Consider the following 144,179-nt stretch of genomic DNA (forward strand, 5'->3'; position numbering starts at 1 on the left):
GCCTGTGCATGAGTCAGTGCCACCCTTCCATCTCTGCAGCAGGCCTCAGCCCTCATGCCTCGTATCAGCCTGACTTTGATGGACACGTGCTCCAGCTGCGCTTGGCAGGACGGTCTTTTTCAGAAACTCAACCAAAACGGCAACCACGGCGATTGGGTCGACACACGCCGTTGCCCCCAGATCCACGTCTAACGAAATCGCAGACACGCTCTCGCTTGCTCAAGCATTCAGCTGATGGTTCAAAATGCAGTTTGGCAAGACACAAAAGCTGCAAGATGTCTGCACCTAAAAGTTTGAGATGGTTTTATATATTTAGTTGACACTAGTGGTGAAATTAGAAAGCTGCGTCAATCTAACCATTAAACGGCAAAACCAGAACTAAATGTCAATTTTACCCAATTTAATAATTACACCTGAATCACCTGAGTTCTTGCCAACACATCAGTCACGGTGCTAACACTCTCCACCGTCTTTATTCAGCACGGGGGCACACTTGACTGAAGCAAGGTCTACTCCTTCTCTAACAGACAAAGGGAGTCCAGCACTACGTCTATGTCAGTCTGCTCATCCCATTATATCCACTCTGCTGCTCCCAGTCGTCAGCTATGACGAGTCTTCACCTGAGTTGACAGGTGACTGTCCCGAGGCAACGCGGCACCCAACAGGGAAGCCTTAACCTGCCAACTTTCTGTCAGTCCCCCAAAACCAGCTCTGTCATGTCATCTCCCCCACGCCAATCACTGTGACACATCAAGTTTGTGTCAGGAAACAGTGTTGGAGATTACAATCTAATACAACACTGCCCCGGGCAAGCGGGAGGATTGGGCCATCGTTATAAGATGGAGATGATTGTGTAAATGTTGCAGGGTCACAGAAAAATAAAAATTTAAATAGAATGTTTTAGCTACGGGCTAAAACCTTGTAATATGATTGCTTGTGGAGTATGAATTGCCCAGGAGACGGCAGGCGATATGAAAATTGAGTCAGGAGAAGTAAATTATGCATGAAGTAAATTTAGTAAAGCATTGCAATTCAGTCAAAGTTATAAGAAAGATGATTTACATACAGTTTAGTTGGGGGGTTTTCCCCATAAGCAGTACAATAAATAGTTTACTGCTGTAATTTATACAAGGTAGTGACATCTAGTGGAACAAATGGAGAATTGCAATTAAACAAACTTTAATCCCTCACTTGCTCATTCAAACGTCACGTTATAGTCAAATAATACTGTTGTTGAAACCAAAAGTTCAGCTTTGAAAGTTTCCAGTTCTAGAGCAAATATTAATTGAACCAAAACAGGAAGAAGTTTAGCTAAATCAGCCAGTTGCTTCTCTTGTTTGCTCCCTCCCACAATAACACACCCTGAAAGAAAAGGAGACAAACTAAAATAACAAAAATAAATTCAGGGAACTCAAAAACATTTCATGTAAAATTGACTGCCAAACAACCAAAAATTCTGCAAATAAATGTATTCATACTCTTTTTTTTATTATTCAAAAACATATATTTGTATTAATTTTGCTTTATATACAACTAGATGGACAATCATTTGTGCATTGGTAGAGACTATAGTGGCATAGCACAGCAGTCACAGACATTTTAAGGTTTACTAGGGCGAGAAGCAGCCGGTGCCATATGGCCAACCATCACAATAATAAATCAATTTCAAACGACCCATCATAATTTATCTGAGATTTTTTTTTTTTTTTCCATTCAGCTGATTAGGGATAGTTACTGTGGCATTCTTGGGCCTCAGTTGAAAAGTAGCGTGAAGGTAAAGAAAGAAGAGATTCAACCTGCTGCTGCAACATTATACGGGACCAACATGAAAGCATTCACAATCAGCTGACAGATTTCCTCATATGTAAATGAGCAACCTTTAGCAGGGCGCTGGGTGGCAGAGGTGGCAGATGGGCAGTAGCCATAATGGGGTGAAGGGTGACTTGAATAAATATCCCATGTTTTGAACCTCGGCTAGTTCAGCATCACAAATAAAAGAGACAAAGTAGCGCAACTCCATGTTGAGGGCGAAGCAAGAAACAACTCCTGTGTAGGAAGACTTTGGTGGATCAATACTTTAAGATTTATGTGCACATAGATAAAGGGTTCAGGAATCAACAAAGGTTTTTCTCAGGTAGATCCCGGAGAAGTGAACAAAACGGTAAAATGTTTTTCATTTCAACTTTATGTAGGGATATTCTCAATAGCATTTGTCACAAGCATCTTATTTGCTGTGCAGGAAACCTCCTCCACTATAGTGCATAATTTCTGAACTCTACTAAAAAGATAAACTAATAATCACGCATATCTCATCTAAATTACTTTATTTGAGAGCTAATGTGCTCTGCAAGAGGAGATGGACCAGCCCTCTCTGCAAAATGTCCAGCTGTTGCTCAAAGGAAACTGTGAAAAAAAGAAATCAATCAAAACAAGTTGCTATAAAAATTTGGCTTTTATTTTTGTTGAAACTCTTTTTTTCTGTTCTTTTGCAGTGTCAAAAAAAATCTCATTCCCTCCCCACCTTTATTAACACAAGTATAAAGTCTTGTAAAATAACTATGGCAAAACCAAATTCACATTAAGTAAAAATATGTGCTAATAAGTTAAAGAAACTAAAGCAAAGAAATACCAAAAACACTGCATTTCAGCCTGGAATTGCAGCCTGGAATTACCATGACAGTGGCTTCCTCAATAACACAAAAGTGAGTGATTAGTATTATCGCTCAAATTGTAATTTGGCAGTTAATTAAACTGACCTTGGTTCCTATTGCTGCATCTGTAAATGGGCACCCAGAGTGCAGTTCTGACTCTCGGCCGTCTGTGAAGACCTTTGTCGTCCGTGCCCGCTACAGGATTAAGTCACCCCAGTGACAAAATCAAATTAAGCAGCTGCCACTGCCTACCTGCAGTTCAGAACCTAAAATGATCAACTTATGAGCAGCAGGGGAGAAGAGACGTAGCCCCGTCTCCTTCCTCCTCCTTGGTTTAAGGCTTTTCTAGTGATTAGTTTTACGACTTTTTTTTTAATCATTATTAACGAAAAGCGAGACATTATGAATGAACTACATGAAATCTTTGTCGACGCTCCATAATAACGGGTGAAAAACTGTGACAAACCATTTGAAAAGCAACCGAGTGTGTTTAGCAATTAGATTTTCGGTTGTGAGAGTGGAAAATTGTTTGTTGCGCTCCAACGTAGATTTAAGCATGCAAAACTGAGAATTTAACAAAAATGCAAGCAACTGAGATCTCTGGAGTGGAACGCTCCTTAAACATCCTCGGAGAAACGAGATGAGGTCAGTGAAGTGGGAAATGTAACATTTCATTTATAAACTTCATATGAAACCCTCTGGATGATACAAAGAAAGATGTCATACACACAGGGCATGGCTTTCGATCACTAAAATAATATTTGAAATATTACAATTTGTGCATATGATTTTTCAGTACATGTTTACACAGGAAGATCAAATCACCTTCAACCTCCACATCTTGTGCAAATAATCATCAACTTCTGTGTAATTAAGCGCTCATTGTGACAGTGGTTTAAAGGTTCATAAAGGAAGATAAACAACTTTGATTGTTTTTTGTTTTTTTTAACAGAAAAGATATGATAGCTTTAAGACTTCACCAGTCCAATTTGTTTGGAGGTTTTCTCTGGTTATTATCTTTGGACACCAACCTGGACTTATACTAAATGAAAACGTCACAAGGAGGGTTTTTTTTAATCAATCAATAAGTGTGATTGTCTGATTATGTCAATGTGATCAATTTGGACCGAAACTGAAGGAGTTTAAAAAGGAGGACCAGCTACACACTTATGAATGATTACCACCATTTTTTAATAATCGAGTTGATGGTGTCAGATTTTGTTGTTATTGTCATGTATTGTTGGCTTTTGCATTCTAAACCTCCGGTTAAGTTGTTTTCTAATGTAATCTCACGTCCTACAATGAAAAGAAATTGCAAATGATCTTATCTCTACAACAATAAACTAGTTAATTTAGGGGCACAGATGGAAATAATAATCTTAATAAAACCTCTGTATTGCCTTCTGCATACAGACTGAATCAAAGTGAAACGTTTGATTATTAAGACTGTGAGCCTGTGGGATCTGTTCATCCTCTGGGCCACGGCTTGTCTGTCTGTGCATTTCCCAGCTCCAACGATCTGAGTCAGTCATGTGACATGGGCGGCCATTTATCTGCTTTGCGAATTGTGTCAGGTAATAAACCGCGTCTCCAGAGAGTATTTAGCCTGATAGGAAAAGCTGATTGGGACAAAAGGCCTCTGAATCTAATTTCTGCTCCCTCAGCGTCAGGTGACTTCTGAGGTAAACATACTCCGGTGGTAAAGTTTGGATGCTATCATGGCAACGGTTTCTAAGTAAATGCTTGAGAAAGAAGAAAATGAGGCACGGTGGAAGATATGGTGATTGTATCCAGCAGAAAAGGATTGTGATTGCAGGTAAGTGCATGTAGGCAATTTTTGCTCAACATAAAAAAAATTATAAAACTTACAGCCAAACAATGCAGATTATGTAGATTATGACACAAACCCGATGAAAGCTCACCGGGATGCTGTCTTGTTTGGCTTTGTTTGCTTGAGCCTGAGAGAAACAGAGAGGGGAAGGCAGCATGGTCAGAGCAGGCAGCAGCTGTATCCACAGATGCTCATGTAAAAACATCCGTATTCACATGTTCCCCTCCACTTGTTTGTTTCCTGGTAATTTAGCCCTTCAGCACAAGAAAAAAAAAAAAGAAAAAGGAAAATGCCGCTTTGTTTTCATACTAACAAGGCAATTAGCAATCATTACAAATTTACACACTGGGCTGGCCTACAGGCAGATAACGGTAATGATTAACCAATGTATTTCATGTCTATTTTATGCATTTGCCTTTGTAAACTTGTACATTATTTAGACAACAATGAGATGCAGGAAAGATAAAAAAATCTTTAGTTGTAACTAAGCACATGTTTTTTGCACATTCTTTGTTGCAAAATAGATCAAGGTCAGCCTGATTGGATGGAGATCATATGTGAACATCAATGTTTAAGTTTTGCTACAGTTTCTCAATTGACCTAATCTTTCCATCGAAGCTCTGACTTAGCGTTGTCTTTTTCTGCATTTTTTGCATGATTGCCCTTTATTTACCTCCATAAACTCTGACCAGCTATCCTGGAACTGAAGAAAAGCCACTTCAAGGGATGATGCTGTCACCATATGTGTTTATTTTCTGCCATAGTCATGCATTTTGGCAAAATAATAATAATAATATAAAAAGTTCCATTTTAGTCTCATTGAACCAGAGCATTTTAGCAGTAGCTTATTTCTGGCCGACTTTCCAGCATATTTATAGAGTGAACAACTAACAGATGAGATTCTCCCATCCAATTTGTGGATCTTTGCAGGTACAAAATTACTATAGGCTCTTGCCTGCTTCTCTAATTCATGATCTCCTAATGTTTGCTGGCCTGTTAGCTTCGGTGGGCGGTCATGTCTTGGCAGATGTTTAATCCTGCTATACTCTCTCCGTGTTTGGATGATGGAATGACCAGTCCTTGACAAAATATTCAAGTTTAGAATATTGTCTGAAAAACTAACTTTCATAGGTTCCGAGTCCATGTCAGGCCAGTCTCCTGGTCAATCAAGTAGAGTGATATCAGGGTCTTGAAAGCAGGTAGTGGTACTTTTGGCAGCCACACCCTGTTGAAAAATAAAATAAACATCTCCATAAACTCGCCAAAAGAGGGAAACATGAAGTGCTCTAACATTTTATAGATGGCTTCACTGACTTTGGACTTGATAAAACACAGAGGACCAACACCGGCAGATGTCGTGGCTCCCAGAATCACCCATGAAATAAACTAACTTTATGTTTCAAATTTATAGAGCTGTGCCATATGTACCTTATTTTAATGACTGCAGTTTTAAAAGTCAACAAGCACTTGTTCTGCTATGATAAATCAACAAATGCAAAAAATTCTGCTTGTTTGCATTTAATTATTTTTGATTCCCCGTTGTCTAATTGCACTGGGACAAGGTAATTCAACGCATAAAACCATTGAGAGGATGAGATTTTATCCTAGATTACACAGGCTAAAAAACACAAATGCATTCATAAAGCAGCTCTAGGTTCTTCATTGTGAGTCTATTTTTTATGTTTTTATGTCTTGCTCCAGCAGCTTAGACAATCTGCACAGTAGGTCTGGACTGGACAGGTTGCTTTGTAATGCCGGTGGCAAATAATTTGCTCTAAAATTGGGGCAAAGTAAGTTTCCCCTGTGGCAACGGTCTTTGGTATGATAGGTTCTTACATTACTCTTCCTAAACTCAGTAGTTCAAGTGGCGAGAGATGCAACAGCTCTGTAAAACCCACTGTGCAACTGTACAGTTCCAGTAAACATTTCCCTTCTTAGCAGACACACAGCAGATGAGATGAGGGGTCTTCTACATTTTTGTCATCATGCTCATGGTTGCCAGCTCTGTGTGGCCTCATTTCATATGCAGATTCATCTGGCTCGGAGCAGCAGTGGCCCTTGCTGCAGAGTGCCCCTGATCGTCCCCAGGGTCAGGCCCTCTGTTTAGTGTCCCCATGGACCAACCTCCCCCTTCGCCCCGTTTTACCTGCTTCAGCTCATATGAGCAACTATGGCTGCCATATGTGAGGCCACAGGAAAGCAGATGCTGTTTTTCCATTTGTGAAATCAAGCTTTTGGAAAGCGTGCAGCATTTTGATGGTCCAAGAGAAGTCACTGAGAGAGTGCAAAGGGGAGAGGGCAGTAGAGAGACGGTAGTCGCATCCAATTTGGTGCCAACACTGCAAGTTCTTATCAAAACTGTGAGGATGTTGTTCTGACCAATCTGGAGCACGGATGTAGTTTTGTACGTGTGCGAACATGGATACTTACATCCATGTTAGTACTAAGACTTCCAAGACAGTCAGTGCACTAATGTCTGTCCGAGTGTGAGCAGTTCCTGCTGATACTTACAGACAATACGGGGGTGAGGGTGTGTGTCATAAAAGGAAATGCCTGAATGAAATGACAGACTCTCTTGCCATTCCTCGCAATCGTCCATCTCTCACTGTCTCCAAACGTCCACCATCATCCAGAGCAGCCGGAGGAGCTATGACAAGCCTGACACCCGTCAGTCATGCACTCAAGAGACAGGATGGGGAGGACAGCAGCAGTCATTGTTCCACATGTTACAGCAGAGTTCTTCTGCATAAATCCAGAGTCACACTGCCCCACAGAAGTATTCACACCCATTTAGTCAAGTCATCAGACTTTAAGGTTGTATCGTCATTTCCACTGCTCTGCGAGGGCCTCAGAAGCTTGCTAAAGAACGTTACTGAATAAACTGGATCATGAACATGAAGGAATGTTGGAGGCAAGAAATTTAAAGCAGGTTTATGTTATAAAACAAGGTCCCACTCTAGAGCACTGGTCAGTCTATAATCTGAACATGGAAAGAGTGTTGGACAGCTGTTAACTTACTAAAACCACTTAAACCTACAGACGAGGCCAGCAGGTTTTGGAGAGATCCTGGAATAAAACCTATTAGAGGGCAAATCAGATGGAGCTTGACCCATGTTGAACAATAAAATGGCTGATTGCCTAGAAAGTTTGTCCAACAAAGTAGTGGCTCAGGGAGGTTACACACTTTTCTTTTTTTTTTCTTCTTCTGAGAATTTTGAGAAGTTTTTGTCATTTTTTGCTTTATAATGGGACTCTGTGAATTAGCCTGGTAAAAAAATCAGCCCCTTGGACTCTGTTAAAGAATTAAATTTTACCTAATCGGTAACTTTTGTTTGTGACATATGTAATGACCTGCATTACAATGCAGGAAATGACCTGCATTGTAAACAACAATCCCCGCATGCCAAAGACAGACATACCGAGCTGAACAAGATGGCTGTTAATGTTAATTTAATATTTGGAAGAACACAGATTGAATGGCTTTGTTCACTTCCTCCGCTACCATTGATAAAACTACTATAATTCTAAAACAGAAAAGGAAATCATCGTCGTTCACAACTTTTCCTTCTGTTTGCTGATTGGCTCAGTAAAAACATTTGCTGGAGAAATCCCCTTCAATGGGAGAAATCACAGACTGAGCAGTGAAGCGAGATTTGAATCAAGAGGAATTGCATAGGAAGGCAATGGAAAATGGCCGAGTGGCCAGGCTACTCGGTGATGGTTAACCACATAGAATCTCGAATAAATCGAATAAATATGTTCAAGTTTGTGGCAAAATGTGAAATATTTTGCAAAGCACAGTAAACCATTGCTTCCCATTCAGATTTGAATCTTAAGGAACTTCAATATAACATTAGCTGTTTTATTTTACATATTTTTCAACAGTCTGAAAGCAATAGGCCATCAAGTTTTACATCGCTGAATGTTTTGATGTGGATGACATTAACGCCACAATTAAAGTTGTGCTGACTTGAAGTTTGAAAGGTTAGATTTCCCACAATTATGTGTCAAAGCATTGAACGACTTGCAGCCGCCCACTCCCTCCTGGCGACAAATTTCATTACCAAACCTGATGTATACAGCAAACGCAGCCACAGTTCAAATGGAGGACATAAATTTCAGCCTGTGGGGTACAGCAGTCACATTATAACCAATCAACTTTGCTCTCCCTGTACCCGTCGTCCATTCACACGAGTGAGGGGAGATGAAAGGGATATACAGTGTGATGTGTTATTTCTAATCAGCATAAATTACCAGCATACATCAGGTGAGGCTCAAATTAAAATCCTCATCTGACAAAGCAAGGGGAAATGTGCAACTCCAATCATGGATCTGTTGATTTAATGCAGTCACGTGAGCCCCCAAAGAAAAAGAGCCCACCCAGTGGCCCTGATGCAGATTTTTCCATTAAAAAGGGAGGGTCGCATGATGAGGGTCAGCCGAGTAGATACACAATCCTGGGATTGAAGAGAAAAGTCTTTGCATAGATTGACAAATGCAGACATTATTGATTCTGTGAGGGACATTATGTCAGTATAACATCTTTATCATGATTCACGAGAAGGAAAAAGAAGCATACAATTTTTTTTTGAAAGGTAGAGTAGCCTACTTGGTTTCATTGTATATAAAGGATGTTATTTTAAAACATCAGGAGTGTGTTTTAGAGAAGCATATTAACATGTTTTGCTGTGTATCAATGTAAAACAAAAAAAAAAACATTCAGGGTAAATCGACTGAATTTATCTCTCTCTTTTTCAGTCATACTGATCACTCAAATGGCTTTATCTCTCAATCACACTCACAAATGTACACACATTTATTCACAGATCTGTAGGACACTTGGCGTTAAGTGCCTTACCCAGAGGCATATCGACATGTGACAGGAGGAAGCTAGAATTGAACCTACAACCATTTGTGGTTGGGTTTTGGTTTTCAATGTACGTTAGGTTCTTGCCATATTGTGCTCATGTCTGTGTGTCCATTTTATGTTCTAGCTAGACTTTCCCATCCCATATTCGTTCATTCCACTGTACTGTGAGGAAGGTTAAACTATTTACTGGACTATAAGCTTGGTTTTGTATTTTTATTTTAGTTTTCCAAGCTTACGTAAGGTCAGTAAATGCAATGCTCCCCTGGAGACGTTAGTATCGCGAGATTCATAGTTTCATGTTCTGTTGGCTCTCTCCTCACTGCCTGTGACATTGCTAACTGCCGACTCTGTGTCAGAGCTGGAAGCTAAAAATGACACAGTTCTTACCTTAGAACAACTCAGTTGCCATTGTAACTCACCTGTTACTGGAAGAAGTAAAATTCATGCAAGAGACCCTTTTTTCTTGTTGTGTATCTTCACCTACCGACACCTCCATTACACCGGAAAGCAAAAGCACGACAGTACTTTGATTTTTAGTTTACTCTTTTGTTCTTTGTGAATTTAGACTTAGTTTCTTTCACTAAATGTTGTTCCTTTCCTTTTGATTTGTGCTTTCTTTGATTCTTGGATCAAGTCTTTTCCCCCAACCCGCCTGTTTGCCAACTTTCACAGCTGCTCCCAATCATCTGATTTACTCACCTGCGCCACTCTGGCACTAGGCCTCTTTTTGAGCAATATGGCTGAAAATAACATGCCCAAAATGAATTGAATGTATCTCAAGAACTACAGAGTTTATTTTAAATGTGTTGGTATCAAAACAAAGGCAAGACCCTAGAGAACATGTTACAGCTCTAAAAACCACCCTGCCTGTTACTGAGGAAAGTGAATTAATATGATAAACAGCAGAAATTAAGAAAAAAATCAATTTCCGCCTAAAAAAACACTTCAATCTATGAATGTTCCTTTCAAAGCATGCAGTGAAAGCCAAAAAAGTAGTAAACAACAGTACACAATCTGACCTTTTACTGTGCCACGTTTCATGAAAAAAAAGTTAATCATATGAGTTTTAGAGAGGTACTACTAGATAAAAATATAGGCGGACCTTCCATTTTGGCACAATTTGTGCCATTTTAACTTTCTTAGTTTTTATTTCTGTAGGTTCTGTTTCAATCATTTATTCTTTTCATTTAATAAATTATTATTTATCATAAATAAGTAATTACATCTAATAATTGTTTTGGGGGGTTCTTTTGAAAAATCCACATTGCATTCATTCATAAAAAGAGAATAAAATAGACAAATTGTAATAGACTGAAAATGGAACAGATTAACTCACAATAACACTTCAAATAGAATTATATAACAATGAAAATGCAAATAGCAATAAAAACTAAGTTGTCAAAATGATATGATCACAGGAAAAACTAATATATCTCATAATTACATTACAATAACAATGCGCTCTGTGCGTAAAACCTCCCAATTCTCCATTGAGTTTTTCAAAAGTACGCGGGCCAGTTTCTCGGGAACCCATTGGTCAATTTTGACGATTGACATGTCGTTCGAACCGTCAGAGCCAATAGCATCTGAGGGCGTTGACATTAACATGGAAACTAAAGTCATTCACCTATTACAGTGGGAAAAAGGCATGTGAAGTAAATTGACCAAGTTTTACTCGACATTTTGTGTATGTACGTAAAACACGGAAATGCCTTTGTGCCGAACCAAAAACCATGTGAGATATACTCAGGGAAAATGGATTATCGAACCAATTGGAAATATTTACTCTGCATTATGACCACGAAACGGCAAAGGTAGGACTGGAGTTTTGATTTTAACTTCGTGAAATGAGCTATTTCTTTTTTTCTTCTTTAGCTGCTGGTTCATTGAGTTTTGCACGTAGCGTGGTGACTGATATTGTTCGAAACCGCAGAGCTTCGGCTTTACTCTGATAGATAGTTTTTGTATATCGGGCCTCCTTGCTCTTTTATTGTTGCGTTTTTTACCGGGTGTGCCTCGTTAGCCTCGTTAGTGTCTAATTGCGTTTCTTTTTAGCAATCTGCTTAGTGTTCAATCTGGGTGTGGTTGAGGTAGAAAATATTGTTCCTATCATTTAGAAGAGCTTTTTTCCCTTTATGTGGATATGCAATATGCCTATATTGATAAATGTATAGCATGTGTTTTTAATTGATCTTGTTGCGGCAAGCACGAGGACCCAAATTTGGGTCCCCTAGCGACGGAGTGTCCTCCTCTAGTGTTGTTTGGAAAAGATTCATCAGCAACATTTTAGGAAAGTGTACACTATCTGTCAAGTAGTGTACACGTTTAGCCTCTTATAAAAAGAGGCTAGACGAGTCTTATTTGTGCTTTGTATGGCAACATTATGATTAATTGTCACTTAGCATTGGCCCATGAATTTGGAAGTGGTTATTCTTCCTGTGTATGAAACACAGGAAAATCGAACATGTGTTGATTTTGGTCAGTACATTCACACTGAACTTGGATTCTGAGTTAAATCAACTTTGCGTGTAAAAATCAATGAATGACATCGCTTTCCACACTTTTCTTGAAAAAGAGACCCATTTTATCTTCTTCCCCCCAAATTTAGTGCCTCATCCACTGCCAGCAAGAACTCAGTCACAACTTCCTAATCATCCGATTATCCGATCAGCTGTCCATCTGTTCAATCTGCTGCCAAAAGAAGGACAAATGTCCAGCCTTGATAGTTACCAGACAGAATGATATTACTTCCTCTTCCCCTCAATCTGGCTGCTACAGATCCTGTCCTAACTGGTTTTAATTTATAATGACATCATATCCTGTTAGTCTTTCATTATAGATACATTGACACACGGCACGCTTTTTCCACAAAATTAGCGCCCCGTTTTTGTTGCAGCAGCATGATCTCACACTGGTTTGTTTTTTTATATACATCCAGCATGAAGACCAAAACTGACACCTTTAATAAACTGGAACATGCTGGAAAATCAGTGTTGCGGACCACAGTAAAGTCAGTTTTACATGACCTTGAACTGAGAGGAAGCTGTCCAAGAAAGAGGTATCTACCCAGAACAAACACCGTCTAGCATGAATAAGGTTCAAGGCTTCCTACATGAATTAATCAGCTGTCCTCTGAAGAAAAATATCATGGCTGGAGGAGACAAAGATCAAACTGTTTGGCTATATTATAAGAAGTGTGTTTGAATGGTACAAGATGATGTTTTTAAACCTAAGATCACTGAAAGGCATAGTAGTACTCGGGTTGTTTAGGTTACAGATGGAGGCACAAGGGAAAGAACTGTCAAGACATTAGCTGAAAGCCACCAAGTCTTTTTTTGACAGCTGAACTCATTAAACTGATTGGTACAATTAATCTAATTATTAATAAAAGTGCACATATTTAACATTTGTATAATGTTTAAAAGTGGATGATTGAGAGTTCTTGCGAACGTCCCAATAAAACATGGAGGTAAAGGGAGACAATGGGACGTCCAATTATTCAAATAAGTGTGGTAATTACCTAAGTGAGAGCTGAAGGGCTGCAGTGAATGAGAGGACAGAGATTTTATTTTCCCTGAAAGTACTACTTATGATCACTTATTTTGAAGATGGGCAAGAGGCTAAATTCAGATGTTCAGTGTGAAATAAAAGTGCTTGCAGACAAATTTACAATGTTAAGGATGCTTACTGTAGGAAGAATGTAAAGAGACACATTTTTGACTTTTCAACCAATTAATAATTCATTTATTTTGTATAGTTTAGTATCGTTTCAACAGTGAAGTTGAAAAGAAAAAGAAAATAATGTTTTCATGCTCTTGCCAGCTTTAGTACATCCTCTAAATATCTCAAGCTCACTTGAATGAATAAAAACTGTCTGCATCCAACTTTTAAGTCTTGCCACAGAATTCAGGTTTGTTTTCTTGCCACACATACTGTTTTGTTTGTAAGCCAAGAAGCTCAAGTTTGGTCTCATTTGATCAGACCAACTTCTTCAGTTCATGTTAAAAATAATTGTTTTATAATTTAATCCTGCTTCAGATCTTTGAGCAGCTGTATTCCTGACTTGTTTGGCATGTTCCTTTGACTTATGTTTAAGTTTCATACACATTAATTCAACTTAGAAAAACCATCCCAGAAGTCAATTAGCTGCTCTGGATTTATGGGTATCAGAGTAAATGGGGTTGAGTGCAAATTCAAAGCACTTTGAAAAGCAGATAAACTTTTAACAATCACACACTTACCCCATCGTAATCTATTCTGTAAAGAAAATACACTGATATTGTGCATGTGATTAAGCAAGATGTGTCAAATTTTAAAGCATTTGAAAACTTTTGCATGACAGATACAACCAGAAACCCCTCTTCCTATCTTTTGCAAATGAAAAATAGTACTATTTCTGAACCTTGTGATATCGGGTTTAGAGGCAAGAAACAAATGCAATGAGGACGGTCTTGGAACCGGCTCTCGGTGCCTAGATTAGTTTTATTGAACAGATGGCATTTCAATTTTGAACTTTTGCACTGGTGCAAAAAAAAAAGCTTGGAGAGTCAGGCTGTTTTTCTCACATCACTGACAGAAGCTGCGCATCAGATGAAGGGGATGTGTGAAATAACGGTCCCAAGCATTTGTGTCTCCATGCTCAGGACACAAACACTCAGACAGAGACGGTGCGGAGGCTGGACCATGCTGCTCTATCAGATGTTAAATGGAAAAATCCATCAAAGGCAGGAAAATCAAGACAAACTTTCCTCGAATGCTGCTGCCCGTTTCATTGTCCTACGTTGTACTATTGAAGGGAAATGCTGTTATATACCGAATGTGCTGGGCTTTGTGAGGTTGTACGCAATTATGTAAATGTGTAATGAAATAAACAAAGAGAGCCAAATCATTGGGGTTCCTGTCACATCAAGAACTGATAACCAGTCGCTGATTTAATGTCTGTCCTCCACCGTCCGCTGATATTGCCCCACATTAGCGGCATCATGTTCTCAATTTTCCCCCAGCAGCATTGCCCGTCCTGGCAGCCAGCTTGCCCACGCAGGCACGAGTCGAGAGGACAACTGGAGAAAGATCACAGTTCAGGCGCAGTCAGATGGAAAATATGGAAATCAGGCGGCGGATGGACGGACCGCTGTGTGTTCCCCCTGTTTCAGCAAGCTGCCACAGTTTGACTGACAAACTGACTTTTTGAGGGTCCTGTGCCCATTCCAGTCAGAGTTTATTGAAGGTGATTTTGATCTCCTCCATGAGGCCACAGCAGTGGTGCCGCCATCTGTCACCTTGATTGCATGGCGGCCTCTCTGGGGGGAGCGCCATGGCTCCTGATCGTTTACAGATTGTGCTGCTTTCGCCTCCATAAGGGCCACATGCACAGGGCCAGATGGTGAGCATACACGCTTATTATGAGTCTTTATCTCTGTGCAGGAAGGAGTGGAACCATTAGGCCTCCCTCAGGATCTCCGCTCCTCTCTTCAGCCATGCTGTTCTTCCACAAATACAGTCCTCTTCCTCAGCTGTCACTGGCCCGCGACAATACGCGCACACGCGCGAGCAAGTGCATAACACACAGGACCACTTGTCAAAGAAAGCAAACACAGATCTACTCAGGACACGTGAGAGCCGTGTTAATCCAACAGCACACACCCAAAGCAGACACCTGTTCAAAATGCTAAATAAAGGGAGTATACGACATGTAGTGAGGCGGTGGAGGGGTGAGCGTTGGCCTCATGACACGTGTGACATGTAGGACACTTGACATATGCTGGGAATGTCACACCTCTACGTGTTACGTTATGGCATCCTGCTGGATCATCGGACACAGAAGCTGGGGTCAGGTGTGACTAAAGAGACATCGGAGTATGTCAGGAAAACAGGAAGAATGGGTGTCGCGCGACAGCCGAGATCTTACGTCAGTGTCACTGCCATGTTGACAATTTCATTTAGACACATGCAAAAAGCTGTGCAAGCCAGTTCTGTTCCAAGCATTTCAAGTCAAGCTGTGTGACCTCATGGTCAGTTGTGATGTTATTGCATAATGCAATGCTAAATAAAAAAGCGGGTGTGCTGAAACTTTCCTCAATTTCAGAAGCCTACATACATTCGCTTAGTGTTTAGTTGAATTACTTTTTGACTTGTGTTCGTTGTCAATCCAGCGGCTTCTGGCCATAGTTTGCTACAATTTGAGCCCATCCCCCGTGGCAAAACTGGTGTTAGTGGGTCACTTATGTAGGTCAATTAGTAATACAAATCTAAGCTTTGGCCACAAATTTTCAATAGGATTGAGATCATGGCTTTGTGATGTGACTTCCAAACATTGTTACATCAGAGCAATGTTTTGGAGCTAAGCTACTATAGAGTCATTGCTCGTTTAAAATATCTGTTTGTGTCCAAGCTTTACCTTCCTGTCTGATGTCTTCCGCTGCTCTTTCAATTTTCCACACACTGTTTCTTGCTCACGATGCCGTTTATTTTAAGAAGTGCACCAGTTCATCCTGCAGCAAATATGATGGCGGCAGCACCATGATGCTGCCGCCATCATATTTCACTGTTGGAACTGTGTTCCCAGGCTTATAAGCATTCAAATTTTTCCTTCAAATGTGACAATGGCCATTATGGCTAAACAATTCCATTCATTTTTATCAGACCACAGGACATGGCTCCAAATTTGAAAATATTTGTCCCTGTGTGTATTTGCAAACTGCAGTTCTCCAAAAGAGCCACCACTTTTTTGGAGCAGTGGCCTTTCAGTCCATGTTGTTGCAGAATGTTAAGGTTCTTCTGTTGATTTGGACACTTCCAACCAAAACTCATTCATCTCTGGGACACAGAATTCGTTTCCTTCCTAGGAGGTATGAGGATTGGACATATGTCTATACTTGCATATTTGGACAGATGAATGCCACGCCTTCAAGCATCTGAAAATTGTTCCCAAGAATGAACCAGACTCCAGAACTCTCTTCCGTTCTTTTCACATTCCCATCGTGTCAAAGAAGACGTGACAGGAAGCTGGAAATGAACCTGCAACCTGTAGGAATCATTCTGTATGTAAACTTCTGCTATTCAAGACATCAATAAATAAATCTATGGCGTATTATCTCTATCATTACTGTGGTATTTAGCAAATACAAGTAATTCTGGTGAGTCTACCATGTCTTGCCACTCTTTATGGTGGGCTACCTGATGTATTATTTCTGTTGGGCAATGAAGCAAATCCATCTTCCACTCTTCCATGTCTATCTCTGGAAATTTTCATCAGGCACTGAACGCACTTTGTTGTGCAACTGTGTTAGAGTGCACAAATATCCATTCATGTGTGACCGTGATTCACAAAGATCAGGCCCGGTATGAGACTCTGGCAGGAGGCTGCTGTCCCAATCCCTGACATATGTACAGCATGACCAGGAGGGTAAGAAGTATGTTCAGGATTTAAAACCGACATGTGTGACGTCAACATGCATTTGTTATGCTCCTGCAGAGACCCGAAGTTCGTATACTTTAATGGCACTCACTGTTTAGTAAACTGGGGGATTTTACTGTTACATGCTTCAATCGATGTTGTAATGAGCATTACTAACATCTTCAAATTTCAATTGCTCCAAGATAAAAAAGCATTTTAGTGCACAATGTGGCATTAAAGGCTTAACTTCTCACAGATTAGTTTCATTTCTCTCAATTACAACTAATCCAATGTTTGAAATGCCTCAGCAAAGATCCACCATTCAAGCGAAAACATGATCTAATGTGAAGAAGTACTCAGCTCCATAAAAAGCTTCTCAAAGTCTTCACAGATGCAAACAAAAAAAAAATATTCCTTTGTGTGAGAAGCAGCATTTCATTAAATAGTTGTTTGTTTATTTAACAGGGATGGACATTAACCGCGCGCTCCATTGTCCTTTGCTGTCCCTGATTTTCTTCCCTCAGGCGATACGGCAGCGTGTTGCACTTTTAGGACAACAGCCGGCTTTCTGTGAGGGTAAGCCCCCTCGTCACTCTCCTACACGCTGCACAAACTGACATACTGTTTGCCAGCCTGTGGTCATATTTTTGCTCCGAGCAAAGCAGAGATACGCTCTGCGTCCGCAGACTGCACCATGACTTTGGTCAGGCAGAGGAACGGAAACCTTAAAATATGTTAAAAGTGCAATCCTTGATTCATCATCTGGTTTATTTGATAGCGCAATCCTAAATTTAATGGTTGGTTTAATGACACCTGGACATCATTTAAATCACGCTCCATAAATATTCAGTAACGTTGAGATGAGGGTCTTTCCAGAAGCTTAATGTTAGCCTGCTTTATTCTTTTCAGAACTAGTTTTGATAAGACTTAGATCATCTTGTTTGTGTTTAAGTTTCAATCATCTCACCAAAGCTGTGATGCTCAGATGAAAGTAAGTTTGTCAGCTTATCCAAAGTCACGTCCCAAACCACCAAGGCTCAAACCAAACCTAAACCAGACGATGCTGAGACACCAAAGGGACTATCACATCAACATGAACTGAGAGGTTAGCAGCAAGGAAGAAGTGTCTGTTTTAAAATCAACACCTTTGAACTTATTTTAGATTCATACTTATGTGGTCATTTATGATCCGAGGAGACCAAGACTGATCTCCTTGACTCTGAAGAGAAGAAATATGTTGGGAAAGGTTGAGGGAAAGCCTTCAGACTTAAAAACATTGTAAAAACTCCTGATGTCGAGTATTATGGATTAGCTCCAAATTCTTCAACTTACCCTCATATCAACAAGTATCACCTTGTATGAAATTTAGTCATTCAGCAGGATATGGTGCACAAAAATAAATATGCCTGAACAGGGTGTGTATATCTACATTGAATTCTGAAAAGCTTCCATTTAATGACAACCAATGATGATGGGTGTATGCAAAATGTTTAACCCACTGGTTTATCTTATTGCATTTATCACAAAATAAGGCAAAACATAAGCTGCGCAGTTACAAAAAGCCGATAAGAGAAATGTGCATCTGATCATCAAAGAAGGTCAGCTGAGCCTTTAGGGTTGCTGGGCTGTTCTAAGCAGCACCTGAACAGGACCCAAGTGCAGATCAGTCAGGTATTGTTGGGAAGTGCCACAAGCAGTTGACCCTTGCTGTCCTATCACCCGCTGATGGTTTTAACCCAGGAAACAGCAGTTAAATTAACCTCTGCGAGCTTCGACTCAACACAGCCTGCGGCATGCCAGCAAAGTCCAACCGAGCTCTTTCTCAGTCACCGCCTGGTCCCCGGAAGCAAGGGACAAAGGGCAGCAGTCTCAAAAAAGGAATTTTCTTTGACAGTAATCAAAATTTTTCTGAATATAAAGGTTCAGCAGAAAGTTTAGCACCCAGATTTAAAAGATGATTTGATTTGGTAAACGTATAGATCGGTGCTGTTGGACTAGTCCCAATGGACTAGAAAACTCCTTCAGTGACAATGAGTCTTTGGCTTTCAAATCAAATGAAGAGTCTGTTTATTCTGAACACATAGTAATGTCATACGGATTTTAGTTAATGTAAAATTGGACAAAGAAATAAATTACAACTGATGATAATTGAACAAGGATGTTGATTATTTTCTCACGTAGGACAAAGTTGGTTTGGTTTGTTTTCTATTTCTAATGCCAACTTTTGTTTTACAATCAGTTTGGTTTAAAAGAGTAATATTGTTAGTTCAAATGCTACGTTGAGGGGTGAACATGTCCTGCACTGGGACTCAGTGGAAACAAACGTCCTCAGTGTTGAAGTAAGTTGGCAAATGAAGGTTCTCACACAAGTACCAATTGTTCTACGAGTCCGTAACAGTTGCTGTTTGGACATATTAATTGGACTCTTTAGTATACTGTGATGATTAATGTCAAAAATATGGTAAAGAAGCAACAGCAGTCAAGCAGGTAAAGGTAACTGCAGCAGCAACATTTGTTCCCTGCAGGACCTGTTAAAGTGTTTTTAGACACAAACGTCTAGTTTCAGATTGAGAGAGATCTTTTTTTTTTTTTTTTAATGATGCTACTCAAATATACTGCCTGTGTTTTTGTAGGGGATTTGGTGGCCAAACGACTATGTAACTGAGGAATCATTTTTAGACTCCAGTGAAGACATACCATTGGAGAACAGCAGATCTGAGTTGCTTAGAGAAAGCTTCCTCTTGTTTGCGTTGGCATTGGCTCAGGGAGCAAATCCACACATACACACAAATTCAGTACGCACACTTGCTCTCAGCCTTTTTCACCCCTCTGCATCAATCTGTTCCCAAGCTGTTGCCACATTTTGGTGAAATTCCCAGGCTTATTCCTTGGCAGACAGGGACACTGGGGCTGATTACTTTAGCATGAACCCACCACGACTGCCCAGTCTGCATGCTCAAAAAAAATAAAGCAGCAACCTTGAGCTTTTTAAAGCAATCTAAATGCTATGAATGCTAAATCACAAAGTACAACCTTGTTTAATTTTAGCACAGACACTTAAACACTATCGTTTCCGTGCTTCACTTTGATGCAGAAAGGCAAATTCAGACTTCACCGAGCAACAGAAATTCAAAACCTGATCTGGCACCAAATCAAATGCATATTTTCTCCCCATCTTTATGTCTCATAAATTACAGTTCTGGTGTGCTGCGCAAATATTACCAAGCTGTAAGACAGCTGTGCCCCATTAAAATGTGTTATGGTTGCTGATTTCCTACAGCACACGGTCATCTCGCCAAATCTACGGCTAGTAATTAGAGGAGATGAAATGTTTAATTGTGCCTTAATTTTGATAAAATTTGACTGTCATCCATCCTATAATCAGGCATTATGCTTGCAAATCAACTTCAGCAGATGTAGGCAGGGAGACATGTGCTGACCTGACAGACATGTCTAGATGTCACAGCCGCACTCAGACTGCGTAGACCCCTGGAAACAGGTCGGTGCATTAATACTGATTAGCACACTGAGAGGTTCTAATGATTTACAATCACAGATAACAAGACTGTTTGCTAGTCAACAGTCCTAGTTAACACTCTGATGCAATCTGATGTCGAGAAGTGTCTTGCGGGGCATTTTGTAACAATTTTATTAGATTTTATGACTATGCAAGTGCATGATTTGGAAATAGAAATCTTTCTTATAAATGATAAACTGAAAAGTGTGGCGTACATTTCTAGCCCACCCCACTATTCAGCATGTTTCTATATTTAGTTGCACCTTTTTGATCCTTCCCTGCTGAAGAAAAGTCTCCCCACAGCATGATGCTGCCACAACCATGTTTCACATCAGAGATTATGTGCGCCATAAGATGTGTGGGGTTTGTTTTCACAAGAGTTTAGCATTTAATCAAAAAAATTTAATTTGACCTTATCTGACCTTGTCCCACATGTTTGCTGTGTTCCCTGCATGACTTGTAAATTGCAAATAAGTCTTCTTACGGTTTTGTTTTGTTTTCACCACTGTTAAATAAAGGCCCAATTTTCAGAATATGCCTGCTCAGGAAAAGCAACCCCCATAGCATGATACTGTCACCGCCATGCCACATTTCATCTTGTTTTTTTCTTTTTTTTAATAAAAGGATTTGAAAAAATGTGCATCATTTCACAATTCTGCATCACCTTGCATTGGTTCGTCTCAGAAAATTGGTTTGTAAATGAAAATGAAAGAGGTTTGTATAATTCTCCAATGCGCAGATATGGGGAGCGCTAATAACCTGATTACTTCGCAGCTTTGCGAACAATCGCTGTCCAACAAGAGCGGCGCACGCGGGTGATCGTGTCAGAATCGCAGGACAACAGGGAGGAAGCATTCTCTGACAGATGGATGACAGGAGTGCAGGAGTGGGAGAAGGTCAAGATGGGAGAGACGCACACAAAGCCTTCCTCACTGACGGCCAGAGAGCGTGTGATTTCTCAGGGCGCTAAACCGCGCAGCTCTGCCAAAGCACGACGCAGGCGAACTGACAAGGGCCGCTTCGTGGGGATGAAAGGACTCAAGATGACGCGGAGGAGAAGAGCCATGATAATGGCATAATGCAACAAAAGGCTGGACTGTTGGGTCAATATCCGACTGCTCTCGAAAACACTAAGAAAGCGTGTTGGGGTTTTCTTTCATGAAAGAGTCGACCTGTGAAGGAAATTTGCATATTTATGATCAACGTCCTCTGTCGAGAGAGTCCGCCCCCTCCCCTCGAGACATTAGGGGTGATTATTGTCATCCCAGAGCAAGTCAGTTTCCCCCAACATCACAGCATAAAACATATCATTACAAAGGGCCACGACAGGAAATGAGACGAAAGGCAGGGCTCCAGGAGCAGCCCATCCTAATCGCAGCGGCCAACTGTCACCCCCCACCTCCCACCGTCCATATCGGCTCCTCTGCCACAAGCTTTAAGCGGCAAGCGTGGAAGGATTTCACTGCAAACTTCTGAGTGGATCTGCAGTGGTAGGACATCCTGCCTAACATGTGGCACCCACGATAATTACGGCAGAATTAACACAGGCGGGTTTATAGCCCTTCTGCCGCCGGGAGACGGCTGCCAGATAGACACAGGCCTCATGTTTGAGCAGCCGTACTCGGGTCCAGACGCCCACCCGTCTCCAACACTTCTCACAGCAACAACTGTTCCGCAGGAGAGGACCACTTTCAGCAGAGCTGCCTGTCACAAGCCCTCTCGTCCTCGCTGCAAAGGCTGCATAAATCGAGGGAAATGGCAAACTACAAAGTGAGAGGAGCCAAATGAATAATGTTAGTGGTAGACTTATTCTGCACATCTCAACCACCTGCTTCGATCGCTGTCAGTCCCTTACACCACTGCCATCTCAATAGTGGCCGTTTTGCTTTTAAATATGGAATAATAGTTAGTAGTTACTAACCCCATTGACAGAACATGTTGCTGGTAATATTCACTGTTCGTATTTTGTCTTTTTGACTTGAAGATTTAAACCAGTGATGTCCAAACTTTTACCATGTTGACAAAAAATATTGTGTTGAAAGTACGCAAAAATAAGTTTCTGGTGAAATGATTTTATATATATATATATATATATATATATATATATATATATATATATATATATATATGTCTGTTCAAAAATAAACTAAATAGGCAATATTTTAATAAAACATTGTCAAAATGTCCTCTATTATTTTATCTTGGGATAGAAAAATTGTCTATCCTTTTCAACAATAAAAAAATGCATAGAAATATTGTTTATTGTCCCACGGTGAGGAAACTGAGGTGTCACAGCTGCAAAGTGACAGGGAATCGAGTCATGTTGCTTCACAGGAATTTAAAAAGTGTAAATTATATATAAACAAGGAAAGGATCAGAGTCACTTCTCTATAAAAGTGCTCCATTTTGTCAAATTTAATTAAAGGGCGCCTTGAGCGAACGCTGCTATGTTATGCTCACTTAAAATGAAAGCAAAACACATGGTTAATGACAGATAATTTGCTTGTCTTGTACGGTTTTCTCTTTACTTTTAAGGATAATTTTACTTTCTAAGTGAAAATATTAACATAAATTTAAAAACAAAACTGCCCATCAAATGGCCTCACTGGTTTAAACTCACTGAGGAATTAACTCATGCAATAACTTTAATGGAATCAGATCTTCTTGTCTACAAACAGAGGAGTTTGTTTTGTAGATAACTGAACAAACTCTTGTATATATGGTGAGTGAATCGGGTTTCAGACCCTTTAAAGCCTTTGAGTCCCCCCACCACTCCGCCGGTCCATATCTGTGAAGTGCCACAAGGGATGGGACATCAATAAAAAAAAGAGGCAGACACCCTCTTGTCCTTGATTTCCTTTTTCTGTTGTTGTTCCAGGATTAAAGAAGAACATTTGCATTTTGAAATGCCATGATCAAAAACAATTACCCTCCTCCATCTGTATTTTTCTCACAGCAAATGAAGCGGATTACAAGCTTTGCGGAGCACCGGTTTCTTCCCTGCCTCTTTCTCGCCGGCGATATTTGAAGTTTCCTGCAGTAACTTCATTAGCTGTATTTTGTCCAGAATTAGTGGAGCGTGCTGAAAATTGCTAATGACAGATGTTTCTCCACACTGTCACACTCCTTGTATCATTTGATTTGGGAAGCAGCATACGGTGTTCTGCTCCATCAGTATGTCACAGACTGTCTGCAAACAGCTGGTCATAACTCAGTTCAGTGAAAACCATTACTTTCCAATGAGGAGCTGGACGGGGTCCAAATTGGGGTTCTGGCATGGCCCCGGCGGCACCCGTGACGCACTGCAGCCCTGCATATCGCAGGTATACATGAAGGAGTGGCGAAGAGGTTCTCTATGAGCGCGCTGCCTGTTCTGCAGATAACAGGGTCCCTTAGAGATGGGTTTTATGAGAGCAGCCAAAGGGGATGAAACCCAGACGAAATTTAAGATGCAAAGAGCCTTATATTTACACCTGTTGTACCTTTACACGCTTTGGTTTGCTACGACTACAGATTTCATTGTATTTTATTGAAATTGCATGTGAAAGACCAACGCAAAGCGGCAGAGGATTGGTTGGGATTGGATTTATGTTGCAAAAACACAAAATCTTGCCACGCGTTTTGCTCCAGTTTTTAGTGGACACGTCTTAGCAGACTTGAAATAAGACAAAGCTAACTTACAAGTAACTTGTCAGCAAGAAAAACAAGCTTGTTTTTAGTAAATATTAATATTGATGAAACGGTATTGGTTCCATTATTTCACTTATAACATGAGAAAAATGTCTTTTGAGTGAAATAAACCTGATCTTTAACTAGGCCATTCAACCATATTAGTATGTTTTGATCTTAACCATTCTGTTGTATTTTTGGCTTTATGTTTCAGGTTGTGTTCTTCCTCTCTCCACCAGTATCAACATTCATCTGACCAGTTTTCCTGTCCATTTAGCAAACAAATCACCTCAGTATGATGCTGCCATCACAATATTTCACCTTTGAGATGGTGTGTTAAAAGTAATGCACCGTCTTCCTAAAATAGCACCTACTATATACGTCAAAACATTTTATTTGGTCTTATCTGACCAGAGCTCTGGTAAGGTCAGAGTTTGCTGGAAAAGCAAAGTAAAACCTTGAAACTTGTGGCTCAAGATGCGTAAAATAATGTCGTAAACTCTGGTTCGTTGGAAGCAAATCCTACAAAAATGAAGGATAATCCAGTCCTTTATTTTACTGCAAAATATCCCCGAATTAATAAATGGATTTTGCTTTAAAGTCTGTTTGTTTCATATATTTGCTGTTGTGAAAATATCTCCATATTGAGTCATTCTTGACTCTTCGTCCTGAGGCTTCATTTGCAATGAAAAGTATTAAAAAGAGCATGCAACTTTTACCAAACATCATTATATTACACTCAATAGCAATATCAGACTCTTTTTATTTGCCAAAGGCAGCAATATGTGTTATTTTGCCTGGTAGAAAGTTTCACACTATTCTGAGTAAATATGCTGATGATTAATGATCACGATGAGACAATTTTCCATCTTAAGGCTTAAAATTATGTTCTTTCTAAACCAGACGGGACGTTTCCCTTTGCTTACTGTAAATCTCATTTCTTTCATCATAAAGGAAGCCTTTAAATTTCGTACATTATTTTTTTTTTTTTTACAGAAATCAAAAATGCAGAAATTGTAAAACATAAATTTTATGCAATTAATGTAAAAACTAATGTAAAGTTGCAGTATAATTTACATTTTTTTTTTATTGAGATTTTTTTATTTTTTTTTTTTTTTTTTTGTGAGGCTAAAAGCTCTGGCCACCAAGCGCGGATTGTGTGCCAGGACATCTCACAGCTCAGCTGCTGCCTGCATTCAGCAGAAGTGTCATTGACACCTCGCTCCATCTCTAAAGATAAGGCAGCTATGACGTTCAGTGTTCCCAGGCTCTGTGTGTGTGTTAGTCATTATTGGGTCCAAGTGGTAAAGAGCTCTGCAGCAAATTACCATGCTGACAGCATATGGCAAGATAATCAAAAATCATTCATTTTAGATGCAGCTTCCTCCTTTTCAAAGGATTATATTGTTAGAAAATGTGAATTAAATAGTTTCAAAAGGTCCATTAGTCAGTGATTCATTCACTACAGTGTAATGCAACCGTACTTATAGTAATTTTATTGTCATTTATTTCATAAAGCAATAGAGATCCAAATGAAAATAGCCTAACATTATTTACTAATAAAAATCTGAAAAATGGGAGTTTCTTCCTCTTCAATATTTTATAAAAAAATTAATTATCTTTATTGCCTTAAAATTGAAAATTCATCCCAGTTCAAGCTCAGTCAGGTTGGCTGGAGATAGAAACCTTGTTGAGAAATTCCAATTGGATTTAGGGATGGACTTTGACTAAGCCGCTCTAATACATGAATGCACATTAATCTAAACCATTTCTCTGTGGCTTTGGTTCTATTTTTTTAGGAGTGCTGCATGTAAATGTCTTCTGCAGCCTCAACCAGGTTTTCTTCCAAGACTGACTTGCTTCTTGTTCCCATTAGCTCTTACAAGGGCCACAGTCTTTGTAAAAACAAAGAAGAATGCCCACAGAGGGTACTACAGCGTTACTATACCCTAATATATTCATACTGAGATGCGATGACACATATGTGATCTCTATTTGATAGTTTATATAGTCCCACATTACAATAAATGTCAAAATTTCACAGAAAAAAAGTGCTCTAAACTTGTATTTCCTTTTTTTTTTTTTGATGAAAAAATAAAATCCAACCACAACATAACCCAAGAGATTATTGGTTGCTAACAACACAGAGATGTCATATTCATAGTATCGGTCAATATCAGGTTGTTTTGTCTCTTCTGTTGATGAACAAACTGACAACAAGGGAGAAGAATTGAAATATCGAAGACGAATGTGATGACTCGGTTCTATGAACGCCGTCCTTTCAGGTCCCTGTGGATTGAATCTGCGCTGCAGAAGCTGGTCCTCTCAATCACTGTAATAAGGCTGATCCCAGTCGGAGCTGTGACAGCTCAGGGAGGAGGATGTCCTCGTTCTGGTTTGCACAAAGTGATTCTGCTAACAAACTGGAATCCTTCCATTACTGCCCAGTGGACTGTATATGGACCATTTAAGGAAACAATATCATACCACTTTATGGTCCCAAGCTTTGAGGTGTTGATGATTTATTTAAAAAGAGGCAATGTAGTTCTGAATCAGAGAATCTGCCAAGAGGCTAATGGTAACCCTGGAGGAGCTGCAAAGATCCAGAGCTCAGGTCAAAGAATCTGTTGATATGTCAATTCAACAGCAACCCTAATAACTACTTTTGTAATTCTTTACAGTAAATATATTTGTGTGTTACAATGGTCCATGTAAATCCAGGCCTAAACTTCAAATCTTGTGTTTACAGATTCTCCTATTGTATGTGAAGCTTAAAATCTTTCTCCTATAAAGAAAATTAACATAGGGATTTATCAGTGGAAAAATCAAGATTCACTTTTAAGACAGAAATAATTCACAGTAAAGTGTTGGGGTAACACTTTATTTGAAGGGACGTGCATAAAACTGACAAGACAGTGTCATAAGCATTACGTATCACCTTTCATGAATGGTTTACTCTTTTGATTGACTTTTTATGCACATTTTAATAGAACTTTGCATTAAAATGATCACTATTGACCAAACAGAGCAAAGCTTTCGCTTTTAATTAACTTTTAACACAACTTCTAGAGCAAATTTGCATTAAAATTATCATTATTTACCAAGTGACACTTCACGACAACAGTCCTGAACATTCATGAACACTCCTTTATTTGTCATGTTTATGACAGTGTCATGTCAGTCTTATGCACACCCCTTCAAATAAAGTGCTACTAAAGTCTCAACTAAAATGTGAATTGCTTGTCAACTAGAGAAGCAATTGTCTAGTTGTTTCATGAGTTTCTTTCCCACAAGAAACAAAAAGCTGTTGTGTTCCCTCTTTACCTCCGGTGTGTTGTCATCGGATCACCCAGAGCACTCTGGAGGAATATCGTCCATGATGCTGCAAAGTTGTCTCTGCAAGGTTAGACTCGTTTATTTCTCACATCCGTGTCGCTTTCTGTGCAGAACAGTGAAGCGGCGCTATTTAGTCATGAACATTATTTGTGCTTTCATGGTCACATAAGCAGTGAGCGCACTTCACAATGCTTGGGATGTCCCTGCTTTTAATGGGATGTTTTCTTTTTTAAGTGAGCTGTAAAGAGGCATGTCTAATGGAGTCCCACCTCACATTCCTCTCGTTGTGGTGCAGCGATGCGGTCGGCCTCTCGTGCTTTATACAGTAGGTGTCAAATTAAGGCAAAAGTGACAGCATTAATACCTTTAACGCAACTAATTGCTGTTAATAAATGAGATATCTTACCGTTTTTCTTCGCTGATCGTTGTCTTCAGTCCCCTGACCCAAAACTGACAATTGTGTTAATTACGTCTGATGAGGTTAGGTGACACAAATTTACATTTAACTATGTTACAGTGAGAAGAAGAGGATGTCGCAGCCTCCGAGTCATCAGCTCAGTCAGCACTAATGACTTTAATGCTTCCTTGAATTTAGTATTTAACACAAATCTATTTGAGGCTCAACCCAGAAAAATAAGACTGGAGAAAATTATGTGAAAAGGACAAGATGATGATGTTTTACCATTTTTTGACCAAACATACGGTAAGTTAAAAGAGCCTAAATAAAATACTAATGAAACATGTCATAACTCCTACAGGAGAAAATACATAAATGTATCCAGAGATATTTAAATGTGTCATTTCTGATTGTATTGATAATTAATCGTGAAATATGAGATCATTTTTTTGACATTTTTAATTTATGATGCGTTCTGAAGGTGATAGTATTTGATTATTTTAAAGTTCCTTTGTCCCCACCCACTGACACTGATGGGTAAAGCATAGAAATAAATTCATGATTTGCTTCAGCACATTACCACAACGGATTCAAAAGTAATTATACTTTTTTGGGGGGTAAAAACAAACAAAAATATATTTTTTAATTTAATTTAATATCTATTTTTATTTTAATTATATATTTACCTATATTTCCCCGCACAACCCTGTAAAGATAAATGTGTACAAAGGCTGAACGGATAGACAGATAGATTTATCTATTTAATCACTGAATACATTTTGCATGTATTTATCTTCAATTTGTATTATTTACTGTCACATTAAGTGATTATTTAACTATTTATAGCAAGTGAAATAAATTTTGAACGAGCTTTATATGTATACTTTTAACATTTATCACTTAATTACATTCATAATATGTTTTCGTCTGGGTTCACAATTCATAACACATACACTGCTATGTACTCATTTATTTATTGTACATTTTTCAAAATTTATAATTTTACAGACTATATAAAACATTTATTGAATGGAAGCATCTTTATTACTTGGTGCTATGATACCTCCTTAATACATTTTGTTTTTTAATTCTAGAAAAAAATCTAATACGGTGAAAACTAAAACAAGTCTTATAGTTTTAAATGGAGACTTTTTAAATGGCATTTCCTGTTTTATTGTGTCCGTCTGTATCTCCCCGACCTCTAATACGTGTCTGTCGACGTCTCCCTTGTCGTTTCTCAGACATTGCTTCAATGAGCGGCATCTCTCAGCTCAATCCGGCATGCACTGAAGCTCCACTTCGATTTCTTCAAGAATCCCCTTCCAAACAAAAGCTCACATTTATCTCCATAATTGGTCGCAGCATTTAAGTGGATAAAGTGGTTATTACTGCATTCCTTCGTTCACTTCTTCCTCTCCACTGCTCATTTCATCCTCTCTCTGTTTATTTCTTTATTTTTTTTTTTATGAAACTGTTGAGCTGGTAAGTTCAATGCAGAGGCACGTATGCACTCTGGAAAGGTAATCTAGCAGCCAGTTGAGCCATGACAAATAGGGACAGCTGGCCTAATTGAATCATTTGAGCTAAGACAGCTCAACTTGGTTATCCCCTCTGCAGCCCGCGCTGATATTAGTGTGGGAATCATTAGCCATGAAATCATGTCTGCTCTCTTCGACTGCATCTTTTATGACATGACAGCCAGCCCGGCTTGTCTCTTTCGCTCTTGCGCCGAGAGGAGCCGTTCATCATAAACAGGCAGAGGAGAAGGCAACCGGGGCTGAGTGGGATGTCTTTTTGTCTATTTCTGGGTGCTTGTGCTTATTAGGCTGTTTCGCCAGATGACAAGAGCAGTGCATTGTAGTTAACAGCAGAGCCCGAGTGCAAGCAAATGATATTCTCCTCTCTGGCGGATTCAGATTATTGCTTTAGAAGATACTGTCTTTCTTTTTTCCGGTTAACCCTTTTTAGTCCTTTTCTGTCTGCCTTTAACAAGGCACAATTACATCAATTGAGGCCGTTTAAGAGTAATGCAATCGGGTTGAGCATGATGGGCTCCGGCGGAGGATTAGTGGGCCCCTAGGTGGAGGAAAACAGGGGTACCGCATGTTCTGAGAGCCCTCTGGTGTCACAGCCTGTTTTCTGTGCTTCTCGCTGCAGGTGCTCACAAAGCATCCTGGCGCAACGTCAGAGACGAGAGGGAGAGAAAAACCACAACACGGAGAACCAGGGTGCAAATACGTATGGAACAAATGGGAAATTATTCAACTGTTTGAATTTTATATGGATAGAGCAATGGCTTCTTATAGCGTTTGTTGCAATGAGATCAAATGTGGAAAAAGTTCACCGGCACAGTGAGATTATCCCCTCAATGGATGGTCCTTGTGCTCTACCTAATAATGGACATCCATTCCAGAGAGATCATGCCTGGTTTAATGGAGCTCATACTGGGGATACTGTGCAATGTTCAGGCCCATTTCCTTTTGACTCACATTGCAAAGGGGGTGGCATGACCCCAATGAGACGCCTGCTTTCCCCAGGTGGCAGTGAGCGATGCTCTTCTGCAGAGGAGGAGCAGGCGACCGAGGAGACCCCTCTTCACCCCGCCGGGTTGGGCTGAAGAAAGAGACGTCCACGTGGGCTTACCAAGTCTCAGCGGCACCCTTCGGCCCCCTCGGGGGTCTCCTGCCCACTTTCAAGGAAATTTTGACATCAGCAATTATTGAGCGTTAGGAAGTGACAGGTCTTGTTCTAGGTTTCAAGCAAGCGGACTGACGGCTACCACTCCAGTTAAGCCAGTCCACCGAATTCACTGAGCTGTGTGTCTGTTTTCTTCCCCTCAGGGCTTTTTAGATGAGGTTCCTTCCCCCTCCTCTCTCTCTCTCTCTCTCTCTCTCTCTCTCTCTCTCTCTCTCTCTCTCTCTCGCTCTCTCTGGATGTTTACACATCATTAGGGTCTCTGTCTCATCTCTACTCCATGTAGTCCATGGTGAAGCAAACAACAGAAAGGAAACAATGCCGCAGAGGAGGCAGCAGGAAGTGAGAAAACACTTGACTTTGTGTCGATCAGCTCGTGTGCTGTCAAAATGTTCTTGAGATAAACTGGAAGCTCCACCCTACCATTGTGATTTTAAATTATTTTATTTTGCAATTGGGAGCCGTCATGCCAGCTACTGCAAATGTCTCTACCGAGAAATCTTTCACAAACGAAAGTCTGAAAAATGCGGCTCGTGTTTGTATTCGATGAGGTCTATTACCTCCAAATAAAATCCAGCCCATCTAAATGCCTTCATAAGTCACATAATTAACAAATAGAGCCCATCTGTGGGCAATTTAATCTAAGTATGAATCCAGCTGTTCTGCGAAGGCCACAGAGCTTTGTTAGAGCACATTAGCGGTCAAATAGTTTGAAGACCAGGCAGATGGGTCAGGGATAAACTGGTGGAAATGTTTAAAGCAGTGGCAGGTTATAAAAGAATATTTCAAGCTTTGAGTTTATCACAGAGCAATGTTTAATATGCCATCCCAAAATGGCAAGGGTATTACATGATGCAAGGTTCAAGGCATGGCCGTCCATCTAAACTGGCCGGCCGCAGACAGACCTTTCAGACCCATCGTAGCTCTGGAGATGGGAGGATCTGCCTAAAACACAACCAATAGTCATGTACTCCACAAATCTCACTTTAATCAAAGTCCAAAGTACAATGACCTCAAGTAGAGTGATGCAGTTTCTTCAGCAGATACAGGACAACTTGTAAGACCTAAAAATAAAAATAAAAACTGCTGGAGGCTACAGAAGACTTAAGATTGGTCAAGGTCAAGAAAACTACCCAAAACATGCAGCTAGAGATGAAATCTGATTGTTTAGAGCAAAACGTTTTCATCCAATCTGACTGACATGCAGTTATTTAGCCAATAAAAACTAAACATTTTACGTCTCCAGAAATGTAAAGCTGGAAGAGACATTTTCCAGAAGAACTGCACCCCCTATAAAGCCGTCTCTAAAGTATTGTCTCAGGTGGACTGAATAGAAATCACTACTTTATATTTTTATAGGTAAACAGATTTTTGAATGCATTTTGAAGGGATCTTGTTTTACTTCACTACTTTGTGTCGGACAAATGTTCTTGAAGTTTGTGGCTGAAACTGCAACAAAACCAGAAGAGTTGTACATACTTTAGCAAGATGTTGTATTTCGTGAGTATCATATGAATTTCCGCTAACATTGTGTAGAAAATTTTGCATTTTATATGTTTTATTTCGAATAACCTGGGCTTCATTCTAAAGTACTTCTGCAGGTTTCTTTAGGCTTTGTCCATTTGAAAGGAAAGTCTTTCTCCTTAAAAAGAAGCTGAAGCATCTTAAAGGAAACGTGAAAATCTGACTTCTGAAAGGAAAAAAGTAGCAGCAGGAAAGTGTGTTGTGTGGCAGACACGTTAGACAACACTGGTAATGAAGCATTGGCAGAAAGCGATAATTATTTTAATTAATGATAATGATTTTAATGATTCAACATTTTGGCTAATTGATTATGATTGATTGCACATTACCAAACAAGGAAAGTGAATCAGGGAGGTAATCAGGGAGATGACAGCACGGGTCAACACTACAGCGTGACGGAACATACACTACACATGCTAATCAGACCCAGAGAGACGGAGAGAGGGAGCAGCAGAGGCGGGCAGATGGAGGCGGGGAGGATGAGTGGAGTAGGGAAGTGGATTAAGCGAACTTAAAGGTAAAAATGCCAGACAACAGGAAACATTTGAAAAACTTTCTCTCTCTCTCTCTCTCTCTCTCTCTCTCTCTCTCTCTCTCTCTTTCTTTGTCGGTTTACGTGCTCTTCAAATGCTGAAGTACATCAGTGTCGGGAAGGAGGTCCTCCATCTCCTGCTTCCTCATCACATCATACAGGACTGCTGACCTCTGACCCAGACAGTGATTAACGTTTGAGGCTGGAGTTCCTCTTCTCCGTCTCCCCTTCCTGTACTTGTCACAAGGATTTTATCGCTTCTCGGGCTTCCTACTCCACCTCCATCATCAGCTCCTATTGTCTAAACCTTTACACCTCTCTTATAGCCGGTGGAGTTTGTAACATGCAAATTTCATGCAGAGGTGGTGCATGGCACGGTGGAGTGTCCTGGCCTTTGAACTTCCACCCCCGCCCTCCCGGCACGGTTTTCTGTCCATGGGTGGACAGGGTTTGAGTTTAATTAATGAAATGTATGATAATGTGATTTCTTTAATAGAATGACAAAGTCTAATGGTGTTTTGTGATTATGATTAATATGGCTCTCTGGTGGGAGAGAGCATCAGCCAGCCGCTAAATGAGGACCTCAGCTCCCCTCGGTACCAGTGCTGGACACATTTCAGCTTCGCCTTGGATCTCTTAGCTCAGACAGTGCAGAGTGTCTTGCCGCTCAGTGCTTTCTAAAGACAGTTTAAGATTTTTGGAGAGTACCTGTTCTGATAACTCACAATACATGGATCAGTGCAAAGGTACTTTAACAGAGAGATTCCTCCTATTGGACATGTAAGGCTGGTTCATGGGCGAAGATTGTAGAGCAATGTTGAGTTTTTGTCCTGTTTTATCACCTTCACTTCTTGTTTTTTCTTGGTTCTATTAGCTTCCTGTAGGTGTGTTTGTTTTCCCTGTCGGCAGGTAGGACGTCCCCAGTCACCAGTTACCTTCACCGTTACAGTTGGTGTCTACTCCTAGCAACTTTTGTTTGATTTAAAATATAACAAAAAAAAATCAAAATCCAAACAAATCTGTAATTTTTTCATGTCACAGTTTGTGTGTTCTCTGCTGAAAAACGTAAGCTTTAGCTTTTAGCTGTGCAACCAAAAGGTAACGCGTATCTTTACCAGGTAATTAGACGTTCTTGATCAAAACGCTCGTCTTCCTGACACTTTAAATCACCACCTGTCTGAAGGTTGCTTGAAGGACTCATGTGCAGCCATTGTCTGGAGAGACAGTAGGCCTAAAGGAAGCGATTCGCCACAATCGTTTGTCACACTGATATTTGGTAAATGTGATAATTAATACTGTAATTTCGCTAAACCCACTCTGTGAGGTCCGTAATTAAAACTGATGTACCTACTTAGCGCACCAAGCATCACAGGTGGGCCCAAATTAATCTGCAAATAGAGCTAAATTGCCTGTGCTTAGCGTTTTCGTCAACATCCCTCACTTTGGGGGGAAGAATCGGTAATTAATTCTGATATAACAAAGCCATAAATTTGAGGTTAAACGCAGCCTTGACAACAGACGCGATGACAGCAAGAGACCTCATCTAGACATCCCAGATGGGATCCAAGAGTCCGCTTTCTCCCAAGAAGTTGGCTGAGGCTTCTTTTGACAACTGTTAGCTACAGTAAACACAAAGCAGACATTCAGAGGCAGAATCTCTTCTTACTTCCCTGTTCAAGTCTTTTGGGGGACATTTACATAAATTGAATTGAAAGCCACCTTTGGGGATGCAGAGTAAAAACTGAAATGATTGCGTCCGGACGGAAGCCAAATGAATGAGTGCGTTTTTAATTTCGGCATGCAGGGAAGTGAAGTTGCATTCACACAGTGGTGGAAAAAGTACATGCAGTTACAGGTTTTTCCATACTTCTGCAGTACCTCAACAATAAGCCAGAGGTTGTTTGATGAGTCAAACTCACATCCTGTTTTAGTAAAAAAAAAAAAAAACAGAAAATCACTCTTAAAGGTTTTATTTTTTTATTCAGGTTTAGAAAGAAAGTTCCCTTTTTTAATCAAAAGTTTGTCCAGCTGAAACTAGGAGATTATAGTTCAAGTATTTGATAAAAGAAAATGGAGAACAAAATGTATTTCAGGTGAGTTTCATTTTGGGGAGGTAAATTATAGAATAGTCATTGTTATGAACTAAAAGCCGGTGAAAAAGGGAACAGGTGTGAAATTATAAAAAAAAAGTGTTAATTAGAAAACATGGGCCTGATTTCATTTCATTTCATTTCATCTATCGGTTTGTAAAGGGTTACAACCAAACTTTGTATTGCTTTATGTCTCTGCTGCGTCACAGAAGGGACTGTTATGGAGAAACGGAGAAAGCAGAAGTTTGCAGAAGTTTCCAAAAAATCCCAGAAACACATCCGGCCTCACTTTCATCACTCAAAATAAGAGTTTATGATTTAGACATTGCAGACCCTGCAAAAAAAAAAAAAAAAGAGTAGTAGAAATTTCCTTCACAGTGAAATAAAAGTGCCAGTTATTGCAAATGTTTGATGAATGTTGTTTTCTGTCCAGGGTGGCAGAAGTTATTAGGCTTAGGAGGCAATTACTTATTCACATATTGCCAGGATAGTGTGGATAGATTTTTCCTTCGATAAATATTTACCCGATATTCTATATGTTTGATTATGTGAAACGTTTTAATGAGACAACAAAAGAATTGCAATTTTTTTCACATAACTGTTTTTAGTTTTGCAAATTACCCAAATAAAAATATAAACGACAAGCACAAAGTCAAACGAAAGTGAAAAACTCTCGCTATCAGAGATTTCCTTTGTTTGTTTTGGACAGAGCAGAAACTGGCTCCTGTGGGTATTGTTGAGGGAAAACGCCAAATTAAACAAAACGACAGTCAAATCAAAGAAATAATCACATATTTATGAATATTTAATGCGGTCATGGCAAATAAGGCGAGTAATTAGGACTTTCCGTGATTTAGTAAATTGTTATTTCATGTTAATGAGAGATCTTCAGCTTTTTCCCGATGAATAATTCATAAAAGAATCCCAGAAAGTTTTTTTTGTGTGTGTGTGTGTGTGCGTGCGTGCGTGTGTGTGTGTGTGTGTGGAACAAATCAGGAAGTTTTCTGTTGATCAGACGTGCACACGTGTGCAGAGATGCACGACTGCACAGCTTTTGTTTCACTTCTTATTGCTTTTGTTCAGCTTGATCCTTGATACTTCTGGAAATGGCAACATTTTTTATGTACAAGGCAGCCAGCCGGCTCTGAGTAGTTTTGGAAGAAGAGGTGATACTGGCATCACGCACAAGCGCCTGTTCATGGCCGTTTTTGCTCAACAAGTATCCAAAGAGGAATAGTTTATAAATTAAAAAAAAAAAAAAGGGGAGGGGAATAAACTGGTGAGATGGAAGACAAATGTGCCACTGGCTGTCAAATGTTTCCGGAGTGCCAGGATTGTGTTAGTGATCGGTGGACAGAGGAGATCCTGGCTGATTCGAGGGGGTCGAGGGGGGCGGGAGGGGATCTCCTTCTAAAGGGGTTAATGTGAAGGCGGGGGGGAGAGGATGTGGGTGGGGCAGGAAGGGCAGCGAGTCAGAAAACAAGAGCAAAACAAATCTGTGATCTGGAACTCTGAGAGCAGCCACTCAGGAGGGATTAATGAGAAGTAGGAGGCTGTGAAATTATGTGGCCTTTGAGTGGGGAGAATGGCCCTACCGGAGCGTGGCCCTGAAATGAGGTGAGACAAACTTCACCTGATCCACAATTAATGGCATCATGCGGATGGGTGACACTGAGGAAGGAGGAGGGGGAAGAAACGCACAGTTCACTTTGTGGAAATTATCACCCCTCGAAAAGAGGCAGCCATTGGAAACCGGGGGCTTAGCGAGGAGGAGAAAGGATTTTACGCGTTTTTTTGGGGTTTTTTTTTGTTTTTTCTAGAAATGTACACAACGACGAAAGCGTGGAAAGATTTATGCGAAACGAGGGCAGAAGATAGTTTTAAGACAAATAACAGAATGGAAAAATATAAATAAGGAGCAAAGGAGTGAGAGACAGAAGTGTGAGGGGGGGTGGGGGGGGCGGTAGAGTTGATTGCACACAGGGTGAAGAGCAATAACAGGAGCCCGAATGATTAAGTGGTGTTAGGGACCAGGAACACTTGTTTGCAAGGACAATCTTTGTGTGCTTTTGTTGTCTGCCGGCCGCCTTTATCTTTGTGTAATTCTCCGTCTGATGAAATGTGTTTAAAGAGATGAATTGGGATCGGAGGAGCCGTCCTGACATGATTATGAGGGATTCATCTGCAGCCATCTGCCACCGTTATGAAGGGAGGGTTGGTGGTGGGGGGGGGAGGCTTGTGGAGAGATAGAAAGGGAGGGAGGGAAGTGCAGACCTTCTGTTCGGGAGCCTTGCCACAGAACCACCATTACACAAGCCTCTGGCTTCCAGTTTATCATGGAGACTTCCTTTATCGTCGTATGTGAAGGTGAGCTTCAGATCAAATAATAAACAGGAAGTCCTCCATTTGTCAGTAGAGCACATTAAACCACAAGCTTTAATATAAAGATGGATTGTAGGTCCTTATATGAAATGTTGCCTTTTTGTCATATTGCATATTATAGCTGGCACTCAGTCTGCAACATGGCAGTCAAAAGGGCCCTGCAGAGGACAGTGAGGGGAGCTGACTTTAATAGTATTGTCGATACTATTATCACTGCTAACTATAAAATTAAATATCCTTCTATAATCTTATTTAATTTTGACTTGATAGATAAAAAGAGCCTTTTAGTAGATGGTCAGGGAAGCCATGATCATTAATGTTAGCATGATTCATTGTAAAACCAAACGTTGGTGCTCCCCAAAAAACTTTCAGACAGACCAGACCAGGGGAAAAAAACAAAAAACGTCTATTTATTGGGTTTTACATTTATGTCTTGATTAAACGAGATGATTCTGTGTGCCCTGGAGGCGCCATTGAAAACGAATCTTGCTTCTTTCTTTATCTTGTCATATTGTGGCCGACCACCAGAGGGCTTGATTTAAATATGGCGCTTGCCATCTCGTTGTTATCAGCTGGAGTGGAGTGTACGAGTGATGTTTTATTCTGTTATACTCTTCCACAATTGTGTATTAGTTGGATTGGATAGCATAGCATATTGGCACATCCGGTCCAGTTGCTAAATGGTAGGCAACAGGTCCCTGCAGAGGATTGTGAGGGAAACTGCGATTATTAGCTTTAGCATTAGCTTTATGGTCATAATTAGCTCAGATGAATCAAATAGTGTCCCTTTTTTTGTATTGCATATCATCTTATAGTGTTCTCCAGCTGCAACGTAACAAACAAAAGGGCCATGCAGAGGGTAGTGGGCGACTAGATATTATTAGCATAATAATTAGCATTATGGGTGCCAGTGGCGCAACTACACATTATTTAGGTGGATGCAAAAACATAGATCGGCGCCCCCCCTGCCCCCGACCGAGGGAAGGAACGTCAGGGTGGACGTTCCTTCCCTCGGTCGGGGGAAGGAACGTCAGGGTGGACGTTCCTTCCCTCGGGGGTGCTGAGTGAGCGACGCTCACTCAGCACCCCCCCCCCCCGAGGCGACGATACGTGAAGGGTAAAACTCGCTACATTTACCTCGTTATGTGCGCGAGGTGAAGGAGCGTAAGGCGCGCATTAGTGTAAGGGAAAACATCATCGGCGCGCCGCCCCCTCCAGACGGGGTTTTGGCGCCCCCTCTGGTGCTGCGCCCCTATGCGTTGCATACCCTGCATACCCACTTTTTGCGCCACTGATGGGTGCTAACCATTAAATCAGTGCATATGCACTGACAGAGTATTTTGCAGCCACTGCATCAACTGCAACATAATTAGACAGAAGGCCAGTGCCCTGCTAAAGCTATATTTCTGTAAAATTAAATGTAGGTTTTTTTTTTTCTCCATTAGTAAGGTGAGCTGAGAGGGAGCGGTCAATATGATGTATTTTATCATCTATTTATCTAAAGGTTAGTGAAGAGAAGTGCTGTGTTGTTACTGTTGTAGTACATAATAAGCAATGAAACATGGAATTGATTTGAGTCGATATTTTCCAGGTACTACTTGTATTAACTGTGTTCCACCGTGATGAAAATAGCACCTTCAGACTCAGTCCTGTTCACACACCAGTTGGAGAAGAGGGCACAGCAGATGGGTCCGTTGCTCATCACAATGTCCACTTGTTCTAAAGGGGAAAGCGGGGGCCTCAGACAGCATGTCTTAAGTTGTGTAATCGGCTCTTAGTGTCACATATAAAAATCACGCGCTTGCTTTTTTATTTTTTATTTTTCTCAGGTTGTTTCTTTTTTTCTTTGCCATCTTGTTTAAACTGAGACATTTTCTGGCACCACTGAATGTAAAAAATAAAATAAAAATTGCATTTCACAGACCAATGTGGTGTCATGAGAAAATAAATCGCTTCTTCTTACAAAGTGTTGCTGCTTTAACAGCATCTGGCTCCCAATTTGTCACAGAATCGTCTTTGTGAATTGACAGCTGTTCTGATTTTTTTTTTTCCCCTCTCCCAAAAAAAAAAAATTTAAATAAAAAAATCAAGTAGTTCTCCTGTGTTTTAACAAAGCAGCCTCATTTCACTCTCTCCCACTCTACAACTCAACCATCTCTTCATATTACAGGTCAGCGCTGCGGTGCTTAATTATGTGCCGGCTGCTTGGGGGCCTCTAATAACCTGTCATTGAGGGGAATTTGAATGTCACACCATTTTGTTGGGCCCTAATGGCAGCAGGCAGATCCACTGATGAGCCGTTTTGGGACAATTACAGAGGATATTCAAATCACAGGTCCTGGGTGTGTGGCGAAGAAACGCTCGCGCGCACAGCCTTGATCGAGGCCCAGTCCAAACCCAGTACACGCACGAACACGTGCACGTTCACACTTGTTGTATCTTGACCCTGCAATCCACATCCTTTGACACACATAGAGGCTGCCCCCCTCCCCTCACTGCCGCAGCTCAAACTGTTTCACTGTAGCCTGAAAGCTTTTATTATCCATCTAATCCAGCGATGTCATCAAGCCGGGAAGATATGCATATCATGAATTATTTTGACACTGGGACCTTTTAATTTTCACCGGCAATATTTCATCCCACCAATCAGCGCCTGGAGTGGTTGTCGCCAGGCGGACATAGTGGTGTCAGAGGACGAGACCCCCCCCACCCTCCCGCCCCACCCTTCTTCCTCCTTTCCATCACTGCTACAGAGAGGATCCAAATCATCCAGGGGACTGTAATGAGTTAGGGCCACAATTGTGTGAGTGTGTGTGTGAGTGTGTGTGCATCTCATCAAGGCCCCATGCAGACTGCAGGAGGCAATGCACAATATGAGGAATGACATGTTATGATAAAGACTCAAATACTTTGACATCATTTTAAAAAGGAAGACAGCCAAACTCGTAAGCTATTGGCTCAGGTTGCCCTTCAATATTTCAAAGTCAAACTATATCAAGTCGCTGGAAACTAAATATGCTGAGTTACAAGTCGGTGTCAGACTCTACAGACGTTTGCCGCTGCAGGGTTTTGTTATCCAGTTTTTAACGTTGAAGCTGAATTACATAAACTGAACTCTGTGAAGTTCAAAAAGGCCACTGAGTTAATCTCACAGCTTCAGTCTGTGCTGTTTGAAATCAAGTACAAAAGTTATGGTGATGAGTTAGATTTTGGCCGCTTTAGGTGCTTCTTCTGAAATCATTGTTGGGATAAAGAGGTTACTCTGAAAAAGAACAGAAAACTGGTTCATGTTTGTATTTTCAGTAGGTTTGATCATCTGATTTTTCTTGTCTCTTTAAAAAAAGTCGACCTCATCAGCAGCAGCAGATTATTCAAAATGCTGCTGCCAGAATCCTGACCAGCACCAGGACAAATTTATCAAAGCACACCGGTTCTTACATAATTTCAATAGCTTCATGTTTGTAGAAGGATGAACTTTTAAATTCTTCTATGAACCTGTAAAGCACCAAAGGTTTTTGGGTCAAAATATGTTCCAGTTTTAATTTTGGATTTCATTTACTGAAACGAAATCCGAAATCCTAATTCATTGCACTCTATCTGTATTTAACGCTAAGGTTAAGGCTATCTAGCTGTAAACTCAGAGGCATGGCATTCCCTCACCGCTGCCTGCAGTGTGAATGTGCCGAGTGCTCTGTGTAACTCACCCAGCTCCCAGTAGAGCGGGTATTATGTGAGCAAATTGGATGCTCAAACAGTCAGTCCGTGACCTTCCCTCATCCTGGATGTTGACCCCCGTATAAAGAGAGACATTACATCTCGTTACACAACAACACGGCCCCGGCGCCTTGCCGCAGATAAAGAAAAATGTCTCAATTAAATCTTCACCGGGGCCCCTCCATGGAAGAGTTATCGCCGCTCCGGCAGGGCTGATCGCTTACACTCACACATCCTCAAAAGTTATTTGACATAAATTGCAGGAGTCACATCATTTCCTGCCACAGTCTGAGCGGGATTTACGGCTGATCCCATTGACTGGGAGCTGAACCTTCAATAAACCTCCTCAGGAGACTCACCTTATCTCCTCTGCATCAGGGCCCCTTCTCCCCCCCTCGCTCTTCCCCTCGTGCAGATTAAACATGCAAATGCACGCAGGCGGGAGGGTGATACCGAAAACACGTTTATGCACACGGAGCTTTCTGCATGCAAGTGGCCTGATATGGGGTGGAGGCACAAGGCTGATTGAGTTTTATCAGCAGCAGGGAAAGTGAGGAGGAGGCTCTGCATCGCTGTTTATCCGGAGATTCGGAGAGGAGGGAAATTATATGAAGGTTTTATTTGAAGGTAAGAGGCGAGGGCTGCATGTGCCTTGTGTGAACATCGCTGGAAATCTTTAAGAGAGAATGAAGGACTGAAACAATCAAAGTGCTGGGGAGAACATTAACCGCTGAAGCACTGTGATTGAGAACAAAGTCAGAAAATGGCTACAACTTGGCAATTCTTTTAATGGAGGTTGAAAACCTATAGCCAAGCATCGGCCGTCCAGTCATGAACAAGTCCTTCTTTATACGCGATGAGTTTGGTCTGGATGGCTCACTTTCTCCTCTGCCGTCTTTCTGTCTCTCTCTAGTGGTGGAGCGCAGGAAATAAATTTCAGAAAAGTGTTTATCGAGTACACTGGTTCATTTATGCTTCATGCTAATAAATACCTTCAGGATTCTGAAGGTATTATCACTGGCACTGCTGTGTGTAAAGTCTTCTAATACATTCATCTTTTATTGCATATACTGAACATTCACATTTATTTTGAATGTAAAACGTGGCCAAATTCTTACGTTTTTGGTTGAACTTCCCAATTAAACCTAAAGTTTTAGAAACAAAAACTCCCTTCTGGAAGTCCAGAGGCGTCAGAATTGAAACTAAACAAACATCCAGATGATGCGGAAACTAAGTAAAGGCCTTCTCCACATCTTGGCACAGGATTTCATTGGAGCCTCAGCATCAGCAGCATCAGTGGCTCCAGGGCTTCCAGCTGGACTTGGCGCCTACCTCTGCCTGCCTGCCTACCAGCACCTCGGCTGTGTGGTGTGTGTGTGTGTGTGTGTGGGGGGGGAGTGGTAGGCAGGCCACAGGATTGCCCCAAGGCACCGCAATTATGCACCAGCAAAGAAAACAGAATTTTCTCCCCTCTCTCTCTCTCTCTCTCGCTGCGTGGGGAACGCTCGCCACGCTCAGCAGTATGATTTGAGACGTAGAGGACGACCGGACGGCAGCGATGTGAGGTCAAAGTACGCCAGACAAACACAACAAAAGATCAACAGCGACAACAGAAATGAAAAGCCGGCACCGTTTCTCTTATTTCAATGTTTATCATCGTTCGCATTAACAGTGTACAGGAATCTACAGCTTTTAAAATCTGCACAGGTTATATTACATCTGCCAAGTTTGTACACAAGAGGTTACATTTTCGAGGGTTTTGTCAGAGGCTCTTTCTCGATATCACTGCTGAGGCAAATGACAAAAAAAAGAAAGAAAAAAAGAAATCTGAACAAGTTTCAAGTATTTTCTTTGCAAAATGAGCTGAAATACTAAAACCAAACATGCGACAAAGATTAACTGCAACGTGGACAAATAAAGAAGAGAGTAATACTGCTGACATATGCACGTCACGCTGACGTTAGTCTGCGAGGTGTTGTTGACCTACGATGACATCAAACAGAAAAAAAATATTGCTTTTCAAAAACATGGCCACCGCCAGTTTTGCTTTTCTCTGCCGTTTTTCTCAGTTTGAACCCAACCAAACGTGACGTCTCCGTACCATGAAAGACGGAAAGTGGCTCGCTCAGCACTGGATGTAATAACTGTTAATGACACAAGTCAGAATAATTAAACCTGAGGTGAAATTCAGGAGATTAAAAAGAAACATCAGCTGCTACGAGCTCTTGTCGTAATTTGTGACCTATAATAAAAGCCAGAATTATTAAAACTAAAAGTAAGATAACAAAAAAAAAAAAAAAAAAAAAAAAGATCCTTCATGACAGGGAATGAGGCACCATTTACAAAATATACATCTCCTCCACAGCGTTTGTGTGAGTCCTTCGAATGTGAGAGTGTGCTCCAACTTGATTGCTGCTTTAAGGCTAAGCTGTCATGACAACACTGCGAAGAAATGGCAGAGGAATTCGAGGAAACGCGAGGGAATATTTACCAAGCAGGAGGCTTCATCATGCAGAGCTGTGGTGTTACCGACAGAAGATCACAGCCCAGGTTGACGTGAAGGGCGAGGCTGAGAGCAGAGGTAGCATCGTCAATGAAGGACCGCTAACAGAGGAGCTCACCTCAGAGAGGTTACCTGCAGGAGGTCACCTTGGATGGATTTAAGTTTTCTAAAGCAATCAAACACATTAAAAAGGGTGTAATGAGCGGCACCTAAACACATGAAATATCACCCAAAAGTTTAAATATTTCAGTAATTCAATTTAAAAAGTGAAGTACATTGTGTAGTATCTGGATTCGTCACACATTTTGATGATGATGGCTTACACGTAGTAAAAACCCAAAATTCAGTTTGTCTGACAATTTTTATAGCACGTAGGATCAATAAAGCATTAATTTCGATGCAGATATTAAATGCTACAACCTAAACCAGGCGAAGGCCCTCAGTCAAATGAAATAAAACTTGTCTAGAGCCACAAATATCAAATGAACTGTCGGGGGTGGGAAAAAAAGAATTTGACAAATACCTGCAATAGAAAAATGTGTTACTTTTATAAATATCAATATATATATTGATTTATATACTATTATAGATACGTTTTCTTCAGTGGGATGTTGATGTTTGTGAAAAAATTATGTAAAGCACAAAGTTTCTAACCACGTTTGTTTAAGTTGAAACAAACTTGTGCAGCTTAGCCTCATTCTGTAGTGGAAATTTAATGTGACTAATTATTACTTGAAAAAAAACCCAAAGAAGGACTGAAACCTGAATTCATTAGTTGAAACTTTACTGAGAGCCATGTAGAAGAGCCAAAGACCTAAATCGGTTGACCTAGCAGCTGTCCAGACAGACATCGACGTTCGCCACAAGCGTTCTAAATAAGCTGGTCTTCTACAGAGATCATGTTAATGGAAAGTTGAGAGGAAGGAAAACGTATGGTGGGAGACGTTGCAGGGATATCCACAGTCTGGAGAGGATTGTAAAGTAAAGCTCATTCCTTAGATTTGAAGAGTTACAAGGTCTGGACTGAAGTGGAGTCAGAATTTTACAGAGACGTATCCAGGACTTGAGCTACGACTGATAGTCGGTGATGTCACGTGCTGGTGTTGGTCCTCTGTTTCCTGAAGTCCAAAGTCAGCACAGACATCCACCAGAAATATTACAGCAGTTCATGCTTCCACTGCTTAGTTTTGTAACGTTAATTTCATTTTAAAGCAGAATTTTCATGCTGTAATTCACACAAGAACGAGCCATGACCAAACTGAGAGGCTGACATTTCCGTTTTAAAAGCTTTTTTTTAATCTTATGTAATATAATATTCCACAGAAGTGAATTTTGGGTTTTCATCAGCTGTAAGCCAGAGTCATCAAAGCTAACAGAAATAAACGTTTGAAATACAGCCGTGTGAAATGAAGCTTCACTTTTTAAAACTGAATTACTTCATTAAATTAACTCACAGACGACGTTTGGATGTATCTAGACGCCCTGCACCAATCAGTCAAAACACTCATATAAGCTGTGATTGAAAAATCACAATTCAGTCCAACGCGTGGGAGCTGGCGGCTAAATGAGCAGCGGTTTCTGCTGGTGTCTACTTTTTTTCCCCCTGTGAACTAACAGCGTTTGCTCAGAGCTCTCAAATCATTTGAGTAAAGCATGAATAAATAATTACAAACTAACTCTCAAAAACCACACAAATTATGTGTGGACGTAGGCAACGGGCGAGATTGGCACGTAGCATGCTGAACAGAACAAACAAAACGTGACTGAAAATGTGACAAATTTAAAGGACAAAGAATTAATGAAGAAACATTGGAATAGATGGAAGGAAATGAAGAACCGAACTCGCGCACAGAAAGAGATGAAACTGAACCTCCCATTGATGTACTAGTTCAACATAGCGTTACTCATTTCCAGGAAGCTATTTGGTTCTGTTGGATGCAGAGTCCTTTGGCTATGTCCTCTAGATATCTGCAGTTAGTTTATAGTTGTGAAAAGACAGCCTTGTTGTGGGATTTGTAGCCTAATATTTGCACATGTTAAAGTTATTGCATGTTCCAACTGGCAGTCCAGCACATGTGCTGTTGAGAGGGGGAACCTAAAACTAGTGACGCAGGGTGAAAACCGACACTGTGCCGAGAGTGACGCGCGGGGAAGCCGTCACCAGTAGAACGAGCGTGTCAGGAAATTGGCGGCCGTGCTGAGCCAGCCCAGGCCGTCTGTGACCGAGCCCACCCGGGTGACGGCCTTGTCCTGCTCCTGCGATGGACTCTCGTCCTCGGGTAGGTAGTCTGGGATGTCCGTGTTCTCCTCCACCAGCACCGACGCGTCCTCCTGGAATGGTACCATCAGCTGCAGCAAAGACAGAGAGCGAAACGCGTGGATCGCGGAGAGTGATTTGTTTACGATAATCAACGCAATTTACCTGAAAATAATATCAGTTCAAGTAAACAGTTGACAGCTTAATAGGGTCACAGTGAAGCCAAGAGTCCTCAAGTGTATCTACAAGACATGACTTAGGTTTGACTGACCCCTGCTGGCCACACGATGAACTGTTACAAATGTTCCCTCTGTGTGTGTTTAAACTGCAGGAACCGGCGCCAAATCAGTTTACCAGAACATTATGTCATCACTTATAATTTTAATATCAGAGTGGACAATATTAATACCATAAAGGACTAATTATAGAACAGTTTGTTGCCTATTACACTGGATAGATAGAGTCTAACTGAAGTAGATAAGGAATTAATTAATTAATCAATCAGATGAAAAGTTAAATGAGCTTAATAATTTCCATTCTGATCATTAATATTGTTTTTGAAGTGCAATTTTGTTTACAAAAACATCAATTGATTTTATTTATGGTTTCGGTTATGTGTAGTTTTTATTTCCTTTATATTGATTGCTTTTGGCTGTTGCTTTTTAGTTTGGGTATTTAAATCTGCTGTTAAATGTTCTGTACAAAATGTAAGTTTACTTAGTCTTAGGGAGGGAGAACTTGCATTGTTATGCCATTATCAATATAATTCTTGAAAATGGTCTCAAAGCAATAATTCTGGTTAACTCAATAATTTATGGGACAATTTATCGTCCAGAAACATTTGTTAGAAGCCCACTGGTGAAACTAAGTCACAAAGCGGGGTGGACAAAGCAGGCCAAAACCCATTTTTAACCCTGATCCTCAGTTTTGTTCCTTTCCGCTGTGAAGTGTAGAATCAAGATGTTTATGTAAACAGAAAACTTCTCATATTGATGCAGCAAACAGAGGAAAACTACAACAGAAACCTCCTGAACGCAACTAAAAACCGTTTTTCCAGTTCGTGGAAATAAGATTCCTGTGCCGGAAAAGAAACTCAAGTGTGAAGGTTTTATTGTTGAGAGTGTGCAAAACATTTCCTAATGGACGAATGTTCGCAGAATTGTTTCTACCCAAAGTCTAATAGAGTCAACAGTTGAGATATTCTGTTTAAATAACACATTTATTTTTATTTTTTTTTGCAAACAACTTTTAAACTCTGTCACTGATGTTAAATCCCACAGAGCTGAGCCTCTCACTCATAAACCCACACTTGGGAATGTCGATCATCCCGGTTAATTTAAAATCAATTGTTTTGAGTTGGTTTTAAAACTGTTGTAATCGCTATAAAACAACCGCAGAATAATTTTTTATTTGTCTAATTTCACTTTTCTTTTTTTTTTGTCTCATCCTGAACTCTGATGTGATCACTAATCACCCCGAATGTGAAGCAGCGATCCTCTCGCTCTCCACAGTTTTGTGGTACAAATGCACACAACCACTGCAAAAAAAAGCAAAAAAAACCAAACAAACAAAAAAACTACAAAACATAATGACACATTCAGATTTTATCTAATTCCCATAAAACACAAAAAGCTCACAGTCTGAGGAAGAGATGTGACAAATCATGTCAGCATGAATATGTTCGAGCCAAGACCAGTGAACTACATCTCCTGTCCACAGACACACACACCACATCTAACACACTGACTTGTCATCTGACTTCCTCTGTGGGGGGGGACTTTATGTAAAGCAGTTTGAGTAAACAGTGCAACTTCCCAGCTGTCCTTACCTCTCCGCCGTCCTCTGTCTTCACCACCTGCTGAGCCTTCATTACTTTGGTGGAGTTAATTGCTGTTCCCAACGCCTGAAGAAGACATTCAACATCATAAAATTAATCTATCCAATGATATTACGCAGAGAATCAGTCCCCCCCCCTCACCCTCACCCCCACATAAATCGAGGGTAAACTTGAGTTGTTATCCGTTTCAAAAAGGGAATACCTCAGCTTTAAGGTCGGAACGGATGCGGACGACGCATCGCTTCACGGCCATCTGGAAGGTGAAGCTGATGACTCCTCGTATCTTCAGCAAAGCCTCCTCACACAGGCTCCTTCGAGTCTGACGAGAAAGAAAAGACGCAGATAAAGAGAAGGTTTCACATCCCGAAGGCAGACGAAACAATCATTTTGTTTGCACGAGCTGTTAAATGTGGAAACAGCTTTCAAACGCTGCACAAACATTGAGCGTGTAGAGGTTTTGAGCCTCTGCAGCGTTGTGTGTTAGTGCGGCCCACCGGAGGCCGTCTATCTGCGGTAATGCAATCTGGCTCGATGCGCGCTTCCTGCTGAGCAACATTCAGGTTCAATCTCAGCATCCTGCTGTTCAATGGCTGACATTTACAACCTGCGCCCTTAACCTTCTTATAAGCCGCGCAGACGCACCTAGAATGATGTGGCATATCTGTGAATATGACAGCAGCAAACATGTTGATCTGAAGGGGATATTTGCACGTCGACCGACACCGGGTGTGCGTGTGTCGATGTGACAGGGGCAGGGTAAAAGTCCCGACGTGTCATATGAACGCTTACAGAGTCGTCCAGTCCGTCGATGTGCAAAACTACAGTTTTAGCCCGCTTGTTGTTGGAGCCGAGGAAGAAGTGGGCTTTACGGCGGCAGGAGGCGGCGGCTGCCTCGGCCTGCTCGGCCTCTTCTTGACCGGCCGACTGCAGAATCTCATATATCTCAGACGCCAGCAGTTTGGTCTCCCCGGGCGACGTGCTCCTTCAAGGTCAGAGAGAACAAAAGAAACGCGATTAGAAACACAGTCGTGTGAAAATGAAGTGAAATGATCGGTGCTGATCAACTGAATGGAGGTGTGGATCTATAAATATAAGAGTCAGGCTAAGTTTTTTTTTTTTTTTTTTCAAAAATAAAAACAGAATGTTAGAGGAATACAGTCAAAGTGACATGAGAACAAAGTCTTAATATTAGCAGAATAAAGTTGTAATATTAGGAAAATGAATTTTATGAGAACTCCAACATGAAAAATAAGAAATTAATTATCCTGTTTAAAATGTTTTTTTTTCCTGCTTATATTATGACTATTCTCTTGTAATGAAACAAAAAAAATCTCATTGCCAAGTCCTAACTCTCTGCCATGCAACTCATGGAAGGGATGATTGAAATAAAAGTCACATTTTGAAAATATTTCCTGTCGTTTGTAATTTCATCTTTAGAAAATAAAGCGAGGAAAAAAAAAATCAATTAAAATTGGAAATTTAATCTGGTATTTAAAAAATGTGAGATTTTTAAGTCATACTGCCCAGCCCTCGTTTTTTAAACAAATCCAGATTACAAAATTCAACCAGGCATCAAAAATTGTAAGGCAAACATTTTATTAAGTTAATATTTGGTATTTTGCTGAACTTGTCCTTAATACATCCCATTAAATCCTGACTAAATAAAGGGACTGTCACCACAAACCCTTAAATAAAGCTGTTGTTATGTCTGGCACCTCAACAGACTACACTTCCATTTAACAACAAATGACTGGCCATCTTTATACTTTTTTTATTGGTTTTTAAGAATTTTAATTGAAAAATAATTAAATTCATCTCCACATCAGTTAAAAGTGAGAAACAAGTATGTCGACTGCGTGCGCAGGCAGCGTTTTACATTACTGCCACTCCGCAGTAATTCAGCTTTAATAACACTCAGCCTGAGATGACAAGTAAAAACCAACATTGTGTCCAGAAATATTGCAGAAACTGTCCAAGCAAAAGAAAAACAAAAACAAAAATTAAAAAAAAAATCTAAGGTTTATAAAACAAAGTGCACCATAAGCATGCATTTCTGACATGCTGCAGACAGACTTACTTCTGCATGACATTCTGCAAGCTCAGCATCATGCCCAGCTCGCTCTTCAGCTTCTCCCTGTTGGCCCGACATTCTGCCAGGTACCGCACAGCCTGCAAGGGAGAAGGGCAGCTTTTATCTGTCTACTGTTAAACGTCACAGAGAAGCGTTTTAAAAGAGGCGCCCGTGGTCAGCTGCACATGCATTACCAAAAACTCTTGACTTTGTGTTCGTAATTAATAGATCTCTTACATCAAACCAACTAAACGCGTAGCAGCAGTAACATGTGGTGCCGCGCCAAAGTGTTTCAGTGAATTAAAATGCGGGGATGAGACGAAGCCTGGACTGCATTTGCATCACAACAGGCAGCAGCACAAAAAAACGAGGCTGTTTTTGTGCCAGAAATAACTTTACAGCTGCAACTAAAATCTGCTTCTATCCAGTAAAGGTGGGAAGGAACAACAACACAAAAAAAACCCCACAAACACTTCAACAGCAAATGAATGAATACACTTTATTAATACCAGAGAGAAATTCACATATTTCAGAAACCACTAGAAAACATAGTTAGGACACAATTTTGTGTAACACCATTTATGTTGCTAGTTTATTAATATAAATCGGAACAATCCCCATCTTGATATAATGGTAGAAACAAAAAAAAACCAAAAAAAAAACTTTATAGGTTTCAGGTAATGCTTACCAACAGTGCAGAGTAGACAACCTGTGGGTTAGGGTGGTCGAAAAAAAGGATGAGCCCCGGCAGGCAACCCTGGTCCTCGACTATGGCTCTTCGATTCAGGGGGTCCGCAGCGAGATCTCTCAGCTGGTTTACCACAGTCAGTGCATCCACCTCCGCACTCATGGTGCCTCCGGCTTTGATGGCACGAGCATCAAACCAACCTGTTCTCTTTACTGGAACAAGAAAAATGCGGAAACATTTAATCCAACTTTCTGAAATTAAGGTGAACGGAAAATCATATTTTTCTTGTGCCAATTATCATGTTAGGAATTGTCAAAACTGAAGTCTTAAAAACAGGTGACTTTAGCCAAGTTAAAAGACCAATTGCGTGCAAAAAAAAGTAATATTAGAAACCCCATGGTAGAAGTTTTTTTTCTAAAAAATTATATAATTTTACAACAAACTTCAGCCCAGGTGTATTAATTTTCTACTAATTATTCAAATATTTCTACAACTTAGTTGGATTAAAACGGTGGTAACTTGAACATGATTTGGAATGCAATAAACTCTTCTTAATATTAAGGTCTCACAGTGGACAGTGATTATTAGAGCACAAACCAAACACTGAACCTAAAGGAATTATCTGTGGACCTTTAAGGGCCACTTACAAAAATGCATAAAACAGATGAAGGATTAGAACTAAGGCTAACAAACGCATGTGGTTTCCATTATTTGTAAAACGTTTGGAACCATTTCTACATCTGGATAAAGAGTACTGAAACCAAATACACGTCACTTCTAGAAACACGCCAAAGAAGAATTTAGATTGTGAAATGAAATAAATAAAAATATATTGCATAAAAATAAACCTATATGTAATTTATGTTAGCAAATATACATGAACACCAAGCTACTACAGCTACTCGTGCTTTATTCTACATGACTTACAATATACAATAATAATTCACTATTAGTTATATATGTTGTGTTATACTTTCATATTAAATTAAATTACACATTGAATTAGAGCCAAAACCACCTAAAATATGTTAATAAATATACTTAGTTTGTTGTTTAAAACCTACAGATAGGTGTCTGATAGGAATTCTATGAGCCCTAATCGTTGTGATATTACACCAGCTGACAGGTCATAGATTGATTTTATTGACACACACTAAAAATACCGCAGCTGTCATATGCAACAAAATATATATTTGTATGTGGTTGGAGGAATATTTCAAAAATTAATCCTTTCACGACAGCACATTAAGGCTTACGTATTAAAGGGGTTATAACAATGAACGTAAAGGCTCGGGTTTTTTGTCCCCAGGCTCACCTTAAATCACGCCCTGTGGTACACAGCCGATTCAGCAGCGGCTAGGCTAAGCTAACAATCTGTATTCCAAAGCTAGCTTTATGTCAGTTGGTCATGAAAGTCCCAAGCCAAATCCGGATCGACTCAGCCACTACGAATACAAAATTGACACCCGAACCAATAGCTATGTTACGAAACTACCTAAAATAAATAGTAACAAAAACTATTTCACCACCCCTTGGCCTGTGTCCCCTTTCTTCCCCTGCGCTTCTTTAGCTAGCAGCTGTGCACAGTGTTTGGGTTTTGGAGCACACCGACAGGGTGCAGCTGTTTTGTTATCAAGGACATTCCAGTGACGCCGATGGGATGTCAGTAATTTTAAGTGTCATTTTTCCACCGGGATGTGCGGGAATATAAAACAAACGTTGAAAGCTTCCCTGAAATCTGATTGGACGGGGAAACCTGAGCGACTGTACATGCCGTACTATACGTCATAGCGTTAGCCATATTGTGAGTGGCATTTTCAGTTTAGGAAAATGTTTTGCTAATATTTTGTGCGATTGATTTTTATATTTAGTCGCTTCTACATATAAAATAAAGCTGGAGATGCTCCATGGATCCAAACTTGTACGGCTGACCCGAAAGGAATATGTACCTTTTGAGCTAAGGCCAGAAAGTGATTGGTTTATAAGCATCGCTTTTCATTTCAGCTGTCACTGATCATATATATATATATATATATAAAAATCCGTGCTCTGTTATTATTTTGGATAAAGTCTCATCAACATCAATATTTCCACTAAATAAGAAGTAAAAAAAGAAAAAAAAAGTAATTTGATAAATGAAAAGCCTCTCAGACTCTGAGCCCGACAGCACCAAACTATTTTTTTATATTAGACAATAATTTAATTTCACATAATTATTGCAGTAGAAGCCATTTGTTTGTTAAATACTTAATGAAACATATTTACCGTGTTTGGTGTTTGTTGTGAATGACGTATACTCACAAAGAACGAGACAATTTGTCGTTTATTGAACGTTCAGAAATTACAGCGGCTATGAGGAGCCACAGCAAAGGCAAACAAAGATAAAATAACCCGAACAGGTGATCAACTCAAAACCACTCGCACCTTTTCCGCCTCTCTTTGTCATTAAAGCACACCCGTTGCCATGGCAACCTCCTGCGCTCCACAAGCCGACCCGAGATTACGTTAAAAACATAACATTCAGTCCCTTACGATATTAGGTTTGCAGGCTTGATATTTATTTTTGCGATTATTAATAAGCGCTCCCTGAACACCGCGGTGGTTGATTAGTTCATTTTAAACTCCTGCTCTGCTGGTTATTTTGGAACCGAAAAGCACAGAATTGCGCAACACCTTGTTGAAACAATAATCACTGAGATTATTATTGTTGTTGGGTCATTTATTTGAACACGTTTTGTTAATTTTTTTGTTGTTGTTGTTCTTTAATAAAGTTACGAAAGTTTTAAGCGAGTCAGAGGAGAACGTACTGGTCTCATCATCTTGATGGCGTTCAGTTTGCCACCTATAATGCCGAGATCTACTCAAAACCTTCCGCGATCGACGTATTGCAGCCCTGCTCTAGTAAAGCACGAAGAGTTCAGAAACAATATGAAATGGGGAAGAAGTTATTTATTAACTGATTAAGTCATGTCTTAGATTGTTCTTGAAAAACTAATCACTCACGGCTGATTAGTGCGTGCACAGAGAACCCATTGATTTCTTTTTTTTTTTTCACAGCTGACAGCCGCTCCTCTCTCTTGCCGGTTGCGTAACCCCGCTAAATCTTTTAGGGGTACGCAGTACCCTACTGTACCCCCCATACTTTCACCCCTGTGAGCCACACTATCTACAGTCACAAAGCTTAAACTAAAGAACCTAATGCCACACAAAATATGGAAGTAATTTAGTAATCTAGCCATCTCACGGTAAAGTAGTGGGATGGTCTATTACTGATTGGTGAAATGGTTAGTCACTCAACACAAACAACCAATCCGTGCTCTGTAAATCCAATAATCCAATTGGTTAAGAAAGCAATCCTAAAGTTCTTCCCACATTATTTATCCCTACATTCTCGGCGTCGTGTTTGGAAGGTGCGTGAACTAGCGATAGCGGCTTTTAACTTTATACAGCTGATTTTCGGCTTTATATATAGAGGTAAAAATCAAGTGGTCAATAACACTTCCACATTTAACTTAATTAAGACTTAAGCTTAAATCTTGAGAAGCGTAAAGTTTGGATTAGCCAAGAACCGCTTCTATCGTTAGCATTAGTTAGCATTGTGACCCGCTAGTCGAAGGTCTGGGAAATTCAGCTAACTAAAGAATAATGTCATTAAAAGTATGGCTACCTGCTGTCGCCCCCTTTGAACTGAGGCATTTCTGCTCATTTTTAAAGTGGCCAAATATCGAAACAAACGTCGGTGTTGGGTAACTTTCACGATGTAGCTTTGCCCTGCGTGTTTATTTCCACGGATAAAGACAAGGTTACATTGGGAAAATTTGATACGTTCTAAGAAATGAGAAAATTGAGAAACGAGCACAAGCATCGCTATCAGAAGTATGTTTGCTGTACTTTCTTTGTTGGATCCCCCTTTTTTTTCTTTTCACAGTTTTACGACTTGCACTACTTCTTGGAAGGATTCATAAAGAAATGCTTTTTTTTATTTATAAAACTTTAATGATAACATTGGAGGACAAAACCAACATCATAGCAAGGATTGGCATAGAGTATATTGCATAAAGCATTTTCAGTTAGTGTATTCTGTTTTTCTCTCTCTCTCTTCCAGATCCTCTTTTCAGGCTCTGTGGATCCTGCTGATCTGGAGACATGTGGCCTCTGTGTTTTTGAAACTGATCAACAGAAATGAGTAAAGAACACGCAAAGATTGAAATGGACCTGGTGGGTGACTTTATTTATTTATTTATTTATTTATTTATTTATTTATTTTAGCGCTGTACAGTATGTGAAATTGCAATATCAAGAGTCTCAGTTGCAGAGACCTGATCCCTGTAGCACAGGACAAAGATTTGGAAGCGAGATTAAATTCATATTATTTTGTTAAAAAACTAAAACACTTGTTAAAAAAAAACCTGCGTATCAGAATACAATAGCAGAGTATATCCTTCAAATTTATTCAAAGAAGTTGCCTGCTTTTAACAGCATGGAAGAGATGCAATATTCAAGCTTTTGTTGCTTTTTTACACGAGTAATGACTTTACTGATCTTCTCCCCGCTAAAACTGAGATCTTCTGTGTTGTTGTCAATGTGTAGTCTAATGATTTGGTGACATGAAAGTATATCTAGAGGTGAACCAGTGCCAGTCAAAGTTTGATTTATACAGTGAATGGATATCAAAATCCACAGATATCAGGTGACAAAAACACATTTTGTACGACAATAAATTGTCCCAGACGTTATTGCGATAAATGATGACGTTGTTTCAAACCATTGTCATGTAATGGCGATGGCATAATGATGCAAGAACAAATTCTCAAATATCAATAAACTAATGAACATTTAACACTGGAACTGGAAGACATTTTAAACATCCAAAGTAACAGACAAAAATGGGCCAGTTCAGACCAAAATCACCAGACTGAAGACTTTTGTCATCCAGTGTTCAGTAGAAACAAAAAGAGAAAAACAGTAAATCATTCAAATGTAAATGATCATGCCGATAAATGATAATTGATCTATTGCGGCAAGCCTAATCATGCTTGTATTATTATTATTATTGTTGTTGTATTGGCTGATTTTGCAGACCTTATGGCCAGAGAAGGGGAAAGCTCATTAAGTGGTGATTGTGGATGAGAATAGTGGTGAGAAAAATTTGACGCCAACCAATACTGTGATTTTATTATATTGTTTTAGCAGCAGCTCTATGTTTTATTCATATCCAAACCAGGAACCGCCACCCTGTTTGTTCCAATGAACATATAAAGTGTCCTTTGATGTCAGATTGGTGGGAATAGTCATCTTGTGTCCCCTAAGTAATCAGGAGTCCCTGTCACAGACGTGTTGATGCTTGTATTTTATTTTCCCCTTGCAGGCTTTTGGTTCAGGGAAGCCTTATGGTTCTTCCAGGAGCTTGGTAAGGAGAATCGCGTCCAGTCTTCCCATTAAGCCATGCCCCCGGGTTCATTTTCAGGTAAGGTGCAACGGCCTTTTTATTTTTATACAAATCTTAACATTTCTGAGGGGATTTGAAGTTCTTTCGAGTTGTCAGTGGCGGCTTCAGCCGTGTTTTTCACCGTTTTTCCCATCCATTTCTCCAAACTAATGTCAAACCCATGTACCAGCAAAGCTCACACCCTCATCAGTGTTTGTTTGTTTTTTTCTTCTTCTTCTTTGGCTGTTTTTAACTAATGAACCATAAACAGAGAGCGTCACTGAACTCATGATCACACGTAATGAGAATGCTGACTGTTTGGATGCAAGACTTTGGAGATTTGATTGACATCTGATTTCCTTTCATTTCTGCTTCTTCCTCTTTTCAAAACTGTGCCTCTTTTTCTCCTTTCTGCAGCTGCCCTCCCTTTCTCTGAGGAATGCAGTCTGTCTGCTGTAGGTCAGTCTTGCTCTGCAACCGCCAACAACCTTGAGCTTATTGAAGACTTATTGAAGTGCAGACCTTCTTCTGCACTTTCTCTATTTAACCATAACTCGCATGTATGAGACTGAATAGCACACAAATGGACTAGGTTTTCTAATTATGGACTTCTGTATGGAATCCGTTGCACAGGTTTTTTTTTAGGGACACCAAAATAATGGAAGCTGAAAATAAATGTGTGAAACATGCCATATTAAGATTTTATTTATTTATTGAAAAGAAAGCAAAAAAAAAATAATTCCCAGTACTATATAATATCTAACAAATTCATTAAAGGTTGTGATTCTTATAAGATAAAATATGGAAAAGTTCAAGTGTTGTGAATACTTTTGATATTTGTGATTTAATCCCAGAAGCATGCTTTTAAAAATAAAGTTAAAGTTTCTCCTCTTGCTCATCACTGCTAATATTATATCTAATATAATGTTTGAAGCATTTGTGATTTTTTTAATTTTTTATTCTTGGGAGTGTGGTAGCATTTGGTGTGATTTTAATTCTTGCAGCCCAGGCCGTATTTGCTAAGCTCTGCTAACGTGTTTGTCCATGTCTGGTTGCTCTGATTTTAATAACACGGTGCAGTGGCATATAAATGCGTTGTATTTTCTAGCACATCACGCAATTTTGATGTGACAGGTTATTAAATTAGTGGCACTCTACGTAGACCTGCTTCATGAAAAGAGGCTGTGCATATTGGAGTCTGTTTTTAATTTCTGTTGTGAGGCTACAAGGCGTACCCTTTATCTAGTAATTGTTTAAGGTATGTCTTATAATCACTTTTTGAATTTAGAGTCTTTGTTTCTGTTTGCTCTAATCAGTTTTTACTGATTAGAGCAACACAGCGTCATCTTGCAGGCTCTTGATCGCCCCCTTCAGATATGCAGAGGTACTGCTTGCCTCACATTTTGCCATTCCAATGTGGCTTAATGATTCATTAACATGGTTAAATATAACATAACCAGAAAATACCTGTTCCTATGAGTGAAGAAATATACAAATGTATTGATTACACAGTGAAATGGTGATTTGGTTTGTTGCCTTTGTGCAGTGTTGGAGTTGCATTGCTTTTTTCCAAATACTTCATTTTGTTTTCATTTTTATACATGACTGTATGGATGGTCACTGCTGAGAAGTTTCCCCCCCCAGTGTTAAACGGCTTTCCTCATCCCTGCAGCTTTTCCCGTACACTGAGGAGGCTGGAGTTCTCATCAGAGCCAAGAGGCAGATCAACCCGGTCGCCTCCCTCGCCGACGTCGCCTGGATCGAAGGGGACGAAGAGCATGATGAAGGCTACTTTGGCAGATCCAGGTGAAAGCACTGAACAAAAAAGTCTTCCTATGTTTGCATATTTCCAGATACATGTAGGGGAAAGGTGGAAAAACGCTGGTCATTTTAGAAAATGCAGAGCACACCATCCCTGAAGTGGAACACGGTAGTGGCAGTGTCATGCTGTGCAGCTCTTGAGCAGGGACAGGGAAGCTTATTATTCGTGAAGACGGATGGAGATGAATGCAGGGCAGTCCTGCTAGAAGACTTCACGGTTGAAAAAGACTTGCTGTTGCAGTGAAAGTTTAATAAAGTGCATCCTAATTTGTGGCAAAATGTGAAAAAGCCGAAGGCGTGAAAAGAAGTTTGTGAAGCTCTGTATTAAAGCGTTGAAACTGCGGTCTGGTTGAAGCAGGCCAGGAGTCCCGCCGGGCTTCATGTTTCGGGCCCAGCAGCCTCATCCTCAGAGGAAGCCGGTCGCCCGCCGGCGCTCCCTGCCCACTCTGCACGAGGACACGCCTGACCCGCGTGGACCAACAGCCGCAAACGACGAGGCGATCCAGAAGATCAGCGCGCTGGAGACCGAACTTGCCAAACTCAGAGTGCAGATAGCGCAGATCGTCTTGGCTCAGGAAAGGACGGCGCAGTCGGGTAAAATGTTTATTTCTGGCCAATCTGATCGTTTGTCTTCTACTCTAATTCAGCGTTGTTTCCACTAGATGGCAGCAGACTTCTTCATGACTTAAAGCTTTTATTCTTAACTTCCCATTTCACTCCAGCTGTTGTTGCTGGGGCTCCTCCACCTTCTGGAAGCGTCCTCCCTCCTCCTCCTCCTCCTCCACCTCCACCACCTCCTCTTCCTCCTGCACCAGCACTACAGCGAACATTTTCAGCCATCGAGCTGATAAAAGAGAGAAGGGGGAAGAAGAAAGATGAGCAGACGCCTGCAGATTCAAAGCCAGCAGATATCCCCAGCATGCTGGACATCCTGAAGGACATAGACAAAGTTAAGCTGCGGTCGGTCAAAAGGTTCGTCTCACACCTTCAGGCTCAGTTTTGATGCACCGATTGTTTTATTCATTGATTCGGAATTTTTTTCTTTTTGTAACTTTTTTATAGTCGCTTAGAGAACGTTAAAGACAAAACGAAGTCCAACGAGCCGGCCGACCCTGCGGATCTCATCGCCGAAGCTCTCAAACGCAAGTTCGCCCATCGGTTTCGAAAAAACAGCGGACAAGAAGGAAGCGACATAGAAGATGTGAAGGTCGCCGACCCAGAAGACAAACCTCAAAGTGAAGCCCCTCTGGTGAGACGGATACATTTATCCATCAGATTTCCAAGAGGATTAGCGCCATTGGGAAGAAAAGAAATAAGGAAATATTCTGACTTTTATTCACAGAATTGGCTTCTTTTTTAAAAAATTAAACTCAGATGGCCCTAATCCTCTTCTGTGTGAAGGTGAACATTTTGAAGCTTTGTAGATGAGCAGAGTCCTGACCTGTCTTGTCTCCTCATCAGTTTGGGCAGCACATGCTGAAACCAACTGGAAGGAAAAAGCTGCTTTGACCAGAGGAGCCTGAACTGCTCATCCAGAGAATCTGTAGCTTCTCTCTGCTGACCTGGCTGGACCCATTTTTAATCATCTCAGTCCAAAGTTATGGATTGTTCTTTTGTTGCTGCTGTTGCACTTTTATAACTTATATCAGCTTTATATTTTAAACCATGGTTGTCATGTGACCACAAACACTAGACAATTATTATTATTATTAACCTTATTTTGTAATTATTTGTTTTAACTTGTTGCACATGGTAGAGAAGCTGGAAAAGCTCATTTAACATGGAAGGGAGAAAAAAAAGCACTTTCAGACGTTTGGTGCAGTATTGTTGAAGAACATGTGTAAATTGTAGTTTAATTTGAGTGGGTGGAGGTTATTTATATTGCAGTTCAGGTAGGTGCTGCAGTTTGTTTTTAGCAGTGAATGATGTGACGGATTCGTCCGTCGTTCGTTTCAAGGTACTCGACCAAACGTGGATGGACATTTGAAAGAATTTCGTCTTCCATCAGGTTCACCAGTTCCAGTAAAATGTGTTTTTAGTTAGTAGAATTTTGTTTTATTGTCTTCTAAAAGCCAAAGACATTCCACTGATGTCCTGCAGGATTCTGCATTGTGTTCCCGTTTTTATTAAACTGTACGGAAAGTTAATGTCTCTTTAAAATTGATGTAGTGTTCAGTTATGGTTATGCGTTCAAGAAAACAATCTTATGTTATGATTCCTGCGGTTTAAGCTGATGTTTTCGAGCCATCATAAGTCTCATCATTTCACTTCACAGCTGCTTATTTATAAGGGAAGGTGGACAAGTTGTCAGTAATGTTTTTATTGTTGGTTTTGCAGAAGAGTTCTCTAAGAAACTGTAAATCATTTTAATAAAAGTTGGTCTCGACTTTTTGGTGTTGATTCAACATTCTTTGCAAATGTTTGACCGAGAAATTAATTCCATTGAATGGTTTCTAACGGGATTAATGAATAATTAACATTTTTAATATTTTCTGTGTAGATAATTTCACATACGGGGGGTCTTGAAAAAGCTACCCTTGTATTTTTACTGTTTACAACATCAATTTGATGCATTTTAATAGGATTTCAAAGCTGCAATTTAAGTTTGTAGAAGTGATCAGGGAAATTAACTATGGAGAAAACTGGCCCATTGGATTCCCTCACTTCATCCAATCTGGCTGAGCTTCAACAATTTGTACAAATGCACCTAGATGTGGCAGTTACATGGCAAAATAAGTACTTATTTTACAACTAAGTTGAACATAAGTGTGAAAAGCTGTGCCAATAAAAATGGAGAAATGTTCCATCAGAACCATGAAGCACATCATGAAAACTGTCCACAGGACTCATGTAGTTTGGAGGTTTACATTAATTACATTTCATTTTAACCATTTTTGTCAAGGTGCGATCACAAAGTATATTTTAAAGCCGAAAGCAGGTTGCCAAGGTCATCATCTGTAAGAACACTTGTGTTTATTAAACTTAGTAAAATATCTTTGCTCACTCAACTCCCCCTGGTTTGGAAGAAGCTGCAGAATGACTGAAAAATGAGAGAATGAATGCTTCTAAAACAAAACTAAATCCTTGAGGCTAATTCCATAACATTAAAATAATTTAGACTGCTTGCAATCTTAAATCAAATTTTGATCCATTTTGTTTATGGTTTGATTGTGTAACTTTGTAACTGATACCTGCGTGTCTTTCTTGGCCAAATTTCCCTCGGAAAGGGAGTTTTCTAGTCTGGGATCTTGCTGCATAAATAAAGGTTACATAAAAACAGCTTAAAACGTCAGTAAGGGAGGACAAAAAACAAAGTTTGTTTTAAAAAAAAAAAGTTGGAGGGGTCTCCAAGAACCTCTGAGGCAGAAGTATTCAACTGAATACCCATGGAAAATTCATCAACAGGATTTATTATTCAAATCGTAACTGCAACAGGCATGTATCAAAAAGGTCAATACAGCAAAGCCTTTACAAAAATCTGGCTCGACACTGAAGTCTTCCCAAAAATGGCTGTCGCAACAAATTGTAAACAGTTGTATCAACAGTCTTACAGCACTTTACAGCAAAATACAAATCAGCTAAAGTAAGAAAAGCACCTGTTATCGTTCCAAACGTTTCAACACAAACACAACCTGTGCCACTGTACAGAATCAAAATGGACAAACCCAAACAAACAAAAAAAAAAAAAAGGAATGGAATGTTTTTGATTCACTCAACTGGTTCTGTATCCGTACAAAAAGGAAGAGGGGGGGAAAAAAAGAGAAAAAGCTGGAGTTATTCCTCACAACAGGAAAAAGAAAAGGCAAAAGGGGGTCAGACAGTGCATTCACAAACAAGCACACCATGCACTTGATGGGAACAGGAGTTGGTTTGGTCACTTAGCATAGTTTGTGCATAGTTATAAGGCATCAGTCGAGCAGTCCGTTAGGTTTCATGTGGCCGTGAGAGACATTCTGCGCCGAGGGAGTCTCCTTCGGTTTATCCAAACCAACAGGGGAAAGAAGAAAAAGAAACAACAACCCTGCATCGTCTGTAGCCGCCTCCGTCTCCCCCCCCCCCTCATTCGCTGGATAACATAAAAGACTGGTAAAAACCCTGAGCGAGTGGAGTTGCATGGAGTGGCGATCCAGGTGAGATCTGGGAGAGTCTGAGCCCTCTCCTGTAGGCAGGGGGGGGGAGGGGAGGGGGGAGAGCGGGGCCATGCAGAAACACGGTCGGTGCCTCACCTTCACCAGGAGAGGGTCAGGGAGACGACGTGCAGGAACACACGCTAGCACAGGTGGAGTTAATATGGCATCTGGTTTGTTTTGAATAAAGTTCAGCTCATGGCTTCAACAGTGGGACGACAGTTCAATCGAGTGGTTCGCTTCATTTCGTATGCCTGTGCTTCGAAGGCAAACTGTGGAGCCGACGGGAGTCGCTTCAGTTCAAAAGGAAAAAAAAAAAAAAAGTACAACAAACATGGAGATGCGTAAACAGTCTTCTCAGAGGCAGCAGAAGGACTGGGCTTGTCACATTTCTTTTTTTTTCTCTCTCCCTCTTTTTTTGTACATAAGGAAGAATCTTCAGTACAAATGCAACACGGCAAACTGAAAAAGTCTCAGGAGGGTCTCCGAACACTCCAGTTGTCCGTCAAAATTTGTATTTTTTTCAATTTTATTTTTGTTTTCAAATGGCACTTCAAAAATACCAAAAAAAAAAAGAAAAAAGAAATGAAGTTTTCAGTTTATACTGCTTTCACCTCAACGTTCCACGATAACAAAAAACAAGAGGCATATTTAGTCGTTAATGCCTCAAAAATACAGTCCTCAAATAAATAAAACAAAGCAAACAAGAGAAAATACAGCAGTTGCCAAATGAGGTATCTATGTATTGCTCTATGCCAAAAAAAATTTTTTTTTTCATTAAATAAATTAAATAAAAAGAAAAGGAAAAAAAAAAAATCAGTGGTTTATTGTGATGGGAGGCCAAAGCAACAACATATCAACAAGGTGTTCAAATTAGGCCGGGCCAGCGGTGGGAGCTCCACTTGCCCTCAGTGTGTGGATGAGGCCCCCTGGGGTCAGGAGGTCGAAGTGAAAGGGCGAACAAGGAGTGTCAGGATTCTCCGCTTCCCTGAGGTATTTCTTTGGAGCGGCTTCCTCCTGCGTCGGCGCCGGCCGCGCTCGGCTCCGTCTCCTCGGAGACGGCGGCTTGCTCCGGCTGCAGGCCGCCCCAGCTGGCCTTGTTCAGCCCCATGTGACCCAGCATGGTCTGAGACAGGCGCGTGTCCGAGAACCGGGCCCACTCTCCGAACAGCGGCTCTGCCACGTACGTCATGAAGCCTGGAGGCGACAGATCAGCAGAGGCTTTAGCTAGGACGTTTACGGACCCCCCCATTTATACGCACTCATCATCAGAACGGACATTACGGATGCATTTGACTTCTCGCCTCGTGACAGCTGGATGGATTTGAGCAGGTCCTTATTTTATGGGTGAATTATTTTAAATTTACTGCGGATTTTCTCTCATCAACACAAGCATGTAAATGATATGCTTCCAATGTTTCAGTTAGACAGCTCAGACATAAAGATGCTGACACATTCAGTTAGAATTATGCTAGAAGTTTGTAAGCTTCCCTGCAACTTGCTGAGGTACATTTGCCAAATATCCGTAGGGACGGATGCAAATCTTTGAGTCTGTTATGATATTGACTACACATCGATAAGAGAAAATTCACAAATTCAAATTTTGAGAAAGAATCTATTCAAAATGAATCATTAAAATCCCCATATTAATATGACATGCTGGTGGAGCATCGGCTGGGATAATGCTGCCAACTAATAAACGTTTTCCCTCTCCTGACAATAACTTTCTGTAAAGAGCCTTAAAATGACATTTGTTGTCAACTGACGTGACATAAATAAACTTAACTGAATTAAACATCACTCGTATCCACCACCCTTACCTATCTGGATGTTGCCGACGGTGTTCGTCTCTCTGTCGCAGAGCGGGCTGACTTGAAGTTTGTGTTTCTTCTCGATGTCTCCTGCACGAGTCAAGCAACAAGTCAAAAGTCAAACCATTTGCGTGCAAACAGTTTCAGAGTTAGAACAAAGTAAAGCTAAAAGCACAGAGCTAAAGTGGCCAAACACAACGCATGCCATGCAACAGATACCCTGTTCAAAGAACTCCTCCGTCACTTTCTCGCTCCACTGCTTGCTCAGCTCCCAGGGCCTGCAGGGGTTACAGATGTCTGCACACTTCAGAGCCATCTGCACAGGAGACGGAGAGAAAAACGGGATAAGAACTCGGCCGTCTGCCGACAGGCTGAGGTCCGACAGTGGAGACCGCGTGTGTTGTGTGCATGCGTGTATCCAACCTGCAGGACAAAGTGACGATGGCTAGCGTTGCTCAAGCACAGGCTCTCCTGGTCCAGGTGGGTGCGAAACCTGGACAGGTAATCGTTCTGTCTGCTGATGTCCGTAGCCAGGATTAAAGAGCCCAGTTCCCTCTCCATGTTCATGCTGTGGTTAAAGAGACAAACGCGCGATCAGACTCGTCTTAGCGCTACAGCCGAGAGGCCTGAGTATTTGTTGCCCAGGTTACCTGTCCTCAGGCGGCAGGTGAGAGAACAGTCCGGTCTCTCTGAGGAGACCCACTGCTGACTTCCAGTGGTGGTTTTCCAGAACCGAGGTATTCTGTTTAATCAAAAAAAAAAAAAAAAAAAAAAAAAGGAAAGTTGCAACCATTTCAGTTCTGATTTCCTGAACTAAGGCGGGTTAGTTTGTAACGTTTACGGCATCTTACTCTATAGAGTGTGGCTAAATAGTGGTCAGTCTTGATGAGGAAGGGCTGGTTGACCCCAGGATGGTCCAGGTCGTGTGTGGCGGCCGCAAGAAGTCCCAGCAGGATGTCGTATGACGTTAGAGACTTCGACAGCTGACGGGACAACGGTAACACAGGCATCTTTGTTTTGGCGTTTTCCGTAGCAAATAAAACGTGAAAGGCTTCGGCTGCTCGTCTCACCATGGGCTCCTGCAGGTAGCAGTACATGGCTTGTGTCACGTCTGCAGCATGAACAGAGTTGTGATATGGGTTGTCGTTGTGGTAGTCTTCCTGCACCAGGACCAGGAACCTCCAAAGCTTGACCATGTCCAGCTGGAAGAGGTCCACCAGGCCGTACTGGTTGAGCAGGTGCAGGGTCAGGGTGATCAGGCTGTTTCCTGTGCAGGAAGAGTCGCACTGTTAGCTTCTGGTTTTTGTGAGCACTTCAGTCTTTATTTGATTAACTGCTAGCTTTAATGTGTCTGCTAAGTAATTGGATCTCTGCATCTCCTCCAGAGTAACCACGGGCCTGTTGGCTGCTTCTCTTATTAATCCCGTCCCTGCCGAATCTGTCAGCTGAATTCCTTGGTCTTCATGATGCCGTTTGTTCACTAATATTCTTTAAGAAAACCTCTCAGACATTCACAGAACACCTGGATTCATACCGAGATTAAATTAAACGCAGTTGGAGTTTGTTTTCTCATTAGGCGACTTCTGTATGCGACACCCTTCTAATATGAAAACCATACATTTTATTGCCATTTCAAAATTATGCACTACTTTGTGTTGACCTGTCACGTTACATCCCAATAAAAACCCATCCTGCACATTATATATTATCTAGTGATTTCATTTGCGACTAGAAACTGACTGTTTATTCACTTGGGCTGATTTAATCACTCAAAGAAAGTTTACTTTAATCTACTGCTGGAAGATTACCTCTAACAAAGTTATCTGGACTAAAATAAACAACGACATGAACAAAGGAGAGATTGGATTGTTTTACAAATCTTCAAAAAAAAAAAAATTCAAAAGTTCCTGTCATAAAAATATAGCCCACAAATTATTGCTGTTAAAATTATTCTTACAATGTTAACTACAGTAAACTTTTTATCTTTTCTGGGGACATATCTCTAAATTACCTGCACACATTTGAAAGAACTGCACGTCACTGTATTTTCGGAGATGGTTTAGCAAAGTGTGAAATTTTCAGAAAAGACCAAAAAGCAAAAAGCTGTTTTGCTTAAGCCATGTAAACCTTTGCTTTAAGACCAGTGTCTAACAAATTACCTTAAAAACATTTTTTTAAATGTTTTTTATGTTCAATCTAGGACTTTAATCATATATGGAGGTTAATTTTAAAACAAGATTAATTGATAAACACAATGTCCACTAGATGGCAGCATTGGAAGTGGTTCGGGTGTAAAGCCGAGGAGTCTGTGCAGAACTTTAAGCACCAGCGCATCTTAAACAGCCTCTTTATTTTTATGCAACCTCACATCTTCTACTCACCATTTGTCAGCTTGTCAAAGAGGAAAATGTCAAAATTCCAGTTGCCAACTTTTTCCAACATGCACTGAAAGACGAGGAAGAGAAGGCATAACGTTAAAGATGCTGGGGGGAGAAAAAAAATACTTCTTTACGTTGTATTTAGTTATTCTGCTGAACGGTGGGCATCGTACTCTAGCCTGTCCGCTGTAGTCTTCGTCGAGGATGTGGAGGGGGATCTGCTGGGGGATTCCGCGCAGCAGGCGGGACGAGTGCAGGTATCGCTGGAAGCTGAGCAGCCTGTGGACCCTCTTTTCAGTACCAGAGTCAGCCGGCGAGGATCCGCAGCTCAGCCGCGCTGCACACAGAAATATTATTCAAACGATGCAACATATGAATGAAACTGTTGGTGTGTTCCCCCCCTCCCCCCAAGTCCCCCTCCCGCCGCCCCCAACCCTCCAGAAGCTCATTAGGCTTGGAGAAGCATTTGGCTGGGCACGGCCTCGGTGGGGATCCGACACCAACACAGCGATATCCAAACAGTCGCTGCTGACACAGCCGCCTACTCGTAAGCCTTTCGTCTGGGATCACACGGCAGACATGCTTTGTCAGTGGTCTCTCTCTTTTCATGCACACATAAACACACACTGCGCAGAGGCAAAGGGTCTGTGCAAACTGCGGCTGTGCTCCAGAAATACGTCAGCGGGAAGTGGGATTACTTTGGGGTCAAAATGTCAGCAGGAGAAAAATAATAAATAAATCCAAATGAATTTTAATAACTCATCTATTTGAAAAAGGTTCAACAAAAAAATTCTTCATCGCATTAAACAAAGACACACCTAACTAAGACTTCCAGAAGAGGAACCAACCGTTTTATGACGCCTCTTGTTATCAGAGCCTGGCGTGTTCAGTCAATATGCCATAATAGACCTAATGCTAGGTTATGCTTGAATGACCAGTTGAAAGGCTTGGATCATTTAAAGCAACACGCATTGAAGACATATAGGTCGGTTGGAAGTTTATACACACTAATCTAACTGATTTTGTTAGAAATGAGTTTGAATTTATCTCCTCTCATCCAAATAGGGTCAAAACTAAGCGTACTGGTTTCAATATAGACGTTCACCTCACCAACGTTTGGTTAACCACATGCTTTTTATAGAAATTAACAGGCTGCAGGCATCGTTCTGGCTCTGAATTAGACCAATCCTCTTGGCAGGAATAGTAGAGCTAATTTATGCAGATTCATTTCCAGGCAGAGAACCGGCGTTTATGTGTAGCGTATACATTTTCTGAAGTACTGAGGACGAGGCTTTAACAGAAACCCAATGTTAACCTGACGCATGTTTAGAATTATTTTTCTGCTACTGGAAAAAATCCTACAACGTCCAGGTTTCACTCATCAGACCAAAACCATCACATCAGAAGAAAAGTAATTAGAGTTGCAACTAACTATTTTAGGAATCGATTATTCTATTGATTGTTCTGACGATCAGATTTTTTTTTTTTATGGCACATTCTGCAGATATTTGACCACCAGAATCTTTTTTTATACAATATTAGAAATATGTTAAAAGATGCAAATAAACAAATAATGCAGTTTCTTTTTAAAATAAAAAATAAAAAAAACATTTTACTGCCTAGAATGCAATAACGGCATTCCTTTAGTGAACACTTCATCGTTTGTAGCAAAGGATACATCTGCAGATAAATACATACTTCTGACATCAACATGTAAAAAACCCTTTTTCACTTATCAACAGAGTGTAAGGATGACCTTTTGATCATTTTGGGGGGATTAACCAGTTAATAATTAGATAGCGAAAGGTGGTTCTTTTTATCTTTAATGTAAAATGTGAATATTTTTTACACAGTTTTGGCTAAATTACTGCTCTGAGAATGGCCTTTTTTTTTAGCCTGGATACTCCAGTTAACAGTTGACTACTAAATTATTTGGCGATTATTTTAACCATCGAGTCACCATGATTAATCTGAACAATTATTTCAGACCAAGTTATGATGTCAAACCCTCTACGAGCTGGAAACAATTGGATCACTGGCGTCATCCTCCATACAGTTTATCGAGATTTAAATCACTGTGGACTGAGAGTAGCACCTCCTCCACAACCAAAACCGTAAAGCCTGACTTGACGTTTCTGGAGAAAAAGATTGAGAAGTCAAGGTGACACTTTAAAACCTAAAAAGATTCCACCAACTGCAAGGCACGGTGGAAGTAGCATCATGTTGAGTGGATGTTTTGGACTAACTCCTTTCCCCTCCAATCAGTAGCTTGAGGAACTTGGACACAGTTGGGTGTTTAAACTGGACAGTGGTGTTTAGCACATCGATGTTGGTTTTAACACGAGTCTTTTGGTGTGACCCAAACCCGTATGCATATTTCTGACCTTCTGTGCATCAAAGGACATTAATAATTCAAACCTGTACACAAATTATTTTTTTCGCAAAAAGCGGTGAAGTTTATCGCGCATTAGTAATTCTGCCTCACAATGTTTACATTTATCACCAAAAAAAAAATCTAAAATAACTATGGCATCCATGGCGACGATGAGTGTATGTAAACTTTTGACCTGTCCTATGTGGTTTAGCTGGTTAAATGCATGGGAAACATTTTGTAGGTGTTCAGTCATGGGTTTGCATCTTGTGGGGAAAGATTTAAAGACACTGGACTGGGGTCCATACTCACTGTGAAGAGTTCGGAAGTCTATGCAAAGGTAGGGGTGGGAGCTTCGGCGTTCCGGTTCAAATCCAACCTGACTTCGTACTCTCACATCTCCTAGAAGAAATTAACACTCGTTTCCTCAAGATTCGTACCGTGCAAAAAAAAAAAAATTACATAAATAAAAGCATCATTGTTCTAAAAACAAACGAAAAAAGAACTACTTGGAAGTTATTTTTCAAGACTGATCTGATTTACATTATTTTATCCTTTTTTTTAAATTATTTTTAAGTGCCATGAGGACGGGCTTTACCACATGATGTACGGAGCAGGAGAACAAACCAAGCGCACACTAAATTTAAACGGCAAAAATCAGTGGGATGTTAAACCTTTTTATTGCCATTTAAAAGAGCTTCTGAAGGAAAGCCAAACTAAACGATTCTGGGTTTCTGGCAACATCCAAAGAAAAGCTCAGAATTGTTAAATAACTACAAATAACTATATTTGTCTGTTTTATTTGATTTTAGAATATGCACATAATGATTTACGAACACCTAAAAATAAATATCGTAACAATCCCCTCACTACTTTTGTTGCATTTTGCCAGGATAAACTCGACTCCATTTTGTTTTCCCTTTTTGAAGAGTGGCAAGAAAAACTGTGGGACGCACTGTAGTTGTGTGTACATAGCAAATTTTAAATAATCATAGTCATTGTTTTTAATTTAGAGTTTAGAAGGAACTCTAAACTCGGGTAAGATCTTTGACATTATGCCGAACTAGGCTGCAGTCTGGGGCTGCGACAATGTGTTTCATGATGAAGTTGAAATGGTGTTTTTTAAAACTGCACTCCACACATATATATATAAATCTGGAAGCTTTGTTATTCTGCAGACGTTTGCATTCAAATGTCTATTGAATGTGTCGATAAAAAGGAAAAATGTGTGAATAACTTAATTTGAAGTTTGACACATTGTTGGGGGGGGAATGCAAACAAAAAATTAATTAAGAAGTTGCCTTTTGGTTCTTGTCAGAAAATAAAGTTTTCCTTTACTTTGGAGATTTGACAGAAAACCCTTCGAATGAGAAGAAGACTTAACGCATCTGTTTATCTGGGTAGCTGCAACCAGGTCAATAATATGGTAAAACCCATCACGCTGGCATTCTCAGAAAACTAAGAAACAAGCAGAAGCTGTGATTTCAGAAAGTACGATTTGACCCAGGGCTAGCGTGTGCTATTCATATGCAGGAACAGTCACACACAAACACACACTCCCATGTCCCAGAAGAGGAAACAGACAGAGAAGTGAACAGCTGAGCATGCAGTGCCATGTCAGGACAGTCTGCTCTACTATTAGTACCCAGAGCCACTGAGGGCGACCTGGAGTCGAACTATGACCGGTTTTAGTAGTCAGGCGGAGGAGCGGGCTCCGAAGCTGGACCCCACGGACGGCGGACGGATCAGCATGTAGACTGCAGTCAGGAGCGAGATTATAGTGAGGTGACAGAACGATGCTGTGACGCTGATGCAGCAAAATGCCAGAGTGTGATTCCAGGCAAGGCTCTACAGAGCCTCCCAAAAGTATCCATGCCCCTAAACCTTTCCCCGTTTTGTCAGGTTAAAAAAAAACGACAACAAAAAAACACCAATTGAAGTTTTGTGCGATAGACCAACACAAAGAAGCACGTACTTGCAAATAAGTGCAAAAAATATATATATATTTCGATCCACCCTTTGCTGCAACAGCAGATGCAAGTGTTTTGAGGCAGATCTCTTCCAGCTTTACTCGTTTTGACACGGATCTGACTCAATTATTTGCAAAATAGCTCAGATTCAGTCAGATGGCATAAGTGTGAATACCAAGTTTCAGATCCTGCTACGAATTGGGGATAAGATCAAGTTTCAATGCATTCGATTTCCGGCTTGATCAAACGTGGATACTTGATTATCTTAATGGCCTATGAGCTAATTTTGAGAAAGAAAGAGGGTGGAAATCAGGAGCAAACTATCAATAAGGACATAAGGTCATGTGTACCACATCCTGTGCCCTCTGTGCCAAAGGAAGAGTGAGTTGAAAAGGAGCCACACCGCATGTAAGCTTAGTAAGACAGAGAGGAAATATGTCAAAATTAGAAAAATATGAGGAACTGTACACGACGTTTCAACCAGAACCTGCAGCAGTAGGCTAGCAGAGCATCAAGCTAGTGCTGTCAAATCTTCGCCTTAGCTCTGAGTCGCTGATTTTTACTGTGCGGCTCTTGAGACTCGTTAAGAAACAGGGCTTTTGCGCTCTGGAGCTAACTTTGGATTTAATATCCCACTTAAAGGTTTGTCACTGCTTTGCAGTCTATGTGGAAAAACTGACCAACTTCCTTGTCGCTTGCAGTAGAAAGCATTCCCTCAGCCTGATGGTGCCAACCCCCACGTTTCGCCATGAGGATGGTGCGCATTGAGCAGAGTCAAAGACAAGCTTTTTGCATGTAGGTCGTCATCTGACGGAGAAATCGTTTCCCACGTTTGCCGCGTCTCGTACGAGGTCAGTAGAGATCCACAAACAAGATTATTCTTATATCACTCCTCCCTCAAAAAGAAATAGCCAACAGATTCACCCACCCGAGTTTTGGATCTCTGCAACTCCTCGGGAACGACTATGGGCCTCAACTGTTCCTCTAGTTAATGTTCTCCATTTTAGGTTTGTGCCATACTTTTATCATCTTCGTACGGTTAATAAAAAGTGCTTCGGTTTAAAGCTTGACACATTGTTTTATAGAAAGGGATTAGATCCTTACTCGTAAAACCGTTTACAATCTCGCATCTCTTTTCTTCATCGTCAGTAATTCACCGGTGTGTGTTGGTCTATCACAAGAAACCCCAGTAAAAACATTGATGTTTGTGGTTGTGACTAATTGTGGAAATAGCTTAAGGGGCATTTCTTTTCACAAGGCTCTGCACATGGAAGTTAACTGATCAAGGAGCTAGACATTGAAATGTTACGTTTCCAGCATGGCACGTCAGACTGTGTCATGTGTGCATTGAAATTAAAGAGCAAAGTCGCACGCATGTGAACCCACAACCGGCACGTTACTTACTTGCAAACAGCTGTTTGAACACTACACAAGCTCCTATCAAAATACCAAAAACTAAGAATTACAATTCAAGGCATAAACAATGCTTCACAATTTGTTGAGAAGAACTTTGATCTGGGCAAAAAAAACAAAACAATGGATAACTAAAAACACAAGAGTGCATGCATTCCTGGGCACTGAGTGTGTGCTTGTATGTATAAACATCTGTCACATGTGCAGATACATGTGCTTCGGGTCAACATCGAGTGTGTGTGTGTGTGTGTGTGAGATTAGTGTGTTTTTGAGAGTCACAGAGTCCATGTTTCCCCCCCCAATGGTGCATTAGTGCCGGTACTCTGGGGTGGATGTAGGTCAAGTCATTATAACTGATGTGGCAAAAGCTCTGAGTGCTGCTATTTGAAAGCACATCAGCATTAAGTTAGCCGGCTAAAGCTGGGCACAGGCAAACACCAGTCTGCATTAGCGTGCTTCTCCTGCTCACACTCCGCTTAATCTGAAAAAATAAAAATAAAAAAAATCCTGCAGACACAGATGCTTTATGCCAATGACGTACGAGACTGCCGTCATACTTGGCCAAGGAAAATGATTAAAAAGCCCCTTCAGTCAGCTCAGCCAAAGCTCTGAGTGGCCGTTTCGTGCATGAATTATGACAGACTCACTAGGATTAAATCATCTACAGGAATGATTTTTATTTTATTCCTTTTTTTTTATAATATTTGCTTTTCAAAGAGTTTTTCACATGACCACCTAGGTTGTCAACATATACTTAGACTTTGAAATATAAATTGATATTTTATACTGAGTGAGCAGAAAACAAGCCCAAATCTAAGACTCTTTAAGGAAAATGTGACCTCGTCTCTGACTCCTGAGCTCTCTGTGCTTCTCTTTCTCATTCTTCTCGTTTTGCTTTTTGTTGCTCAACTGTGTATTTCAATAACGCGCATTCCCCACAAAAACAACAGTGACACGGCTGAGCGTCATCATCAGTAAACTCAATTGGAGGTATACAAATCTAGGGTGCACACACCAGTCCTATTTGCTCTACTTTCACCAAACACCAGTTTGTTTGTCTAGAAAGTTTGGTTCGGTTTGACCAGGCAAACTCTGGTCCACCTGCAAACCCAAATCTTGGTTCTCTGATGCCGTTCACTTCAACCGGATGTATTGCATATGTGGATGGCAGATGCACTGAATATCGTTCCAAAAGTAGAACAGACTCTATAGCGTAGGACATCATGGTTAAATACAACCTAAACAAATGTACGAGTCTAGCTCTAGCGGGAGAAATGCGGGACCAATGGACCAAAGACCATTGGTCTTTGGTCCATTGGTCTTTAGTCTTTGGTCCATTGGACCAAAGACCATTGGCCTTTTGCCAAAGACAAAAGAGAAACCTACAACCACTAAAATCCGACGCCACTCCATTTTTGTTTACATTATGTAAAGAAGGCAGTTGTGCTCAGTGTCTTCTTCAGAGGTTTTCATGTCGTTTCCTTTAGGGGTTTCTTGGTGGAGTGCCGCCACAGGCAAAAGGGAGAACCGTTTATTTGACGGTGTGAAAGGGAACCACACCAGCTGAAATTGTAACAAATGTTTCAACTTTAGTCCTGATAGAACCAAGTTTACTGTACTGTCTGGTTTTAAAACACCCTAAGAATCCACTTACAACTTGTATATTGCAGTTTTTCCCCTTTCTTGAGAGACATTCAGAGGCCCTGTCTAACATAATCTCCATTTAGATATACAACAGTCTCTGTGATTTATATCAGTTCAGCCTTTTAAACTAAAATGACACGAGCTGTGTCAAATGTTTTTACACCTTTTAATGTGTAAATTCAGTACTTTACCTGATTCTTCTTTGCCGTTTATATATATATATATATATATATAAATAATATTCTGGTCATTTGAGTAATATATTAGTATCCTTTATCTACATAGTCCACAAAGCAGAATCCCTAAAATGAGCTTCTGATTTGCTTTTTTAGGATCTAGACCAACTTAATTACAGCAACTTAAAATGATAAATCTAAATTTTGGGGACTAAAGTAAGGACTGAAGTATTCTACATTAAATGTTGATTGTCTATATGGTTTCTAAAAATAAATAAATGCCAGCAGTTTAGTGTTTTAGTGCATTTTAAAATCAAATAAATTTTGGTGCAACCTCTATTTTATGTTGTCTTGAGACCAAAAACAGTTGGGAAATTGTTGCTTTTTAGGTTTTTTTGAATGAGTGTCCAAAACCAAATACTGATGGGTGAAATGTTAAAATCAAGTTGTGATCAGATGAACCAAAGACAGGGCACATAATTGATAACCTTTTAGCCCAACATTTATGGGTTCAAACAGAGAGAGGAAGCCGGAGATCCCAGAAAAAACACCACGAAGAACAGAGAAATGCCTCGGTCAGAATTCGAAGAGCTTCCAGGTTAAAGATTGTGTAAGGGTCTCTTCCTATTAAAGGGCTGGTGAGATATTTATGTAATATTAAACATTTACAAAAGACTACTGGCAGGGTATATTTGAAGAAGCATACCTTGCCAGTACGTGCAGCTACACTGGTCGGCTAGAAGGGGGCAGAGTAAGGAGTAACACACTACAAACCACACACACACGTACACAGCTTTTCAATAGCCGTCTACGGCAGTGACCGCTGTGCAAGAAGGCGTTTGACGTACAAGGAAGTAGTTAAATCATGATGGAGCCAGAGGAGAATAAAAGTATAAAAGTATATGGATCTTATGATTAAATAAAACAGTTAAGCAGTTTTCAATGTTATCATTTCCCGGTAAGATCCTTTTACAGTTTGAACGACTCTACTCCGATTATTCCCTTGCTTCCACTCAAAAAAGTGTTTGTACTAAGTGACAGAAGCTGCCTTCACACTCCCACATCCACGATAAATAGACAGGCCGTGGTGGTATAACCAGCCTCTAATCACATCCATCCCCAATAACCTTATTGATTAGGAAGCAGCTGCTGATCCAGCTCCTTCTGAGACGCATTTCGCTCCATCTGACTGGCAGATCTATCAGTCCTCCATCCTCTCTTCCATTTTCTAAACTGCTTACTCTGGTTGGAGTCACTCAGGGCAAATGGATGGTGCTAGACACATACAGTATGTACACAAAGGCACGTGGAAAAATACCAGTTACAGCCCAGCTACACACCAGCTCTTACTCTGGCGAGGGCGGAAAGTCTGTACTTTAAATCTGATAAAACCCAAGACTCCCGGCGTTGCAAACCAAACTTTGTGTGACTGAGATAAAAACAAACGCAGGATTCGAGTTATTTAAAATATAAACTGTATAAACTAGCCATTGGGAATACACAAGGACCACTAAACATTTCTAACATCTCCAAAGTGTGCAATGTGTGTGTCTGAGGGTGAGGACAGGGAAACACTTACCTAGCATACGAATGTACAGCGCTGTCTGATCAGAGCTGTCATAGGAGATGGCCCCTCGTCTCTGCAAAGAGAGAGATGTAATCAACAGCAGTTCATGATAAAAAAAAAGATAATACTTTGCTTGTTTTCTCCATTAGAAATGACTTCATGACCCTTTTCAAACTGACTCGTATCAGCGTCACATTGTCTGCTGCTTTTTGAGATATTTTAGCCTACTTCGTGCTGTCAGACATGTTCTATTAAAGTGACTTCTAGCCTTGTGGCTAAGCGAAACTGCTTTATTACTGTTCATGGCATCATTTTAAAACTAATTAGTTTTTACATCAAAATTTTTAATGATTTGAAGTTATTTAAAATGAGGGAAAACACAGAATAAACGTAAAGCACTTTTTCAGAGAACGACACAGGCATCATTTTCAGATGAATGTACTTAGTATCTGCTCCGTTTGCTGCTAATCTGTGTGCAGATGAGCGTGCGCATACATCACTGCTACACTGATAAACATGTTCCTGCTTCGTATCACCAGCCTGATACGGCGCTGCTATCAGTCATGCAAAAAACACATGTGCAACGAGGAAATGCGCGCACACACACACAAACACACGTATAAATGCAACCACAAACAGGCGGTGTTGTACAAGAAAGTAATTATAAACACCGGTCCCAATTGGACCCCACCCAGGAGGCTTGGATTTACTTCCCTTTGAAAGCCCGTCAAAAAGCTCTGCTGCAAATGCACAGATGGTAACGTGTAGATTAAAAAGGGAATAAATAAATAACTCTTCCCTTTTCTGACGTCAACCGGTGACGCGAGATAGTCAGGAAAATTAGCCTCTGGCTACAATCTTGTGTATTTACATTTACATCGTTCCTCAGCACACAGGCCTTTCCTGTTTTAATATAAATGGCACTGAAATTAATAGTTAAATGCATCCAAGCTCGTTTACATTGAGTCAACGCTAATAACCAATAGGACATTAAATAGTTTTAATGATTTAAACATTGTAAATATCCATCGAATGTGACCAAATGTTAATTGTTAACTAAGATATATAAAAAGCTAGTCTAAATCTATCGTAGCTTTAGACTTTTTTAGCACATTTGTCCCAATCCTGTTCAAGGCCCTGATAATGTGTTGGCCACACAAAGTCAGGCAGTCAGTGTTAGCCAGGCAGCTATAGCGTTAGCCAACCCAACTATCATTTTTCCAATCTTTACCATGACACAGACCAGGAAAAAGACTGTAATAGTTGCTGCAACTTTCTTTCAGTGTACGCATGATCTGCTCTGCGTGCTGAGAGCTGAAATATTGCTCCAGGACTTATGGAGATGGGGTCAGGAAATCAGTCGCTAACATCTCTGCAGATCCCACACATCCTGGACACAAGTTGTTCAGACCTTTGCCTGAGAGTTGGTGCTGCTTGCAAAAAACAGTCCCAACACCTTACAGAGTGCTCGGCTAATCTGTGTTTACATGTGCAATATTCTAGCATGTCTTGGAAAAAACGACTGAATGAACGCAGTGAGCATATGAAACCAAAGTTAAATTCCCTGTTTTTGCACAAAAACAAAATGGATTCTGACAATTTAACAGCATTCAAAACAAAGCATTTCATTTTAGATGAATTACTGGACATGAAGTGAAATGCAATGCAAGCTACATTATCAACCAGACTTGATCAAAACAGAGTTTGCAGCGTTAGTCTTCTGCAAACTAATCCAGATGAAAATAAAGTCAGTGGGAGAAAGACATGAGTGAACTGACAACTGCAGAGCTCTGTGTGGCGAGTCTTATCTTTAGAAACAAGCAATTAAGACTGTACGGGTTTTAGGTGACAGTTTTCTTTACCTCACTAACCTCAATAGCAGCTTATTAAAGCTGAGATGCAGAAACTGCTGGTGTGATAAATTCTCTTTCGCTTTTAAAGAAAAAAAAAAACACACTGGCTACGTACAGAGCTATGGGGCGTTTTACCCTGAACACATAATAAAAATAACACAAAATGGTACATTTGCAAGCATGGAAATGGAAGCTTGTGTTCTACCTTTCTCAGTCTAATTTCATTTAGATTATTTAAAAAGATTTTTGTATTTTCTTCAAAACTACCAAGAGAAATGCTCATAATGGTGCAAAGTTTCTTTGTTAATTTGAAATGCTAACGTTTGAAATTGCTGTATTTTCTTAGTTAAACATTAAACAAATAAAAGAAACAGTTTTTAGGTCGTATCTCAGTTTTTAAAATGAACATTGAAACTGAATCTCATTGCCGCGCTTCACAACTAAAACTCCAGATTCGTTTGATTTTCTGTCAAGATAAAGAAATGTCAGTTCAACTAGAAATGCTGCATCCGTGTTGTGGACTTTATAAATGTGCAGGAAATGTTTGGATGATGCACGTCATTGCTTCATGCTAAAGTTATCCTCTTCATCTAGCAGCTTCAAAGCTACTGGGTGGCCAGTAAAAGTCATTAAACTTTTGGTTAGAGGTAATCTGCCTTCAGAATAGTTTTCTTGGCTCAAGTTGTTTCCAGCCTTGTATCAGAGTGGCTGCTTGTACTTGTTTACAAAAAAAATAGTAATGATAATAATAATGAGGCCTTCTGCTCTAAGAAGTTCAATAAGAGTCTGTTTTATAGCATCAATGACAGATGAACTGATAAAACCTCCCTCAAGTCTTCACAATAAAAGTTTTCACCACACATACTGTGCTCTGAACTTCATTTAAGCTGGCAGTGAGAGTTGTAATAATAATATTTATACTGAAGATAAACTGACAACTGGGAAGGATTTTTGCACGATAAACAGAAGATTTCCATCCCGATACATCCTTCTCTTGAAAAAGCAGAATTTTAATATCTTGTCGTTTCCCTTTTGAGCGAGCTAAAACTGCACGGCAAAGCCGTTTAAAATCTGTCCCCTTTTGTGCTGAATGCACTGTTATGTCTTTTCATGATGAACTAAAATTTGTGATTTAAAAAACTTGGATCTTACAGCCACATTTCCCAGCCTTACTCTTTATCTAAACCAGTATATAGAGCCAGCTGGTCCTTCCAGGCCAGAGGCATCTGCAGCAGGAGAGTCACAATCAGAGTGGGAGCCGTGGCTGGCTTCACTGCTCTAAATGTATATTTGCTCTGTCGACAACCAGCTGCTTGGAGCTGCACTGAGGTGTTGGCTCACCTCATTTTGCACTCTGCATACGCTGGCGCCCCTCCAGGCCGCCACTTTGCTCTTCTTTCTGGGGCGTCCCTTGCATACAGTTAAGAGGAATGACACGTTTAATGGATGGCTGAGTTAATGGATGTTTGAGTGAGCAACGAGAGTCCGGCTGGACACGCAGCTCTTAGAAAAGGTCTGCTAACTTCAAAGCAAAGTTAGCTTTGAACTTGTGTTTTTGCTAAAAGTAAAAGGAAAGTAACTTTTAAGAAAAAAAAAAAAAGCGATAAAACCCGACAGCACAGTGACATCTTGTTCATTCCGTCTGTTTACTATGATAATTTGAAGACAACTGTCTGGTCAAACCTCAAACACAGACAAACACAAATAATCCTGCTCGTATGCTCATGACTTCATATCCTTGGGCTTAACCGTGGATCCACTTCACACACACACACACACACACACACCTAACAGCGCCTGTCCGATGAGCTCATGACAGCCGCCAATCCAAAGCTAATATTTTACCAGCTAGCAAACACCTCGAGTCAGGGTGTGCAAAGCTGTATTTTAGTGTCAACAAGACTCTGTATTTACACACAGTGCAAGTGTTTAGTTTTGGCATTATATATTGTGTGCATGTATGCATGGATTCGTGTGCGCATGAATGCAAGACGGCGGTAAACGTAAAGTGTGGGAACGACACGATGCAGTCTCCGGGGATTGGAGTCGAGAACGGCCTGTGTGGAAAACCAAAGGTTTTCGTCAGAATTTGAACGGAAACAAAAAATCTAAACAATGGGTATGGGCAGTCACGGTGTTGCGAACAGATTTATGTCCTGAACAAACAGAAAAGTTTAGGTTTACTGTCAAAGTGGCAGAAAGCAGACACCCCTTTCTTTCACCCGCCCATCACGCTGTCTGGGTTCAGCAGGAAATAGTGCTGATTTGTAGGAGCGGCACATTAGAGCGGAAGGTTTCATGTTGGTCAGCTAAAGACAAAGGAAACTTCTTCACAGCTCCTATTTGGGGCCCACTGCTGTGCACATTTCAGCTGAAATGATGCAGATATCGCATACGCGTGCAATGCATGACATGTTTACACCGAGTGCAGCAACAGGCACATTTAACGAGGAGGACAATGTGTTCCGAGTCATCAGAATCACGAATAATTTAAATGTTTTACATTCGAAAGTTTTGTTGGCGTCTTTAAAATGAATTTTTTATTTAAATGAAGCAGTAGTAGTGACACATTTGTAGGGCTGCAGCCAACCTCAGCCTTAAACTATGATTGTGAAGCAAAGAGTTTGTAGTAGATTCAGTAAAACTTCCATTTCCGTGATCTGTACATTTTTGATTACATCTCATGATTGAAGAGAACGTACCCAGCAAAGATCAGAGGTTTGAAGAGTTTTTTTTTCAAAAGAAATTTACACTTTACACAGCTAGTACCTGGAAAAGCCATCCATTGCCAACATCAGATATGTAATGTTTTCACTACGAAGCAACTAGAATGTTTTCATTTCATAACCGCTTTCTCTTAAAGCACAGTCTTCTTCCTCAGGCTTGTTGCCTTAGGAGGAAATATGGGTGCTACAGTACATATATCTCGGCGTTTGATCAGTGACGCTAACCGGAGTGTCACAGCACAGCTAATCTGCCGGCTGATCACAGGCTGAAAAACAAAAACGGATAGGGGCTTTCTGTTAACTTATATTTCACCACAACCTTTGTTAGTCAATTAGCCACAGGAGCAAACAAAGACAGGGCTCGACTCACTGAAGAAATGGAAACGTAAAAATATCCGGTGTTTTTAGCACTGGTTCTATTACACTTGGTTGGATTAAGGAGATCATCGGAGAAAGAGTCAAGAGATAGACCAGCAGAGAGCAACACAAAACAAATGTGGCAGGCAAAATATGTGGATGCTGTTGCGGTTTTTAAGAATAAAGTCACAAGAAAGCACGAAAGATGTAGGAAGCCATTTTGAAACAAAAGTGTTTTCTACAGAGTGATAATTAAAGGTGCAGCGCAATTTAATGACAGTTTTCTAAATGCATTACATCTAAAGATGCTAAAAAAAAAGTTTTACTACTGAATACTATAAAAGAAAAAAAACAAACTTAGTCAGCTGGAGTTGGAGTAGGTAAGACTAGGTGGAAAACTGGAATTTAAACAAGAGAAATTAGTAAAAATATCATATCATTTTAGTAATATTAACATTTTCAGGGACTCCAACCAGAATTCAAACATGGATCAGACAGAAATCCGCAGAGCGAGCTAAGGATAACACTCATTCATACGTGCAGAAAGCTAAACAAATACAAAGAGCTACATCACTGCTTTTATATCCCAAATAATGAACGTGTAGTATAAAAGGTAAAACTGATGTTTAACTACACACCAGATATTTCAAAACTGTAACTTCAAACACTGAAGCCTCGTTGTTATAAAATAACCACCAGGAAATCAGCGCATCTGTTTATTTGAAACGAGTGTGAGCGTTCACAGACAACACGGGAAAACAAAAGACTAAATAGTTACCGATCTGCATTTAATACTTCCCGTTGCGGTCGTCGGGTTCAGCATTTTTGATACGTCAAACCTCCCGGGTACATTTATTATGTAGTTAAATTAGCTGACTGGACCGCTTTTTTTATGTCGTTTTGACAAATGGCATCAAATGCCGACTCTGACCTAAAGAAATGCAAAGCTTTTCTAAAGTGTAAAAGTATTTATGTGCAATCAAATGACTCATGTACACAGTTTATGAATGCCAAATTAAAACTGATTGTTTGAAATTTGCACTAAAGCTGTGTCTCCAGATTACCTAGTTCACCTTTGTGGACAAAGTGCTTTAACAAACGTCATGTGATCTGATCACAGGTCTGGTTTCCTTTTTCTCCACTTTCCCTAAGAATTTCAGTGAAACCACAAATCTCCGCAGCTGCAGAGTTCAAAACAGCTCGTAATATCAACAATGTTCTCATGTGAGCAGAAGACTGAATTCAGGCCGGACCTGCACGAACATGCAGCTGTGGGAGCTGAAATGGGTCCTGCGTACATCCATCTGTAAGCAGGAAAAATAACGCCAGCTCCTGCTTTTGAGTGCATTTTCCCTTGCAGCCCTCGGCGTTCTCCGCGTTTGATTCGTCTGGCCCCCAGAGTTGCACTTAGCTGGTGTTCACCCCGCAGCACTTTGAACACAAACTAAACAACGCTTTGTTTGGAGTGTGCTGCGAGCGTAACAGTCTACTCATTGTGCTCTGCAATTCCATGTAAGCTCGTTTACATACGTCTACGCTCCTTATCTCGGCTTAGTCCAACAGCCTGAGGTCAGAACGCTCAGGTTTCTGAGGTCAGGACCTAGTGTCAAAAATTCCTGATAGAGTAAGCAGCCCGGGGCTTCGGTGTCTGTCATTTTCTGACTCCTATAGTCCCAGAGATAGTAGAGGAGAAAAAAAAAAAAAGGCACAAAAGGTTCATGTATATGAACTCAAATTGACCTTACAGGCATTTGGTGAGATTTTAACAGTTTTATTTCAGAAAGAGAAAAAAAAAAAAACACTGGAGGGGGTTTAAACTAAAACGAAGACAAAAAAAACGTGTAGCTTAGCTTTGTGTTTGATCTCCTGTTTCAGTCCACCGCCTTTCAAATGATATCAGAGCCATACAGCTTCCTTGTATCAAAGATGGGTGTAAAACCTGCTTTTATGGCGTTATCACACTTTAAACATGGGGTGTAACCGAGGGTGGAATGGCTACAGACAGCCAGCGGAGGCTAAGCAAATGAGCCCCAGAACTAACCTCATAAACCGACATATCACAAACAAAGGAAAAACACACACACACACACACACACACACATGCAACTACCCCCTCTGAGATAAAAGCAACAGACTCGATGCCGTTTCATGAACTAAACGTTTCCTTCCGAGTTATGACCCGGCGCAGAACTTTGCTGTGTGGGACAGCACATTCCAGCAACCGAGTGCTAAGCCATAAACACGGGCAGACTTGGAGAGACGGTGTGTGACTCCATCTGTGTGCGTGAGCTTCAGCAGCTACATGCACAAGAAGTCCTCCACGGAGTCTACCTGGTGGAGGAGTGGCTTAAGAGCGCCGCGATCAGCCTGACACACTTCAGCTGCTGTGAATTTTAAGAGCAGGCTGCTGGATTGATGAAGGGGGGAACTGACCCTCGATATCTCAGCAAACTAAGTGACAATCAGCACGACAAAGCTGCACACTCGTAAGGCAACTTATATATATTTTTTTTTACTGGCAGGGAAAGTGCCATAAAATAATTCAGACCTCTTTATACTTTACACAGAGTGCTCCAACTGCTCTTTGTGTACCTGGGCTTTTAGCATTGCTGTATGAAACGAGCAGAGTAACGAGGCGGTGCTTCAGATTCTCTCCGGCCGTCTAACACTGTGCAGGAATTTCATTCATTTAAATGCCATCCCCCGACTCCAATTGCCTCTCGGGGTCAACTAACTGCCCCCTCTTTTTTTTACCTTCAGGGCAAACAAAACCGTAGGTGAAAGCTGCAACAATAAAACCTACGATCAACAACACATTGTCCGTCTTCCTTCTTTGGATCCAATGTTTCAAGTATATGTTTGCAGATACCGGAGAAATATGGGTAATATTTACATTTGTGCCATTTTATTTTATAAAAAATAAATCAAGCCTGAATGCAGCTGCTGTTTTGACAAATGAACAACCTTGCTGCATTGCAATACAGTTTCTTGTTGATTTTACCAAAACATCTGCATGCCCCCCTAAAAAAAAAAAACTTTCACAATACATATACACTTTACTAGTAGCATTCCACAACCCTCTAATGGCTGCTGTTTGTGCACTTTTCCACCACATTTTCTTTCCTTCCACCAAACTTTTCATTTATTTGCGCTCTGAATAGCAAGCCTATTAAGCCTTGTGGAGGACGGGTCAGCAGTGTGTTCCATTATCGTATAAAGCACATTTCATTTTTGTTTTAAAAATATTTTCTTAGTTAAATTTTTGTGGAAGAGTGAATTTTGAGTTTACATCAGTAAAAAAAAACAAAAAAAAAAACACTTGAAATGTATCACTGTGTGTGCATTTAATCTGTAAAGGTTTGCTTTTATGAACCGAACTACTGAAATAAAACAAATTTTCAATTATATCTTAATTTAACGCATATTTTTGTGCATCAATTATGTGGCTACAAGCAATTTTATTATAATGTGTCTCACTGGAGCTACTTGTGTAAAGTTGTTGCTTTTACTCAAGAATTGTGAAACATTTTCTAAGTCACATGTTAATGCTTCAGCTATTTAAGAAAATTATATTTTATCAGTGTGGACTAGATTAAGAATCAAATCTAAAAGTGGCATGCACCTTTTGATACATTGTGATAAGTGCAAGTTATTTTTAGAGCCAATGACAAAAGGGATGTAAAAACAAAATTGAGGGTTAAAAATCAAACCAATAGTTTTTTAAAAAGCTACAAAAACTTTAAAGATGTGCATTACACATTAGTCAGCCTGAGTAGTTCTTGTGTGTCTGAAAGTGTGTCAATGTGTAAAACCACTTTTTCATGGTTGATTGCACTCGACGTTGCAGCACAAAAACATCGCGGTCACGTGACATCAGTCACCCCCCCCCCCTTCCTCACAGACAGAGATGAACGTGATGCGAATCATAAAAAGTGTCTCGGTGAAAACAGGATGTTGTCCATTTACCACAAAATAAACATTCTGAAAAGCCCTCCAGGTCATTTCTGCAAAGCTGGTTTAAAACCTATGTTTTGGTGCAGCGGGGGTTAAAAGTTTGCGAAAGATTGTGAAATGCCCGGCTCAGAGTCTGAGCAGCTCCTCTAGCATTCTTACCACATCCTGAAACGACGTCAATCTGACGGCAGTTTGAATCAACAAAGTAACTCCCAGAAGAAGAAACCGCTGCCTCGTGTTCCCTTATCAAATCTGTGCAGAGACGAATCTACGCTGCGTGGAACAAACACACCCATCTCTTACCCTCATGCACAAGCTTATCGTCTCCCTAAGCATCTCATATTTGAAGGGGGTTATCTGCAATCAGATGACAAAACAATCTTGACGGCCCGTCTGACGGTGACGTAACAGACCGAGTAGATCACGGCGTACAGCCCCGAGCTGCTTTCCTCCCATTATCACGCAAAACAACGTGACAACACAGAACAAATCAATGCCATTTGTTTACCAGTGTTTTCACCAGAATTGTTGGTATGTGGATGTGAATGAATGCAGCTATTGGAAACTGGGGAGCAAAATGTCTTTTCATCAAGTTGCTGGATTTAGATTTTACAATTTTGTCGTGAAAAAGTACTCATATGGCTTAAACGTTTAACATTCGGTCATGAATTTATTCACATTTTATACGAGTGTAACAATAAGCATATAGCTGCGGATATCACAGTGGCCTCCTGGTGTTCCTGGAAGACAGAGACCACAGCTGCTAATGAAAAACTAAAAATCCACAGAAACTTTAGACTCCCTATAAAAATGCTTATAAACTGTCTATTTTAATAGCTCAAACTCCAAACACAGCTTAATGCATATTAATTCGCCCACTGGAAACCGTCTTAGCTCTACTGCAGAAGTTAGCATCTACGGTTTCCTTATCTCTGCTCTTAGGCATACAGCCAATCAGCACCAAGGAAAATAAATGGCACTCCTGGATTGGCTACAGCCAGCAGCATATAAAATAGCAGCTAGCTATTGCAGCTTCCACAAACTGCATTTCCTTTCAACTATTTTAGAAAAAAAAAATCTGCAAAACAAATTTAGCACAAATAACTTGGAACTAAATTCCACAGCAAAAATACACAAATTGAAATTTTCTTTCTTCAGCCTCGTAAAAAAAAAAAGTCCGATATGGGAAGAAAAAAAAAATTGGAATTGTGTCGCCTGCTGTGTGAGCGTTGCCAAAGCACTACTTATATTCGTAAAAAAAGAAATTGTATACTTTGTTTTTACACATTACTTGCTACTTTGAATTGGTAGGTAGCATAAAATCCAAATAATACACTCAAGTTTTTTGGATACATTTCGACAAAATTGCAAAAAAAAGTTCTACGTTCTGAAAACTTTTTCAAGTCACTGTCGGTAAAAATGTGTGCAGCAATGCCAAGCAAAGCAGAGGCATCAGTGTTTCATAGTTTATACGAGAACCACATGACCTGTTCCAGCGTCCTTCTCCCTGCATGTCGCTTCTAGACTTTCCAATTTGAACCAATTTAATTAGTCGCTGGCTCATGTTTACCTGTCGCTTTTCTTCAAAGAAAGAATATGTCAGGGAAACCAGCTTTCCTGAATGCATTCCGGCAAAAACCTCACTTTATCTTTCAACAATTCAGGACTCTAACATGTGTCACATGCATACAAAGACAACAGAAGAAGAAAAATCCATTCATTGGTGAAGGTTCCCCCCCGGACCAAATCATAAGCATTCCACAGCCACTAAGGGAGATATCCTTCTGAGACAGAGTTGTGTCTTCAGCCCAACTCTTTTGTCCACTGTTTACAAGAGGAAATGTCTTCATCTGCAAGGGAAGGGGTGGCGGGAGGGGGTAGAGGAGGAAGAAAGAGAGGGAGCTTGTGAGTGAGCGGTACAAGATAGCCGGAGAAAGAAGAGAGACTGAGACTCCGGCCATCTGTGAATGTGGAAGCGAGCCAAACCACTGCCCACAGAGCACAGGCACATGCCTAACTGCCTCTTTCTGCCATGGCAGTCCTGCCCTGCTTCCACAAACAACAGGCTTGTTGAACCACACACAAAAACACAGCAGCCACCAAGGACAAACGCACCCTTATGGTCATAAATAAGGCCTAAACATAATATTTGTGGAAGTGTAATTGATCTGTAGCAACACCGTTGCATGCATACATGCAGGTTCACCCATTTTTGTTAATGTTTGCAAGAGGAGAGGTGAAGCATTTCAGCTGCAGGTCTTAATGTTTCTAATTTAATTGTTTTTTGTTGTTTTTTTTTACTTTTTATGGCAAAAAGAAATTGGTAAAATGCCAGAACTGCATCAGAAACAACCTAGAAAGAGGGAAAAAAAAAAAAAACTTGCAATGTATCTCATACTGGAAGGATAGTGTTGAAACTTGTGTTTGTTAGCAGATGAGCAACACAGAAATCGAACCACAGTGTCAACTCGGAGGCATCGCGACCTTTCCAGGGAATTCTCCCTGGTTTTGGTCCGAGATCCAAGTTCCAAGAATCACCGTGAAAAAAAGCCATTTAAGGTCTAATAGCTGCTGGAGGCAGAGTGTTGAGACAGAGCAAAGGGAGAATTTTACTGCACTGACCGAAACCATTTCACCAGAAACCCTTTGAGATCTACTAAACGTCTGACATCAAGATAAATGCATCCAAAACAGCTCAAGAACAGTAACCGACCTTTTCACTTGCATGTTGTTTAAATTCTCCTAAAGAGATTAAACCTTTTAGCTTTTAGTGGACTCTGAAGGTTACTCTGTGACCAAGGTGTTAAACTAAAGTTCTCCAAGTTCAGAAAAAAATCTGGGTACAGCAAGGAAAAGCAAACCCAAGAAACCAGAAATCCTGCAACGTGTCTGAAGGTGTTAAATGTTCTTAAATAAGAGAGAAGTTTACCCAATACAGGTTTGTGCAAACAAAGCATACCAGTGCGGTTGTCTCGTTTGGCTCAGTTACAGCTTAGATTATACAGTACAACAGTGGAAATCTACACAACGGAATCAGATGTGAAAGTTAAAAAGGAGCGTTACACTGAATCTAATCTGAAGGTGCTGGGAAATAAATCAAATCTATTCAATTTGTCACAATGTTGTTCCATGTGACATCCAAAATGGAAACCATTTTCAATTCGTGGAAACTCAATTTCTTATTCCTGAATGCATCTTCACCGCCATCTCCTGAAACAAATTATTGACCAGATCAGATGGGTTTGTGGGAAAAGCAAAAGAGTTAAAGAGTTTTCAGTAGATGTTGAATTAATAGACTTTCTTTGAAATGGAAAGCACACTATGGCTCAATTACTGGTTTTGAGGAAGAAATGGTAAATAAAGTCAGACATTTTACACCGCCAACCTTTCCGCAGAAGAGAGACTGCAGCTTGAAGACATCAGAATTGCTTAGATTTTGTGAAAGCTACACTTTGGCTGATAATCCTTCGAAACACAGAAGGAAATTTTGAAAACCAAGCAGACTGTAGCTGAAAGACTCATGGAGGCATACAGAACAGACTATCACTGTGCAGATAACAAATATTTAGCATAGCTAAAATGTATCCTGTAGTGACAGTTTTCTCTAATAGACCAAAGTTTAAGTTCACAGGCCGTTTCGTCATTCCTTACTAAACTTAGCTCTAGTGTATTGTTGCTTGGTTTTTTCTATGCCATATTTTTGTCAGATATTATGATGTTAATTTTTCCTCTAGTCAGTATTTAGGGTCTGTGTGACATTATTACCATTAGTCAGACAGGTATGCAGTTTTTCCTCATATTATAACCCTCCTAAAGTAATGGCCCAACTCATTTTTTTTTTTGCAAAGAAATGAAATAAATCACTGACAAAAATGACTTGGGCCATTATTTTAGGAAGATGACGACATGATGTACTATGGCTTGTTTTTGCAGAATTGTTCACACATCTCACCAACAGTTTTTACACTTAGCAACCAAATTGTTCCTCAACTAAACTGGTAAAAAAAAATTCCTTCTACTTTTGGATTGTGTGGAAGGACAGCTGGTTGCAGCAGCACAAACATAAATAACGTCACCATAGTTATCAATAATGAAAAATATAGATAAACTATATTTAACCCTATTTCGATAAAATCCTACAAGCTTTTTCATATAAGGTTGTCGTCCAGGTAAAAATCTAATTATGTATAAATAATGGAGTTTTTTTCCTTGATACACATCAGCATTTTCTGAAATATGAAAGTATGGTGTCATCTGCATAAAGGTGCATGTCACCTACTGACATGGTCTTCTAACGGTTTTTCTTTCATAACTGAAACTAAAATATGACGGCTGAACTGTTCTTAAAGTGCTGTTAAACCAATGTTTACGTCATTTCACAACATCAGCCGGTAGATGTAATTACAGACATGAATACAAGCTTAATTTCTCAACACCATAGATTGGGTCTTGACACCCTGTGAGCATGAATTAAAAAAAAGTTATCAGTAGGAACCGCTGCATATAACTTAAATAGATATCCATCTAAAATGGTCACATGTACTACACAGTAGAGGTCTGCACAAAAGCTAGAAGTCAAAAATGACAGAGAAAACTTGAAATGCAATTGTAAGATGACAAGAAAACCAACAAAATCAAGAAAAATCAAAAAATCCTCAGCAGGGAGTATTAAAAAAAAGGTAAAAGCATATAAATACCTGATGACTTGTCTCTAAAACATCTTTCCTGAGCACACAGGGAATACCTAGCACCCATTATTCTTCTGCACAAAGAACTAATGGGCGTCACGTCAAAGACAAACGCTTCAAATGACTCAGTACAAGCTAACGCAAGGAAGACATCATAAAAGGCAGAAATGTGACCTTACAACATGAAGACGGTCGTTTCTGCTTACACTTTTTATCTTTACCCACACAGCAGGTGAAATAAATAGAGATATGCAAACCAGAGGGATATTTTCAATGCGCTACAAGAAAAAAAAAAAAAGGAAGTTCACGTCTTACTCGAAAATTTATGCTATGTCAATGTGTCAGTGTATGATAACATAAATAACAGAGTGGCACGTTCCTTCTGATAAATCCCAGGAGGAAACTCAAGCATCGTGTTAGCACCCGCTGAAAGAGGGGCCTTTTATCTGAGGTCAACATGCACAAATACAAAGTTGGGAGACAGCTTCTTGTCTGTTGTAAAAGGTCCAACTGATAAGAACATGGTGAGGACTTCTGTGCAACTGAATGCTCATTTTATGTGTTTGCATTTGTATGTGTGTGTAATGAACTGCTAAACGCTTGAAACTGTTAAACTATAGTTTGAGATCTGGTATCTTCAGTTTTTCACAGCTTTTAATGCCTAAACTTTTACATTTTAACTACATTTAACACACATTTAATGCACGGGTTAATGGTAAGAAGTGACAAGTTGTAGCCCATACAACTTGTTAATGTCAATTTAATGTTCTAGTAGGAACAGAAATACAAACTTTTGTGTGTTCAAAAACGTTAACACCCAACCACCACCTGCAAGATTTTTGCCGATTATGCATTCTGTGGAAAGATGTTTGTTAGGGGCCAGTGTGTGCACAAACATGACCATACAGTTGTCATAGAAGATATTTAGATTAACTGTGACACCTGTCATGGGTCTGGGGCCCCAATACGTTGCCTGGAGGCTTTAATATAAACATTCAACAAACAATATTTTCTTTTTTAACAAGATTCTGGCATACGTTTGGACATATACATGGCCTCTCCTCTATAGGCAGACTGTCTAGAGCTTATTAGATTCCACCGACAGACTCCGTTTTTAGGCATTAACCAAACATTTGAGATTTGATTTGGGTAAGGGCCCTTTCAGAAGCTTAATATTTGTGATATCTGATCTGCCCACTTTTGTGTTTGGGATGGACACACCCAGTCGTGTCCACTTTTCAAGCACCTAGCTGTTGTGACACCAACTCTCTGGCAGTGAAACAAACCTTCAGCATGATGCTGCCACCACCATGCTTGACGGGTAGAACATGTCTGAAAGCTTCCCATCTGCACACTAAAAAATTGGATTCAGCTAAATGTCCTTATAAGGATGGAGATACCAATTAGTTTGTGTGTGTGTGCAGAAACCTCTAACAACCACCTGCACGATTCCTGCAAATTATTAATGCACTTGCTGTGAAATTCCTCATTGCAGACTAGTGCATGCCCTACTGTAAAAGTAAAATTGAAAATATATAAACATATATATATATATATATATATATATATTTTTTTTTTTTTTTTTTTTTTTACCTGTGACAGCTGTCTTGGATCAGGAGCCCCGAAGAGGGAAGAGCTGGAGCTGAAACTAATGGCTCCCCTCCGGCTGAGGACATGCTTAGGAACCGGCCTGTCTAGAGGCAAAACCGGCAACTGATAACATACTTCCATTGAACAGTCAGGGCTGGTTCCGGATCAAAAATATAAAAGAAAAAAATATATAAAACATGCAATGTAAAAAAACAAAACAAAAAAGAGAGAGAGAAATGACTGATGAATTGGAAAAAATTTCCAAAAAAAAGGCGAAAGGAAATAGCTTTCAGTATGGTGAAAACGATCTGACACGAAGCTGTGAAGTGTTTCTGTTCATTATGAGCGACTCAAAACTTGTCCAGATCGCCTTCATCGATGCTGCGTCTCGTCTACCTCCGCCGTTTTACATCCCTCGGTGTCATTCTGTGAGAAACTATTCATGCCGTCGCTGTTGCGTTCGCCCCTTTCTTTCTCATTTTGCTCAAATCCGGGCCCACGGACGACGAGACCTTCTTGCCATTTTCTGGGTCTTTATGAAATCGCTTCCTCATTTTTCAAAGCAGAGCAAAAACGTCCGCTCGCCCGGGCTCCGTGGCGTCCCCGCGGATCCGCATATCGCAAACCCCGAGATGAAAACAAAAGGCACGACCGCTTCCAGAAAATATCATCAACATATCATTTTCTGGTGCCAACACCGGCGGGCGAAGGAGAACAGAGGCAGCTCCGGGAATGGGGGGGATCCTGACGGCGGCCGCGGTCGTGAAGGACTCCTCTCTCATTCAGGACTCGGCCGGTGGTGAGATATATTCAACATGTAGGGGCTTTTCCGTCTTTTCTCTGAAGCTGCGTGATGAAGGAGCTGTTGCCTAATTCGCCGCTGGTTGTAAAAACACCAAGTGTCTGGCTCAGAGAGAGGAGAGAGGGGAACCCCGACGTTCCTCTCATTCACCGCCGCTCCGCTGGGGTCCGCATCGACTTCAATGGCACAAACATAAACGCGTAAAACAAAAACAAAAAAAGAACAAAAAAATAACCTAAAGAGAGCTTAATTCTCTACAACTACCTGCCTATCGTCCTAAAAATTATCCTGCTGTGTGGTTTTAAAGCGCACAACACCTGCCAGAGATGGTGCTGTTGGAGCGAGCACCCCAAAAAAACGCCCTTGTTTACGGTTAGCCAATAGCGTGAAGGCAGTGTTTGTAAAACAGACGGTGATTGGATAATGCTTTCATGGCTGTATGAAACAACACACGTGAGTGGCTGCGGAGCCAGGGCGATCCCTAGAATTATATGAGCAGTCATTTGCAGACGGCGTGGACTTTCTCAAGGGTATTCCTCCACAACGGGGCTTGCCCTGCAGCGGTCCACATTATTGCCTGTGATTACCTTTCTCATGAGTCATACTACTTGGGAGCTGAAATACAGCTTAGCAAACGTTTCAAAATGTTGCATCTCTGTTGAGCTATGGCAATTTTGCTGCATGGGTGTGCTGACTAAAAATGTCAAATTTAACCAAAGAGACACATTTAGAAGGAAGAATATCATCAAAAAGTTCACTACCTTTTCAATAAATCAAACCTCACATATTGTATGCATTCATTCCACATAGAGTGCAACATTTCAAGCCTTAATATTTGGAAATGTTAATCATTATGGCTTACAGAAAATAAATACCTCAAATTCAGTGTCTCTAAAAATATGAATAAAACATAGGATACATTTTTAAAAGGATATTTTAAACTGAAATGTCAGGCTTCCTAACAGCATGTTCATTTCTATGCGCTAAATACTTTCCCTTTGGAAAATTATTGCGTTAATGCAGCATGCCATGGAGGCTATCAGCCTGTGGTTCTGCTGAGATATGATGGAAGCCCAGATTTTTTTAATGGTGGCCTTCAGGTCATCTGCACTTTTAGATCTGGTGTTTCTTCTCTTCTTCTCCAATACCTTCTAGGTTCTGTGTGGGGTGTATATCAGGCGGGTTTGCTCAGTAACACCATGGTCATTGAACCAGCTTTGGCAGTGTGCGAAGGTGCCAAGTCCTGCTGGAAAGTTAAATCAACCCCTCCATAAATTTTGTCTGCAGAGGAAAGACGGCTGCTCTGACTGTGGACTCCAGTAGATGACATGGCACCCGAATCATCACTGATTGTGGAAACTTCACACAGGACTTCAAGCAATGTGAATTGCTTCACTCTTTCTCCAGACTACATAGTTTTCCCAATTAAGTGCAAACTTTACTTTCATCTTGAAAGAGGACTTTGGATCACTGAGCAACAGGTCAGTTCTTTTTCTCCTCAAGCCAGATAAGAAGCGTCTGACGTCTCTGGTTCAGGATTGTAGCTCTTCATGCGCTGACTCTGGCCTCCGCCCACTCCTTGTGAAGCTTCTTAAATTGATTTTGCTTGACAATCCTCTCAAGGCTGCAGTTCTCTCTGTTGCTAATGCAGGATTGCCTACCAAACTTTTTCCTTCCACTCGACTTTTTTCAAATATTCGCGGATACGGCATTCTGTGAACAACCAGTCTCTTTAGCAATTACTTTTTGTGGCTTACTCTCCTTGTTGATGGTGTCAATGAGACATCTCTACAGCCTAAAGCAGTCTTCCCCAGGATATGTGATCTTCTGACCCAGAATGAGAAACTATTTGGAGGCTCAGGAAAGCGTCGCAGATGTTTAGAGATTATTAGCTTATTAGTATGTGATACTTGGAGATGTCAATATTTAACTTTTTAGGATTCTCTAATGTTCTGAGACTCTAAATGTAAGCCATAAAATATTTAACTGAATGTGTAATTGCTCTATGTTCACTTTCTGAAATAAGAGACATAAAAAATGTGTTTTTTATGTCTCTGGTAAACATTACAATGTTTTCGATAAATAAAATGATCCTACATTGTTTTCAGGACACTGATGGTATTACACTACCTATCACTCTTGTTGAAGTAATTATGTTTTAAAAATGCAGCTTGAATGCTATGAGTCTTTGGTCTTTTTTTCATTAGGAGCTGCCACTCAGCTGCCTAATACACTTTTCCTTTACTTAAATGAAAAACATGTTTTACTGTTTGTAAATAACTCCAGTCAACAACAAAAAAACTGAAACTGAAGAAAACCACATAATCAAATCATATTAAGCACTTTTTTTGTTTAAAATTGTTGTGTAAATGCCTTGATATTGTACTATTTTTACTCAAGGTTATCATACTGTTTTAATTTTATACCTACCTATACTTTTTTACACCCTTTTGATTTAAATAATTATCTGTTTCACCAGAGAAATAGCTGTCTTCCTGTACTATCCAAGTGTCACCAGTATTGCATTAGTCATGCAGAATATGACCATTTTCACTCAAGGTTTCTCCTGCCATATCCATGTGTTTTGGGACAATGAATGCACCATGGCAACAGCCATCCAGGGCCAATGTCAGCACAAGCATAAGCCTCATGCTCCCTATTTTCATGGCCCTGAACATGGCTGTCGGCCATCATCCTCCCAAGTGAATTGTACTCCACATTTCAGGGCAAGTAATGTAAAATAATGTATTTGTCCATTCTTGCATGATTTTATTTATAGAGTATCTTGTCCTTACAACATCCAACAACAATTACTTCAATAAAGTTTTTTTTGTTGTTGTTTCTTTTGTTTTTTGAGACTTTTACCTTTAGGTAAAACATGTGTCTTGCTAAAAGACAAATAAATGATCTTCATTTTAAAAATGAAATCATTTATCTAGGTTAAAAAGATAAATAAGGTAAAGTAAAATACTCAATTTACTCAAATACTTGAACATGCTGATCATTTTCCTTTCTTTTGAGCTAACATTTGGGTAAAATGCATGAAAGGTTGGTGTATTCAATAAACCCAGGCTGAAATGGTGTTTCTGGAACCTCCTCAGATACTCTAAAAGTCTATGATCCATGTCTAAAAGCCGAGTTTGATCTAGAAAACCAGGCAATTTAGGTGAAGTCCAAGACCTGGCTGACGGCTACACAAAAACGTGTGGCTTCTCTGCAACTTGATGAGGAACATTTACGAAAAATATTATGATGATTAGGAATAATATTTTTGAACAAATAAAAATAAAAAAATAAAGTTGAATGCAAATTAAGGTTGCTGCAGTGGAAAAAGAGAGGGTTAAGCACATCTTTAAAGCTCAAATATGCACAAAATTTATTCTGATGATGATCTGTTTTCTTTTTCATTAAAAAGAAGATTTTCAATTTCTAAAACTTGACCTAAAACATTTTCTCGTCATAAGAGAAAAATAAGTTTTTATTTGTATTGGATGAATAAATAGTACTACAATAAAGAAGTATATATGGAAGTAACGAAGGATTAAGCATGCCTAACTGTTTATTTACTGCATACCCCGTAAAAGTGGAATAGCCTTGAATTGTTTAAATGGAATAAATTTTTTTAAAAAGGAACACTTAGTTACCAAGCAGAGATCAGGGGTTTTCACTCAGACAGCACTTTATTAATTCTTTTAATATGGAGAATAACAAGCAGTATTTGTTCAGTCTGTCTGTTCTAACTAGACAGAGAGTCACTACCTTGTTGAGGTTTCTCACAGGGAGTCTGGGAATCAGCCTTTCTGGCTCCGATCAGCAGCAGCATAACTCTTAGGATGTTGACAAGACCTTCAAAACCTTGAAAACAGAGGAGCGCTTCGCTCTTATCTCTAAACCCTCCCTAAGTTCCAGCAGAGTGAAAATACAGTAAATACTTCTTTTCAGGTTATACAAACAGTTAAGAAGAAGCTTTTTTCAAAATTCCTGGAAAAAAAATCATGAGATCCTTAAATCTAATGTTAACAAGGCTAATCTGAAGTTGCACTTTCAGATATCTGTTGTATCCTGCTGCCGAGAATCTGCAATCCGGTTGTTGCGTGACGACAGGTTTAATCAGTATTACGCCTGTCTCTGTGTGTGCACACAGCACAGTGTATATTTTACACCATCTACATCAAGTTCTCATGGGGGAAATTGTTTAGGAAACCGCTGAGTTAATTAATTTACCCCACAGTCTGTTTTTGCCATTCACAGTAGTGCAAACACACAGAACATGCCAAGGGGAACACATTTGCAGCAGGTATGATGAACTCCTAATGGTCTCCAGAGCTTAAATACAGGTGAGCTGCTAATTTCCTTCACAGGTTCAGTACCTGCTTGCATTGCTCCCCAGTGCAATCCTCACATTGGCTCTACTTCTACTTACAAGTAATTGATTTATGTTAAGGTTATTCACAAAACTATAGTTCTCCCATAATTCCAATATTTTTCATGGAGAAGCATATATTTGTTCTTTAAATCATGTCACATCATTTTAGGAATCTATATTTGCATTATTGTCAGGTCTTACTTCGTTACTGTACTTAAGTACAATTTTCGTGTATCTGTACTTTACTTAAGTAGATTTAATAATGGACACTTTCTACTTTTACTCCACTACATTTTACAATAAGTATCTGTACTTTCTACTTCACTACATTTCTACAAAAGTGTCGCGTTACTCGTTACATCCAAGTCGCATTGTGGGTTTTTTTTTCGTTAAAATGTGAAGCTCAGGGACTTAAGGTGGCGCCATAAAATCCCAGCAATAACGTGACTTACGTGTCTGTTGTCACCCATCGCCCCCCCCCCCCCCTTTACTCGCACGCGGAGCTCCAAGTTATGCACAGTGGTTTCCTCTGAGAGTCAGTAATATAATAGCACTGCATAAATCGATATGGCGACATGTAAAATCAGCAGCGCTTTGCTTTCACAGACGGCCTTCTTCCAACTTTTAGCTTCACTTCGAAGGAAAACTTAAAGAAAGGTAAGTTCCGTGGACGTGATGCTAGCAAAGCTAGCTGTACAGAGACACATGTTGCATCTTCAATGAAAAAATGTTGTCACTCATGCACTGAATTATTGTGTGGAGGTGTTGACTGACATGTCGCAGATATGGGACAACGCTGTGACCAAAGTGCATGATTTAGGTCACGTTCCTGAATGTCGTTCCTATGACATTCAGGAACGATCCGATTCTTCTGGACGGATCTTGACTAATTCCGATAGGACTGAAGCCTCACAGAGAGCCGTTCTTTGTTCTTGTAATGCTCTGCGTACACTGCAGTAGCTATTTTATTTCATTAAAATATCTTTATATTTAATTGGCGAATAAATAAAACAAGAACGTAAGAACGCAGAGCATGCTCATTGCTCTTTGTTTTCGTCACCTGTCATGGTGGCAGAAGTTGCGGCAGGAGGGAGGATGAGAACAGTCACCTCCTCCTGCTTGGTTACTTCTTGCTTATTGGGCCTTGGACAGTGTTCATAGTTGAGCGTTGTTAATTGCTATGTTTAACGGTGCAGACAATTATTATTTCTGACATTGGCAATATGGGCAACCGCCCAGGGCGTTATATTTTTTAGGGATGGCAGGAGACCTCTGTGTATTGTGGCACAGAGATGAAAGCAAAACAGAATGAAGAAGAGTTTGAATTGATACTGGTTAAATTTATTTAAGCTCTAAGTATTTAATTTCTAGATGTTTTTATGGGAAAGTGGATCTTTCAGATCAGTCTGAGAAGCAATTTTGATCGGTGCACTTAATTTTATTGTCATGTAGCACGGAGTGCTGGTATTGATATGGTCTTGGGTTCGGTGGTCCAGGCTACAACTCTGCTACATGGCTCCTTGGTTCCATGAGCTCCTCTGTCAGTTGGATTTCTTTCAAAATAAATGTGTGGCAAAAAAATTGAAGTTCATGCTGTTAGAACAGGAGGCGAGATGTTTCCATCCCTGAAATTATGATGCAAAGAATCATATATCTAAGTCTAAACTATGTTACAGAGAGTGTTTTTATTATAAAACATGCTTTATCTGTGGCATTGTTCATTAAAATGACACATTTCTGATGTATTAAAATTAAATATGATCGGTTCACTTAATGATATTAGTGATTAGGCATTATTCAGCAAGTACTTTTACTTTTAATACTTAAGTATTTTTAAAAGCCAGTACTTTTTTACTTTTACTTAAGTAAAATGTTAATGTGGTACTTTTACTTTTACTTGAGTACATTTTTGTCTGTGTATTTGTACTTTTACTTAAGTAGATTTTTTGAGTACTTTCTCCACCACTGCTTATTTGAAGCAAAGAAGAAGAAAAAGAGAACATGGTTACTCTTTGCTTGCAGAGCCATCTTCTGGAAAAAAGGTGCAATTACAATAGCAGTCTCTGTTATACTTATGCCATGGGTGTCAAGCTAATATTCATTTTGGGCCACATCAAAGTCATGAAGTCAGTCATCATTGGGCTGCTCTTTTTGCATTATTAATAAGTTTTTAATTTTTAATTTGGCGTGTGCCTCAAGTTACTGTTGTTACCATTTTTTTTAATAATCTGTATGTCCCATAAAAATGATTGAAAGCAAACTTTGATTTTGACTAGATCTTAATTTTGACAAGCAACCCCTCAGCATGAGTCTGCCAGCGCCGTGTGTCACCATGGCGAGGTTGTATTTTGTGGCAAACAGCAGTTGGGATTTCCTAAAACAGTTTTTAAATAATAGCTTTCTTCTTTCCACTCTTCAATTAAGGACAGATTAGCTATGTGCGTGACTTATAGTAGTGTCAGCAGATTTTCCCACCTGAGCTGCCAATGTGTGCTCCCTTGACAGCACCCGGGTTCACGTTCTTCCTTCCCAGAGGTTGGATTTATTCCGCTACCTAAGGGACCCACCTGGATCCTCACCTGCTTTCCTGGCCCTCTGAGGACACCAACCACCTGTAAGGTTGGATCTGAGCTGTAGAGCTGCTTGCTCCTTCAAGTAGACCTACCTGGATTCTTTCATGGTTCCCCTTCACACCTCCTTTTTCCTTACCCAACACTATTTTGCTTGTTCTCCGATGCGAACCTGCACCCACGTTTGGAGTAATACACTGGGGGACCTCAACCAGCTCCATGCAGTCTTCCAGCACCACGGAGAGACAACCAGGACTCCCCTCATGACGTAAGATTAACCAGCCTATTTCAACCCAAACCTGTGGATGACAAATTAAAAAAAAATAAAATAAAATAAAAAACAGGACGATAGTAAAGAGGTGAAAACTGCCATAAAGTCAGTATAAAGTTGTGGCCTTGCTTGAAAAAGCTTGCTCTTTTTCTGCCTCTAGATGGCATCCTTTTTCCATGTTAAAACCTTATTAGGTTTTATGTATGTTTGTCCTGCCTAATAATTTTAATCTTCTGCAAAGCCAGGAGTTTATTTCTTGAATAACTTTTAACTGAGAATTATCTTACAAATTTTCTAATTAATTTCGCTTTATTGCAGATATCTGATCATCTGGAGCCGTTCTTTGTTAGGAAAAGGAAACAAATCACTTCCTACCAGCATCCTGATTTTCTGCAGGTTGCTGCATTTAAAATAGTGAAATACAGCATTACAGTGTAGTACTCTTATTGCAAGAGGGCCCTGCAGAGGATGGTGAAGGGAGCTGAGAAGGTGATTAGACTATCCCAACCCTCTATTCAAATTTAAAGTCAAATTCAAAAACACTTGACTAATCCCAAAGGGAAATTAAATACATTTAAATTCAAGGTCTGTTTCAAAGTTGCTGCAGAAACGAGATTCTGCACATAAAAAAACATCTGGAAAGTTTGATGTGTGTTTGTATTCAGTCCCATTTACTCTGATAACGCTAAATAAAATTCAGTACAACAATTTGCTTTCAGAGGTAAACGGAGCCCACATGAGTGTAATTTAATTTTACTGTAGCTGTTCTGTGAACTGCAGCCATCCTGTTAACTGTACCTTCAGCCTATTGGAAGCAAGTATCCGGCTGCATAGTGATAATAAAATCCCTCTATCACTTTCCTGTGAAGTAAAGGACCAAATATCTAGTGGTTTAAATGAAAATAAGTTTAAGATGATCTGCTGAGTGCATCTCGGTTTTCTCCCAGGAGTTGCACTGGTGCCCCTTACGGCAGAATGACGTCTTTTTTTACGTCACCTCACAGACGACGATGTTACATAAACGTCCATGTAGAAGTTCAACTTTGTTATAGTCAAGTTTTCATATGTTAAATATGATGTTGGCTATCTAACATAACTCAGGGTTCATATATTATTCATAGTACAACTCAATCTGCATATCCGTCTGTTAAGCTGAATTAAATCTGAGGAAGTCTGCTGGATTCTCACACCACTCTGGGAAACAGAACTGCTGGATTTGCATTTTGCTGTTAGGAAAGTCTGATGTTTTCTCAATATATATATATATATATATATATATATATATATATATATATATATATATATATATATATATATATATATATATATATATATATACACACTTAAACAACACAATATAACTGCTGCATAAATCAAACTTCTGTGAAATCAAACTGTCCACTTAGGAAGCAACACTGATTGACCCGATGAGTGAGGGTCCCCGTTGTCAATCATTTACTTGGAGTTATATTGTGTTGTTTAAGTGTTCCCTTTATTTTTTTGAGCAGTGTGTATATATATATATATATATATATATATATATATATATATATATATATATATATATATATATATATATATATATATATATATATATATATATATATATATATATATGTGTGTGTGTGTGTGTGTGTGTGTAATTGGTTTAATATAGTATAAAACAACAAGAATAAAATAGTAGTGGTAATCATAGTTTAGTGGACTGCACTTTTTAGTAAGCAAACTTTTTATTTGTATTTTGCTTTAATTGCTGTTTTATCCACTCAATTTCTTAATATTTTAAATATGAACACAAAACTATTCAATATACTTTTTTTTCAGACTTATCCAGATCTCAAAAATGCATAAATCAAATTCTATTTTGTATAAGAAACATAGTTCAGGTGGGATAATCTGTTGACATGACAACAAGTATTCATGTGCTTCACTTGTTGAACCTTTATGTAAGAGTGGCAAGAAGAAATTTATTCTTGAAGACACACTAAGTTCTGTTTATAGTTTGTTGCATTGTGTCTCTGCGAACCAAGAGGGAGGGAGATACTCCTCTTAAATGTGACCACATTTAACTTTTTACAGTGGTAAAAAGGGAAACAAACATCTCACATCGCCCTGAACACATCATCCCCAATGTGAAACTGGAAGAAACCCTGTCAGTATCCAGAGGACTTAAAAGTGGAGCGGAGGATCACCTCCCAGCAGGACAGTGAACCTAACCACTGATGTCATACATGTTACACACAAGTGGATTCTACTTATTCATTTTGAAGGGAATTTAATTTTGGGGGTATTCAAATAATTAAAAAAAAGGCTACATACAACCGGTTCAAGCATAAAATACACACAAGTTAAAACCAGCTCCCATCCTATCATCTCTAATATCTGTGAGGAAAACATGTAGAGATCCAGGTTTAATTCAAAGCCAATTTCCAGAACCGAAACTGAGCTTCTGCAAATTCGGACAGAAAGATCCTGTTTCTCTCTGTCTCTTGTACAGAGACTTTTTAAATTGCTTGCCATCTGACTTCCTCTTAACTGAAATATTCATACAAGAGAACAGATGGCACCCTTTGCTTTTGCTTCCTTTTCTCGTCCCGTGTGCACTTTTATGTTGTGAGCGAGCGTCTTGTGCGCCGCTACACGTGTGTAACCTCCACTCGTGTAACTTGGAAGTGCCTGCAGACCCTTTTGCTATGCATCCTCAAATTACCGCTGAGCAAGGAGTTTCACACTGCGCTCTTTAAAGCGGCATCTTTCAGCTTCAAAGGCACCAGTGTCTGGCTTTTATATTAGCCTTTCATCTTTTAAAGAAATCTCCATACTGCTCTTAATTTGTCAATCTTTATTGGAGTTTTACCAGCCGGCGCTGCAATATTATGAGTCAGTCAGTAATGGCTTTAGAGTTATGAATTCACTTTAGTCACACAAACACAACCCAGAACATCTCCCTAATTGATCTCATCTGAATTCACTTTTAGGCGTCAGCTAAATGGCGAGGACCGGAGCAGTCCTCGCTCGTTAATGAATACGTAATCAGACCAGTTCAGGCTTTTTAAAGATTAATGATTAGAACTGAATAAACTGGCGTTCCCACAGCTTCACAAAAGTAACACAAAAAGAAACTTAATGTGTAATCGTGCATCATAAGAGAAGCACTCAAGCTGAAGAGAGGACTTGGATGACATGGCAAACATTAAGAAGACAGCTTAAAAAAAACAAAAAACAAACAAAAAAAAAAACATTTCAATAGATTTACAGATCAGACGAGGCAGTGCTAGCTTTTTATGCTCAAGAGCCGCACGTAAAAGTGGTGTTTTTTCAGTTTTTCTGTCTTTTCCCACCTTTAAGGCATTAACATGCTCGGAGCTGTGGTTCCACACCTGCATTCTGGTGTCCCTGGATGAATTCATGCAAACAAAGGGAAAGAAATTAGAGGGAGTGAGAGAGAGAGGGGGGTGGAAAGACGTTCATTATTTTCAACAACATCTGTCTAAAATGGTTAAACATGATTCACTGACTCTGATGCGTCTGTGTGAAAAGCACTACATGCATTTCCATGCGGCCTTACTATAAAGGGAACAGAGGTGCAACATGCGGATGTCGTATTATATTAGTCAGAGAAAAATGGCATATTAGGTATGCACCGGTGGGTCAAAAACAGGTGAATAAAATCAGCCTTTCCTGTAAGGCGATTAACCTTTGATATAAAAGATTAAAAAAACAATATCTGACATGAATTGCTGAACAAAGGTTAACAAAAAAATAGCTAAAAACACTTAAAATATATATTTTGAATTGTTGTTTCCAAACTTTAGGTGTTTATTTTTAAATATATCTCATGGGGAAAAACACAAACTGAAATATATCTGTAATATTTTCCTCATCTAGCAAAACTAATGCATCTACAGAAGCAAGAGTTTCAGGATATGTATCTACTTGCTTTGCAGATCTGATGAAATTATAGCAAATTCCTCCATACAAAATAGCTTAGGTTCAATCATCTAGACCAAAGAGGATCAGTAAACATACATAATTAAAATGATCGAGAATTTGTCATGAATTCTCAAATTCATGACAAAGTCAGGACTTTAATTAGGCAACTCTAACAACTGTATTTGGTTTGATCTACAAACATATGACATATGGGTACACTTCAGTCATTAAATTAAAGTATAGGTGTACTACTTTTAAGCACTCACTTACAATTCTGAATATGTATCTACACAGAGTACATAATAGGTGACAGAGAAATGATAAATAACAATAAGCATAGTACAAAAAAACCCCCTCCAAACAACTGTAATGCACGCTACTGTCCTCTCCACAACTGATAATTATCACCACTGAGTCATCCATCAAATAATGATAATGTTTGTTGTCAGCACAAGTAGCAAGCAAATCAGGCAACAACTGTCGTTAAATTAGATTTTCGTAGGGGTGCTTACAGCAGGGATCATTTGTCAGTTAACATGCTGATCAACAATGCAGAACATGTTGCATCCCCTTACTGAGATGAGCCATGCTGTAATTATCCAGGCTAGTGTTTGCAATAAAAGTTGGTTTGGAGATTAAAACTGTTTACTTTGCTCCCTTCCTAAAATCTGAGGGGTTGGAATGTGCATTATTGCAAGGTTTAAAAAGATTTGCACTGCGAAATCGGCTGGTTTGAGTAACAGTTATTGTGTGAAGACACCCTGTAATCCATATAAATGTGAGAAAATAATGGAAGTCAAATATATGACAGAAAAGTTTTTGTGTTTATTTTTTAGATGAGTCCTGGACTAGGAAATGTCTTTTAGAAATCTCATCCTTAAAAACGGGTCAACTCCTCTGCAGGAAATATATACTGCATTTTATTAGCATTGCTAACCGTGCCTGGACTATTGTTGGGGGTCTGAGAAATAAATCATGAATTTTCTTACAACACTGCTAAAACACTGGCATCAAACTAATTAAAAATAAAGTTTGGCTTCACGGTAAACATCAAATACGCTAATCTGAAATGTTAAATGTTGACAAATAAAAGAAAGTCCTCTCCTTCGAGCCGGATTCGAACCAGCGACCTAAGGATTCCCGTGAAACCACTACAGTCCTCCGCTCTACCAACTGAGCTATCGAAGGGAGATACAGAAGCTAAAAAAATTTAGAATATTGAGAGTGGGAAAGGGTGGTGGTCGCTGTGAGTTATATGATTCCTGAGTTCGGTTAGCTTTATCGTTCCCATAATACATTTCAAAGAGAAAATTACGGACTTCCGAGTTGAAATTGTCAGTGCGCTTTTGCTAACCAGTCTTCTGTGTCGCTAACATAAATTAGCATAAGCTAATTCGCTAATTCTTCACGAATCCCGCGGACAACTAACACAGTTCCTTTAAGGATTATTGTCAGGAAAATGTTCACATTTAAACAGATCGAAATGCCTATTTGATTATTTTATTCATAAAGGAAAACAGCTATATCTAGCTTTTGCTGCTTTGTCAACCGCTGTATTGTAAATAAAGTTTTTTTTTCTTTAAATGGAAGACCTCTCGTTTAGTATGTGAGAGGTAGCGGAATCGATGCCCGCATTCTGCAAGCCTTTCTTTATTATTAATCTAAATTCTATGTTCATGGCGACTTTAAATGTAAGAATAACAGCTAAGAAACGTTTTAGACTTTAACTGGATGCTTAACTTAAATTGCCAACTTTTAGGTCATCTTAATCTAGCGTCTAAAGACCAGTCATGCCATTCCTTAAATGTTCCATGCTGCAAGAAATATTTTTATTCAGACTTTTATTCATACTCTAACAAAATATTTTAAATGTGTTAACTTATTTCACAGTTTAAATAGCTTTTTGTAACAGTTGTACCAATTTAACCTCCCTTTTCATTTGTTCAGAACGCCTAGTCATATCTGTGAAAACATGTAATTTAGCATCCTTTTATTTTGCCCTCTGACTGAACCAAGCATATAAAGACAATAACTAAAAATATCAGCAGTGGAATTACTTTTACTATTGTCTTCATCTGCTCCAACTTCTTCTTTTGAGATATACTGTTTTTGTGAAAACTAGTCATCTGGTATAAACCTTGTATATTGTTTTTCTCTTCTTTTTAAACTTTCCCAGTTTCTGAGCAAGACTTGGCCGATCCTTCTTGTTTTCTACTCTGAGATTTGCAACTAATTCATCTGAATTAATCTGTTTTCTGAAAAACCTGTTTCTCCAACACAACCGATCATCTTGTGTGACCTCAATTTTCTCTGTCTGTTTATTTATATGCTCCAGTATTCACAACCAAAGTTCTTGTTTAAACAAAAATAAAGATATATGGAGATCAAATCTTGAATTGTGAGCTTAGAGATGGGACAAAGTTATTCTATAATGAAGAAAGTTAACTTCAGCATCATTTTGTCACCCTCTATTGGGCGTGTTTAGAAGCTGTTACACAGCTGTTGAATACTGACCTGCTCTGTTTCAAATATGGGCAAGGTAAAAATGGCAAGCTGAACTAAAAAAAGAACTGACACCAACTGGGTTGGACCAAACACCCTCTTCTCTTGACCGTGTGACTCAGCGTCTGACCGTGTTTTTCTTTGTTGCGCAAACCTTTACCAAAGCTGTGGTTTGATTGAGTTTAGGTGCAGTTTAAAATTGTTTCCCCAAGGCTAGTGTCATGGACAACTTGGAGAAGCAGCTGATATGTCCCATATGCTTGGAAATGTTTACAAAGCCTGTGGTCATCCTACCCTGCCAGCATAACCTGTGCAGAAAATGTGCCAATGATGTTTTTCAGGTAAGCAAACAAATAAAATCAACTTATTTTCGCTTGAAATCGGAGTAAAAGACAGCTATGGAGCATTGTTATTTATGTCTGCCATTTGAATATTAATACTTTAAAGTTCTTTCCTAAACATTTTAAGATGTTAGCAGTTGAACAAGCTACTGTTTAAATGACAAATTAACTGCCAGATTAGAAACACTTAAATATTTACGTATATGCGTTGTTGGAACATTATTAATGTAATAAATGAAAGGTACAAGTTCTTTAAAGTTGTTCCAAAGTATTATTTGTTTGCATTTACTCTTCTCAAAATGTATGAACGAATTAGCAGTTTTACACAGCATGGATTCCACATTGGTATTGCTTTCCTGTTAATCTCCTAGATTAACATTTCATAACTGTTTATTAAATATATCTATTTATTCATCACAGCCCTGTTAAAACAATAAAAATAATATGCTTTTGCTTTCAGGCTGCAAACCCATATCTCCCAACCAGAAGTGGCTCGCTGACGTCTGGAGGCCGTTTCCGATGCCCGTCCTGCAGACACGAGGTGGTTCTGGACAGGCATGGTGTGTACGGCCTGCAGAGAAACCTGCTGGTTGAGAATATTATTGATATGTTCAAGCAGGAGTCAAGCAGGTGAGTCCAAGCAGATACAGGGCCTGTTGTCATTCAACAACCACAAATCTGAGTGTGTTTTATTGCGATTTTATGGTAGATTTACACAAGTTTGCACTCAGTGGCGCAAAAAGTGGGTATGCACTGTATGCAACGCATAGGGGCGCTGCACTAGAGGGGGCGCAAAAAACAATGAGGGGAATTTTTTTCTCGTCAGCATTTTATGTACTTAACAGCTGTTAGTGTATGAAATGATCAATAACAGAGGAACAGCACTGATTAGGCGCCCCTCCCCTCCTGCCAGCCGCTCTCCCCTCCCATACAGATAGCTTGGTTCTCCCTTCGAGAACGCGCTGAGGATAGGGATAACTACCGCTGCTCTGTCAGTGACTAGCTGTCTTTCTATCAACTTTTTTTTTTGAAGAATCGCATTAGAAGAGGTTGGTAGAAACAGCAAAATAAAAAAAAAACTCAATTTTTTTGTTTGTGCTAGTTTGCAACCTCTATATCTTGTTTATTACATCCATGTAATACATCCATGTGTATCGTCAAACTCTGTTGATATCAGGCTCTGTGTTTAATTCACATTTTCCTTTTAGTTTCTTTTTTGCAACATTTCAAAAGTTTGCTTAAAATTTGCTACTGAATAGCCAAAAGGTGTATGTGTCCCTACAAAACTAAAACTCATAGATTCCAGATGCTTCATTTAAGACAAAGTAAAGAGATTGTGCCCTAATTTTAGAAAATCAAATCGTTGAATCATCAGAAGAACGAGCTTTCTTATTACATACTTTAATTCATAGTGAGTAGAAACCCTATCACATCCACTCCTGTGCACTGATCAGCATCCAGCTATATCGATTACCTTGTTGACATTGCATGTGTTAACCAAAAAAAAAAAAAGTGGCTGACGGCTCGTCGATAATCTGCCGAGGTGTGTAACAGTGACATTATCAAAGCAACGTCACATGTCAGATCAGTATGCAGTGAAATGACAGAAAGGTGTTGCTGTTTTCCTCACACCTCAACAGCAGCACCAGGCCAGCACAGGAGAGGAAGGAAGAAACGCCCATGTGCGACGTTCACGAGGACGAAAAGATCAACATTTACTGTGTAACCCACGGCGTGCCCACGTGTTCGATGTGTAAGGTGTTCGGAGCCCACAAGGACTGCGAGGTGGCGCCCCTCGGCACTGTCTACGAGACAAAGAGGGTGAGAGCTTGGAGGTTTGAGATAACGGTCTTCCTTCATCAGAGTAATTGTTATGAGTTCAGTTGGAACACGCTATAAAGTTACATAAAATATTTAGATATGTATTCCTTTCTTCAAATTCTGAAGATTACGTCGCCTCAGTATTTGCTAAAATTACCTGTAATACTTGGGTGAAAGTAATACAGAACTCTGTGAACCACATTGCTCTGGTCACACCTGGTTGCTCCAAAACATTAACTTTGTTGTTCTAGGTTACTTTCTAACTAATTCGGAGCAATATTTAGGGTCACCGTCCATTTTGAGGACTCATTTGCTCACAAGTTTGACTGAGACAAAGACGAATCTTCAATATTTCCAAAGAATTACCTTACCTCGTGATATTTATTTTATGAAGTGGAACAGTCTCTCTTTCAGTAAAACACTCTTTGACCATGATGTTGCCGCCGGCGTGCTTCTAATTTGGGATAGTGTTGTTAGGCTTGTGGCCTTCCCCCCATTTTCTTCAAATGTAACATTAGTCAGTAGAGCCAAATTTTAGTTTTATGATTATAGGACCAAAAGGCGAGTCTCCAAACATGTTCTTCCAGATAGCATTTTGAAATTTTTATCTGATTTTTTTATGCATCTTCATTGCCGAGCGGCCTTTCAGAGAGTGTCGGGACAAGACACAGTTTTCTCTGGATGATGTCTGTCTCACCAACTTTCAGGCAGCAACTCGCTCTTGTCCTGGGGTTGATGCAGACATTGTACACAAAACACACATTGATCCCTGAGACACAGTCTGTTACTCCTTACCTGAAACCTTTTATTGTTGGACAATTCTATGATTGCACACAACTGTTGGAACTGATAGACGAGGAACGTTTCAGGGGTTTGGATTTTATCAACGATGAACCAGGCTTCTGAAGGTTCACGGTTCTTTTGACACCTAGATTGGTTACTTTTGACTTTTTCGTGATGTTATATACAGGGTAGGAGAGTCACAGGTGTGCCTCCACTTAACTTCAGCTTTAGGAAATTATTTAAAGGCATATTAACCCTATTTTTTGTAAGAGTCATTTTATGCTGCGTTTATCGGCACCTGGTTTCAAGTGTCCCTGATTTCAACCGACAATCCCTCCCATCTTGTCTTTGTGTCCAGTCCGAGCTGAGTGACGGGATAGCCATGATGGTTGGGAACAACGACAGGATCCAAGGCATCATTAGTCAGCTCGATGAAGCCTGCCGTGTCATAGAGGTCAGTGTTGAGCGACTGCAGCGTCCAGCTGCTCACAGTGGGCTTCAACCTGTGCATGCACTAACCCACCTGTAGAGACTTACAAACTGGTGTAATGTGCCCTTGTCACTGGCACTCTTTTCACCTTTTCCAGCATGCCTCTGTGGGCTTTACACAAAAGGAGAGAGAGGAAAATTGGTATTTTCGGTGCCACTGTGTTCTGTTCCATCCCTCCCTCCCTCCATTAATTCATTTTCCTTTTTTTCCCCCCTTGCCTCAAACACCTGATTTCTGGTCTGCTCCTGTAGCATGTACAACAAAACAAGCAGGGTCATAGATGGGGAGGAGGACAGGCAGCTTTCCTTTGGTTTATACGTGACAGTCAGATTTAGCTCAGAGAAAGCTGGATTGGTTCCAGTTTCCCATGTGTCGTCTTTTGCGTTCAGATAGCGCGTAAGGAAGGAGGTTTACTGTATTTTCAGTGCCTTACAAAACTAATCGCACTGCTTAAACCCTTCCACAACCTTCATTATGTTTTACTGGTATTTTATGTAATAAACCATAGTAAACTTCTGGTTAAGCTAATAAAAGTCTGAAATGCATGATGTGCATTTGTATTCAGCCCATTTCACTCTAATATGATGAAGTCAAAGCCAGTAGAGCCTATTACTTTCAGGTTGTTGGCAACTATGAATCAATACAAAGAGTGGTAGTCTTCCATTCATAAACTTGTCAGCTTAAATTTCAGCGTTCTCGTCTGCAACATGCTGATGTGCCCCTTGGCAAGGCGCTTAACCTCAAATTGCCTTTTACTGTGGAGATTTGGCTGTACTAAAAAAGTGCTTTGAGGGGTTAGTCTGAGTTCAAAAGCACAGTCTGGATTCATTCCATCTACCATTCAGAAATATACATGATGAGGACAAAAGAGTCCACCTGTTAATAATTTGTTATTTGTACAAATACATATGTTCCTTAAAGGCTTTAGATATGTGTTAGAGAACGTTAGTGAACGTGTCATTGAGTAATATTCAATCCATCATTCAAAAATAGAAAGACTATTACACAACGACAAACTTACCAAGACATGGAGAAATTCAAAGTTGTGTCATTAAATACATGTTATTAGGAATACAACATGTAAGAAAATATAAAATAAGGCATAAAATTGTGTATTTTGAACACATTTAATGAGCCAAATGTGTTCATAATGTTAAAAGTTCTGCAGTTAGTGCAAAAATAACAAACTGTTATTTTGGTGGCATTGCTAAGCTATCACATTTGTTTTAAAATGTATGTTTAAAATAAAACCATGAAACTGAATTTAGCCAACAAACTCACTCAGGTAACATCCAAATTACTGCAAAAAAGAAACTAATAAACTCTTCCTGTAGATCCTGTAGATCGAGTCTGCTTCCTGTAGACTCGATCTACAGGACGCAACATTTTAGTTGCTAGACATGTAAAAAAAAAATTAAAATAAATAAATAAAACATTAATGTTGAACAAACTATAACAAGGTTGAAAGAGAATAAATACTTTTGCAAGGTAATGTAAATAAAAAAAAACACAAAATAACATTTAAAATAAAGCTAGCTGCAAGCATCTTTGATTTTCAATATTTAAAGCTGTTTTCTCCCACAAATTACATTTGCATACACTCACTCAGCTAACCTGAATTATTAATGTGGATTGAATTTCCCATCTTTCCCACACATGCTCCTATATCTCTTTTTTTTTCTCCCCTCACCCCCATCTCCCTCTCCTAACCCCAGGAGAACGGTCGGAGGCAGAAGACGAAGGTGTGCGAGAAGTTTGACCACCTCTACTCCGTGCTGGAGGAGAAGAAGAGGCAGATGAGTCAGAAAGTGACGGCCGAGCAGGAAGAGAAGGTGAACTACATCCAGGGCCTCACAAAGAAGTACGGAGACCATCTTGAGGAGAGCTGCAAGGTCGTGGAGAGGGGGATTCAGACCATGGAGGAGACAGAAATGGCTCTTTTCCTTCAGGTCAGGACAATAAGTTGACTTTAAACTTTGCCAGTTTAAAATAAACTCTGCCTTTATCATCTAACAATGTGAATTATTGTCTCTTCCAGAATGTAAGGGATCTCCTTAAAAAGTGAGTACTTGCTTACATCCACATTGTTATACAACTGCAAGGCCAACAACTTTGTTTCGTTTCGTTTCATGCTCCTGTGGTTTTAAAACTTTTTCATTGATTTCCTCGTGAATGATTCACCACATCTGCTCTTGCACCCAAACGCAGCTTAATCCACACCTTCTTTCTGATGTGAAAAATAATTCTGCGAAATGTTGCAAATCACTATCTAGAGCTGAGGCGTCCTGAAATAATCCGCAGGAAGGCGCCGGAAATCACAAATGTATAAATACACTTCGAGACATGTTACTTTGAGCGTTTGATGCTGGAGTCTCGTCAATGGGTGTGCTACTTTAAATAACTGCCCTCAGAATCGAAGACGCTTCCAGCACAGCGCACTTGGACAAGGTTGAGCGCGGCTACGAGAAAATGGATCACTACAAAGTCGACTTCAGAAGAGAACGCAAGGCTCTCGACAGCCTCGACTTCATCCGAGGTGAAGGGATGTAGATTATTTACGAGGTGCGTCTGTTTGTTTTTTCTCTACTTACCTGCGATTTGTCTGAACGCTGCTCACTTTGTTTTCGCAGACGATGACGACGAGAATGAAGACGAAGGAGACGGAGAGGCGGGAGAGGGTGCGCGGACTGTTTCTGGAGGGGCTGCGGTTTCAGCCCCCCCTGCACAGCCCAGTGCCCCCCAGCAAATAAACCCCTCCCTGAGCCCAACCAGTAGCTCTCCTTCCACCTAACTGGTACAAAACATGCATCTTAACGAGCAGCTGGAGAGCTGCTGCTGCTGCTGCTGCTGCTGCTCAATGTTGATTTCTGATCAGTTGTGATCGGGCAAATAAATGCAAGAGAAATTCTAGATCTGTAAGAAAGGAAACGTCTGAACCGTCAGGAAAATCAGTCTTATTTCTTTGCATCATATTTATATGTTTTAATTCCTCTGTTCCGCTCATTTTTGATAGGCCTCGTGTTGCTATTGGCTACGTCCAGAAATGAGATACATTTTTAAAGCCGCTGTCCTTTAACAGCTCAATGTTAAAGTACGTAATTAGACCCAAGAGGAAAATTGGTTCGCTCTCTTTTTTGCTCCTTCCGTGTTGTTTCTATGGCAGATATAACTTTATATGGGCAGCAGAAAAGTGCAGAAAAATATCAGTGACATTTCAGTGTTTTATTGCCCGTTTGTTCTTTTTTTTTTGTCACATAGCACATGGATATTTTAATATATTTAATGTCATTTTGCCATTTTGTTATACATAAATTGTGAGATTAAAATGTATGCAACACTTTACTGCTGACACTGTACAATATCTCATTGTAACATTTACATGTGCATCTAATTATATTAGAATATACTTTCGTAAATCACTTCAAAACAAATTTGCACTCATTACACACAGAGTAATATATTTCAAGTAATTTGTGTCAATTTTCATGACTGTAGCTTTCAGCAAAAAATAAAAATAAAAAATCTGTCTTAAGACCAAAAGAGAAAATTATTACATATACATATATATAATTGTTGTTATGGTTTACTGAAGAATGAGGCTGTTCAGAGTCTTGCTTCCAAAGAAATTAACGGGAAACTGAGTGGAAGGAAAAAGTGAGGGAGAAAAAGTTGCATAAGCAACAAGAATAACTGCAGTTTTAAACTGTGAAGAAAAGCTTCCACTCAGACGTACCCATGATATGAGCTGCAGCTGTTACAATTTATTTGTTAAGCCCCCCCAGAAAGAAATCAGGGTCCAAGAGTTTTACGGAAGAGTAAAGCGTCACAAAATCTAAATTGCTTGAGGTTCAGTGTGACGTTTCCACAATCAGGGATGATTTGGTGTGCTGATGGTGTTAGTTTGTTTTGTTGAGTTCACGTTTTCCTCTGCTGATAAGCTATATGTAGATGCTGATTTAATTTTCCAGCAGGATTTGAACCTGCAGGTACCAGCTGGCTCAGCTGACCTTCACCCCCAATTCACGCTAATGCAGACACCACCAGATATTGACGGTTTATAATGTGCAGCACACGGGTTTACTTTCAGCAGGCCAACATTTATGTTAAAAATCCTTCATTTGTTCCAATTTTGACATTTTCCAATTTTACGAGATTCGAAACTTTGGGTTTTAAGCCTCAATAAACAATTTAGCAAAAAAATAAACACTTTTTTTTTTTTTACATTTTGCTCTTCATAATAACTTAAACTTCTTGAATTGCAATATTAAAAATAACTTTTTCACGACGTTCTGCTTTACTGACCTACACCTGCATTTCTTATTTGATTGTTTTTGTCCCTCTCTGCGTAAGTTCGTTCAGCTGGAGCTTCTGTCTGAATTCTCTCGTTTCCCACCTTGTGCTCACGTCTCAAGACCGCAAATGCTCTTCGTGGTCTCACCTTGACGCGGCTTCGCTTCCGAGATGGTCCATCACTGAGTCCCATCTAATCGCTGCACAGCATCAGTCAGTCAGTGAGTTGGATCCTTTACAAATGGGCCCAGTGCAGCACTACGGGCTCTTAGTGGACACGTGAGCTATAAGGGATGAGTCACTCAGTGTCCAGATCTTGTCCAGTGTATCTTTAAGGTCAGAGATCAACACAGAGGCTCACATATTGTGCTTAGCATTCATCAGTGGTACATATCTGAGCTAAGGTTGCTTCTTGATGGTGTAATGAGAAGTGCCTCTTGAGGTTGCAGAGGGAATTGCTCTACTGTTTCCACCTGCAGGAGCTCCCACGCGTCCGGAAATTGTTGCCTTTTGTTTGTGTTTTTGGTTGTAACTATTTAATCCGTATCATTTAGATTTATCATTCGAGCTACACGTGTCTTAAAAAAAATCTTGAAAATAGATTTGGCTCCCACATTTGGTTGGAGCTTCGGTTTACTCCTGCAAGGATATCGACAGAGAAGTGTAAGCTTTGCATTTGTTTATTTTTTATTTAAAAAATATAAATATAAGACGTGTCGTTGCACAACAGAAAAAAAAAAATGTCTGGTTGCACGTAAGTTTATTAACAAACATAAATATCATAAATACAGCGGTTCATAATCTAAAACAAAATACAAATTTATGTTTGAACGAAAAGAAAAGTGCGTCTTCTGAAACTCTACAAATTCGACACCAACATCAAAATGGCAAGGTATAACCGGACCGGTCCAGCCCGTTTACGCTCCATCATTTTTAGGTTAAAGCTATAAATTATAGAGTGATAAAGCAGCACTATATTGCACACAGCATGTTTTTGTGCTAATAAATGCAGAACAAAAAAACAAAATAAAATAAAAGATAAACAGAGGGAACTGAGATCTTTGGCGGGCTGGAGAGATGGTTTCATTTCCCAAACAGCTCCATCATCCTTCTGTTGTTCTGCGCCTGCTGGGCCAGCTGTTCCGCCTTGGACATCTCCATCATCTCCCGCAGCAGGTGGAAGGTCAGGTCCAGGGATATCGGTGGGTCTTCGGACCTCCTCCCCCTCTCCATCGACTCGTCCCCGCGGTCGGCGAAGCCACCTATGAGCGCTCGGATGTTGCCAACTTTCCCCTGCAAGAGGCGCCGCGTCAGCTGGAGCTGCTGCGCTCTGTTGAAGATGGATGGGGATCCGCCGGGATAGTACAAGGATGGGAAAGAGTTAGAGTCCCCGTTTCCCAGCCGGATGAAGTACTCCTCTCCGAGGCGCTCCAGAATGGGACCAGACTGCTGCTGCTGCTGCTCCTGCTGCTGCCTCTGCTGCTGTTCGGAGTTTTGGCTTTGGAGAGCGGGGATGCGCAGGGGACCGCCTGGGCTCTCAATAGCCCGACATTCGTAGCGCGGTAAGAAGGCAACGAGCAGAATAATGGTGGTGCCGAATAAATTGAGCTTCATGTCAGGATTTCAGCTGGAAACCTGGGAAGAGGAGGAAGGTGGGAAAAAAAACCAGCACTTAGGATTCATGTTTGCTGCGTAAAGAGACAATTACGCACGGAAAACACACCTGAAAACAGCCAGTGGTGTTCCAAATAATGTACCTATCATTTCTGAATAAATTATATCTAAATAATAATAACACCTTCTCATGTTAGAGTAAATAAAAATGATCAACTATTTAAAAAAAAAAAAATCTGTGCGTAACCTCGAATGATTGGTTAACATTTTCTACTGAGATGTTAAGAATTCAAAAAGAACCAAACAAAATCAGCAGTAATGAGTTGATAGGCATCTTTCTTTGTTTTAAATGAGAATACAAAACATACCAAGTTAAGTATTAAGCAAAAAGGAAAATAAAAACTAAGGAAGAATTTCCTTACCTTCAGTACAGGTAGTCCAGAAGTCTACAGCCGCGTAGGTTGCCAGGTACAGTTGGCGAGATGCCGCCCTCCTTCACTTCTCCGAAGAGACAAGTATATAGTTACTTAAAGGGAGAAGAGATGCTGAATGGACTTATATATAGCCGCCGTCACTACAAGCGCGTTGCTGCGAGCCCCAGATTGATTCTGCGCGTCCTCGCAGGGGTTGAACGTGAATGGACGCCTCTGACAAAGTGCTTTAGTTCGGATGGGATGAGTCATACGTGAGCATGCGCGCGCGCGCACGAGCGCCTACCTCCCCCCTCTGCGCCTGAAGATCAGGCCTAAATAGGTGCCACACCTACAGGCATTTTTCACTGGAAAGGGATAGTTGGAAATTCTAAGAGCACTTTGCTTAGAAGTTAATGGAAATGTTGGATCAATAGAAGCTCTAAATTGTGCGTGTGTGTGTTTGTGTGTGCTTTTTTTAATAACCATCTTATCAATTCAACGTTTAGTTAGCTGGTTGCTGCTTTTTATTTTTGCATGGATAGAAATATTCTGAAAACGAACACCTGCTACATAAACAGGTGCATTCAAATTGAGTTATTTCTGCATGTTGCACTAAAATAATGACTCTAAAGCAGTTCCTCAATTGACCTGAGCTGCAATTAATGAATGTGCATTTGCAAACACCTCAGGCTCACAGAGAGACATTGGCTCCAGTGATTCATTGCTGCTGCACATATGTACGTCACCATTTCTCCACCTTACTGATTCGGCCACTTTGTTTGAGAGGGGGGGGTGGGAGTGGGCCCTGCCACCAAAACTCGCTTTCAAGATGTGGAGCTTCGTCTTGAATGTTAAATAATTTCAATCTGAGGTGTTGCTGTTTCATTCTTCTTCTTCTTCTCGATTGTGTTGTAATACCTACTGCTGATTCGACCCGGTTGCTAATGGTGAAGCGTGAGGCTGCGAAAGAGTTGCAAAAAGTTGGCCCTTTTTCACCTCAGCAAAAAGTAATCCTTTTAGTAAGTCACCTTAACAATGTCACATAACTTTTCCCATTATTCGTAAAGAAAAACCCAGACATTTTGATCAGGAAAATTATGTTCCAGACATATATGCAGGGATTAAAGTGATTCAATGGATTCTGTGCTTTCAAGGAGGAGCAGCCAATCTGTGACAAAATTGTGGAGGAAATATGATTTTTTTTTTCTTTGTACGTGTTGCACAAGACAAGATTTTTATGTGACAGATCAACACAAAGTACTGCATAATTTTGCAAATCAGGCCTTTATGAAAGAGTGTCAGTAAGAGTTAGGAGACCAATTTACAGTTTACTGATAATTCACTGAGCATGTGGTATGTGGTACAGAACGACCTGCTTGGCTCCACCTGGAACTCTCCAACCTTACAGCTAAACATGGTGGAGGCGGCATTATGCTGTGGAGACGGTTAGAGTTGATGGGAAGCTGAAATAGGCTTAATACAGGGAAATAACGGAGGCTTCAGATTAAAGTTTGTTCATTGATTTGAATGGCCTAGTCAAAGTGAATACAGGGTGTGGGCGTCTTTTAGGAGCTTCATGAACCACAGTTGCTGGGAATTATGGGGAAAATAAAGAAGTCTTCAGTGTTGCTATCACAGCTAATGCACGTACTGATTGTACAGAAATCATTCTGCGCCATCCGTCGTTTTCTTATTGCTCTGTTTCGTTGGCGCCGTTCCAGAATTAGAAATATCGCATCATTAAACCTTCATTGAATCAGCTGCTTTTGACCTTCAAAATGGGTTTGCAATTGTAATAACAGTTTCCCTTCCTGGGTTTGTGATTGTTTCTGTCCAATAGGAGCAATGGTGGTTACCTGTGTGGCTTTGTTTACAGATTACAGATAAAATCACAATGCGAAAGGATAAAGGGCACTTTCAGTCCAGACCAAAAAAGTGGACCAAAAAAAGGTCTGGTCCACTTTGTACAAAACTTTAAAACAGATTTTTACTGATGTTGTTTCATCCAATCTGACTGAGCATGAGCTTTAAAAGGAGGAATGTGCGTAAATGTTGGTCTCTAGTTGTGCAGCGCTGGTAAAAGACATGCAACGATGAGATTTGATTGCACAACATATTTACTTGCAGGGGTTGAATTCATATTCGCTTTACATTTTTCAAACTTTTTCCCAATCACACCCCACAAGCAGGTACTAATGTAACTAATAATAATCTCCTGGCTGGTTTACTGGGACGTTAACTCCTTCTGATATCTTACAAGTTTCCTGATCGTGAATAATGTTTCTCTTCATGAAGTGACACATTTGGAATTGTTTAGAAACTGGCTTTCCGTGTTGCAGAGATTGACGGAGAGCTCGTCTATCTTTGCTTGTCTATTGTCGCTCCTGCTGTTTTTCCTTGTTAGACTTGTTTACTCAGACCTCTGTGCTTCGGTCCGGCAAATAGACAAAACTCTTGCCTTTATGTAAAGCTGTTTTTCATACAGTTTCCTCACTTTGTCAATCTACGTGCTCAAGGGGTTGTTGTCAAGTCCCATCAGGACAAAAAACACATGTTCCCTGACACAAATAAAACACCGGCAGAGGAGGGAGGGGCTGCTTGTGGACATCTCATGTCACCTCATTTTCAAATCACTGTCCATGGACCGATCGCTGCGACAAAAATCCTCTCCTGTGACACCCTGTGCCGGAAAGTCAGGATTAAATTTTTATCCCTTTGTTTCCTCAGTTAGAGGGAGTCTCTTAGGTGATTGTGTTAGAAAAAAATGCTTTAGTGAATTCTGGGAGGAATCCTGGAAAATAGAGATGTTTTTTGTTTTTTTTTAGCTTAATTTATTCCTAACCCAATCAAGTTACTTGTTTGGGTTTAATCAAATTTGCTAAGAAAAATCTCCAAATTCAGTTTCCCAAAGCGACTGGTTTATTAATCGGTCATTTGCCTTTCTGTGTCTGATTTAATGCAAGAACAAGTGCTTTTTCGCTTTGAAAGCATTCCCGCCTGAATTCAGACGAGTTTCACAGAATATTCCCAACGCTGTGCTCGACTTTTTCTAACAAAACTTTAATTAACCAGTCGCTCTTCGTGCTGAAGTGCGTGTGGCGACTGTGACAGCAGCGTTGATGCTTGACACCACCTGACCTGAGGCCTTTAGCGCAGGTGTCCCTCTGGTTTACAGGCCAGTCATATAACTTTTAGCAAAACACTTGACCTTTTTTATTACACACAAAAACACACATGGAGCATTTTCCAGAAATAAAATGTACTGTTATAAACCTGGTTATAAACCAAACCCCTAACCTGCCACATACAAACAGCTTTAGACTCATTTAATTAATTTTAAACTACGGTGATTCTAGTGAAGAATGAACTAATCACTGGCGATTAAATATTTAACCAGTCTCGTAATCTGTCAATAAAGACTTTAATTGATTAATATAAGTTCTTGACCTTCCCAGGATGTTTAGCAAAACATTCAATAAGCAGACGTGGTTTCCTATAATCTTCAAAACAAACAGAAATCTGAGGAAAATTAACAATTTACTAAAAATTAAATGAAACAAAATCCCACGCTATGCTAGTCTACATCTACTCGTTCCTAATTGACCAAATTAAGGAAAATACATTAATAGACAAGGTCAAACAAAGCGAAGTGAGCTTGGGAGTGGGAGAAAGGAAGGGACTCAGTCGTTGAGAAATCACCCTGAAACACTGCGCGAACAGTAAAAAGTTAGTGCCTACCTAACTTGTGGTAGGCACTAACTTGTAAGTGGTTATTTTCTAGGAACCACTTGCATTCCTGATTTATAGTTCTTATGGTTCTTCCTCCTCAGTCAGTCTTTGTTCAGCTCCAAAGACTGTTCAGCTCATAGTCTTTGGAGCCGACTGTGAGCTCCAAAGGCTCACAGTCGGCTAAACAAACCTGCTTGAAAACAGCAAATGTGTTCTTTTCTTTACACACCAGAAGCTTTAAGGGAATACAAAAAAAAAAAAAACATTTTAAAGGAACCTCATCCCAAAATTAGATTGAGGTTGAATATGATAAGTAGCGAAAGATGCTAGTTGATGCTTTATTAATTAAATTCTTGATCTCAGTATTGACTGACTGCTTGTCTGTGTTGAATAAACTTTGTGATACTTCTAAATAAATTCTAATTCAGACTAATATCTCGATTCTTCTTTCAGTAATGATAATAATAATATTACAAAAAGTCGTCCTTAACACTGATTTTGACGGTTTATTAAACTGATGGATTTTTTTTTTAACATAATATATTGTTACAGAGTGCAAAGAGGATTTCAAACTAAAATAGTTCTGCAGCAGCGCGTTTTGTTTTGCTCTTCTTGTAAATTTGCACACAGCTCGGCAGTTGGTGCACATCCCTTATCAGAACCAGAACTGTCCATGGCGAGTCAATATTACTGCAGGCTGTCCAGCCTCTATCATGTAGGTCAGATGTCTGAGGTTTCCTTGACATTTTGCCAAGAATACCAATTGCCTATCCTGTCACACAAAGGTTGTAAAAATAAAATAATGCCCGGAAAAAACAATACTTGTTTCCACTTAAAACCAGCAGTTTATAGTCTAATTATAAGCTTTTGAATTATTTCACATGAATACCCAGAGGAGGCGTTGAGCTAAAAAAAGAAAAAAAAGAAAAAAAAAGTTTTTCTTTTTTAAATGAAAGGAGCGCAAGAATTGTTTCCTTTTAGAATCTAAATGAAAGTTATTTAAAAGTAAACATCAATTTTCAGTTGAAATAAAAGGGATTTTTTTTTTTAAAGGAGAGATTGTAAAGGAGAGTACACTCATTCTCATTTTTCAGAGTCTTTTTTAAAATGAAAACCAAACAAAGCCGAGATGCCTTTTGTCTTTACTTTACCATTTTTGCTGCATGTGTTTTGGTGTTTTCCGCCTTCCGGCTCCCAAAAAGACAACAATCAATTTTTTTATTTTATTTTGTTTTTAAAGCCTTAAACCGGTGGTTTTTATTTTATAAAGGTTGCAGTCATTTTAAGACCATATGTGTCGGTTTTATAAAAGGTTACTGACAAAGGATTAAGTGTTGTAGTCTTTCGGGACCAGTTTTATTGTGTACAGCGCGAGGATGGTGTCTGTGGTAAATGTGGTCGCTTTAACAAGGGAACATGTTGCACAGAGAAACAGTGTATCCTCGTCTTGTGGAGGTAATTTCCTCCACCAGAGCTATACAGGTATTGGATACAGGTACATCTAAAAAATGTACTTCAGAGTTAAAGTAATAGGTTTCAAGTCTTCTGTTTTGATCATTTTCCCTGGCAGCCGATGAAAACCCCTAATTCAGTTTTTAGGAACAATATGCAAGATGAATGATAGATACTTTACATAGAAGTGTGATGGTAAAGCCTTTAAAATCACGTGGAAGACTCAAGACAGACAAACAAAGTCATTGTTTGTTATGAGAGCTGTTTATGTTAAAGGAATGTTGAGTGGATGGAAAAACTCTGAAAAAGGCGAAAAATTCACAGCTTTTAGGAGAATCTCTCAGCAAAGCGCATTTAGAAATTCCTTGTATGAAACCGCTTCTGAACACCATCTGACACATCTGAGGAGCAAACAGACGGGACTGTTTGTCAGTGGTCCAAAATTCTCTTTTTAGATGAATGTGAATTTACCGTTTCAATTGGAAATTGAGATCCCAGAATCTGCAGGAAGCGAGGAGAGACACAGAATCCCCACAGCTAACGCGTGACATTTCCACAGTTAATGGAGCCCTGACTTATCAGCCAAAGTTTTGAGCGTTTCATGCTTTCCTCTACTAACGACTTTAATGACAACCTGAAAACCCGATTTTAATTTTCCATCAGGAGCCAGCACCAACCCGTATTAATAACCGTGGGGCACCCAGTTTGTTACCGAGCATCGTTAAGAGGACGTTCAGAAACATCGGGCCCGATGACCCACATGACGTCCTGAAACGAGCCAGGCTTCACCTCCTCTCTCAAAGATGAGTCGAGTTTCAAAATGAAGTTTTTTTTTCTTATTCTGTACTGCCGTAATGCAGCCTAACAATGTCAAATCAGATTTGCATGATCACAGTTTTGTGTGCTGGATCTTTAATGAACTCCATTTTTGCTCTAATAAAAGGAGAGAATGTGAAAATTTTGCTCACAGTGTGCAAAAGTCCTTTTCCTCTGCTAGATCCTTTTAAACTGGATTCTTATGAATCAAAAATTACCACATGTTCCATGCATGATTTTGTTAGAAATATATCATAACTTCTAGGAAATATATTAGTGAGATGTCTTATGTTTTTTTGTTTTTAAACTGGTTTAGTGTGTGTGGGGGGGGAATCAGTCTACATAGAAATCTAGGCCAAAGCCATTCTACCAAAAACTGTAACCTAGTTTTCTTCTTTATAAAAACCATAACTGTATAATTCTGGATGCCTAAATAGCCTTCATGGCTTCCCCTCTTTATATCATTATCCTTATTCATAGTGAATAATTCAATCAAATGTATCCAGCCGTACAGAGAGAAAAAGAGGAAGAAAGAAAGGAAAAACTTTTGTTCTCCTTTCAAAATTAAAGAGAAAACATATTTATCGACAGGGACAGGACCATGTGGTTCAAAATGACAGAAAATTGCCAGAGAACAAGAAATCTTTTCAAACAACTTCGTGCTAAACTTAGCTTTCTCCGAGCATCGGTGACCTTAAAGACGTTGGCTTCCCTTCAACACGCCGATCCTCGTTCACGTAACAGACGTGTGAAGGCTGTAATGACTGAGTGGGTTTTCTCCTGTCTTTGTGAATGTTTGTCACACTGATCTGTCTTACAGCAATCTGCGGCCCGCTCAGAAGGAGAAGTTACGTAAGGGCAAACAAGATCAGCAGACAAGACGCGGCCGCGTCTGCAATTAGTACTTTTCTTTAGTCAAATTTAAGTTTCCACGGCAATGGTGGCATTTTTAAGATTCATTTATTCTTGGGAAATAGAGGATTTATGTAATTCTACCAAGTGTAAGAGGAAAATCTGAACATAATGTTGCAGGTTTGACACTTTTAAGTTACATTAGCATGAGGATGTAGCTAACGATATAAACCCATAACCCGGGTCAGCATTAGCACCGCATCACAGCTACTGTCTCAGTTTGTATCATATGATTAGCGGTCATCTTCAAAGACCAGCATCCATTATTGTGTAGCATTATTATAAATAAAAATAACAGACTCTCTGTTTTGTTTTACATCAAAACGTGTGTTAGCGCTACAGCACAGCTAGCTTATGCAGGAAGCTAGAAAAGTCACAAATTATTGCCACCACGAGACTTTATTAATTTATCAATTGTTAATGACTTGTGACTGGTTTTAGCCGCATGCACATCATTTGGCAAATAATTATTATAGTCATTGTATTCAGTAGTCTTTCACGACGACATACGGCTTTGATATCAATCATTTTTAGCTGCCATTCTAAATGTTTTTTTTTATAGAAGTATGATTGTGTGTTTAAAGAGGAAGCTAAGCACTAAGAAATCTAAGAAAAACATTCTTTTCCCTGCCTGTGTGGATTCATTCACCTTTTTACTAAACCATATATTCTTTCTGATTTTTCGCAGTTAGCTTTCTGGTTTAGATGGAATCAGACGTCGAGAAACGCACGTATCTCCCAAAACATTGACTAGTTTGGTCAAAACATTAAAAAAACGAGAACAACCAAGTCAAAGTAATCTTAATAACCTTAGGAACTGACTGAAAGCTTACACGCTTCTCATTCAATGCGTGTGCGTGAGCAGAAGGGTTCGCTTCCTCGTTTTTATGTCATGTGCACCAAACATTAAGACTTCCAGGACGACCTCGGTGGGCGTCTGCCTCATCGCCTTTTAAATGAATGCATGTCCATCGCAGTGTAACACAGGACGCAGCCCAGTGAAGATGCACTGGCCTCTGCAATAACTGTGATGGATTAGATGCACTCTGGTTTTTGTATTTTTACAATAGCATAATGAGGATGAAACCACGGAGCGGCGGACTAGGTTGAAAGTCATTTTTTTTGAGAGCTGAAGTACAGATAATACACTCTTTATTTTGCCATTTATGACATTAGGGGGTAATTGGGATGGCGCCTGTCCAATGAAGAGACGCTGTACATAACTAACCTCCTCGTCTATGCATGTTTCAATCATGAGTAAAGCGAGTGACTCACACTTTGCCAGCTTTTTTTTTTGTTTTTGGTCTGTTTATCTGGTTGAGATCAGATGATGGGTGAGAGTCTTCTACTGTAAGCTGAGAAGTATATTTCTCTTCTATAATTGCTTGTGTAGGTGTCATTCTTCCCGCTTTGGTTTGTCTCTGATCCTACATAAGGTGCTAGCAGGCACTGATCGCACAACAGCAGTGGGCCAAAATCAAAGATGAGAAGATTGCACTTGACAAGCAGCAGTCTGAGGCGGTTCTTTTACAGAAACCACGCAAAGCACCATCAAAACTCTGAAATACTCTAAAGGAATTATTGCCAGGAAACACGATTTACGGCGAAATCAAAATGCGCTTTAAATAATCTTGTGCAACAAATATGTTTTTTTTTATATAAACATACTCAGGTGCTGAGAGCATTAACTGCGTTTGGAGCGTCATCGCTGGAGCGCACCTTGTTCTTTGTGATTAATTCAATTGAGTGGCTGTAATTTAAAAGCTCTTAGGGCTCTGCGTCAATCTACCGAACCAGCTGAATGAAACTAATGTAATGAATCAATCATCGGAGATACACACATTAATCTAAGGGTTGTCTCTGTCAGAAACCGTTAAGCGACAGGTTAAGCCCTCCAGGGGGTCGGTGGTGTGTGGATGCAGCGAGGGGCCGTGTGATTCGAGGCAGAAAAGACGCAGGAAGACATCAAACCGGTGCAGGAAGTTCGTCAGGGGAAGGGATTGGCTGACTGAGGAGTGACATCGTTTATAGGGATGAGCAGATGCAGCTACCACATATAGGTGATGTGCCAGGAGCTCCAGCGTCCTTCACTTCCCCCACCTTCGTCAAGCAGCGATGAAAGGTCGTCCAAGCATTTAGCAGTACAGCACATCCGATGTGTTTGTAGCACCAGTAATGTAGACAGAAGGCACAACCTGATGTCGTCAGGAGGCAGAAACGAGACCAATTGAAAGGAAACGGGCATTTTAAGCAAATATTTAGAAACATTCTTAACAGCAGATGTTTGAGATTTTGGCATCATCAGGGATCAAATCAGTCATCTGCCTTTTGGGGAACACATCTCCACTTTTACACAATTCCCAGTGCGGTGCCGTTAAACATTTTTCCAATGTGGAAAATAAGTTTATATGTTACAAAAGGCATAAATCTGCTGAAAGACTTTTTCTTCTACCCATGAACCCATTTGCAGTTAACTAAGAACAATCTGCTCCCCTCTATTTCCAGCCCTTATGCACTTCTTGTTTATTGTTCACTCCACAAGTCTGGTGTTTATAGAAGAGGGCTTTTAGGAGAGGAAAGGTATTACTGAACGAAAGCCCAGAAGTCCTGTTAATAGTTTTCCTCAAGCATAGCATAGCAAAGACGGAGGAAGAAGGCGTTCTTGTAAGGTGAGAGGTGAACTTAACTTTTTGACCTAGAGGCAAAAATGTAATGTGTGGCAAAAAAAACAAAAAAAAAACAACTAAAACATTCCCCTCTGTTCAGTGAAACATGGTGGTGGCAGCATCATGCTGGAAGAAAAAGAAAGGTTTGCAGACACATACTGCAAAGAGACATGGGTGAAAGCATCAATCTGTTGGGTAAAAGGTATTATTAGAGATGTACAACAAGTTCTTGCAGCTGTAGTTACTTCTTGACTCGGGGAATGAAATGTTTTAAACTTTGCATACTTTCCCTTTGACTGCATGTTTGTAGCATGAGCTGCTTTGGTTTAATTCCCAATTAAATACACTGGATTTTGCAATGTGATTTTTTTTTCTTTTCTTTTTAATTAATGAGGCATGAATTATTTTTGAAACCTCTTGCAACAGCATAAGGCAAAGCTCTTTCATCACTCTACAAATAAAATATATCCATATGAATAAGTGTTTTTGGAGAGCGGTTGCTTTTTAAACTGAGAAATACTGTTACTAGGCAGAGAGAATATTTTTAAAAGATGTAAAAAAAAAAAAAAACAAACCGACGTGAAAGTGTTGCGAACTTAAACGACGGTCTTCAGCTTAACGAAGCTCTGCTCTCCACATCCTGTCTCCACGCCGTCACTTCTTCTCTGCTTCAGCTGCGTTTTGCAGACGCGGTGACGTCACGCCGGTGACGCGCCAATGTTTTTCTGCATACATTAGCTCCTCTGCAGCCCTGCATCTTTCTGCTAAGTCGGTCTATTTTTATATCTACTCACCCTATACTTTTGGCTCTTCTTGGTCGAGTTTTGCGCTTTTGAATCACATGCTGAATAAGTTAAGTAACCACGAACCTCTTCGTTTAACAGTTTCACTTAGCTTGCGAACACTGACCTCTGTGTGCGACATAAGCTGCTTAGCGCATCCTGCCTCAACATCTAAATCTGCTTTTTGTTGTAAGATCCAAAATCTACAACATTCCTAATCTTTGAAAATGCCTCTTCGGTTTCTCTGCAGTAAGTTTTCTTGTAATATTAAAAAAAAAATTATAATAATAATAAATTCCTCTCACCAGTACATCTTTAAGTGTCTTTAACTTTAATTCAGGATATTTTTCTATTAATATTGATGTCAATTTGGAAAGTAAAATTAAGTTTTGTTGCCACTTTTTCTATTTTAATGGCAATTTTTGCACTCTTGACAGGCAGAGACGTCGTCTGCCTCATTAGTTCTTTTGAAAATAAAAATGGAAATAATATATGTCAGATGGGCTAAAGGTTGCCTTTGTTGTCTCGCCCCTTTGAGACAGCAACTTACATTACCTTTCATGAGTCCCTGCAATTAAAATTACAGTGCTGCTTTGAAAAAGCGCTCTAAGTGCTCGACTATGGGAGATTTTATTTTCTCATGCTAGATCCTCTTGAAAAAAAAACATTAAATTAATATTGGACCATTATATTAGAGTACCTGCTAATTATTGTTCCAACTCACTAATGCTCTGTTAATTATGTTTTAAAACTTCTAACATATATATATACTTGTGCTTTTAGAAAATGATTGTTTTAATTGCTACTTAAATTGGTCAAGATGCAGCAAGCAAATATTCAGTGATCAACAGTGGAAGTTTTTATTAAAAACAAAAACAAAAAAGAACCTTATAATTTGATTACTGAGCTGCTCCCTGACCAGCGTTTTGTAATTAGATTGTTTTTTTCCCCCTTTCAGTCCCTCCTGATGTGTTTGGCTCACTGGGCCGAACACATCACTCCCACACAGGCGACGGTCCACTCAGATGGGCTTCCCCAAGCTCCTTGACCCCTTTCAGCATCACAGAGCATGAATTTCATTACCTGCACTTATGTAAATGTTAATTAGTTGAGGGAATTGGAAACTGGCAACACACCAATTTTTTTATCCCTCAACAAGCTGGAAGTCGTCATCCCCTCTGTGATTTTCAAGTTTTTGCAAACCGCACAAGAGTCGGGAGGAAAGAAACCTCTTTCATTTAATTCTCGCTGAAAAGTGCATCCCAACAATGCATTACATGTTAGGCGCGTTTTTTTCTTTCTTTCATTAGTACAATGGCTTTGGAAAAAAGTATATAGCTGGATCCTTCTCACATTTTATCATTCACACCCACAACGCTCACTAAATTTTACTGGGGTTTTATGTAGCATACCAACACAAAGTGGTTCGAAATTGCAGTGTAGAAAAAAAAATAGACATATGGTTTTAAACTAACAAAAAAAAAACAACTGAAAATTATGGTGTGGATGTATGTTCAGCCTATTTTTCTTTTACTCTAATATCCTTAACTTGCAATCAGTTTGCCTCCATCGAACCAATCTGATTAATAAACAGGGCATTTGTATTTAATCTCAGTATAAACGTATAATTGAGTTATTTTGCAAATATAAATTGGTATAAATTTCACACTCTGAATGTGAAAACATGTCCTCAGAGACTTTTCCCTACAAATACGTTTCCTTTTGTTTGTCTGTTTTGTTTTAGATATTGACTTTGGTGGGTTGGATGCAAATTTTTATTTAGACAATTGTTTCAAATCATCTTTCTTTTACTTTTGCTGTGCTGCTTAGTGTTGGTCTATCACCCAAAATACAGAAAAAGAGAATGAAAGACTGCAAATTATACTACAACTAAAGATGTAATTCCCAACATGAGTTGCACAAAAGTTAGTTTTCTATGATTTCTCTGCATTGAAAATAATAACCAAATAGCTTTTTAAAGCATATTGCAAGAGCCAGCCATCCATAACGAAATCGGTGTGAATTTTGTATCAGTAAATGCACCACTGGTGCAGAGCAATTTGTTCACATATGCTGCCACCCAGATCGTTATTTACGCACAACACGTTAGCATTGCTAAAGAATCCCAGGGTGAAAACATCTCGTCCCATGAAACAGAAATATTCAAACCCTCCCTATACGCTACCCGGGATACTTTTTAGATCAATATTTTCCCTCCTTCTTGTACAAAGATCTCTTTCTCTGCGAGGGCTCCTTCAAAAACACAAACAAATCAATACAGCACAAGCAGGAAGCCTTCGCATCGACATGCTACGGCTGGTTAAGCAGTCCGGGTTTAAAGATTATCCCAAAACAAGTGCTGCTCGTGTTTCCTTTGACACCATTTACCAGTTCCAGTCAGTCGTTGTCTTTTTTTCAGCCCACTTTTTTACAGGAACCAGAGACACAGTCGGTGTTTATGTCAATGTTTTGCAGGCGTATTCACAACCCCTGGAACTGGGTCACATTTTTTGCCACGTTACAACCACAAACCTCACTGAGTGCTTTATTGGGATTCTAAGTGGTTTTGGTGCATGATTGTGAAGTGGAGGGAACCGGAGACACGGTTTTCAAAATGAGTACAAATCTGAAAAGTGTGGCATGCTTTGCATTTACCTCCTGAAGGGTCAACGTTGCTTAGAGTAAAAGGACAAAAAGGAGTGTCTTTACTTTTCTTTTGGTTTCTTTGCTACCAAAGGGGGAAAAAACAGACTATTTGCTTGATTATATATATTTAATTTTAATAATACTTTTGACTTGACGATTTGGCCCACGCTCCAAAACGTTTGGACACTAAATTGCTCCACTTCATCTCTATGCAAATGTTTTGAGGCTGCTTTCCCTCTGGAAGATGGACTGAAGTCCTCCGCAGCATCAAACACACACAAATGGTGTTTTGATTGTTGGCCAAAAAGCTGAATTGGTGGTTTTATCTGTCCAGGTGTTGCAACTCTTGCACCAACAAAAAAAAAAGGGCCACAATTTTGGGGGGTTTTTTGTGTTGGTTTTAACTCCTAAAATCCAACTAGAATTACGTCAAAGTTTGCAGTAAACACACAGCAAACATTTTCAAGTGATCTGAATACTTTTTGCAAAGCTCAGTCTGCCCGACTGAGCTTTGCAGCACAACAAACAGCCGCGGGGCGGACAGTGTTCACTTTAACCTGGTTAGGCAATGACTTCCAAACAACGCAGAGCGAGCAGGAGCCCAACCGACCACAAGTAGCGACTGTAGCCTGAGGTCGTTTCACACAACCGCATCAGGAAGCTGCTTCGTTGCGCTCCTTCTCCCTGCATGGCTGCAGCAAAACGGAAAGAATCATGAAACGATCCGCTGCAAGTTTGAAATCATGTGAAACTGACTCGTCTTGTTTTATTTTTGAAGCAGCCGTGGGTTTTCGCTCCACATAACTTCTCTGCCGAGAGAGAAAATGAAACAGAGGTGTAAATTACACCCCCCCCCCTCCCCTCCCTCCAAAATCTGCGCTCAGTGGAGAGATTCCCCCCAAAAATAACTCAGAGAATTAACACAAGCGTTTTGACTTTTGCTCTATTTGTTGAAACGCTTATTTAAAGTAAACCTTGGATTGTCGGTGCGATCAAAGTCGAGCTTTGTGACTTTTCCTCACTTCTTCCTGGTGAATCCGAAGTGGGAGCAGAACAGCAGGAGAGCCACCTTCTGAAACCTGGAAGATGCGCGCAGAATGAGACCCAATAAAACCGAGAGTGCTTTCTTAAAAAAAAAAAAAAAGACTCGAGCCTTTTTGAGATGCTGTATCAGTTTGAAATTGTGTTATCCGCTGGAAGAAATGCTGCCTTTGAAGGGTGAGGGTGTTGGAAATCTGCTTTGCGCGCCGAGATCCAAAGCTCCAAAAGAAAGGTCTGTTGACGGCCACTGCTTGGAGGGCCGAGTTTGAGCTTCTTAGCGCCTGGTTTCTCTCCTTTGTCCACAGCTTTAGACATGCTTCCTGAAAGACCTCGCTCCTATACATCGGATCTTTGAGCGTGAGAAGGTCACAACCCGCATTTCTCTTGAGAATGACTGACAAGAGAAGCGCAGGATCCGCTTAGCGATTTCACACAAGTCAGCATATTCGAGGCACACGACCACTTATCTTTAATAGGTTTTTTTTTTTCCCCTCTGCTAATGCACCTTATTCATGCAGGTCACTTGCTATTGTGATTTGTTGAGACACCTGGCAGAGCAAAGCATAAATCGCAATTTTTAACAGCAGAGACGCTTAAACCTTAAAGTCCCGACGGGATTTAAAGGAACATTGAGTGTTTTTCCACCTGAATTCTTTTATAAGACTCCAGTGCACGCTAGGGAACAGCGAGGAGACGAGATCTGCACATCAAAGCAGCCACTCTCACACCCGAGGGCCTGCGGCTCAGATGAATGTGACCCATATTATGTAGCTATATATCGTTGGAGCGTCCCCTGTGAGATCAAGACGCCGTTCGGCCTCTGTCAAGCTACGAGTGAGGGACAAGTGGGAGGAACGCCGCTTGCAATTTACAAGCTGCTGCGGGGAGTCGAGGCGTGCGGGGCGAGCGGTGCGTGAGCAACATTTAATCAGAAACATTTTATGGAGAACAAAGCAAATAGTCTGTCAAAGATCTCTTTGAGGGGACGCATGAAGAAGAGTTCGCATCGTCCTCATTGCGGACTCCCCCCCCCCGTGAGTCGGATCATCCGGGGACGCTTAGCATGCCGGGGCGACACCAGCGCGCTGCGAGAAATGTGTGACAGTGCATGGCCCTGAGGGCGAGTGGAGCAAGGTGACTTCTGCCCTTTAGCTAATGAGCAGCTTTCGTCTGCCTCGTTCAGCTCCCGCGTTGACTGATCTGTGAGTTGTTCTGCTGAATGGCAGGGGAACAAAGTTACTCTCTCCCCCCCTCCCCCTTCCCCCCTCGTGGATCTCTTCGCAATCTATTCAGGGTGCGTGAAGTGCTCTGCATCAGATGGAACACGGCGCTTCAGTGAATGAAAGCCAAACAGTGCGAAAGCACTTCCTGCTGGAGACGTAGAAAGACGGCAAGTGTAATAGTGTGTAATCAGTTAAGCTATTTTCTCATCTGAGTGATGGGAAATATATATATATATATATATATATATATATATATATATATATATATATATATATATATATATATATATATACTTTTTTTTTTTTACAGTACTTTGTACCACCTTTTACTGCAATCAGCTGCAAGTCTTCTGGGATCTGTCTCTTCTAGATCGGCTCATCTGCAGACTGCATTTTTCTTCTTCTTCTTCTTTGCAGAGTAGCTCAAGCTCAGTCAGTTTGGTTGGGGATCATCTGTGAATTCATTTTTTTTTTAGCATTGGCACAGATTCCCAGCTAAGTTTAGGTCTGGAGTTTGAGTTTCCCAACAGACTTTTTTCCTCACATGTCCAAATTTTAAAGTTCAAGGTGCTCCTGGGTTGTAAACTAAAGAACGCACAGCTAAATTTATTGTATGTCGTTTACTTTTACCTGTTCAACAAGTAATGGATACTTTTCAAAGTTCAATAGACAAGTAAATTAAGGTTTTTGTATGACCTTTTTTCCAGATTCCCTGCAGTTTAATTGATGTCTACAGAGACTAAAAGCACTCGGTGATAAAACTTATCACAGATAGCTGATCGAAGCTGCTTTGTTTAAATTAAGTGTCTTCACAAGCTCTGATTGGCTCTCAATAAGCTTCAGGTAAAACAAAACAAACAAAAAAAAAAGATTTACCTAATACTGAATAAATCCTTAAGCACATTATGTTGTTTCCCCTCTCTCAAATATTCTTTAAAGGGAATCCCACATCCTTCCTGAAGGGAAATTTCACTCATGGGATTAGTGACTCTCCACTTTCATTAAGCTGCTGCTTGGTCTCATTACGCACCAATGTGCATCTACAGACTAATTAACAGCAGATCAATAGGGGCCCTGGATGCTCCTCGCACAAGGGGCCCAGTGCTCAGACAAACCAGCCCTCATTATTGGAGGCTTCAAAGAGGATTTCTCAGGATCTACCGGAGGGACCGGATGACACATCAGCCTGCAGGCTTGGCGAAAGTTTGAGAGTTTCCCTGTTCTTCTTGTCGTTCTCTCTCTGTGTGCACATGGAGGGCTGATGATTGTATAAGGAAAACAAATATTTATTCCGAGTAAAGTCCTAACAAGATCAATACTATTTATGCATGTGTTCTGATAACATCTGTTGCAAATGTACCAGTATTTCAGAAAACCACATGACGCCGTTGGCCATCAGGTGGCTGTGCGATGGTCTGGGTCCACGTTGCCTCTCCAGAACCTGGATCACTTGGCATAATTGATTGAACCATTTTATCGTGCTCTCTATCAGGAAATCCTAAAGATGAATGTCCGGCCGTCGGCTCACGACCTCAAGCTGATGCGAGCTCGGGTTTTGCAGAAGGACAAGAATCCAAAGCACACAGGAAGGCCACAAAGTGAAAATTTTGGAGTGGCGTAGTCAAAGTTCGGACCTAAATCCGAGTAAGCTGTTGTGGTGAAACCCTAAAACATGCAGTTCATGCGTAGAAAACCTCCAGTGTGGCTGAATTACAACAGTTATCAGAAGAAAACAGGACAACGTTCCTGCTTAGATAGAAAAGACTCGTTGCAACTATCACAAACACCCAATGGCAACCATTGCTGCCAAGAGTTGCCGAACTAGTTAGGTTCACTTTTGTTGCACACAGAGACAGGCTGGTTTGGAAAAGTTTTTCCTGTCACTAAATCAAATCATTGGAAAGCTATTTGAAAGTTATTTGTTTTTGTTTTATTATGTTTTTAGTTTTTATCAATCAAAATTCCTTTGATCTGTAATATGGAAGTGACAACAAAGGATGTAGGTCAAACCTGGTATTATTATTGTTATTATTTTTCTTTGAGTTTGCAGTATTTAAATGCTGAAGCACTAAAACTGATGTCTCTATTTGTGCCCTGTATGTTCCTGAACTTTGATAATGCCTGCACATCATTTTATTTATTTATTTATTTATTTTCTCCAGGTTCCGGAGCTGCGATAAACTTTATAACCGGATTGCTGTAGGTGTCGTTATGAGAGATTAAATTCCCTGAATTATTAATATCCCCACCCCCCCTGCCACACATCTTGTATTGTGCATGGGTTTCTCCCAAAGATCCGGCGCCATAATGACTCTATTTTTATCCCCGTCTTCTCTAATTTGGAGGAGGAAGGGGCAGCGACGTGAGGCGGTGGGGCTCTACAACAATTGGTCTGCATGGCGACGGGTGGCTCGGAGACGCCGATGTTATTATTTTGGGGCTCCAATAATCACATTCATCGCCACCCTTGCCATGTGAATGCTAACACTCTGCCGGACACAGAGATAAGGTCACGACTGATGCTTCGGCTTAGAGATGCGAGGAGGATACGCGTAATTAGTGGCCCAAAGCCTCGGGTGTGATTAAGTGAGGTCTATAAGGTCCTCGGTGACGTGGACAGATGTCGTCTGAAATCACCCAATTTAAACATGGTCCTCTTGTTAGCCAGCCGCCCTCGTCTGGTGGTGTCATCTTCTCCCTGGCTTTTTTATCTGGGGCTGAATTCAGCTAAGCAGGATTAGTTCTCCGTGGTTTTTCTTGTCGGAACGGATGCACGGCAACACCCCCGAAGGATGAAGTTTTGTGCGAGCCGTGACCGTGGAGTGACGACGTTCTCCAGAGCTTTAGAGGATAAGGCTCAGAACGAGTCCCTTTCTGTGATGTTTTGCGGCTTTCGGCGAACAAGCACGCGCAGCTGTTAGATTAGTTCGATTCAGCGCGAGGAGTTCAAACCTATTTAGTTCAAACCTAAATTTTTTGTATCGTTTTTTTTTTTTTTACTTAAAAGTAGATCATTTGAACTGAAGACACAGTTTTCAGTGCAGTAAAAGAAAGATGTTAGTGTCTTGCGAAAGCTCTCACGTCACCAGTTGCGACTGTAAGTCTCGACGTATTTTAATGCTATTTTATGTTATATGACATCAAAAAGGAGCGTAGCTTTCTAAAGTGGAAGGAAAATTATACATCTTTCAAAACCATTCAGAAAAATCAGAGAGGTGCATGTCCATATGTGGCCTTGTAGTCTTGAATTGTAGAACCGCTTTGCGCTTCTACTTTTTGTTTGTTTCTACCAGGCTTGCAGATCTCAAGACTGACGTTTTTATCCATTCTGATTTGCAAAATTGCTCTTTCGGAGTCAGACCGGATTGAGTTTGCCATAGGTTGTCAATTGTACTCTGACGTTTCTTATATTTCTTAAACCAAATGATTCAGTTGTTGCTCTGGTTGGTTCTTTTCATTGTCCTGCTGGAAGGCAAACTTCCACCCCAGGCTCCACTCTTTAGCAGTTTCTAACAGGGTTTTTTCCCCCCATAATAGTCCTATATCACCTCCTCTCATTCCTTCTACTAACTCTGACCAGCTTCCCTGCATCATCTTCCAAAGAGATGCATCCCTACAAACAGGGATGCATCTCCTGGTCTGTGTTTTCCACGCAGACCAGGGAGTTCATTTTTGGTCTTATTTGACCAGAGCTCCTTCTATTTGTCTGCATCGTCTATGACTTGTGGTAAAGAATTTGTGACACACTGCAAACTGAGCTTCTTTCTTTTACATTTGTGGACTGCATGACTAATACTTGTCCCATATTCTCCGCCTTGGCTGCTTCTCTGACTCATTCTCTCCAGTTTTGGCCGGACAACCGTGTCCAGTTACGTTTGGATACTCTTTTCCATTGTCAGATGATGGGTTGAAAGTGTCCAAAAAACATGAGAAACCCTGGTTCAAAACTTCTTAACAACTTGACACGTCTTGCCGTTTTCCCTGTTCTTCGTGTTGCTGTTATTCGCTAATGTTCTCTAATAAACCTTGAAGGCCTTCACAGAACAGCGTGTACTGTATGTGGACTCTATTTACTAATTAGGTGACATCTGAACGCAGTTAGTGGAATGGAAAAAAAAACAGAAATAAAGAGACCGAAAGAAGAAAGGAAACCTGAACAATAAACAGAAATGCTAATTTAATGAAGCGAATCCAAAACACAAACAATCAGAGGCACTGAACCAACACAAGGAGTAAACTAAAATGGCAAGAAATAAGGGGGAAAAAAAACATCAAAGAAATGATCAAAGGAGATAACGCCTTTGACAACATGACTTTTTAACAAAAGATCATGATAAAAATGGGGAAAAGTTCAAGGTGCATGCATAGTTTTGCAAGGCTGTGAAGTTGTCATATTTTTAATACTGAGAGGTAGAAAAGGAAAATCCTTGTTACATTTGGCAAGTAAAGCATGGAAAGAGTTTTAGCGAGCAAGTGCTTCGTTGTCCTTTACTGTAAAATTGAAGTTTGGCTCACAAGTAAATGTACTTTTTCCTTTTTCCACCAACTATAATTGGAAATTGGGAACATATTCTTTGACTGTAGGAGCTTTGGGAACCTCACATAGTTGAGAAGTGTGAGGCTGCTGGAAAGCATCTTGTTCACAGACAAAGGCTGTTCGTTTTAGTTTTAGTGTGCTTTTATTTTGAAGACCACTGAATAAAGTTTATTTCGTTGAATATTTAATGTTGGGTTGCCTTCTGACTGACTGACAACCTGTCCAGGATGTACCCAGGTAGTGATGAGTAAAAAAAAAAAAAAAAAATCAAACTTGGGCCGGAGGAGAATCAGGAAAACAGAGACAGATCAAGATCTGGCTCTCAGAGGGCTGACAGGAGGCCAGGACAGACAGAGGAACGAGGAGGATCTGGCATGCTGCAAGTGAAAAGCAGAATAATTACCAAAGTAATGAATGACAAACACAGGACAGGTGTAACGATTAGCAAGCAAGGACCTGCAGCACGGAGGGAGGGGAGCAAAAGACAAAACTAACAAAAAGGAAATCCGGGACCAGATTAGGGAATCAAGAGAAAAGCAGAAAAACGGGCAGCACTCATCATGAATAATGATTACACAAAAACTTACAAACAGTTCACAGTTCAACGTCTTTCCCCTGTTTTTGACAGCTCTCAGGCAGATAATCGTTAGAGGCTGCAGAGCCGAAAGGCACATTAATCTTATTATGTGTTTTTCCCTTCAGTTGTCTTTTTTTTTTCTTCTGGGTTTCAAATGTCATTTTCCCGTTTTGAAAGAAGCTTAGCATCTTTTCAAAAATGTTTAGCCTTAGCCAAATTCGTTTATTTACCACCTTGGGTTCTTGTCTGGGCTCTCATGTTGTGCTTTTCTCGTCTCGTCTGTCACTTCCATGTGTTCACAGCTCAAAAACAGCACCTGTGATATTTATACAAACTCTGACTACAGAATTATAAATGGGGAAGGCATTCACACATCTAAAGATGCATCCCTCCACGCAGCGAAAGGATAACCTGAAGCAAGTGGAATCTAGGAAGCGGGACTTGATCGTTATCGTCCATTGCGAAAGGCTTTCTGCCGCGTAGAACGACTGAGATATAAATAAAGACGCTAAGCGGCTTTGCACGTTTATGGTTTTTATGAATGAATGCAACCGGTGAATGGTTCACCAAGCAGGGGCAAACCCCTAACAGGATCAGTGGTTTTGCTATATTCAGAGGTTCTGCAGAGCCCGTTCCGGCTACACCTTGTGGCACGTTACATCAAAAACATAAACAGATAAAAAAAATATATAAAATTTTTCCACTTTCGTGTCATGTCTTTGATTTGGTTTTGAAGACACAATGCCTGTTGTTTGCAAAACAAAATGTGAGTGCTGCTACGGTAGTTACCGGGCAGATAACAGGATTCTCGTTTTACATGGGTGGAAAAATAAAAGAAATGCAGCCATGCAAAAACTAGCTTGAGGCTCCAAACTTTCTTCCCCGTTTCCAAAAGTTGACCTGTTAGCATCAAAGAGGAGCTGAGAGCGCCGCGGGCCCACACACAGAGGAGCAAAATAATCTCATCAGCACCATCCTGGCATAAATCAGACATGATTAGCTGCTGACAGTTTGCTTGTGTATTTTTAGTTGTTCCCTTATTACATAAAATTGTTTGACCTACTTGGCTGGAGGACAGAGAACGTATTTTTATGCATTTTGTCAAGAGGAATACATTTCATGTCTCCTGTCTTCACAAACACTTTGTGTGATTGGAAGCTATATTTGAGTTAACATGTCGCAGATGCATGATGATTGCTTAAAAGGAAAATTTTATGGACTTTTGAAAGCGTTGTGGGGGAAAACGTTTGTAAAACTAGAATTAAATGCCCCGTGGATCTACATTTTAGCGACAACACTTGGCAGCAGGAGGAAATTTGCTTTACTTCACCGTCTGCCCGTCTGTCTGACGATAATTTAAGTGAGCAGAGGCATGGATTGTATCAGAGCAGGTAGGTGGGAATGATGGGTGAGAATACTGTCTAATCTGTAGGATCAAGAATTGATTTAAATTCAACCTGTCTGACAACCTAAAACCATGTTTGTGAAAACCACCAGACAACCTAACCAACATATTTTGATATTGTTCAAAGAAAATGATTTATAGACGGGCATTTTGACCAACCTGCTTCTCCCAGATACACTAATATTTTTTTATTGTGTCTCATAAATTCTTGCTTTCTAAAGTTTTTGATATTTTCTGAGATGAGTGGGCCAAAATGAATTTACAGTGATGTTTAATACTCACTGCCAGTATTTGTAAACACTTAATGGCAGTAGTTGCCATTTTCACATTTTTTAAACATTCAAGACTAAAGAAAGAGCACACCATAAATAAAATGGCTAAGAAGTCAAATGTTTTTTTTTAGCAGCACTTTAGATGTATATCACAGCAAAAGCCAGTTTTGTTCTTCCTGCCTCTGCTTCCTGTTCCCAGGGGGTGGTATAGGGGGTGGAAAGTGATGACAATTCTAGGGGCCCTGACCAACAGGGGGCCCTCCACAATTTATTTATTTATTTATTGTTAATAGAAATAAATAAAAAATTGGGCCCTGTCAATTACAAAATTAATCATATTGTATTTCCAAAGATTGTTTTTAGCTGTAAAAATTTAATTTTCCCACTCCCAGACCAAAACACACACATCCATAATTGCCCTGAACCCCACTATCTGCGATAAATGGTTCGTTCCTGCTTAGAGCACTTCAGAGTGACGCAGTTAGCGGCAGCCAGTGGAAGACACGAACGATTGTGGCTGTTACTATGCTGCTAAGAAAAGTTATAAAATCAGGTTTTCAAAAAGAATAGAGCGAGGGAGAGAGAGAAAAAGGCAAGAGTGTTAATTTATAACCCAGTTTTTCTCCGAGAGGTGGGTAGACTGTGAGATTATCAACCATTTGGCATAGTTAGCTTAGCTACAAACTACTGTTTGCCTCCATTTCACTAGGATTTAATGAATTAAGGAAAGAAATTACCAACATATTCATATATTTAACTTGTCCCTTTCACCTTTTACCACTTAATGAGTCAGTCAGCAGCAGCTCTAACCCACATCCATTCTGACCTCCCTCTTCTAAGTGAAATTAAACCTGCAGTATGTAGCTTATAAAAAGATATTTTTTTCCACATATTTGTTAAAACTGTCATTATGTTGTGACAGTATGGTATGAGAGGTAACCTGTGAAAAATCTATTTCCTCTGCCTTCACCCACTGCTCTCTAGAAACAATCAATCAGAGGCAGGAGAGTTTTAGTGCTGTCAATCACAGTCTCATGTGGCTCATCCTTCCTCCCCCTTACTTTGTTCTATTCTGCAGCTAGCATAGCCTGTTGTAAATGCTTTGTCTACCAAGCATAGCTACTAGTGATGGCAGATAAACAATTTTCCTGCACAACAATAAGTTTCTCCACCATTAGCACATTTAGCAGTGAGGGAATGAGGCTAATTGACAGCGCTAAGAGTGTCCTACTAGTTCTGATTTGTTGTTTTTGGCCAGAACGTTGCATTACTTTAGCTAACAACAGAAATTCAGGAAGGAGGTGGAGGAGACTGATTGTTTTCACAGATTATCTGTTTCATAACAAACTGTCACAACATGGTGACAGCTTTAACAAATATGGAGAAAGTATATTTTTTTATTAAAGTTACATACTGCAGCATGAATAAAATGCAACTACATCGCATTTTTGAGAAGTCTGGATTGTTTTATGTATATTTTGCATGTTGCCTATGACTGTTGCTCGTGGGGAGAGACATTTCAGTATCTAAAACTAATAGAAAAAATGTAAGCAACCTACTTGCATACTGAATGCAGACTGTATGCATACTGAATTTTATTCTTGCATGTAAAATTCATGAGCAGTAAATATTGTACTAGTTATCAGTATTGGACCAAAGAAAGCAAGGCAAGCTTTTGAAATTGTGACGCTGCTTTTGATGGGTCAGATAGACTCAAGAAATTGTAACAGCAGCTGCGTGGGGGGGCAATTAAATTTTTTGTCAGGGGGCCCAAGATTCCTGGCAGCGCCCCTGCCTGTTCCCATACCACTCAGTGTCCCGTCGTGATCAGAGTTTAGTTGGCTGACAGTTGAGGTCAGAGCCTTTATTGATCTGAAGTTGGGACAGAAATTTCGTTTGGCAAAGAGCAGCACCTCACAGATACCTGCTGCTCCCACTCTGACAGATCAGAGAATTAACTTGATCGTCCGCTTTGAAGGGAACACTTGTCAACAATGGCTTCTCCTTTCATTTAAAACTCAAAAAAGAGGCTAAAATGTAAACCTGCATCCCTTGTCGTGACCAAGCGTTACCCAAGTCTTGTGAAGCCAGGAGACGGCAGGGGTAATGTTTGCAGATGAGCAAGAAACAGAGCCTCAGTCTCCTGGAAGCGCCGCCCTTCTCCGTCCAGTTCAGTCCAACCCCCAAAAACCTGGCCGGCTGCCTGGACCCGGCATGGCACGGAGAGTCCTTGAGATATCATTCCAACAACATTATGTCCAAGTGTATGTGTGTGTGCGTGGGTATGCAGGAGAGAGGGGGTCTGACCATGCAAGCAGAAGTGTTGCATGCGTGTTGGTGCGAGGGAGTGCTGAAGTGGCTCCATGCTGGACGCTGGACGCAGGCAGAGCTCGGTCAAGCTTGGCGATATGGGAAGTTGCAGAGGTCGTCCCTCAGTTTGGTAATCTGCAGCACAGTGGAGGCTTTTTTACATTGATGTCATCACTTACACCCTATGATCTTTTGAGTCACGGTCTCCACCAAGCCGCAGTAGGTCACAGTTTTGTCAAAAAAACAAAAAACAAATGATGAGTATATGATTAACAAAGCTTTTATCCTCCTCCTCAGAGTTTCCGCTTGAGGTCCTCTAAGGCCTTACTCATTTTGTAAAGTGTGGTGTTAGTTAGAAAGTGTGTGATAATTTGAAGTTGGATTCACATGACTTGTCTGTCTTTCAAACTCATCAATGCAAATTTGTACCTCTTAAACGTTTCCACTGTCACATCCAACAACTTCAATGTTATTATTAGGATTTTATGAGACAGGCATAAATAAAGTAGAGCCTATTGTTAAATGGAAAGAAACTTAAAGATTGACCGATGAGCTTATTCAGAAATCAGGGGGGTAGAATAAAATGTTCAGAACAAAAAATACAACCAAGTCAATTAAAATACCCTAAATAACAAGGGAAATAAACTAGCACAAAGTGGTTAAATAAAGGCACTCAAAAAGCTTGGTTAATAGGTAATCTGTGGAAATGGTTATGGGTAATTTCACATTGGCCCATAAGACGGTATGTAATTCTTAAGGAATTCCTAAAGTGAGTTATTTGCTTTCTCAGAGTTGTTAGGATAAAATTATCACACACAAAAAAACTGATTTTTTTTCTAAAAGAATACATTTCTTGAAAAGGTCGTAATTGGTGAGCAGCAGTCTCATATCAGAAAGAACTGTGCAAGACAACCTGCTCCAAAAAAGAATCACTCCAATAAATCCACAAAATGTGAGGCATCATGCTTGTCCAGCATGATGCTGGAGAACTTGTCCAGACGGTTCTCGTCCAGACCACTCAGCGGCTGCTTAGTATCGTTGCAGCTGCTCCAGCTCCTTGGGTGTCTTGGCTTCTTCTCTGATTAATGTTCTCTAGTTTAGGTGGACAATCATGTCTTGCAGTTGATTGGATTGATACTTATTCAAACTACTCTCTCCAGATAAGTACTGAAATTAAAGTTGTTTTTTTTTCCAAACCTGGACTAGTAAAGCTATGAAAAAGTTTTTGTATATCCCGACTTTACTCCATAGGAATCTGTCAGTCTTGCAGTCACTTCAAGCTTTTGACAAGGCGAAACGTGTTGTGGTAAGCGAATATATTCGTCAGCGCAGACTGAGCATCTGCATAGATTATATACTGATTCTCGAAGTTCTAATGCCAGTGTCTCAGAATCTTACAATGTTTTCTCAAAAATCTATGGGTTGGCCATTTGAGCTTGGCTCCTACCTTTTATGGAGATCAAATTATATGGGCAACAAAAGCATGAAAAGACTAAGCTGAGATATTGCTTACTTAACGCTACACAATGCAAATCATCTGTCAGGCTCCGAGATCTACAGCATAACCTTTACAATCCGAAGAGCCATGCAGGTTCCTTATTCACAGCCTGTCAAAATATCTGCCATAAATTCATAATAGAAACATGCATTTATCGTTATGAGCTAAGGAAATGTATTTAACCTTTGGACATTTTTGTTTAGAATATGAAAGATTAAGATCCTGTATTTGGCTACCTTTATGACATTCTGTGCTCTAAGGATGAAAACCCCTTTTTCCAGTTTTTCTAAAGTTCCCAACCAAAACCCAACTCTGTCCAATTCAAGTAAATAAATATGTTTGGGTAAAAAAAAAAAGGTTTGACCCATAAAAAAAACACCCAAACCTTTTGGCTCTAACTGTGTCATGCGGTGACACGGCATTGGGCTGATTAGGCTCTCAGGATTTCCACAACCCAACGCGCTGCCTGAAGACATCCTGTGAAGATGATGCACTTCTGCCGCTGCTGCTCTGCAAAAGTGCTGTGCCACCTTCTGTGTTTGCCGTCATTGCGCCACCAAAGTAGATTTTCGCGCCTAATAATAGAACAGCTTTTTCTTCCTCTCTGTTTCGTCTTGTTCTTCTTTATTTGTTGTGTGGTTTAAATAAAAATTATTTCGTGGGTTAATAATCTTCAGACAAAATTAATGACGAATCGCTTCCTTTATGGAGATGTTACAAAAATACGGATTGGATTTTTACAAAAAAAATAATCTAGACTGGGTTTAAATTCAGAAAAAAAAATTATCTTGTGGTCTAAATAGTTTGCTTTCCACTCTTACAACTAGAAAAAAAAATATTTTTAAATCTTGCTATGGGCAATAACTGTAAGCTTTCTGACAACATCCCAATGTTTTTTGTCACTACAAGCGTTGCTGCTCTATAATTTGCTCCCTACTTCCCAAAGGAGCCAAAACAACCACTTATCTTTAACATAATTAAGATTTGGTCTCAGTTTGAAAACAATACAGTAGAGAGAAAGCTTCATTCCACACATCAATCCTAGACAATGACTTTCTGCAAACTAATCTTTGTTTTTTGTTTTTTTGACGATTCTATTTTCCTTCCCTTTTCATCCCTTTCAGCTTAACAGCTTTTGGGAGTTGTCATCTCAAATCACTACTTCAGTGACATCCACAGCCTGATGTGCTGCTCCTCCATATGTTGCCAGTGCTTCAAAAAGCTCCTTGCGTCAACAGACAAAGCCATGAGAATATAAATGAACTTACACCAGGCAGTGCAGCGGCAAGTATCTTTAAAAGGCTGGTTATAAACCGATTGATTATTTTATGCAGCCTGTTTATCATTCCATTGCAATTAGCAACACAGTTTATATCAAGAGTCACTGAGTTTAAGCCCTTTTTTGAAGTAAATCCTGTCACCTTGCAGATGAATTACCACCTGTTTAATTCAGGAAATTATGTGTCGAAGGTGATGTGAAGGAGTAATTCTTCTATATTTTTTTGGTTTTACATATATCTCTAATTTATTTATCTCAAATAAATTAGAGATAAAGTTTATCTCTAATTTATTTGACCAGAGCAACTTGTTTCATGTGTTCAGTGTGTCTTCTACAGGGTAAAGGCTGAACTTTACAGCGATTCTGATCTCCAGTCCTTAGGTGTCCCGCATGTTTTAGATGTGAATCTGCTTCAACACGCCCAAATTTTAAAAAATGGTTATTAACTTTTCCTTCCATTCTTTAGTCCTTTATTTGCTTCAATCTTGAGTGAATAAAGATTGGGCTTCCTTTGTTTGTTCGTTCCTTCCCTAATTTTTCCCTTCTTTCGTCCATCTCTTCTCTCATCCTTCTTCCCTTCTTCATTCCCTCATCCTTCTCTTATTTCCATTCTACCCTCACTCCATTCTTCTTTCATTCTGCTCTTCTTTCATTTCTTACCTTGTTCTTTTTCTCCTGTCCTTCCTCAGTCATTCAGTCATTTCCTTCCTCTGATCCCAGTCTCTTTCCTCCTTTTTTGCCACATTCCTCCAATCCTCTATTTCTTCAATAATTAATTTGTTCCCTCTTTCTAAACTCCTTCCCTCTTCTTACTTCCATTCTTTAACATTTTTCCTCTCTCTTTCACTCCATTCTGCCATTCATTCTTCCATTCCCCTTCATATCGCCGTCATGCAATCCTTTCTTCCCTCTTACATCCTCTTGTCAATCTTTTTTCCTACAATCTTTCATTATTTTCTTCCATCCCTCCTTCCTACTCAGTTATTTCCATGTTACATACTCAAAACACGGAAACGCAGAACTCTTGTATTTATGTTTAAATGTGCTCAACAGGACAGAGAACTCTAAAACATTTGATTAAACACTGCCACCTTGTGGCCATAATAGGAACACTCTCCGTCCACACATGACCCGGAAATAAACGCTCGTGTTTTCTCCTGCTCCGCACGTGTTCCACTGTGAGCCGACCAACATGGCTGCGTGCAGTGTGGAGGAGCTGTTGGCCAAAGCTGAACAGGAGGAGGCCGAAAAGCTGAAGAGCATCTCCGTCCAGAAGGAACTGGACCTGGAGTTTGACGTCGGGAATCTCCTGGCTTGCGACAAAAACCGCATCGAGCCCCGTGACTTAAGGGAGAAGAAGAGAGACGACTTCCTCCGAGCATTAGCTCGGGACAACACACAGCTTCTCATCAACGAGATATGGAAGCTACCCACGGAGAGGGTCGAAGAGGTTATCGTGGCCAAACTACCGGAGCAGACCACCCGGCTGCCCAGAGAGAAGCCCCCGCCGAAGCCCAAACCCCCGACCAAGTGGGAGCAGTTCGCCAAGCTCAAAGGCATCCAGAAAAAGAAGAAGACTAATTTGGTTTGGGATGAAACAGCGAAGGAGTGGAGGAGGCGCTGGGGCTACAAGCGGGCCAACGATGACACCAAGGACTGGCTGATCGAGGTCCCGGAAACCGCGGACCCCAACGAGGACCAGTTCGCCAAACGGAACAAGGCCAAGAAGGAGCGGGTGGCCAAAAACGAGTTGAACCGCCTCAGGAACATCGCCAGAGCGCAGAAAGTCAAAACCCCTGGAGAGGGACTGCTGCCTAAAGCCCAGCAGTCCAAAGACGAGCTGGCCAAAGCCGTGAGCGTGGCCAAGACCTCCACAGCGTCCGTGGGGAGGTTCCAGGACCGCCTGCCCAAAGAGAAACCCCCCAAGAACTCCGGCAAGAAGAGGAAGTTCGAGCCCCTGATCGGGGACTTCTCCAGCGAGAAGCAGAAACAGCTGGAGCTGCTGAAGCTCATGGGCAGTAAGACCCCCAAGCTGGACATCACCAAGGCGGTGAACACACAGATGAGGGAGGAGGACAGAGAGGAGGCCGCGGCTCGGCGGAGGAAGGGCGCCGGGGGGAAGGGGCGCAAGGGCAACACGGCAGGGAGAGGCAAAGGAAAAGGGAAGGGGCCGAAAGGAAAAGGAGGAAAAGCTGGAGGAGGAGGAGGTGGTGGAGGAGGGAAGAGAAGAGGAAAACCAGGGAAGCACTGAGGACTTTGATTCCCTGCTTCATCTGGAGTTATTCTGGACTTTTAAGCAGCAGAATGAACTGATTTACTGATGTTGATGAGTAAATCTTAACCTGATCGAAGCATTCTTGTATGCTTGTTGACAAAACTTGTAATCTGAATATGATTCTGAATGTAAACATACCAAGATATTGCAGATTCAATTCATATGGACTATGTTTTCTTCAGAATATGCTCAAACCACCGCAGAGACTTGATGTGAAAACGTTTATGATATAATAATATTGCAGCTAAGTAATTGGATTTATTCATTTCAGGTGTTTGATTTATTTCGAGAAAGATAATTGTCCCATGTTGCAAAAGAGGAGGTTACTATCACAACTGAGTGTTGATTAAACGAACATTTGACATATTGATCTGTGTCACTTTGACAATACACTTTAAACTGCAGAACCAATCAGATTCAATACAGCTGAATTATTCAAGTTTCTATACCGTTACACACTGGCTTAGACCATGACGCCACCACTGATTAAATATTTATAACATTAATCTAAGATAGTTGTAGTTCTGCAAAAAAAAAAAGAGAAATTTGAGTTATTTCATGTAAATCAGTATATCGGACTTTGTAACGTGCATCATTTTACATTTTTTATGCATTTCTTTTTTAAGATCAAGAGTTGAACAAACCAAAAGCACAGATTTTCTTCCTGCCTGACCTCTTCTCTTTAAATAATCTGTTCAGCTGAAGTAATCAGATTACTACTGCCTGTAGT

At 40.1% G+C, this 144,179-nt stretch overlaps 6 protein-coding genes and 1 non-coding gene across 14 annotated transcripts; 3 read left to right on the forward strand and 4 right to left on the reverse strand.

Moving 5' to 3' along the window:
* Positions 1-42,235: 42,235 nt before the first annotated feature.
* On the reverse strand, positions 42,236-51,580 carry armc1 (armadillo repeat containing 1). 2 transcript variants are annotated; one of them, XM_008396263.3, is made up of 7 exons: positions 51,275-51,580; positions 49,960-50,171; positions 49,278-49,369; positions 47,990-48,182; positions 47,403-47,519; positions 47,192-47,266; positions 42,236-45,455 (listed from the first exon to the last, which is right to left on the reverse strand). In XM_008396263.3, the coding sequence occupies exons 2-7, from the start codon at positions 50,119-50,121 to the stop codon at positions 45,264-45,266; spliced, it is 831 nt and encodes a 276-aa protein (XP_008394485.1). In that variant the 5' UTR covers positions 50,122-50,171; positions 51,275-51,580; the 3' UTR covers positions 42,236-45,263. The 2 variants fall into 2 exon arrangements, with proteins under 2 accessions (XP_008394485.1, XP_081457485.1); XM_081601359.1 differs by having other exon boundaries at positions 51,489-51,559.
* Positions 51,581-53,279: 1,699 nt separating this feature from the next.
* On the forward strand, positions 53,280-59,594 carry mtfr1 (mitochondrial fission regulator 1). 2 transcript variants are annotated; one of them, XM_017301974.2, is made up of 8 exons: positions 53,280-53,369; positions 54,065-54,177; positions 55,328-55,426; positions 57,060-57,193; positions 57,564-57,802; positions 57,931-58,180; positions 58,271-58,457; positions 58,670-59,594. In XM_017301974.2, exons 2-8 carry the CDS (start codon positions 54,142-54,144, stop codon positions 58,715-58,717), a joined length of 993 nt encoding a protein of 330 aa, XP_017157463.2. In that variant the 5' UTR covers positions 53,280-53,369; positions 54,065-54,141; the 3' UTR covers positions 58,718-59,594. The 2 variants fall into 2 exon arrangements, with proteins under 2 accessions (XP_017157463.2, XP_081457484.1); XM_081601358.1 differs by having other exon boundaries at positions 53,282-53,369; positions 57,567-57,802.
* A 1,003-nt stretch (positions 59,595-60,597) lies between these two features.
* Positions 60,598-90,962, reverse strand: pde7a (phosphodiesterase 7A). Of its 5 annotated transcripts, none has more exons than XM_008396257.3 (13): positions 89,837-90,962; positions 74,678-74,738; positions 71,270-71,302; positions 68,208-68,294; positions 65,698-65,861; positions 65,528-65,591; positions 64,217-64,413; positions 63,998-64,129; positions 63,797-63,888; positions 63,570-63,714; positions 63,366-63,462; positions 63,156-63,236; positions 60,598-62,532 (listed from the first exon to the last, which is right to left on the reverse strand). In XM_008396257.3, the coding sequence occupies exons 1-13, from the start codon at positions 89,972-89,974 to the stop codon at positions 62,306-62,308; spliced, it is 1,518 nt and encodes a 505-aa protein (XP_008394479.1). In that variant the 5' UTR covers positions 89,975-90,962; the 3' UTR covers positions 60,598-62,305. The 5 variants fall into 5 exon arrangements, with proteins under 5 accessions (XP_008394479.1, XP_008394478.1, XP_008394481.1 ...); XM_008396256.3 differs by having other exon boundaries at positions 68,208-68,297; XM_008396259.3 differs by lacking the exon at positions 71,270-71,302.
* Positions 90,963-102,877: 11,915 nt separating this feature from the next.
* Positions 102,878-102,963, reverse strand: trnay-gua (transfer RNA tyrosine (anticodon GUA)). The gene is given in 2 exon segments: positions 102,878-102,913; positions 102,927-102,963. It is a non-coding gene; the product is annotated as a tRNA-Tyr (tRNA).
* On the forward strand, positions 102,963-111,054 carry trim55b (tripartite motif containing 55b). 2 transcript variants are annotated; one of them, XM_008396255.3, is made up of 8 exons: positions 102,963-104,618; positions 105,079-105,248; positions 106,259-106,439; positions 107,581-107,676; positions 109,428-109,661; positions 109,751-109,773; positions 110,124-110,274; positions 110,343-110,447. In XM_008396255.3, the coding sequence occupies exons 1-7, from the start codon at positions 104,499-104,501 to the stop codon at positions 110,260-110,262; spliced, it is 963 nt and encodes a 320-aa protein (XP_008394477.1). In that variant the 5' UTR covers positions 102,963-104,498; the 3' UTR covers positions 110,263-110,274; positions 110,343-110,447. The 2 variants fall into 2 exon arrangements, with proteins under 2 accessions (XP_008394477.1, XP_008394476.1); XM_008396254.3 differs by having other exon boundaries at positions 103,354-104,618; positions 110,124-110,248; positions 110,343-111,054.
* Positions 111,055-112,745: 1,691 nt separating this feature from the next.
* On the reverse strand, positions 112,746-114,255 carry crhb (corticotropin releasing hormone b). Its single transcript, XM_008396253.3, has 2 exons — positions 114,039-114,255; positions 112,746-113,637 (listed from the first exon to the last, which is right to left on the reverse strand). Exon 2 carries the CDS (start codon positions 113,614-113,616, stop codon positions 113,086-113,088), a length of 531 nt encoding a protein of 176 aa, XP_008394475.1. The 5' UTR covers positions 113,617-113,637; positions 114,039-114,255; the 3' UTR covers positions 112,746-113,085.
* A 28,035-nt stretch (positions 114,256-142,290) lies between these two features.
* rrs1 (ribosome biogenesis regulator 1 homolog) lies at positions 142,291-143,819 on the forward strand. Its single transcript, XM_008396251.3, has one exon. It carries the CDS (start codon positions 142,367-142,369, stop codon positions 143,423-143,425), a length of 1,059 nt encoding a protein of 352 aa, XP_008394473.2. The 5' UTR covers positions 142,291-142,366; the 3' UTR covers positions 143,426-143,819.
* Positions 143,820-144,179: the final 360 nt, after the last annotated feature.

This window comes from Poecilia reticulata, chromosome 20, assembly GCF_904066995.2.
Source record: "Poecilia reticulata chromosome 20, P_reticulata-male-v2, whole genome shotgun sequence".
Taxonomy (NCBI): Eukaryota; Metazoa; Chordata; class Actinopteri; order Cyprinodontiformes; family Poeciliidae; genus Poecilia; species Poecilia reticulata.

Coding starts and splice junctions, on each gene's coding strand:
- armc1 (XM_008396263.3), bottom strand. CDS start 50,121: ATGAGTGCGGAGGTGGATGCACTGACTGTGGTAAACCAGCTGAGAGAT. Junction 49,370..49,959: donor TTGTCTACTCTGCACTGTTG/GTAAGCATTACC, acceptor TCTCCCTTGCAG/GCTGTGCGGTACCTGGCAGA. Junction 45,456..47,191: donor AGACAGAGGACGGCGGAGAG/GTAAGGACAGCT, acceptor TCTTTGCTGCAG/CTGATGGTACCATTCCAGGA.
- mtfr1 (XM_017301974.2), top strand. CDS start 54,142: ATGAGTAAAGAACACGCAAAGATTGAAATGGACCTG. Junction 54,178..55,327: donor CAAAGATTGAAATGGACCTG/GTGGGTGACTTT, acceptor TTCCCCTTGCAG/GCTTTTGGTTCAGGGAAGCC. Junction 57,803..57,930: donor GGAAAGGACGGCGCAGTCGG/GTAAAATGTTTA, acceptor ATTTCACTCCAG/CTGTTGTTGCTGGGGCTCCT.
- pde7a (XM_008396256.3), bottom strand. CDS start 89,974: ATGGAAGTATGTTATCAGTTGCCGGTTTTGCCTCTAGACAGGCCGGTT. Junction 64,414..65,527: donor CTTTGACAAGCTGACAAATG/GTGAGTAGAAGA, acceptor CTTCCTGCACAG/GAAACAGCCTGATCACCCTG. Junction 64,130..64,216: donor GCTACCTGCAGGAGCCCATG/GTGAGACGAGCA, acceptor TTGTCCCGTCAG/CTGTCGAAGTCTCTAACGTC.
- trim55b (XM_008396254.3), top strand. CDS start 104,499: ATGGACAACTTGGAGAAGCAGCTGATATGTCCCATATGCTTGGAAATG. Junction 105,249..106,258: donor TTCAAGCAGGAGTCAAGCAG/GTGAGTCCAAGC, acceptor ACACCTCAACAG/CAGCACCAGGCCAGCACAGG. Junction 109,662..109,750: donor AAATGGCTCTTTTCCTTCAG/GTCAGGACAATA, acceptor TGTCTCTTCCAG/AATGTAAGGGATCTCCTTAA.
- crhb (XM_008396253.3), bottom strand. CDS start 113,616: ATGAAGCTCAATTTATTCGGCACCACCATTATTCTGCTCGTTGCCTTC.
- rrs1 (XM_008396251.3), top strand. CDS start 142,367: ATGGCTGCGTGCAGTGTGGAGGAGCTGTTGGCCAAAGCTGAACAGGAG.